Here is a 109,828-nt window from a genome sequence, read left to right as displayed (position 1 = left end):
TCCGGAATGCCCCTTTAATGCGCAGTGTAATTTTGAAATTTATGCACTCAACTTGGAAATTCACTTCTGGTGAACGTGTTTTCAGCCTTAAAATGTCTCTTTATGATGTTTGTTTCAACATTTATATTCACTCAGATCAAAGTCACTGTGTATGATGCATCAGTGTTGGGTGGACACACGTAAAGACGTTTGGCATGTTTGGACATGACATGCATACACACACAAACGTACATGCAATTTTCTTTCAGATGTGCGTTCTCTGTCTTTCATCATTGGGCGTCGGACTGTATCGGCCGAGGGACCTTTCGTCTGGCCGCAGTCTCTTGCGCCATGGAGAAACACACCAGTATAGACCACTTAAGAAAATCTATGAACAGCATTTCAAAGAAATTAACAAAAAAAAAAAAGAAAAAAGATGTGAATTACCCTTATATGCCAAATAATATAGTTCAGTATTTCGGCAAACTCCGCCCAATTTTGGTTATGTACTTGATACGAAACTTCTATGCATTCCCGATTTTACTTCATGAATAGGCTATAATGATAGAGCATTATAACGAATTTATATGTCCATTCAAGCGAGACACACAAACGGACAAATTTCACTTCTGGTCGACGAAGAACATCGCTCCTTTTGTCAAATCACTTGGAATGATCTGATCACTGACCTGTTCATTTTGAAACACCAAAGACTAATTCGAATTCTTTCTTCTTCTTCTTCTTCTTCTTCTCTTTTTTTTTTAGTAGGGGGGGGGGAGTTGGGGGATGGGGAGTTGTTTCTCTGTTTGTTTGTTTGTTTGTTTGTTTGTTTGTTTCTTTCTTTCTTTCTTTGTTTCTTGCATTTAGGGACAAAATATCTCTAAAAAGGCAAAATTCATAGTATGAATTTGTAGTATAAATTAATTGATAGAAGAAAGTTCGACATTGACTGGTCAGAGGCCCTTATCCAAGTCAAAGGAATTGCTTATTAATAATGGTCTCCTCCTCCTGTATACCTCACGATGACACATAATTATTATTATCTTTTTTATTATATTTATGTATTTTGTTTTCAATTCAATTCAATTTTATTCGGCACAAAATAAATCAAAAGTACATTGTGTACACAATAAAAACAAAAGCAATGATATACAGTGTATATAATTATATACATGCACATGTTAAGGAAATTAATGCCGGGACCCCTTTAAAGCATCTAGTGCTTGTTGTTGGGGCCGAAAACAAGATTATACAAAGCACAGTCGTTAAATGGCATATTGTGCGAAATGAAAAGAAAAAACAAATTAGGCAGCCCTACACTATACACACACCATATTCTTGTCACACACGCAGCGCACACCCAAGACACATTCAGTAGCAATGTCAGGATCAGAGAAGTGAAGAGAAGATGAAATTTGGTATCAAGCAGTCTACTCAGTCATGGATAACAGTTTTTTAAAAGTATGCACGAATATTATGCATATAAGAATATATATATTCGTAATTCAATGTTTCTTTGGAGTAAACCTATTTATATTTTGATAGAAAATTTGCTGATTTTGTCACAAATGATTTCATTTGTACAAGTGGACAAATAAAACAAAGTGAAGCTGAAACTGAAATCACACATGGGTGAAATGCAGGTTTTACGGGTATACCAATCAAGCTCTTGCACTGTTCTCTTATCGATGTTGTTTGGTATAAAACACGGAGCGTGCCGAGAGAGCTCAGAAATTTGCGAATTGAGCATACGATCTCAAGTACAGATTCTCAAAACAGTAATAATTGTGAGCAAGCTGGAAAAAAATGCATTATCAATCTTCCACTGTTCGATGTTCGATACAGATACTTGTAAAGCTTGGAAAACGTGAGACTATGCATGATTATAAAATTTAGTAGTCATACAGAAAAGAAAAAAAATGAAAGCCATATTTTCAACCAGTGGCACTCTCCACGATTTGAAGTATAATAGGCCTATTATCATTTGCCTGCTACATTGAAGCAAAGTCTTCAACCATAGGTGATATTCGTAAGCGAATGAAATGCAAAATTAGTAGGTACCTATAATCTCACTCTCTTGAAATCATATGACACGAAGAACATAGACACAGATACTTAAACAAAATTGAATAGATAACATAATGAAAAACATATATAATCATGCATAAAACAATAAGTCAAAGGGGGAAAAAAGACGGTCGTAGAGCCTACGTTGCTGCAAACTGCCGCCGTCTTCCGTGACCAGGCACCAGGCAATGCAGTTCCATGACGATGTCAATCCCTTCCCTGGCCACTTCCATAACGGGCTACCAATACTCGTATAGAGAGTCACCACACGTTATAGGAATCGCAGAGACCACATCTAACCACCCACCCACACAAACCGCCATTCACAGACTACATGACCGCCGCGTCGACAGAGCTCTTCCAAGTTTAAGTACCATCTCTTGACATTATGATTATTAGCCATGGTTATTTTACACCCCACTTTGATTGCTGAAATAAGTCATTTGATGATCCCTCACAATCATTTCTATCGACCGTGGCGCTATAAATGTAAATTGCAAGGCAATGGAAACAGGTTTGTTCGTAAATTATGCCGCTGAGTAGAATATAAGTAACAAAATGCCTTTTATGCAGCTAGAATTTCCGACGCTGATTTCAAGGCGCGTTTTGAATATTCATTTCTCTGTATGAGATTGACTTGTGTGTGAATGTGTGTGTGTGTGTGTGTGTGTGTGTGTGTGTGTCACAATTACTCTCTCTCTCCCTCCCTCCCTCTCTCACTCTCTAACTATCTCTCCCATTACCATATCATTCCGCGTTGCTTTCATCATCGGTTGCTAAGGCTCATTCTCTACGGGTATATAGGCTTAATCATGTTTTTGGCGCTCAATGTAGGAGCTAGGTATGATGGACTCTTTTTTCTTCTTTTTTTTTTTTACAAATTCCGTTATTCTCATTATTTTTTAGGGGTTGTACAAGGGAGGACAAAAGTGGTGATGTAATAGTCTGTTGTTAGATTGGGTTAGAACCAGATGCACGCACAATAAACACGATAAACACCAGGTGAGGTGGTATTGAGCCAGTTCCATGGCGATACGGCCATGCATGACACGATAAACACCAGGTGAGGTGGTATTGAGCCAGTTCCATGGCGATACGGCCATGCATGACATCACACTTTGGTGCTCTTGAGTTTAAGTCGCGTTTATCGAGCACCTATTATGCTCTTCCTCAGAACAGATATTTATACCCAAATGTTATCTACACTATATACAGTAAAGCCCCTTTTACACTTTCACGGATTGCTTCACGGATGACCACGGATCGTCATCCGTGGTGTTCCGGCATGCAAAATATCGATTTTCCTCTCAATGCCGCGGCATGCCGGTGTGAGTACGATCCCAACTGGGTGTCTACACGGACAAGTACGGAAGCTACAAGGACAAGTAGGGTGCCTACACGGACAGACAAGGAATGAACGCGGACCACAGCGGAAACGATACGGAGCTAACACGGATATCAAGGAAGAGCACGGATGCAACTTGGTCCCTTCGCGGTCTTTACATGGATATACCCAAAGAGTTGACACATGACATTTGCTTTTGCTTTTGATACTTTATCATTTTTCGGGCGACATGCTTCCAGAGCTAAGTGTAAACCTGTAACAAGCACACCAGAAAATCTACAGCAGCCTACATACGCATCTGCTTGTTCGACATCATAAAGGCATATCTCTTTGTTACAAAATCTCATTTTGCGGGAACATCATAACATAAACAAAGCAAAACAAACTAAGACAAATCAAAAGACACACAAAAAAAAAGACAGCAGGAAGATGTGTGTGGGTCACTGAAGCTTCTCATGCGATATAGACCTACTAACAGTAAGAGGAGTCGATTGGCTGTACTGATGGGGGGAAGATGTGAGCAAATTTCATTGACTTTCTGAGCTTGTATTGACAAAACGCACGAATTTCTCATCCCGGATGGACCGATGCTGATACGGACGTCCCGATGTTTTCACGGAGGCAACACGGAGTAGCAGGTGCCTACAAGGAAGGAATACGGATGCAACACGGAGTAGACGGTGCCAACAAGGAAGAGTTTGTATTGATTTTCATCCGTGATGTCCGGGATGAAAAATTAAGCAAGCTCAATTTTTTCCGCGGACATGCCGGATGATCAAGGATAATGCTGGATGACTTCACGGTGTCAACACGGTCTTACCGGAAACAGTACGGATGATCCCGGATCAACGATCCGTGGTCATCCGTGGTGCAATCCGTGAAAGTGTAAAAGGGGCTTAAGCAAATAATCATCGACTGCGATGGCGATAGTACAATTAACATCGCCGCGGTGATCCGCAAGGTGTCTATCAGGCCGAGCAGAAGTCGAGGGCTAATAGACACCTGAAAGATTACCTTGGCGATGTTAGATTGTATCCATTGCCCGAGAAATAAAATGATCATTTGCTTTAGGGTGCCTATATCCCATATCGATTGAAAAACTTGGTATCAACTTTTTATGAAAATGTCTTCCATCAACCACGCAGATGTTTATTTTATAATCGTGTTGGATATTACAACACAGGTGATACAACCGCGGTCCGCGGTATTAGTCGAGTGAACGAGAATGACGATAAGCCCCAGTCACACATAAACACGGAGATTTACATATTAACATATATAAATCGCCGTGTAGATCCTCAAGCTAGTTTAAGCAACAGATGATCCTCAAGGATTTACACGGCGATCCCTGGATCATTCCGGCGATGATCCGGGGAGTTCCGGACTAGTTTTGCCTCGGATGGAGCGTCGACGAGCATGGATAACTGTACAAAAGGTATCAACACTGCAGCTACATGGATGAGGCCGGTCCAGCACGGCATCCACACGGCGCTTACATGGATCTCCACTGACCATGCCGGACCCACCCGGCAACTACAAAGTCCATGTCGGTAGAGCACGGCGTCTACACGGACCGTCAGGGCGTCCACACGGACCAACACGGCAGCTACACAGACCAACAAGGCAGCTACACGTACCACGCCAGCAGACGATAATCTATCATAAAAAAGCAAGCCCTCGTTCTCGTCACTTACGGACCGTGTAGAACCGTTTTCATCCCTGTAATACCGTGTTTGAACATGATGGTCCGTGTAGTTGTTGTGTGGCTGCCGTGTTTAGGTTCGTGTAGATGCCTTGATGATCCGTGACGGTCCTTGATGTGAAAAAAAAAAAAAAACGTCACGGACTGCCAAGGATAGTCACGGCGCTCACAATACATGATCGTTCCAGGCAGCCACATGGACCTTCACGGCAACTACACGGCAGCCACACTAACCATCCCAGATTGCTCTGGCAACACGGAAGTCCACGGATGTTTTGACCTCCAAAAACTGCCGTGTTGGTCTCACGGACCTGCACGGACCTCCAAGAACCTAAACGGATGCCCAAGGAGTCTCTACTCTCAAGGTGGGTCTCTCCCCGGATCACCCCGGATCTGATCTGGGGTGATCCGGCATGTATGTGACTAGCTGGGGCTTTAGATCTAACTGATTGTGTTGTCGATAGTATTGTGCGATGTGCACGGATGTGTGCCACGATTGCAACCGTGCACCATAATGGGTATGTTAACAGTGTGAACGAAAAAGTATGTAAGACATGAGAGAGTAATACTATTTGGGCATGGATGTTGGGAGAAAAACATCTCCCGGTCGCATGCTTCATATTCAAGTAATCCCATCGGTTAAACATACTTATGTGCAATGGGATATAAAATGCCATATATTTAGGTGTGTTACTTTTTTTCTTTCTGTCTTTCTTCATTACTCCAGTACCACCTTCACATTAACAAACCCCGGTAACCCCTGTTTTATACATAGATCATCTTACCATCTTGGGTGCCATGAATGATAAAAGTCTGCACTATGGCCGCTATTTCCCGCAATATCAACAATTTACATTACACATACAGCTGTGACATGATAATACATGCGTTATAAATTACCATACACATGGCCGGCGTTGTGTTGCTGTTGTTGTTTGTTAGTTTGTTTTAGGGGCGTTCCTATATATTGGAGTATTGTTTTCTTGTTAAGAAACATCTGACACTCACTATAGAAATAAGTTTGCGGAAGAGGGGCTGGGTATATACTTATTTCCTGTTTATGATCAAAAGGGGGAGATGAAAAGGGCTGTAGTTGCTAAATCATCAACGAAAATGTGACTGTTATGATAAAATTATTTTCCATACAAATAGTCGGTTTTGAGATGATGACATCATCTCTTTTTGCAACTGATATTGCTTTTCTAGAAACATCGATTATGAAATATTCCATGCAGAAATTCTCCTCGCGTAGATCGTAAGCTGGTGAAATCATTTTTACATTTTTACTATAGTATCTAGAGTTAATATCACAGAAATTAATCTAGATTTCAAGGGCAGCAACGAAGGATCGAAGCTGTTCGTTAACATCTCAGTGAAAAAAAATAATATGGAACCATCAAATTCGTCAAATTTCAAATGTGGTGGTATAAAAGAAAGTCAAGACGAAATCTGTATTTTTTTTTAAAAAAGGAGGACAGTCGTGATGACCACGCTCTTAGGTCATTGGAGGTTGTTGATAGCGTTCGTGGCAGAAGTGTTGAGTGTTTGATAAGTAAAGTAAAGTTTGCTGGATTGCAAAGTATAGCACTAGAGCAGTCGCACTATCATTTCACGGTCCTCCTAACCGCCATCGCACATGCACTCGAGAACTTATATATTCAGCTTTGTGACAGCATAATTTGTATCCGTGGTTATATTATGTTTGTATCATGATTCATTGGCATCCAAGCCGGATATTGCGTCTCACTTTACTTTGTGAAATATGAAAGTATCTTTAAATTGAAATTGAATTGAAATGAACAGCAAACAACATTCCATCCAATCAACAAAAGGCAACAACATTTATCGTCGAAATGAATCCTACAGCTAAGAGTTTCACATATAATGGAAGCATATCTATCAGCTGTTCCTGGAAATGGATCTGATTTGGGGTCAAAGAAGAGGTCTTTCATCTTGTGTAGTATATTCGAGGTCCGTGTACCAAGCACGTTTCAGAAATACGTGATAGCTCTCCCCCCCCCCCCCTTTTCCTTTTTTTTCTGTCTTTAAAAAAAAAAGATGAATGCATCGACACTTTTCTGCGTAAAATTAGTGTAAGCGCAAATGGCGGGTTGCCTGAAAGAGCAGCAATGGAGTTTACTTTATTGCTAACCCTTCGTATTTATTTCATATTTAATTTCAATTCACTACTGAACAGAATACATAAACAATGTAGCCTGTAACAAGTTGACGCGTGTTGTTGCTTTCATCTAAAGTAATGTATACACTGATATTACCATGAACAACAATTATACAAAAGCTGCCAAAAAGAAAACAACAAAAACTCAACAGTCATTAGCAATCACACAGTAACTGTGGAGTGAAGGCACTGTGAAATAGCTTTGCCGGTTTGATGTCAGTGATTAGACAGGGATGACTCTAACCATGGTGCTCCGTGCTCTAACGTACGCCGAACAGATTTGTGTTGACTAAAACGTGACGGGAACAACATCGTCGTTTAGTATTATCAACACTGCCTTTATTATTACATGTATAATAGTACATGTGGTAGTAGTAGTAGTAGTAGTAGTAGTAATAATAGTAGTAGTGGTAGTAGTAGCAGTAGTAGCAGTAGTAGTAGTGGTAGTAGCATTAATAGTAGTATAGTAGTTGTAGTAATAGTAGTAGTAGTAGTAGTAGTAGTAGTAGTAGTAGTAGTAGTAGTAGTAGTAGTAGTAGCAATAGTAGTAGTTGTTGTTTATAGCAGCAGCAGCAATACCAGTACAATGTAATATCACCATCATCAGTATCATTATCATTTATTTTTCCACCTTAACAGGTGCTGTCAACAGCTACGGATGCAAATCACAATTGTTCAGGTATGTGTTCACGTCATCTTTCCTCTAAAGTTTAGTTTGGATTAATGCTCGGAAATGCATACTGCATGTTGGTAGAAGAAACAATGATTGTGATTAATAATGATATATACTAATATATAAAAATGATATATACCGATAATGAAGATAATGAGATATAGAAAGATACTAATATAATAATAGTGATATATACTGATGATGAACGCAATGAGAATAATGCGACATTTGCAAAATGAATCAAAAATACTGATGACTATGGCATCATCAATTGACGCAAATTTTAGTAATGAGGGGAGAGATTGCGATCACTCCTTATAACGAATTTGATGACAACGGTCTTGCTTGACACCAAAGAGACGCGGGGGAAAAAAATCGGAACACTTTGGTTGTTAGCCTTATGACTTAATCGATTTTTAGTTAAAGAAGCCAGCTACATATCAACTATATAGGCAAAATTGTGTATGCATTGGGACGATTACAAGTTCCCGAACCCCCCTCTCCCATCTTTTTTTTAAACATTATTAATAGAGCAATTAACGTGGAGGACTTGGAGAATACATTCTGTCTCTCGCAAACTCAGACAATTGTCATACAGACGTAAGAGAAGTTTACGATTATCTGATTGATTGCGTTTGTTGCGACACGGATTGTCGCCCCTACACGGATTGTCGCCCCCGGCTCGGGGGCGACAATCCTTGACGGATTTGGCGGCACGGATTGTCGCCCGCCCTCGAAGCACATTTTGCTGGGTAATATCGTTCTGGACATAGTCATTAAAATACTAACACATAATTTACATAGCTACATGCCATGTAAAAAGTCGTGGTGAGGTTTCAAGGAAGTGTGTATGTGCGCGCGCACATGATAATTTAGTGTCCGTTTGTGCGTGAGTGTGTGTGTGTGTGTGTGTGTGTGATGGAAGAATGTTATTATTATGTCAGCTTTTTGCGTATGTGTTTTTTAGCTGCGCGTGGGTATAGGGATACCTAGTAAGCTGTTGCTGGCATAAACGTTGATATTGATTTTATCAGCAGCTTTGACTTTGATGAGTTTGTTTGGTGGATTTGTTTATGAATTCGGAGTGGTGCTTGCGTGCGGGCGGATGCTGCTTTTCTGCATACGGTCCGTTATGTCTTATTTATCAACATTGGGAAGTCGTTTCATCAGGAAGGAATGTGGTATCGGTTCGGGTGTGTGTATGTGGGGAGGGGGGTTACATTTCGTTATTGCAAAAGTTCGTTATTCTGAAGGCTCTTTAGTCCGAGGTTCTTTATTCGACGGTTCGTTATTCCGAATTTCATTTTTGGATCAACGAACCTCTAGGTACAGGGAATTGTACAGGGGATGCTGTAGACGATTACGTCCTTCGACGTTTTCTGTTTTCCACTCGCATGGGAACACAGAGACGCGTGGGAAGCCACACATCTCGTGTTGCCAAGCTGCAGCGCATTTACCTGAAGGAATGCTACAACACACTCGGAGCGGTGGAGAGGCAGAACCGCAAAGTCAAGTTACGAAATTTCTCCCACAAATGGTCATTTTAGGTGGCACCCATATACGCATGACATCGCTTGACCATTGGTGCTGAACATTTTTTCCTTGTACTATTTGAATGTATATTTTTCGAAACTCGGAAGGCAATTTATGGGTTGGGGATGAGGTGACAGCATTTTTTTTTCACTTTTTTGGCCGGGAAGGTGTGGGACAGCGATAAACTATTATATAAAATGAGAACGAGTTTGTATGTTCCTATAGTCTTACCCACTTTACGCTCCATGGATATTACATTTTTTTTTAAATTGTATTTGGGTGTGGTAGGGGTGTCCGAATGTCTTAATGTGGTTTTTTCTTTCTGGAAATGTAATAGGCATTGCTTTATTATAACAATCTCCTTAACATAACCCAGAAAGTCATGAATATCGCTGCACAATGACAGCGTAACCACAGTTTGTCTATTCCATGACTGTAAGTAATATTTTCTTACTCTGTTTAACTTATCGATCTAGATCGTATTCTATCTGTGGTATAATTATGTTATGTAGTCTTTACATTTATGATGTTTATCCATATTTGAGCTGCACAAATAAAATTCAAACTTCAAGTTCAAAATTTCATATATCTTTTATTACTGTAAAGCAAATTAAAGAAATGCGAAAACTTTTAACAATTTGTACGTAAGTTCAATTTCAGTTTTCGCCAGTGTACAATGTAAGACAGTCCAATATGGGATAAATTTGCTGTCATAATACATTGACTTGGCAGGGATCGTCATATTGTACATAATTATTTATAACAATCTATAACTATCCAAAAATATCCGCAACTCTCCGTAAATAGTCGCAACTCTCCGCAAGTGTTCCGAACTATTCGGCAGTTTATGCAAGTTGAAAGAACAAAATTACGTGCCAATTCGTAAGAATATCCGCAAGTGGACGCAAGTATTCGCATTCGGTCGTATCTCTCCGTATCGCCCGCATATTTTTTTCCGTATGTTTTGTAAAAATGCTCTGGTGACAGCAAGGGATCCGCGGGTGTCCGCAGAAAAAAATGACTTATTTCCGCGTCCGGCGCGCCGGACGCGGAGCATTATGTGACTGGGGCCTTGCGTAGACACACTAACGCTCACACACAACACACATACGTAGGGCCTACGTAGCCCACGAACACCAAACCCCTCAAATGCTCATGCAGGCACAAAACTGCGCCCACAAACACGCACCATCACATACCCTTTTATAAACACATACGCCACTATACACATACACACGTACGCATACAGGCACACGTATACACACAGACAAACAAACCACTACCACTATACAACCACCACACATGCACAGTTTCTACATATTGTATTATTATACTCCAAACACACACACACACACACACACACACACACACACAGACACACACACAAAACAATACGGAAACTCATACACAAGTCACTTATTGTACGCACCTACAAATCATACACAGCACATACCATGCAGCTCACAACAAATACACACACACACACACACACACACACACACACACGCATAACTTACCAGTCATACCCATCCCACCAAAGCTTAACACCGGAGCAACCACCCCGAAGCCCGGGGCGACAATCCTTGACGGGGCGACAATCCGTGTCGCAACAAATTTTTTGCCATCATGGATTGTCGCCATCGAGGTCAAAAACTGGGAACTGCACAAGCGTCACGGATTGTCGCCAGACGACAATCCGTGACGGGGACGACAATCCGTGACGCCAACTCCGTCACGGATTGTCGCCCCGAGCCGGGGGCGACAATCCGTGTAGGGCGACAATCCGTGTCGCAACAGCGATCCTTGGCGATGGTGAACTGCAGACAGACCCAAATGTAATCTCTTGACCAATCGCAGTGTTTATATACTCAACATATCACGTCATCATGGTCTACCCTGTTAACGTCATACAACGTCATAATGTAGGAATACTGCACAGAATCAAATGCCTTGAATTGATGACAACAGCTCCTTTAAAGACGTCGAAAAGCTCGTGAACGATTTTCGCGAAGTTTCCCTCCGTTATTCAGTAAATTATGTAGACTTTCTTATGTTTCCACGCGTCCATGGATGACGAAGCATTGTGTATTTAATCCAGCACTTGCAATGTATTTGTGTAATCCTGCCGTTGTTTCAATTTCATTGACATGATTTACGGGGAGCAGATTCGAGGAAGCGATTGTTCTGCCGGCCAGTTCGAATTCAATTAGTATGAAATATGTACAAGTTTCACACACACACACACACACACACACACACACACACTATGGACCCCTTACCCCCCCCCCCATCAGACCTTATTATAAGATGTATTATGTATGCTGCCTTCCTGCTCTACGGATGTATAATGCTGCAGGGTCATTAAAAAAGATGATTCAATCAATGAAAGCTTGAAGTAAGATATGACCTAGTTATGCAGTGCATTCACCAGTGCATCATTTAATCATTAACGACATGGCCAGGAGACCATTTTTTTTAATACTGGTCGAGTCGTGCTGGACAAGGCCATTAACTTTAAAGAAAGGAATGCATTAGATGCAATGTGCATGCTTTGCAATGAAATCAATTTATCCTTAAGTGGATATCGGTGTCACTTATCATTTCTGACTAAGGTATAACCACATGCTGGCCGTTAAAAGATGTCAATTATGAGCTGATGACCGTCAACAGAATATACTTCCGTTGCTACAAGGATTAAGTTTGAAATACTTCACTGGAAACTGAAGAGACTATAGTTTTTTCATTAATTTTGAGGCAAGATTCCCGATCAATTAGGCAGGGTGAAAATTAATTTAAAAAAACACACACACACACACACACAAACCTGCACGGTATACAAAAATAGTGGAAGGGTAATGGCGCATTCTTTTCACCTGAGTAGATACAACCAATAGCTAAGTACCTTTCGATGATAATTGAAGACAGTTATTATGTACCCTAGGGAAAGACATCTATATTAAAATGAAAACATGACTGCTAAAACTTGGATCGTATACCCTTACCGAGGTTTGTTTTACTAGTACATGCGAGATCTTAGGTCTCTTTAAAAGAGAAATGTTAAAGGGGCATTCCGGACGATTTTCATAATTTCACATCATTTAATACATAAATCGACAGCCCCATGTATAGATTTGTTGAATTTATTGTGGTCCTTGAGCAGAGAAACCATTAAATTAAAAATCTTAAACAAATTACACTGAACAGTGTTGATGACATCACAGCCTCATATATTTCAGAAATGTAGCAGTGTAATTCCATTACAATACCGCTTGCTCAACGGTTCACCTGTGAAAAATTTATGCATGCCTTCTTCTTTTGTTCTGCTTCCTTGAGCCCCAGCTCATGCATTCCTTTGGTGAGGCTGCTATGTCATCATCCTCGTTCATTGCAATTTGTTATAGATTTTAAAAACATTCTCATTCCTCATCCCAATCACTAACAATTCTGAAACTCTGTACTCAGTTTAAGTAATTTATAGTTAGTCAAATGTAAAAGTCTGAAAATCATCCGGAGGTCCCCTTTAATGCGATTGCCCCAGTCAGGCGGATCTCGTGTATACTGTACTGGCTCATTACCGTATATGGGCACGATTCTGTAACTAATTTGGATCAAGCTGAAGTCTGACTTATTTGATAGTCACAAAGGAAACAATTAACTTCTGAGAAACAAACAACTGCTGGAACAGTCGGCTGTGAAGGACTACGCATGCAGTAGTGATGTTACAGAGCTGTCCAAACATTGGTGTAAAGGAGCACTACAGCTGCTGTTATAGTGGACTTGTATTGGGGATTTGAAGATTGAGAGCCAACGATAATGCACTAACCATCACAGCTCTTTTCGGTATTATTTTTTTTATGATAATAATAGTAGACATTTATAGAGCGCCTTCTCCACTGGATACAAAGCGCTATGAGATGTCATCCCTGGTCGCCATAGGAGATAAAATATATACAAAATACCAGGCACCGACAGTACAAGTCCAGTGCACACATAGGGACATCAAAATAGATAAGTCTTCAAGATTTGTTTGAAATGAGCAAGTGTTGGTGATGATTTGAGAAGAGGAGGGAGCTTATTCCTCAGCTTAGGAGCAGACGAAGAGAAAGCTGCATCGCCAGCTAGTTTTTTCGTGTGTGGTTGAGTAAAGGTAACGGATGATGAGTGCGCCTAGAGTGAGAGCGTATATAGCATCATAGTCATAAGAATTGCTTGTTTGTTTGTTTGTTTGTTTGTTTTTACTCCTTTTGCCTGTTCGTACGTTTTGAAGATCCATTCATTCATTCATTCATTTTCCATTTTCCTGTATATCCATCAACAACAGCAACAACCACAACCACAACAACAACAACTACTACTTCTACTACTACTACTACTACCACCACTACTACTACTACTACTACCACTACTACTACTACTACTACTGCCACTACTACTACTACTACTACCACCACCACTACTACTACTACTACTACTACTACAATAACTACTACTACTGCCACTACTACTACTACTACTACCACTACTACTACTACTACTACTACTTCTACTACTACTACTACCACTACTACTACTACTATTACTACTACTACTACTACCACTACTACTACAATAACTGCTACTACTACCACTACTACTACTTCCATTACTACTACTACCACTACTACTACTACCACCACTACTACTACTACTACTACTACTACTACTACTACTACTACTACTACTACTACTACTTCTACTACTACTACTACTACTATTACTACTGCTATATACTAGGTGTTTCAAAAAACATTTCCCACTTTTGATCATTAATAGTTCACAAACTATTCATCCGATAAAACTGTCATTGATGTGAGTAATAGCTGGATAGTGTACAATTTGGTTGAAGGTAATTTGCACGTGAAAGCATCAATCAGTTTCATTAAATCTAAGATTGATTTTGAAGTAAGGTTTCAGATTTTGGTCAAATTTTAACCCTCTGCACAAAAATTGAACTTCGCACAGGAACCAATGATGTGTACGTGAGTGTGTGCTGACAATGGCCCTGAACAATGGACATGCCTGAACCACCTGTTGACTAGGCGTCAGTCTGGCGCTCCCTGGCACATGAATGCTTAATCAATAATTCATGTGGATTGCCCTGGGCACTGCTAGTCTGAATTCATGCACGGTAAAGTGCTTGCAAACACCACATTTCATTCCAGCTGGCAATCATTTTCAAATTTTGCTTCACATATCACTAAATTTGGGATATAAATAAGCATAAATGATCTAACGTTCCTCATTTTAATACAACTGTTTACTAATAATATTAAATACAGTAGTCTGACAAATTTTTCGCTTTTTCGATAAAAAGAGATCATTTTTGTTAAAGAGTTCAGCAGCATTTATCACTGGGGCGATTTGTTTCACAGTAGATTTATTTGAGGCTCCATATACACAACATTAGTGTATACTCTTGACTAATTGATTTTCTTTACTTCCTGTCACCACGTTTACGATAGAACAGAAGGTATTCATTGCAATTTTGTTTTTCAGAAGTAGGGAGAGCACTGTCGCGACTCAACGACAGTATCGACAGGCGTTTGACTTTACACAGATACTGCCAGAGGCTGAATAAAGACTAGTTGTGATAGTGGAATTTCTCATGAATAAATAATGAAGCATTCAAACCCTGGCCATTGTTCAGGACCATTGTCAGGGTGTTAACCACACACTCCCATACACACCCATTGACCCCTGTGCAAAGTGAAATTTTGTACAGAGGGTTGAAAATAGAGCAAAGTCTGGAACCTAACTGTGAAATTAATCATGGATTTCATGAAACTTATTATGCTTTCATATTTAAACCACCTTCAACTAAATTGTACACTATTCAGCTATCACTCATATCAATGACAGTGTTATTTGATATATAGTTTTTGAATTATTAAGAATCAAAAGTGGGAAATGTTTTTTGAAACACCTAGTACTATAACTACTACAGCAACAACAAATACTATACCATAAAACGACAGCAAGATGTTGGAACACGTTAACAACCACCTCGTAAGCCAGCTGATTAAAATGCATTCAAACTTTAATACAAGCGTTCTGTGCTGTCTCATACAGAATGGTCACTACGTCAGATATTTCGGCAAAAAAAAAATACATGATACACGCGATAATGAATAATTCAAAAGGTGCAAGGTTGCGGAATTAACAACATGCAACATGCTTCGGATGTATTCAGAGGCAATTCTTCGTAATGTAATGATAGAAACTACATGGTGACAGACATTGCCAGGACACCGGCGCACATGGACAATGTGGTTGCTCTGATGCATATCATGCATTCAGATGAAGGCGGTCAATCAATGCATAGAATATTGAAATAAATATGAGTGCTGCATATAAGCTACGAATTTCGATTTAGAATGTGGAAGGGGGGGTTAGGACTGTGTGAACCCCATCTGCGCAGTTCCAATTTTTATAGGTTATTTATCAATCTTTTATCATTCTATTTTCTACAGCAATGTATCATAATGGGCGTTGGTAAATAGGGCAACGTGTATATATATATAATAATAATATTATGGTAAGAGAGACAGAGAGAGAGGCTGAGGACTATAACACGGAAGCAAATTTAATACTTATCATTTTACTGTTATCATATGTCATATTTATATCAGACATAAGCTATTCCTCATGTTTATTTGATTTGATTTGATTTGATTTGATTTGATTTATTTATGCATACAATCAGATACAAATTGAATACAAATTTCGAAAGCACAAAAGCAAACAATAACAAATGCAGTAATTAATAATGATAACATAACATTACACAAATAGATAAACATACGCAATTGTATTGTGCAGAAAAGATGTACAAAATATGCAAAGAGATATAAAATATTTTCCAGTAAATAACATAAATAATTGAATGCAGGAGACCACCATCGTGAGCAATTATGCTTGAGATGAATAGGGCCGATACCTTATGTTTATGGAAATCCAGTCCAAATATAAGTTGGTCTGATAAAAAAATATATATATATATTTCGAGTTCAACGGTAAAATTTTGATAAAAATCGGGTGAAAAATAAGGAAATTATGACATTTTGAAGTTTCGCTAAGTTTTCAGGAAACAGTTCTTGAACGGTCAATATGAATATGCAAATGGAAAAGTGAGCATGTCATACCCTCACAACTTGCCATATAGTTTGCACATTTAGAAATTTCCCGTTTTTCATTCAAACTCCATTAGGTCCGAGGCTCATATCCAATTGATCACTATTCTTAAGTTATTCAATCAAGAATAACATCATTTTTCAGACTTCAGTGACAGAAACATTGAATTTTCTTATTTTTTTTTTGTACAGGATCAATGCAAATTGTGAGGTTATGACATGGTTAGCTCACTCACTTGCATATTCATATCCACCGTACAAGAACTGTTTTGCAGAAGTTAGCAAAACTTCAATATATGTCATAACTTCCTTATTTTTCATCCGATTTCAGACAATTTTTTAACCGTTGTACTCGTTAGATTTTATTCCTTTTTTAACAGACTAACTTATATTTGGACCGGATTTCCCCTTTAACGATTTTCCTCAGATTTGATCCTCCTGAAAGGAAAGTTAGTCATCGATACAGACTGTGGACTGTGGTACATCGTGTGCGACGGAGGAGATAATGACACGGACCCCGCATCGTGCCTGAACAGCACGGCCCCCTGTAATATTACGATCGGTGACCTTGGACACCACTTTGGCTTTACGAGTGAGAGAAATCGTTTAGTCCCCAGAAAAAAACATAAGCGTAGCCATTTTTGTTGTTGCCATCAATTCTAAGAGTGTTTATTCATCTTAATCGTTATTTTGATACGAGGTTATACTACAAGTTATTATCACTTGTTTTTTATAATTATCATTACCATTATCATGATCGTGACTGTCCGTACTCTAAGCAAGTTCATTATTATTGTCGTCATTTTACTGATAATTAGATGTAGCAGAGCCAAAGCTCAAACACGTAAAGAATCCCGCTTCATTTTTTTTTTTGCAACACTAGAGCTAGTTGAAGACCTAAGCCCCTCTTCGACTCTGTGCAGATCTCGGGTGTTTTTTATCATTATTTTCGATTTAGGTTTTTGATGTTTGTTTGTTGTTTTTGTTGCAGCTGTTCTTGTGACGAATTACGAGAACACACATAACTCTTTTTTTTTTCTTTCAAAAGAGGCATTCTAACATATATCAAATGATATCTATAATTAGGCTTCCAATGTCACGATTGTTAGCTTGTCTGTTTGATCGTTTGGTAGTTATTGTTTGTTTGTTGTTGTTGTTGTTGTTGTTGTTGTTGTTGTTGTTTTGAAGAGAGAAGAAGGGGGAAACTCTCCAGATTACTGTGATCTTTAATGCTCTCTCCTGCCTTTTGTTTTCTAATTTTGTCAACCCGCTCTCTTTCCTCCCCCTCCCGTCTGTCTGTCTGTGTCCCTTTCTCTCTTCTTTGTTCAAAAGTAAGGCCTTTCAATAATTACTTCCACTGCTAATGATCTGACAAGTTTAAAGTCGACCATTGTTTATTTGTTTTCCTTTGTTCTTTCTTTTGTTTTGTTTTGTAAATTTTGCTGATTTCTTGTATTTTGTCGAAGTTGTTTAAGCGCTTTGAGTTGAGCCTGTATAGAAAAGGCGCTATATGAATATTGGTTATTGCTATTTGTTTTGATCATCTGTTCATCTAAATGTAAGCAGACAACGCCTGGAACTTGTCTTACCCGTGGCCGAAGACATACCAGCCGAGTGGCGTGGACTCTTCCTACGTCACAGCAACTCCTGGGGTGAAAACAGCCATGAGCGACACGGGCGATTCCAACAATGCGACTCCGACCAACCATCAGTTCACCGAAGATGAAACGTACCCGAATACGCCGACGAGCGGCGAGGAAGCCACGGTTGTGACGGAGACCTTCGCAACCACGATGGCTATCATTGACGAGAGCACCACGGAACTTGGAAAAGGCGACAAGGTCGAAGGCCTAGACGAGGTGTACGACTGCCGCGCGAGATACAACGAAACAACGGAGAAGGTATATCACTCCTCCAAGTTTATTATAGTCTCCGTATATTAATACAGTAATCGTAAACATTCTTTTGAAGGAAACGTGAATGAACTATAGTAATTAAAAGCAATAGGGCTAAGAGAGGAAGCTCTCATAGATATCATGTTATGGGACCCAATACGCTAATATGACTCAATTTCATGAAAAAGAATGGAGATAAGACTCCCCAAAGATCGTATGTATACGTCAACTGAAGAAGAAAATCAGGTACATTGAATTAGAGTGAATACATTGCTATTTCTGACAAGGTATTTTGATGTACTTCATGATTTATCTATACATCGTATGGATACAACGTATTGCAACTATGGTATAGTGCGATTCCATTCTGATACTAAAGTTTGACAGTTTCCTGCAAGGTTGTAATGCCCAACCAATCATCTTGTCACTCCATCGGTTTCTAATTTCCTGAAAATATGGTCCAATGAAACACTTGCTTAGATCTACGGGTCCTCAAATCCTCTAATCTCTTTGATGATTTTTGAGCAGTTTAAGGCTTTTACTACGAACTTATTGAATTCAATCAATTCTTATTGAATTTATTGACTTCTTCTTCAGCTCGATGCATTCATGGAATTAGAAGGTTATTCTTTTTAATCTTTTACAATTACTTTTGATATTTTTCAGTTTGTCGTGCTCCGTGGCGATGTATTCTTTGAGGACTTCGATGACGATTTCAACAGAACTTGGCTCTATGGAGTGGCATCGTTCCTCGTCGACGGGTCGGTCTATTTCGGCCGCAGGCTGGACGTCGAGATCAAGGGACGTAATGCACTCCGCATCGAGAGCGTACTTGGTCACATCGTCGTCAACACGACGATCCATGTAGACGTGGTGAACGGAACACGGCCGAAGTCGTCATCCGACTGGCACCTCGGTGGCTTCGGAAGTAAGAGAAGAAGACATGAGCCCCGTTTTATCAAAACATATGATCGATTGCAAATTTCCTTAACATACAGGCTGCCATAGACTTATGATAGAAATCAACTATATAATGAATTATTGCTCTTCATAAAAGGGGGCCCTGATCTACGCAGAATGATCTACTTGATCTATATAGAAAGTACACAGATGCATATTATATACTGTGAGCCAAAGTAGTGCGAAATTCAAAAATAATTTGATGTAACTCCTTTTGTTGATTTATGATAGCTGGTGAAACGCTAAATTCGTGACTATCAGTTTGATAGAATGTCAGACATCATATAGTCACATGAAAGACGGAAGCTTGGTAAACGTTCTCCGTTTTATTATATTGCTTATCCCTGAATAATACTAGTTGCTGTTTCTTTTTTCTGTTAAGCGATGACCAGAAGTGTCCAATCACGAATCACTCAGGTTACTGAGTTTTGTAAATTGCAAGTTTAAAAGTTATTGAACGTATTATTCTTTTTGTTGAGAATTGGGGGGGGGGGGGCATGAGTGAGTAATAAAATATATTCTGGTCTTTGAAATGTAGGCCAGATTAAGTATTCTTGAGGGGATTTTCCCCAGAAGGATACCTTAATTGGTCATGGGATGCCCAGGTGAGTTTACGAAAAGTAAACGGCAAAATGAATCTGGAAATGGTACGCGGTGGATACGTGGACATACATTGTAAAATTCAACTTTTTTATTTTATTTCACATTGTATATTGTGGTATCTTCACTTTTTACACACACACACACACACACACACACACACACACACACACACACATTATCTCTCTCTCTCTCTCTCTCTCTTGTTTTCTTTCTTCCACCTTGGCTTCCATCATCTGACTAAGATAAGGGAGGACCAGGGTTAGGTGCACCTTACACGAGTGACGGGGCGGGGCATGGTGGAGTGGGCGGGACCCCAAATTCGACCCCAAACCCCGAATACAGCCAGCCTTACCTGGTGAACGATACCAGGCATCTTGTCGGCGGAAGTGCAGGTGAGGACTAGCGTTTATTTCAGCTTCACGTTTCGTTCAGCTTATGTATATTTCCAATGGAATGGAACTAAGGAAGTAGTTTACAAAACTTTTTTTTTATAAACTGCAATACGTGTATGTACCAAATAACTTTCAAAATAAGTAGAGAATGCATAATCAATATCTAATATAATTGATATTAGTGTCAGTTGTTCAGTAAGTAGCAAAAATCGATATAACAATGCACATGAAAATTTTATCATCTTCAGCAACCGATGTTATGCAGTGCATAATGCAACGAGATTCCTTGCAATCAGCGGTTTTTCTTTTGAGTGTGTGTGTGTGTGTATGTGTGTGTTTTTCTTTCATTCTAAGTTTTGTCATCATCAGTTTGCCTTAAGTAATTGATAAATGAGATTTGATTTTGTGATAATCGATCTCATGCACCATCGTTTATAATCCCCAATAATTGACTCGAAATGAATGCGTTCTTGACGAATGGAAAAACAGATTTATTTCTATGCATATACAGTAAGTCTGTGGGTTTGTTTGTGTGTTAGATAGTATGTCGGTGTGTGTGTGTGTGTGTTTTGAGTGTATGTCGTGTGAGTGTGTTCATGTGTGCTTGTATATGTGGATATGAATATTACTTTGTGTGTCCGCCCTTGCTTGCATAATATAACATTGTGACATTATCAACAACCGATGGTGAACATTTCAGGCGGGGTTGTGTCTGACGAGGAGTCGGCCGAGAGAGCGGCTGGGGGTGGCGCCCTGGAGCTGATTGCATCGTCTGGTGTGATACACGTGGGTAAGAAATAAGAGGTGTCGAGCCCCAATGGTTCCGAGATGTCGCGTGATGATAAAAAAAAAACAACAGGCTAACAGACTGACTTGTTATGAAAGAAAGAAACTAAAATGAAAAACAAACAACAAATTGTTATCTTTTCCGTACCACGATAAGTATTCCAGGATATATAGGAAAGAGGTTCAGGTACTGACTTTGATTAAAAAAGGGGAAAATTAGATGCACAGAATAGAATCAGTTTTGATATGATGTCTTGAAGATAAGAAAGTACCAGAATTCAATATCGATCATAGCGACATTAATGTTACAGATATTCCATCATTGTTGTAGTGTTGTGAATGTAGATATAAATTATGATGTTCCCTCATCTGACATGTCTGAATGTCAAAAGGAAGGCCAGGCAAACGCAGTGATGATAATAGACCAGTTCGTAATGCCACTTTGCGCATGAACAGAAGAAGGTCATTTGTACCAATAGCCATTTTTGTTTGTAAATTCACTGAGATAAGCATCTGTGATGTGATGATTATTCATGTGCTTCTTATCTGAATAATGCTTGTAAGCTCATCCACCTGACAGCAAGCCTGGTATTTGGCAATATAAAAAGAAAAAGGTTGTTATTGCATTTAATGCAAAACGATTGTTTGATGCCAGCTAGAATGTCAACTAACTGACTATTCTGGTCACCCCGTCCAAACGCAAGTTCATGCTTTTATTCGTTTGGACACGAGTTTCATAAATTGTAAATCGAGCAAGCTTTTATGCATTATGCCGCTTTGAAAACGAGTGAAGTACCTAACCAATTTTTGAGAAAAAAAAGAAAAAAAACAAGAAAGGTCATTGGTACCAATGTGTATGTGAGCTGATTACGAACTGGCTTACATTTGGCATTACGATTCTTTTCTTCCGATTACTGCGTACGTCAGGTGCACCGATCACTGCCCGAGGACAAGACGGTGGGCAAACGCCGAACATTACTCAGTGGTGTCGAGGTGGTGGCAGCGGCGGCCTGGTCCGATTCATAGCAGCTTATGTAAGTTTGGGACGTTTTTCACGTGTTTTACTCCCTGTTCTTGTCTTTTTCGTCTTGCTTTTATTACTGTTTTCAATCTTGGTTTGGTTTTCCGCTTTGGTCTTTGTCCTGACATTGGTGATGATCTTGATTTTGCCAAGGAGATTATCACTCCTTGATCTTCCTGTAAGAGACTTGTGAATATTTCTCTCGCAGTTCCACCGCACATGAATGTCAAATTGATGGTTTGATATTTTCCAGTTTAAGGTCGTGTAGGCCTATAGCCTTTGAATAGGAGACATTCCCTTGACTAATTTTCTCTCCTTCCTGCCTGACCAAAAACAAACAAAACAAAACAAAATACGGCCATAAAGACAAGGAACACTTTCGTCTGTAAGTGTAGAAGTGGTGGTGTGAAAACAATGATATTCAAAACTTTTCAATAACCATACAAATCGCATTACTTTTTTCGTGTACCATTAATCGACTCTTCGTGAGTGTGCCTTTTTTCCGTTGTTGCACTTTTTGTGTGGATGTTTCTGTAAGCACGGTATAAAGTTTGATATTGATTCAGTAATTGATTATACATGTATGAACTCCAATGCTGCCACCACCACAACAACCAGTTTTAGCGACTGGGTGAAGGCAAGGGAAACATAAAAGGAGAAAAACAAAACAAAAGCAGTTGCAAAAAGTGTACAAATCCCAATTTTAGCAATCAGACGCATGTGAGGGGTAACAATGTACCATTTCACTTCCATCAGATTGAAGTGGTAGATCCTGGAGCGGTGGTAGTTGAGGGTGGAGACTCAGCTCTGGATAACTCCCAAGCCTTGTGCGGCGGTGGAGGGGCAGGGGGCGTGGTTCACCTGTCAGCGGGCGGGATCTGCGTGAGCAGCAACGACACGATCCGCCTCGGGGGCGGAGCTGGCAGCCAGATGGGTGACGACGGCGTGCTCACATACTACAGTACGTCGGCCTTATGCCAATATTGTAGGTCATTACCTTACATTACCATAGTTGCCCCGTTTTTAGTAATTTTTCATAACCTCATTGAGATTTATTCAAATTCTATCAACATCGTCGGAGGGTTGTTGTTGTGGGGTTGTGTGTTTGTGTGTGTGTGTGTGTGTGTGTGTGTGTGTGAAGATACCTATGTATCTCGCTTTTCTTTTGTCACGTCTTGGTTCCCCAATCTGGCACTGTCTGGTGGACCTCTAAAGAAGATCTTTCAGGTAAATTTAACACGGTCCCTTTCAATTTCTTAACCTTTCTGTACTAATGGTTCAAATGTGCACAAATTTCACACGTAAACCTATGGGCAGGTAATAAATCTGGGGTACAAATGGTTAAAACGGTGCTGCGAAACACTTACATCATTACTACTAATTTTATCGGGATGATGCAAGCTGCTGTGCGAAATTTAGGTCTTCTTGTTTGATGAGAACGCGTGATATTTCTGGCACAGGTATACATTTCTGTTACAAAATATTGATATTCATATCTTTTTATCTTTGTATTCAAGGTTACTCAGCTCCATCGTGCCATGTACAATTTGCCATCCGCAACAGCAATGACGGTAACGGGCATTTGGGAAACGGCGGCGGGGGCGGCGGAGGCGGCGGAGGCGGCGGAGGCGGCGGAGGCGGCGGAGGCGGCGGAGGCGGCGGAGGCGGCGGAGGCGGCGGGGACGGAGGGGACCAAAGTGATGTGGAAGCAGGCAGCGGTGGTGGCGAGTCATCGGCAGAAGAAACTAATTCGCCTCGGAGCGAAGAGAGGGTTCAGCAAGAGGTGCAGAATGCGGTCGCAGATCTGCCGGTGAGGGGGCTTCCCATACTAATATTCAGATATGACATTAGTCCGTTATAGTGTGAAATGTCACTCCACATTCAAGTTGATATGATCTGAGAGACTGAAAGTCTGTTAAATAAAGGAATAACATTTGATAGCACACGACACCTGGACGTGAACCATCAAAGTGATGTTGTCTTAAAATTTTCTCCTTTTTTCATGTTTTCAGGGGTGTCAGTCATAATGTTGATGTCAATGTGGTGATAATGGCATTGTCTCCCCAAATCTCATATTGAACGGCACACAAGTCATCATAACGAGCTTCAACTTGTGCGGCGTTTTCAGTCTATTCATTCAAAATACAAACAATGCAATGTTTCAAACACTTGTACCATGAGTTATCATAAGTGACGCGATCCAGTTATTGTACTGTGAAAAGTACACAAACCAACGAACGATTGCAAGTAGAATGGTATTCTTCATTCCTCCTCAGCTCTCATCTGGAACAAGTAACACGTCAACGGCCGAAGAAGTGACACCAGCGGAAGCAGCGAATCAGGTGAGGCAATTTGAGAGCGCCCTCATAGACGTGGCGGCAGATCTTCTCGGCGATTTAGCAGACGACGAATCGTTTAGCACGACAGCTACTGTAGGAGATACAGGTTTGTCTTCACCTCCTTCCCTCCCGCCTTTCCCTTCTCCTTTTTCATTCGGGGTTTCTGTGTCCAATTCTCCTAATTGGTCCACTTATTCGATTTCTTCTTTATTTTTTTTTGAAGGTTTAACCACCTTTTCATCTTTTTCATACTTTGTTCCAATGTGCACATTTGCTTTAAAAAGAAATAATTCAAACAATATTATGTAGTATATTTCCTATCATTTATTATCATCATGTCTATTCAGTGCTGTCTTTATGACGGTCTTGTGTCTCTGTTGTGTGTGAGTGTATGCACGCATGCTTGTCCAGTGTTATTTCATGGGTGGAGAGAGTGTGTGTAGGTGTGTGTGCGCGCGCGCGTGTGTGTCAGGGTCGACCATGGGGTCAACCTCTTTTGAGGGGACCTACCCTTTCCCCCATGGTCAGAAGTATCTAAACGATAATTATACTCATGTCCTACATGCTTACTTGCTATATGCCTGTCTTCACAATTTGCTCATACCTGTATAACATGTGGGATGTTTTTGCGACGTTTCATTGTTTCTTAGAAGTGAAAATAAACATCGTGCCAACATCAGACTTTCGTGGGACTTCGTTCCCATCGCCGGGCGATAGTAGCGAGCTGGAAGCAGACACTTCCGGTACCAAGATCGTGATCCCTACCATAGATCTGACTGAAAATGCCACGGGTAAGACAGATACCACGCCTTCCCATAATGCACTGTGTACATTATACAGAAATAAATGATATGTGATTGTGGCCGACATCCCCGCTTCTTATAGTATACTGCGAAATTTCAAAATTCTCATTTACTTTTGAATATTGTCAAATTGTCATGAAACATTCATCAACCACTTAACTTGAGTTCCATCTTCAAATCAATTTGAACACGGAATGGAGTTTTTTTAATATATCTATTTTCACAATTCTCGCATATCGCACAAAAAGTATATAAATACGAAAATTAACCAAACATAAATTAGATGAAACTTCACCGGAATATACAAAGGTTTGTCTTGGTATAAACACATTGTGTATACATGAGAGTTGAGCTATGGCCATAATGCGAGAAATATATGATGGGGCCTGCGTAAAAGCAAGCTTGTACACCCGCAAGTCCCGTGATAAATCAAATTAGGGGAACAATGAATACATATATTTTTTAAACCATAGTATAACTGGGGGAACCGATTAAAACAAACAAAAAATCCGATCAAATATATGTTACTAAATGAAATCCAGTTTGTCTGTGATTCCAAAGAAATGCGCCCATATTGTTGCGATAAGTCTCATACTTTTGCCATAATTATGCTGCATCTATAAGGCCTGTTTTAACAGAGACTTTCAAACTCGAGTTACCGCGGCAGCGTCTCGATAATCTTTTTTACTCCTGCTTGTTAAAACGGTTATTGCTCGGACGTTTTCACGGTAATTTTTGCTTTTTGCTTGTGTAATCTCTGCTGTTTTATTGTTCGAGGCCAGTGGCGTATCTAGGGGGGGGGGGGGGGGGGGCAAGGGGGGCACGTGCCCCGGGCGCCACTCCTAGGGGGCGCAAAAAACGAAAAAAAAAAAAACGAAGGAGAAGAAAAAAAAAGGAAAAAACGAAGAAGAAGAAGAAAAAAAAAGAAGAAGAAGATGAAGGAAAAAAAAACACGCCCGGAAAGGGGGGGGGGAGGGAGAATGGTGGGGAGGGGGGCAGAAAACCAAATCAAACAAGATAAAAACAAAACATGATGATGACGCGGACAAAATGACAATGTTTATTGTGTTCACACAAGAATTCCATGTTCTGTAAGCTGAAAAACAAATTTTCGGCTTGATCGCCAAAATTTATATGAAAAAAGAAGGTAAGAACAAAACGTGATGATGACGCGGACAAAATGACAATGTCTATTGTGTTCACACATGTCATTTTTTATTAAGCAGGAAAAATGTTTCACGGAGCATTGGCTGCAATTTCTTTCGTTCTGAAGCGATCGCCAATTGGATCAAAAGAAGGCGCCAACGGTTTTGAACATGGGGGAGGGGGAGGGGCGCAAAAAACACACAAATCAAACAAGATAAGAACAAAACGTAATGATGACGCGGAAATATACAAATTTCGGCTCACTCGCTCGTACAATTTAGAGTATTTTTTTCAAGTCCTCAGTTTGTTGGTATAAATCGTTATCTATACGGCCGTCACTATATAATTATCTTGATTAGAATTGTAAGATTTAATAGGCAAAAAATGACAAGAGTTCCATGTTTTGTAAGCTGAAATACAAAAATTTTCGGCTCGCTCGCTGCGCTCGCTCGCCAAAATTTATCAAAAAAAAAAAAAAAAACCAACCAAACAAACAAACGTGACGATGACGCGGACAAAATGACAATGTCTATTGTGTTCACACATGCATGTCATTTCATATTTAGCAGGAAAAATGTTACTCGGAACGCGGCTGCAATTTCATTCGTTCTTAAGCGATCGCCGATTGGATCAAAAGAGGACGCCAACGGACGCCAACGGTTTCGAACATACGGGGGGGCGCAAAAAAAAATCAAAAAAGATAAGAAGAAAACGTAATCATGACGGGGAAATATACAAACTTCGGCTCACTCGCTCGTACTATAAAACATAGTTATTTTTTCAAGTCCTCAGTTTGTTGGTATAAATCGTTATCTATAAGGTCGTCACTATATCTTGATTGTAAGATTTAATAAGCAAAAAATGACAAGAATTCCATGTTTTGTAAGCTGAAATACAAAAATTTTCGGCTCGCTCGCTGCGCTCGCTTGCCAAAATTTATCAGAAAAAAAAAGAGATAAGAACAAAACGTGATAATGACGCGGAAATATACAAATTCGGCTCACTCGCGTGTACTAATCTAGAGTATTTTTTAAAGTCCTCAGTTTGTTGGTAGAAATCGTTATCTATAAGGCCGTCACTATATCTTGATTAGAATTGTAAGATTTGATAAGCAAAAAATGACAAGAATTCCATGTTTTGGAAGCTTAAATACAAAAATTTTCGGCTCGCTCGCTGCGCTCGCTCGCCAAAATTTATCAAAATTCATTACATTTAAACATTACATTTACACTCTCAAAAGACCCCTTTAAGTGCTTGAAAAAGCATATCATGTGCACTTTGTTTAAAGTCCCTACCGGGATGGGGTTGGGGTTGAACACTTTTTCAGAAATTAGGGGCGCAATTTTCGCGCTTGCCCCGGGCGCCGTTTTCACTAGATACGCCACTGCCAGTGGCGTATCTAGGGGGGGGCAAGGGGGGCACGTGCCCCGGGCGCCACTCCTAGGGGGCGCAAAAAACGAAAAAAAAAAAAACGAAGGAGAAGAAAAAAAAAAGGAAAAAACGAAGAAGAAGAAGAAAAAAAAGAAGAAGAAGATGAAGGAAAAAAAAAACACGCCCGGAAAGGGGGGGGGGGGAGGGAGAATGGTGGGGAGGGGGGCAGAAAACCAAATCAAACAAGATAAAAACAAAACATGATGATGACGCGGACAAAATGACAATGTTTATTGTGTTCACACAAGAATTCCATGTTCTGTAAGCTGAAAAACAAAAATTTTCGGCTTGATCGCCAAAATTTATATGAAAAAAGAAGGTAAGAACAAAACGTGATGATGACGCGGACAAAATGACAATGTCTATTGTGTTCACACATGTCATTTTTTATTAAGCAGGAAAAATGTTTCACGGAGCATTGGCTGCAATTTCTTTCGTTCTGAAGCGATCGCCAATTGGATCAAAAGAAGGCGCCAACGGTTTTGAACATGGGGGAGGGGGAGGGGCGCAAAAAACACACAAATCAAACAAGATAAGAACAAAACGTAATGATGACGCGGAAATATACAAATTTCGGCTCACTCGCTCGTACAATTTAGAGTATTTTTTTCAAGTCCTCAGTTTGTTGGTATAAATCGTTATCTATACGGCCGTCACTATATAATTATCTTGATTAGAATTGTAAGATTTAATAGGCAAAAAATGACAAGAGTTCCATGTTTTGTAAGCTGAAATACAAAAATTTTCGGCTCGCTCGCTGCGGTCGCTCGCCAAAATTTATCAAAAAAAAAAAAAAACCAACCAAACAAACAAACGTGACGATGACGCGGACAAAATGACAATGTCTATTGTGTTCACACATGCATGTCATTTCATATTTAGCAGGAAAAATGTTACTCGGAACGCGGCTGCAATTTCATTCGTTCTTAAGCGATCGCCGATTGGATCAAAAGAGGACGCCAACGGACGCCAACGGTTTCGAACATACGGGGGGGCGCAAAAAAAAATCAAAAAAGATAAGAAGAAAACGTAATCATGACGGGGAAATATACAAACTTCGGCTCACTCGCTCGTACTATAAAACATAGTTATTTTTTCAAGTCCTCAGTTTGTTGGTATAAATCGTTATCTATAAGGTCGTCACTATATCTTGATTGTAAGATTTAATAAGCAAAAAATGACAAGAATTCCATGTTTTGTAAGCTGAAATACAAAAATTTTCGGCTCGCTCGCTGCGCTCGCTTGCCAAAATTTATCAGAAAAAAAAAGAGATAAGAACAAAACGTGATAATGACGCGGAAATATACAAATTCGGCTCACTCGCGTGTACTAATCTAGAGTATTTTTTAAAGTCCTCAGTTTGTTGGTAGAAATCGTTATCTATAAGGCCGTCACTATATCTTGATTAGAATTGTAAGATTTGATAAGCAAAAAATGACAAGAATTCCATGTTTTGGAAGCTTAAATACAAAAATTTTCGGCTCGCTCGCTGCGCTCGCTCGCCAAAATTTATCAAAATTCATTACATTTAAACATTACATTTACACTCTCAAAAGACCCCTTTAAGTGCTTGAAAAAGCATATCATGTGCACTTTGTTTAAAGTCCCTACCGGGATGGGGTTGGGGTTGAACACTTTTTTCAGAAATTAGGGGCGCAATTTTCGCGCTTGCCCCGGGCGCCGTTTTCACTAGATACGCCACTGTTCGAGGCACAGAAGTTTGTTCTTCCAGACGTTGTCGCGACTCTGCTGTGGTAATCAAGTTCTGGTAAAGCAGGGCTTAAGATGTGGGAAGGATTTTAACGGCTTGCACCTCATCAGTATCAACAAAAAACAACAACAACAACATCAACAACAACAGAAAAACAACTACAACAACAATGAGAACAACAACACTATACCATAACAAATTGTTCACTGTTTGTTTTTTCCACTGACAGGGCATGTTGTGTCTGTCTTCATTCTCCACACATCTCCCCCACCCTTGGGTGGCAAGCTCGCTGCAAACACAAAGTAAGTCAAAGGCTTCCTCTTTCGTGTTGCAAATATAGTAAAAAAAAACAAAAAATCTTCACTGAACGATGCATGCGCCGATGTTGTATATACGCCTATATACTATGAAGCAGTCTCGAAGCATCCAATCAGCTGCAAGCACTTTAGACATCACCATGCAATGCCATGGTAACTACAACTGTATTGTAGGCCTATTCCTCATTATATTTTGAAGAAAAAAAAAGTGTTTTGAATTGAACGAGCCCCTGGGATGCAAGCCTTGATATTCCTTTCAGCATCACTTTTTTTCACATATCACAACCGCCGCCAACAGCATAAAAATATCAAAACAGTTAGCAACTATTCAATTAGCCTTTGCTATTAAAATTAGACCGAACGCTCTACAAATATTGATAGACATACAATTAGCTCATTCAAGGCTCAATGAGCCACAAGAGGCTCGTTTTCTGCACTCACAATCATTAAAAAGGGGATGCAAAATATGGCTTCCCGCAAAGTACCCCTGCTGCATATACACTTTACTTCTAGGTTGATTCACATGTGATGATAATAATGATAATGATAATGATTATGATTATGATAAAAATGATAATGTTAATTACAAAAAATAACAATAACGATAAAGACACTAATAACAGTAACTACGCACATAATACGAGTTCGAGATGAAAAGAATTGAACAGGCAAAAATAGAATTACATTATTTTTTCTCTTTTTTTGCGTTTTTTATAAATGTAGATTATTTTGTTGTACTCTTTTTCTGGTTATTGAGTTATCTGTCTATTCAACCACCCCCCCCCCATTTTTATTCACCTATTTGTGCCTTACTCTGTGGAATTGGATGGGATCTGAAACAAAAGACAGGGCTATACAAATTTCGACACGGCGAACATGGAGCAAAGTTATCACAACAAGCTGTGGAACAGGTTTATGTGTGTAGTCTTCCTTGGATGCTAGAACACAGCCTGCATGTCATTTCAAGCAATTATACCTTAAAAGCATCCTGTCATTAATGAAGCGAAAAAGGCTGTAATGGTTCGAACATTTTAAGTGCAGCTTCACGCCGATGACATTCAGCACGATGCCGGTAATGAATTAATAAATTAATGGAAGTGGGAGAAAGGTGATTATGTTCTCCTCTGCGAAAACTGTTACACTATAACAATATCATTACATTTTTTGCCTCCAAAAATGTATTTTGTGTCAGTGTATATTAATTGCTTAGTTATAAAGCGTTTATCTATAGTTATCGATGTGACAATGGTCGATCTCTCTGTATGCATGTATACTTAATCGTCTTCTTTTCCCTTCACCATCTCACTCTTCTTCTTCAATTATCTCTTTCTTCTGGGATATTAGCACAAGCGTGAGCCATCAGCTCAATAGTCACGTAATCAGCGCCACTGTGTCGCTGGAAAACGACGGCGCCGTAAACTTCAACGAACCGGTCGTCATCGTTCTGAAAAATGGCGAGGTACGGGTTAGTTGTAGTGTCCTGATTGTTGTTTGCTTGTTTGTTTGGTTCTTTTTTTACCTGGTGCTATTCTCTCTTTTATTCGTTCCTTTTTTTCAGTGAGTGGCAACTATAACATCATCTCAGTGTCGACTTCGCTTGATTACAAGATGCCATATCGCTGTCATCCCAAGTCAAGCAAAGTGCCATCACCTGTACCTTAAAATACGATATATTGTATGTTCTGGTATACACATTCAGTTCAGTTCAGTTCAAATTTATTTCGGGTTTTTTTTTTTCACAATAAAATGATATATAAACATAACTTTCACTTTCTTCAGTGACAAAATGATGCATGTAAATTTATACAAAGAAAACAATTATTAAAAACATACAGTAAGGATACATTGCTATAGTTGGTGAAGTAATGAAAGAGAAATAATTGTCGATATGTATTGTGTGAAAAACGGGGGATCCACTAAAAAGACATATCTTGTATTATATCTACTCGTGATTATCTGCTCATTATATAATATTGTAAGTATCTATTCCTTATAGATAGACTTCAAGTACTCTTGATATGTTCTGATGACTACGTTGTTGATTTGTTATGATATTTGTATTTGTGCAAGCGGGGAAAAAAAAGAAACGATGTACTCTTAAATTTTGAATGTGTTATAGTAATTCATTCATTCATTCATTCATTCATTCATTCATTCATTCATTCATTTAGCCAGTCATCAGTCAGTCAGTCTGTAGGTCAGTAAGTCAGTTAGTCAGTCATTCCGTAAATCGGTCAGTGGTGTACTTATACACCCACTCCATGCTTCCACGTGTTAGCAAATAGCAGGATACGTACAAAAACGGAGCACATTTCGTGATTTGAGTCTTTTAGACCAGGGAGGTGACCTGGTGACCACCTCCCTGTTTAGACGTGTAGTGCATGCAGACAGCATTAGGCCCTATGATGAGTGCGACTAAAGACAAACTTAGCGTGTTTTTTAATTTACAAACAGCATAAAAACAAACGGTTCTGGAAAGGATGACTAACAAACTCAAACTGTGTTGATGATTTTCAATGCCACTCAAATAATCAATTGATTTTGTTCGCTTTCATTCGAGACAACACAAAGAAGAAGACTAGAGATTGTAATTTGTCATTACTGACAAATTAAGGTGATCCGATTTTTTTTTTCAATGATTCGAGTCCTGATCGCGATAGGCATGACCATACAGGTTTCGTCTGTTGTTAAAAACGTTGGCCGTGTGATGTTTGAATTCTCGTTTAGAAAAGGGAGTCATATCTGCCATCTTTGGTACCAAATTCCGTATACACTAGATAACGAAGATACAACAACAAATACATATGACCTTTGACCCACCTTTACACTCCCAAGATGGCATCTGAGGAAAAAGTGGTTATTTTGTGAAATGATTTTTGCGACATCGTCTATACGTGTGCAAAATATGGGAAAGATAGGACAGGTATTCGCAAGATACAAGATGAAACATTTATGACCTTTGACCCTAATTTACATACCCAAGATGTTGTCCAATCAAGTAGTTGTTATTTTATGAAATAATGTTCGTGACATGAACTAAACATGTGCAGAATATGGGGGTGATAGGGCGTGTTTTTCTTGAGTTATTGCAAAGAAAGTTGCAGAAAGAAAGAAATATCTCAATACATAGAAGATAAGCTTTAATTTCAACGAAGTTTTTTATCGTGATCCCGACATCGTATGAAAAAACGAAATCAAATTAACGATAGCGCAAAGTCTCAGCTACAACATATTAAAATCTGGGAGAAATTCACCGAAGGGTAAGTGAGCTAGTGCTCGATAAAGACAATCATGTCAATTTTCACATTAAAAAAAATTCCCTCCCATAGAGATAACACGTCATAACGAAGATACAAAAAGAAGTACATATGACCTTTGACCTCAATTTGCACAGACAAGATGGCATCTGAGTAAAAAGTGGTTATTTTGTGAAATGATCCTTGTAACATGGTCTTTGCGTTTGCAAAATTTGGGAAAGATAAGACATGTATTCACTAAGATACAGGATGAAACACTTATGACCTTTGACCCTAATTTACATACCCAAGATGGTGTCCGATCAAGTAGTTGTTATTTTATGAAATAATGTACGTGACATGAACTAAACATGTGCAAAATATAGAAGTGATAGGGCGTGTTTTTCTTGAGTTATTGCAAAGAAAGTTGCAGAAAGAAAGAAATATCTCAATACATCGAAGATAAGCCTGAATTTCAACCAAAATTTTTGACGTGACCCCGACATCGTATGAAAAAACAAAGGGCACACTTACGGTAGTGTAAAGTCTCAGCTACAACATATCAAAATCTGGGAGAAATTTATCGAAGGGTAAGTGAGCTAGTGCTCGATAAAGATAGTCATGTCAATTTTCATTTCCAGAAAAACTGCTCTCCCATAGAGATAACACGTAAACTGGTCAAATTTGACAAGGTTACTTTCAATCCATTTTTACGAGGTGATACCGTTATGCGATCAAAATTTTGTAAATTTATGTTTGAAAGAATATTAAATAAGTTACAACATAATGAAATCTGGGTGAAAATTGACAAAGGACTAGTGAGATACGCTCGAATGAACTTGAAATTTGATGACGTCATTTTGAAAATTTACTTTTTTTACTTTATTAAGAAATTTGCTATCTTTTAATCATTTTGTCAGCATTGCCACCCCATGAAATGACATGTACAACTCATCAGGTTTTAAAATATGTAAAGAAAATGGGGGGTCACCGTCCATCCTGACGAGTAAAATCGAATTTAAAATTAGCAGTTTTTTGGCATAGTTGCACTGTATATCGCCATTGACGCGCGCGCGGAATTTCAACTTTGACGGGCCCGTATAACGTCATATTGAGTGGCATTGATTTGAAACTTGGTATAAATATTCCTTAACATTTCAGACATCCGATCAAAGTGAAAAAACTGGAAATTTCAATTGCACATGAGCTGTGCGTGCGTATATGCGCGCGCGCGTACGCGTCCGTCCGATTTTTTCAATTTTTCAAAAAATGCTCCAAATGGTCTGAAACGTGTGCAAAAAAAATTTGAGCTCGATTTGAGCATACAAATATTTCAACGCGCGCGTACGCGCACGTTTTAAGAGAAAATATGAATTTTGAGAACATGAGTAGAATGCGCATAATTTGAAATATGTGTGACGTAAATTTCATTGAAAAATTTCATTCCATTAATGAGATATTATTGAGAATGTGTTTTCATATAATGACGTCATAGTGACGTCACGGTCGACTGATCACAATGATACATTAGATTTGTCGTCTTTGGGACATGATGCATACATGGTATAATTTTGAAATTCATAGGCAGCGGACTTTCTGAGCTAACCTCTGCACAACTTTTGCGGAGAAATAAAGAAACAAAGAAGAAGAAAGAATCCGTACAGATACAATAGGTGATCCGAAGGATACTCGGATCACCTAAAAAGAAACAACATCGCACGTGAATATTTATGCAGCGGGAGGCAGACATATAGATGAATCCGACTTCAGAGCACTTTAACGTATGGCGGCCATAATGGCGGGGGGGGGGGGGGGGGGGGGCTTTCCAATGAGAACAAAAGCACTTTCAATGGGTTATGCAATGACCCAGGTGCTTTGCTATGTCGGCGCATAAATTATCTTTTGTTAGGAATACGTGAAGCCCCCAGTTAGAAATTACCATAAAAAAGTACCCAAACCGAATTGGTCTATAGAGTCACTCGCCGTCTATTTTGCTGGGTGTTAATGTGTTTGTAAAATATCATTACATTTTTATGTAGGCTGTATCACACATGCTTTAAAAGTAATCTTCTTACTATAGAAAGGTTTGTGAATATCTTTAAAAGAGCACGGGACAGGCCCTCTAATTGCACGGTTCGAGGTCACATTGGTTTATGATAGATGATACGATGGAACCCGAGTAGTATTACTCCCATCAATGTGCTTACCAAATTAGCATGTACAGTGCATTTTCACAAATTTGATGGCGAAATTATTGCGAAACCTTGACATCGCGTTGTCGCTCTTCTCCCGCATCTGTCGCTGGTGTCGAATTCCCGATGGTGATGTAAAACTTTGTTCCAAGGCTAAATTTGTAACGATGTTCCATCAGCCGAGTCTTGGTCACGTGGGAATACGCGGGCGACTGCTAATTTGGTACAATCTTTGATTATGTCGGTAATCCCATCATTCATATCATGAAAATAGTATCATTCTGGATGTTATCTGAATAAATGAAGGATTTGAGATCGAGAAGAAGATTAATTTGATTAGTCGAACCCCAAACCTCCGCGCCGCTGCTGGGTAAAAGGACCTCTTTTTTTCGATATCGACTGACAATTACATTGTTCCATGCTGTTAGAGGCCATATTTTGCATCCACACTGCTTCTTATTCAATTCAATTCAATTCAACTTCTATTTCATTTTTCGAAAAGAACAGAGATATTTCACTTTCCTTGGTAACAGGGAATAAGGTTACGTGAATAAAACAAAGTAGTCCTTGACGGTCCATTTGAAAATGCAATTATAGCAATGTCTTTGGAGTATTCCTTATGATTTTGGATCGTTTGTAGACTACGGGCATGAAAGTTCACTGCTCTAACCTATATTGATTGATTTCACACACACACACACATAGACACACACACGTATACACACACAGCGTTAAGTGTTGTTTGGTATTGTTCTCATTGTTGGTTGTTACATTTGCTTTGTTTGTCACTGTCATACCCGTAAAAATACTAATGAAATGATGATAACGATGTGCATGATAAAAAAAAACCACAGAAATAGGATAAAAATAACATTTTCTATCCGTCTGTGTAATGTGTCTATGTCCTGTTTATTTGTAATTCCCCATTTTTTAGTAAAGATTTTGCTGTGATTATGAGACATGATATTTTGACGTACCGTAGCGTATAGCGTAATTTCTAAATGAGTGTTTTAATACGTACTTACCTTAAATGGGGTGGTCTAAGAATACTCCTGTCAGATTATAGCTTCCTGCCCCATGCTGCTTACCGCCCTGCACCCTGGATTTCAAGATATGAAGACTATATAGAGTATTCGTGCACATACTTTCTTTAAAACGTTTTACTTAGGCCTATATGAAAACGTTTTACTTAGGCCTATATATGAAAACGTTTTTCTTATGAAAACGTTTGCAATAAAATGCTTATTTCATGTTTTGTAGGATACATGTTCTTTTCCCTCAGGAAGTTGGTGAACAACAAGGATCACTGTGTGTATTTTACGACTTCACGGCCGAAAAGTAAGTAACATCATTGTTTTCAACATAACTTTCTTGGTTCAGTTTCATTCACAATGGGCGTATAAATGCCCAACACATGCCATAGAGGAAATGATTTAGCTGATATACGACAAATATGGAAATCAATATGTGGCTAGTAGAAATATGTTTTGTCATTCATTTGTCTGTACAATGGTTTATAATCTTTTGCTTGCAACACTGGTGCCACAGTCGTAGCTGACACAAGAAGAAATAACATTAGTGTTTGCGACCTTACAGCTGAAAATTCATAAATACAAAGAGAAGAAAAGTTTCTCATTGAACGTGATAACAGAGTGAAAATATGTGATTGAAGAAACAAATGTTCACGTGGAAAGAGAGCTAACATCATGGATGTCAATGAATGAAAATTCTGTATTCGACTCAAGCAACAATTGGATGTAATGAAAAGAATAGTCAGAATCAGGATTCATCTTCGACACAAATATGCCATACATTAGTCCGTAAGTACTGATCCCCGGTAAACATCAGAGCATAATTCTATTCATTAAGTCCCATGCACGCAACTTGAAATTGAAGAGAATTTCACTAAATGTTAAAGCCAGTTGTCAGCATTAGATCTGAAACTATTAAAGATCAACGACTATTACCATAAAGGGCCCAAATTATTCAGTGGCTCACAACACACAAAATGTGATGACTCGCGTGGATAAATATCGTGTTTTCTGTGATTGCTGTAATACGTATAAGTCTTTATCTCTGCCTGATTTTGCAGCTATAAAGTTATGTAACGCAACGTCACAAATCAACTGATTTTGTTTACTCGGAATTGCATGCCTTTCCCTCTTCCTTTCCTGACTTTTGTTTTGTTTTGTTTTGTTTTTTTAATTCAAAGTGAAACGGGGGCGTGGTCCCAAGAAGGTTGTGACGTCATCCATGTGAACAGTACGCACACGACGTGCGAATGCGATCACTTGACCAACTTCGCGCTTCTACTTCAAACCACCGATTTCGAGGTACGTCGGGTGCTCAAACTACTTACCATGACGATTTTAGTCGGCAGCTGTATGGGTAGTATATCACTTTCGAAAGCAGTGACTGATCTTGTGACTACTATTAGAGCATAAAATAGTTATGATGTGTTATCGCTTGAGCTCCATGTCACCTTCGTAGATTTTAGTGACACATTGAACGGTAATCCACATTAACCACGAAGTTTGCATACCATACTCTCTAAAAAAGAAAGAGTGAAAATGTTCACTCTTGAAGGAGTGAATTACAGAAAAGAGTGAGTTTTGAGTGAAATTGGAGTGAATTTTGAGTGAAAATATCTATTTTCACTCATTTTGGAGTGACCTCAGGGATCACTCGAAAATCTTGGAGTGATCCCTGAAGTCACTCCAAAATGAGTGAAAATGAACATTTTCAGTCCAAAATCACTCTAATTTCACTTGAAACTCACTCTTTTCTGTTATTCACTTCTTCAAGAGTGAACATTTTCACTCGTTCTTTTTTAGAGAGTAATCAACAGTATGGTCAATGTAATAAGAACACTTCATTAAAAACAAGTCTTATGATTATGATACTAGATGACGATATAGATAAGTAATTTTTGCTTGGGATAATAATATGTTGTAAGTATATGCATTACTTTGCAGATTGTAAGCCGATTGTGAATGTTGACGATTGGCAGATTAGACTGTTTCTCCTAGGAATTTATGTCATCATACTGTCATAGATACTGCATTTCAGTGAACCATAGTACTTAAAGGACAAGTTCACCTTCATAAACATAAGGATTGAGAGAATGCAACAATATTAGTAGAACACATCAGTGAAAGTTTGAGGAAAATTGGACAATCGATGCAAAAGTTATGAATTTTTAAAATTTTTGTGTTGGAACCGCTGGATGAGGAGACTACTACAGCTTGTGAGTCATATGCGTACAACAGTATAAAGAAAATGTAAAAGAAAATTCAACATATTTTCACTTTTTTCGCATAATAAAAGAGCTCTTGACTTGCCTCTTTCTAAAGGCAGGGGGAATAATATTACCCATAACATTTGTCGGTAACGAGTCAGGGGAATGTGTACTTTTTTCAAAAGATAGCATTTTGTGAAATTCTCTTCATATTTTCCTTTATATTGTTGTACGCATGTGACATCTAAGTTATTCATACACTGCAGTAGTCTTCTCATCCAGCGGTTACTGCACAAAAACTTCAAAAATTCATAACTTTTGAACGGATTGTCTGATTTTCCTCAAACTTTCAATGATGTGTTCTACTAATATTGCTACATATTCTCAATCCTTATGTTTATGAAGGTGAACTTGTTCTTTAACATTGTTGTCTTTAGGCGATACAACTTAGTGTAAGTTTGTTACTTTGTGATCACATCGACTTGAAGCATAAATAAAAGCTCTTACTTTCAATGTATAGCATCCGTGACGGATATGTACAAGGAAATCTAGTAGTCGCTTTAATAGTCTAATGATAATCTCATTTGGTACGTTTCTCCTTTTGGCATGAAATAAAAAGAAAGACTCCGTTCGTTTTATCTTCTTTTTAGTTTAATCCCTCCAACATTCAGATCCTTGTGTAATAAACACATGCCCATGCACACGTCAAAAATACTTGCCGCAATAGCAACATGCACCGCTCACCACAGTAGTCACTCTTAGAATGATGTTGGCTTTACGTTTTACAACAAACGAAGTAGATAGTAGGATTATACTTGAAATTCCGCATACCGTATTCATTCCGTGTTAGATTTCCGAGAAGGATGAGCGCATTCTTCAAATCATCTCTCAAATTGGCATCGGTCTGTCGCTAGTGGCGCTGTTCATTGGCTTTTTCACCATTGCTGCAACTTACAAGTAAGGAAGTTGTGAATAACAAATTATACCACAATATACTGTCGGTACGAATGTCGACCCTTGTGACAGATACTGTTGTCTTTCTGCGTAGAAATTGTTTGGATTTGTTTGTTTCTTTGTTTCAGAGGAGGAATAGCTCATCCCTACCAATCCCTCTCCTAAATATGATTTCAAAATATCTTAATGGTTCATCATAGTTTGAAGTTAGTGATTATGTGCCTACAGGAGTTGTTTGTGTGTTTGTTCATTTCCATCTGAGAGATGGCTGGATAGCTCATATTCAGCTACGTTAAGCTGGTCTTCCATGGGGTCCAGTTGGATGTGAGGTGGGACCACTTCACCGGGTTAAACACCCTGCTCTTTGCGATGAATGAATGAAGCGGGATCTTTTACGTGCATGAGTTGTTACTCTCTCATACACGGGACCTCCATTTTATGTCCTATCCGAGGGACAGAGTGTTTTGCCTCTTGCTAGAAGGGACGGTATGCTTACACACAACACTGCTCAGTCCAGACTCGGGTTCGAACCCGGGCCGCGTGATCGTGAGGCAGACGCGCTACCGACTGAGCCAACTCACCGCCACATCCCAAATCCCCCATCCCCCAAAAAGTCACTTTTACATTCTAATGTACGAGTTGATGTCCTTTCTGCCGGCAATTAACGCTGTTTCGCGTAAGAAATGAAGCCGCAATATAATGATGATGCGGTGAGGGTAAGGTTCGACAGTTGCAAATGATATGCATCTGCGTCGTCACTGCATTCAGATGTTGCTGTATCCCCCCCCCCCCCCAAAAAAAAGATGATATTAATAGTATAATACATAATGTGTGTTGTTGTATGGTGATGAATAATGTTATTTTCAATTCTTCTTATTTGTTTTGTGTTTTTTTTTGTTGCTTTTTCTTGCCCTTTCATTATCTCGCCGACCGCTCCACAATTCAGGAGTCTTCATAATCGCGAGGCCGCCGTCATCCACTTGAATCTGATTGCCGCCATGTTTATAGGTCACGTGATTTTTGTTGCCGGCGTGAGTGATGTCGGTCATCAGGTAAGGAGACTTGTCAAGCGTCAGACAAAGTTGTTACTGATGTTGTTGCTCAGAGAACCCCTGGGAGACATAGGATTATATCACCAATGCGATATTATCAATACGTTGCAAAACTAAAACTAAGTGAAATGTCATAAAAAAAGAGGAATGTGTTAGGATCAGGAATCAAGTCGTATTGTCTCATTAAAAAAAAGACTAAACGCGATAAAGAGGGGAAGGGCGTAAGATACATCAATTCCAAACAAAGTTGCATTATGCGAGAGACTGTTTCGTGGAAAGTTATACCCACTAGTATACGAGTTCATGTATGTGTATCTACCTACGTATGTGGTTGTGTGTGTGAGAATGAGAGTACGTGTGAGAATTCTAAAGAAACGTGTTACTCTGTCAGGAAAGTTTTAGTGCAATGATATTATGAGAAAATCCAACAAGATTTTATTACACTGTATAATAACACAGTGAAAATGATCAATGTTCACTCAAGAATGTTATAGATATATTTTAATCATGTCCCTCTTACGTAAACAATGTCCCAATACAATACGCAATGCTGTCACAAAGAACACACAATAACACCAAAGTAACAATTGTTAAACAATAATACTCAGGGATCACAGCTGCATGTATATGTATTGAAGTTGGCTTTTCCTTTAGCAATGGACACAATCTTTCGATACGATTCCATCACTCCTGTCTCTGTTTATGCCGATGCAGACACGATGTCGAGCAATAGCCATTCTGATCCACTTCTTTTACCTCGCAACCTTCTTCTGGATGCTCATGGAAGGGGTGTACATTTACTTCCGTGCCACGAGCGTCTTCAAAAGCAACAAACGTCAGCTGATAATCTACCATGCACTCGCATGGGGTAAGTATCCAGTGCGCATGAGCACAACTCATCATAATCAATCATGGTTATTTTTAACTGCCATGAAAAACGGTTGTCGTTTAGGTGAACCTGACTTAAAAGGCAGCGTTTAAAATAATACAATGAAAAAATGCCTTACAGTACTTCTACAGTATTGTCATCTAAACTCTACAACCACAACGTCCTTTAACCATTATCACCTTCGGACTGCTATAACGATAATTTCATTTTACCATTATTACTACTCCATTAATATAGCTATTGCTTTTACGACACTCTTTATCTGGCTTTCACAACTACCATCCATACTCCTACGACTGCTACTACACAGATTGTAATACCACCATTCCACCTTTGCTAGTGTCAACTACCACCAGTCCACCACCACTAGTCTAACTGCTTCCCCTCGCGGACGTCTGATCAACGGCGTAGCCAGGATTTCATCTTAGGGGGGGGCGGTTAGTCTGCGAGGGAGCGAAGCGACCGAACCCGAGCGAGCGGAGCGAGCGAGGGGGGGGGGGGGAGGGTGTGGGAGGGGGGTGTCCCCCTCGCACGGTAAGAACTTTTTGCATTTTGATGTTGTAAATGGTGCAATTTGATGCATGTTTTTGCGCGTTTTATCGACGTGAAACAATCCCACTTGTTTATGGTAGCAGTTTATTTTGATGTAGATTATTATTGAACAATTTGCATATAAAATGGTATAATTTAGATACACTTCTTGTATTGATTCTTTTCACTGAATATCATGAACGCGACTGAACCCGAGCGAGCGGAGCGAGCGAGAGGGTAGGAGAGGGTGTGGGAGGGGGGTGTCCCCCCTCCCACAGTAAGAACTTTTTGCATTTTGATGTTGTAAATGGTGCAATTTGATGCATGTTTTTGCGCGTTTTATCGACGTGAAACAGTCCCACTTGTTTATGGTAGCTGTTTATTTTGATGTAGATTATTATTGAACAATTTGCATATAAAATGGTATAATTTAGATACACTTCTTGTATTGATTCTTTTCATTGAATATCATGAACGCGACTGAACCCGAGCGAGCGGAGCGAGCGAGGGGGTAGGGGAGGGTGTGGGAGGGGGGTGTCCGACAGTAAGAACTTTTTGCATTTTGATGTTGTAAATGGTGCAATTTGATGCATGTTTTTGCGCGTTTTATCGACGTGAAACAGTCCCACTTGTTTATGGTAGCTGTTTATTTTGATGTAGATTATTATTGAACAATTGCCTATAAAATGGTATGATTTAGATACACTTCTTGTATTAATTCTTTTCACTGAATATCATGAACGCGACTGCACCCTAGCGAGCGGAGCGAGCGAGGGGGTAGGGGAGGGTGTGGGAAGGGGGTGTCCCCCCTCCCACAGTAAGAACTTTTTGCATTTTGATGTTGCAAATGGTGCAATTTGATGCATGTTTTTGCGCGTTTTATCGACGTGAAACAGTCCCACTTGTTTAAGGTAGCAGTATATTTCAGTGTAGATTACTATTGAACAATTTGCCTATAAATTGGTATAATCTAGATACACTTGTTGTATTAATTCTCTTCACTGAATATCATGAACGCGACTGAACCCGAGCGAGCGGAGCGAGCGAGGGGGGAGGGGAGGGTGTGGGAGGGGGGTGTCCCCTCTCCCACGGTAAGAACTTTTTGCATTTTGATGTTGTAAATGGTGCAATTTGATGCATGTTTTTGGCGCGTTTTATCGACGTGAAATATTCCCACTTGTTTAAGGTAGCAGTATATTTTAGTGTAGATTATTAATGAACAATTTGCCTATAAAATGGTATAATTTAGATACACTTCTTGTATTAATTCTTTTCACTGAATATCATGAACGCGACTGAACCCGAGCGAGCGGAGCGAGCGAGGGGGGAGGGGAGGGTTTGGGAGGGGGGTGTCCCCCCTCCCACAGTAAGAACTTTTTGCATTTTGACGTTGCAAATGGTGCAATTTGATGCATGTTTTTGCGCGTTTTATCGACGTGAAACAGTCCCACTTGTTTAAGGTAGCAGTATATTTTAGTGTAGATTATTATTGAACAATTTGCCTATAAAATGGTATAATTTAGATACACTTGTTGTATTAATTCTTTTCACTGAATATCATGAACGCGACTGAACCCGAGCGAGCGGAGCGAGCGAGGGGGGGAGGGGAGGGTGTGGGAGGGGGGTGTCCCCCATCCCACAGTAAGAACTTTTTGCATTTTGATGTTGCAAATGGTGCAATTTGATGCATGTTTTTGCGCGTTTTATCGACGTGAAACAGTCCCACTTGTTTAAGGTAGCAGTATATTTTAGTGTAGATTATCATTGAACAATTTGCCTATAAAATGGTATAATTCAAATACACTTCTTGTATTAATTCTTTTCACTGAATATTATGAACGCGACTGAACCCGAGCGAGCGGAGCGAGCGAGGGGGGTGTCCCCCCTCCCACGGCGAGAACTTTTTGCATTTTGATGTTGCAAATGGTGCAATTTGATGCATGTTTTTGCGTGTTTCATCGACGTGAAACAGTCCCACTTGTTTAAGGTAGCAGTATATTTTAGTGTAGATTATTATTGAACAATTTGCCTATAAAATGGTATAATTTAAATACACTAGTCTTCTTGTATTGATTCTTACACTGAATATCATGAACGCTGTCTGTTCAGCAATCAAACAGAAAAAGCATGCACACGAGGGTGTAGATATAGGGGCATATCCCCTCCCACACGAAGGTGATTTTGCGTTTTCAGACCTGAAATTCAGCGATCTGGTGCAAATTTTTGGTGCAATACTTCTTCATCGAAGTGTTAAAATCACAGAATTTAGCTCTTATTCCGCATGTGCACCATCTGTGCGTATGTATAAAGTCCAGTGAGGTATAGAGCTTAGGGGAAGGGGGATTCCCCTTCCCGCTCGCGGAGCTTTTGCGTTTTTAGAATTGAAATAAAGCGATCTGGGTATAGCCACAGTCTACTTCTTTGCATGGCGGGGGGGGGGGGGGGGGGGGCGAGCAGGGAGAAGGCGTGGGCGAGTGTTATCTCCACCCTTCCCTTCCGATGGAGCTTTTATCTTTTTAAGGTTGAAATTGAGATATCTTGTATACGCATATTTGATGGAATCAACATTTGATAAATCACCAAAAAAAAAAAAAAACTATTTTTTTTTTGGGGGGGGGGCTGAGGGAAGAAAGGGTCGATTAAAAGGGGAAATTCCCCTTAAGATACATGAGGGAACCTTCAGTTTTCGGAATATAAGTGATAAGTCTTGTGCACTCAGAATTATTCAGAATTTTTAAAAAATCTAAAAAGTGTACTTGGCTAGGGAAAGAGGCACAGAGGGGGAGGGTTTGGGAGGGGGATACCCCCTCCCAAGCACGAGAGATTTTGCATATTTTGAATTGAAATTCAACGATCTGGTGCACACTTTGAGTGAAATATTAAAAAAAAATATCTTATTTGATGAAAGGTTGCAAAGGAGACCCGCTTCATGTGCATGCATACAGTATACACGCATTTTTTTTTCCGCCTCCCAAATCCCCGGTCCAAATCTTAGGGGGGGGGGGGGGGGCGACCGCCCCCATCGCCCCCCCCCCCCCCCCCCCCCGGCTACGCCAGTGCGTCTGATACTCTGTATGTTGCCATTACAACTACTTGAGCTTATATGGTACTATTTTGTGCTCCGACTTTTTAGTTACAGTGGATCTTATACTTCTACCACTATCTGTCTGTATCCTTTAGGTAAGCAAGAAAAAAAGTGTTCCTTATGTGATAAAGAATAACTGTATTCATCACATCCGTTCTCTGGCGGGTCTCTGATTAGTAAACTCTGTCACTCCTATCAGCCACCTGTTCATATACAGTGCTGCCTGTGGTTTGAGATGGCGGTCCTGAGAACAATGAAGAAGGTTAAAGTAATGATTCTATATTCTCTGCAATCAATTTTATGATGACTCGAAAAAAGAGGGAAACCGCGAAAATTAGTACAACACCATTTCATAATGCTGTACATCTCCAAATCATAAAGAAAAATAACGGGTGTAGGAGAGAGAACAAACAATGAGCATGAAATACATGTGAGAAGTTCGATCACGCACTGTTCATATCTTCCGTCTATTTTTGATGTAAAAATATTTCTTCACATTAAATTTCATATGGATGTTTGTATCGCAGGGTTTCCAGTCCTTATCGTCATGATCACAGCTGTGACAAACATTAATTTCTATGGGACATCTTATGCCTGCTGGTTGTCGAGAGAACGGGGTGCCATATGGGCCTTCGCTGGACCCGTGGTCATCGTCATAGTGGTAACACCATAATCTTCTCATTGTTTGTTGATTGGGGCAATAAATAAACAAATGAATAAATGAATACATGCATACATGAGTAAATACATAAATACATAAATACATAAAGAAAGAAAGAAAGAAAGAAAGAAAGAAATGAATAAATAAATATATATATATATATATATATATATATATATATATATATAAATATACATGCATACATAAAGAAAGAATATTTAGAGAAAGAAAAAAAAAAGAAAGAGACAAGAGCAACGCTAAATTATAAGATTGCGTTTTAATCAATTATTTTTGTTTTCTCTAATCTGTCTCTTGATAAGATGCTCATTGTTCTCCTTCTTTTGGCACATACCGAATGAGTCGTCACTACTGAGAAAACTGCAAAAAGACTGGTTTTGTTATCATTCTCAAAAACTAAAGACGAAAGGTAATAATGATTGAACTACCTAACATTCATGGTCTCGCCGTGATATAATAGTAGATCAAAATAATCACAAAGATATTCATATTAAGAATAAATAAGTGTCAAGTGGAGAAAATTGCAGACACATAGGCCCGAATTCACGAAGGTGGTACAAATGAAACCATGGTTTAAATTATGGACAAAAACCATGGAGCGCCAAGTGTCGCATGGAATATTTCGTTACGAAATCAGTCATTTCGTCGATGAAATGATTATTTTGTAACGAAATGACAACATTTTGTAGCTAAATGAACATTTCGTCCACGAAATTATGATTTCGTTAACGAAACGGTCATTTTGACGACGAAATGGTTTTTATCCATGGTTTAAACCATGGTTTCATTTGTACCACTTTCGTGAATTCGGGCCATTTAGTGCACGGAGAGTACATAATCATTTCCCTGACCAAGAAACTTCCCTCCATTTAGATGTTAATCGGAAGATCAATATCCCTTTTTTTAATTAAGAAGCAGTACAGATGCTCAGTGTATGCCGTTGCAGAAGAAACTTTTGACGCAATCACTTGGCAATTGATTCGTCTGTGATACCTCAATTTATGTCACCACACCACTCGTTGTCGTCTTTTTCTTATTCAGTTCAATTTAATCTGGTTTGTCAAAAATACTGCCACAGTAGCCGACATGCTGAATTTACAAGTTAAAAACATGTACAGCATAGAAAGAAAAACAAAAAAGTTCCAGTATAATTAAATATTAAGAACGGAGGTAATACAACTTTGACAAATACATTGAGCAATATCTATATCATGATTAGATCCGAGTACATGTACCCGTAAATCAAATAATCAATAAAAGAATATTATTGTTAGATATTGTGTGAGGTTTATCCTACCGAATCAAAAACATTATACCTTTAATGGAAAAAAATAAATCTGTGGAAGATTTTGTTTTTTTCACTTCCACCTTCCACAAATCGTTTCCTCTCTAGGCAAACGTGATCATACTCGTCATAGTCCTGCAGAAGTTCCTCTCCATCAAATCTATGAGCGACAAATCAAAGTTTGAGCAAGTGAAGTAAGTCACGTCAAATCAATATAAGTTTTATATAGTGTACATGGATGTATGTACGTATAAATACATTTATTAATTTCATAGATACACATTATATATACAAACGCATGTCTCAAGTATATAAATAAATGTGAATATATCCATATGTATATAATAGTGACAATGATACTGCTGCTGCTGATAATAATAATGATAATGATAATGATAATAATGATAATAATAATGATGATGATAATAATGATGATAATTATAATAATAGTACTGATAAAGATGATGATAATAATAATGGGAAGTCAATACTGTCTTGTACTACCAGAAGTGAAGACGAAATGGTACATAATTGAAATATAGCAAGAGTATAGCCGCCTGCCTACAGGTAGTGTTTGTAAGACAAAACTTTGTAGTGAAAGTGGTATTTAGTAATTGTAGCGAGGACAGGATTACAGACATGCACACATTTTCAACTGTTCAAACGGGGTTTTTATTTTGCTTTGCTTTGCTTTGTTTTGTTTTGGGTTTTTGATACAGAAAATCCACTCGCGCAGTTGTGGTTTTGCTCCCCTTGCTGGGAATCACGTGGATGCTGGGTTTCCTAGCAACAAGCTCCTCCACCATCTTTTTTCAGTACGCATTCGCTATTCTCAATTCCCTCCAGGTATGTCATTCCAAGGAGCTTCCTTGGTCATTCCCTCGCTCCAAGTATATCATGTATTTAACTCTGTGAGTACCATCGGCAACTTGTTTTTACGCAATGCTCGGGGGAGTCTGAGATGGCGGGACCCTGAAAGTGTTATTGCGTTTCGGAGAGAGTTAATTATTGAGATTTCACCGTCGTCTACATTCGTGAACCAGAAATGAACTGATTGTTGTAATCGCGGGAAGATCTGTAAAGCGTATAGTTGTAGAATCAACAATTATCAACGCTAATTCGTATGGCAGGACTGTTCACGACAAACACTGATCATGACAAAGATCTTTGTAACCGATCCACACTCAAATGCACATGATATGATAATAATAATAATGATAATGATAGTGGTCTCTTATTAAGCGCTAAAGTCCATCAATAATGATGCTCATGGCGCTCTTAATATATAAAATAGCAAATGAAATACAAACAAAAACAAGATGCTTACTATACATAACGAAATCAATCTCAGAACATGAGATAAACCCTTCATGTACAAATTATACAGTAACTTATACAGTGTATAAAACGACTCAAATTATAACAATCACGTTCATTTACGATTGGGAATTAAACAGATGTGTTTTAAGGAGTTGCTTAAAGGAATTGGTTGAGGAAGCCTGACGAAGTCTGTTGATATTATAGCAAAAGCTTTCTTAAAAGACTTGCCTGACAAAGTGGGCTACATATTTTATCTATTTATTTATTTATTTATTTATTTATTTATTTATTTATTTATTTATTTATTTATTTCTAATCTTTTTTCAGGGTAGTCCATTCACCAATAAATAGTGGTCTTCCATGGAGCCCTGAATAATATTGATGAACATACATTAAATAGCAAAACGTATATACAGAAGATGACATATACAGTGTAGATACACATCAGCATACTGTACATTGCAAAGTAACATAAAAAAGTACATGCCACAGCAAGAGTTCACCAGAATGCCGAAATAATAATTAAAACGCTATTATACAGGAATGATAAAGCCCAGAATGAATATCGTGTGTTACTTACAAATAGCAACTTTGCTTAAACAATCTCTTAAATGAATATATGGAAGAAGCTGATCTAATTGAATGATCTATATAGCAAGTTCCATTCAAGTACAGAGGATACGATTGGGCTGCACTTGTGACAATCAGAGCGAAATCTTGGCACACGTAGATTTCCACTGTCTGTTAGCCTTGTATGATGTTCATGTACATCACTAGGCTTAACTAAGTGCACCTGAAGGTACGAAGGTGCTAAGTTATGGACGCATTTATATATCATCATAACGCAGCTGAAATCAAAACGTTTGTCTAGTGTCATCCATTTAAGACTTTTGAATAAATCAGACGACGGTGTGTCAAATGTTTTGTCCAAAATTATTCGTGCTGCCCTCTTTTGAATTTTTTTATAGCTTAGTCGCATGGGATTGAAATCTGTTTGACCAAACAACAGAACAGTAATCAAATTGTGGTAACACTAGACTATTATAAAGTAATTTTAGGGATTGTTGGGGCAAAAAGGCCTTCGCTCTCTTTATCATGCAGACACTTTTTTGGGTACGTTTACATACATTTTCGATTTGTTTAAACCATTTCAGTTCTTCATCTATTAAAACGCCTAAACATTTAGTGAACTGAACTCTTTTTAATCCGACTACCATCTAATGAAATACTGAATTTTTCAATTTTCCCGAGATTAGCACGGGAGCCGATAATCATGACAGAAGTTTTGTCAGTGTTAAGGACGAGACGATTTTTCTTAATCCACCCCATTACTTTGTTTAGTGCAACAGTTATCTTTTCTTCTAAAACTGTTGCGTCATTAGCACTGACAGTGAGGGTCGTATCGTCAGCGTACATATCTATAACACCTTCTGAAGTACACTCGGGTAGACTGTTGACATAAATTGAAAATAAAAGGGGACCAAGAATTGACCCTTGAGGTACACCCAATTTAATAGTTGAAGGGTGGGACTTGGCTCCTTTGAATTGCGTCACTTGCTGTCTGTCACTTAAATAGGATTTGAACCAATCTGAACCAATCTACAGTCGTCTTGCTACACCCTATACACTTTAATTTATGTAAAAGTAGGTGATGATCTACAGTGTCAAATGCCTTCCGAAGATCTATGAAGGCAACTCCAGAAATTTGATTATTATCTATATTCAAAGACCACTGATTCGCAAGTTTTGCAAGAGCAGTTGATGTGGAATGAAATGGTCTAAAACCAGATTGATTAGGGTGTAGTAGATCATTCACATTCATGAATTCGCTCAGTTGTTGATGTACGGTCCTTTCGATAATTTTACTCACTGATGGTAAGATTGAGATGGGGCGGTAGTTATTCAACGAAGAAATATCTCCTCCTTTAAATATTGGTACTACCCGAGCCTTTTTCCATTTACGTGGAACAACTCCCGTAGACAGGGATTTGTTAATGATATCGCAAAGAGATTCTGCAATAACATTCTTTGTCATCTTCAAAAGTTTGCAGCCGATGTGATCTTCTCCGGTTGCTTTATCTATGCCAAGAAGCGCGATCTGTCTCAATACAAAATATCTCGTTATCATACTTAAGTTAAATTGAGAATGAGATGGAACAAAGCCTTTGTCCTCATCTAGTATCACTCGAGAAGTATTCCTCTGCAGATCTTTTGTAATTTTAGTAGCATTAGATATGAAAAAATTGTTGAATGCTTCAGCAATACTTGCGTTGTCCGATACTTCTGCATCATCAATCTTTATAGTATTGGGAGAAATGGGTGATGATTTAGGCGTAAGTTCCCTCAAGCTCTTCCACATTTTCTTACTGTTGTTACGATTTTGTAAAATTTGGTCAGTGTTATACTGCTTTTTTCTTATTCTCATGAGATGAGTAACTTTGTTTTTTAGATATTTATAGGTATTCCAAAGATCATCACTGTTGTTAGTTTTAGCAGCTTTGAGAACTTTATCACGTTCCGTCATGAGCTTAACAACCTCATCAGATATCCATGGACATGCATGTTTTCTTAACCGCTTTTTGCGCAAAGGTATATGCTTGTTGATAACATTATTGAAAAGAGTCAACCACATATCCCACGCATCATCAACGTCGTCTATATTTTTTATGACCTGCCACGGAGCACTTCTCAAATCACTATAAAATTCCTCCTCATTAAGATTTTTGAATGAGCAAAATTCCGCACATTCAGATTTTTGATGGATCTTTGCACTGAAATAGCATATACCAAATAATGATCACTAATGCTAGTCTCAAATATTCCCCATTCACTGTAAAGTTCTTTGTCTGACACAAATATCAAATCAATTAAAGTAGAAGTAGTATTTGTAACTCTTGTGGCAGTATCAATTAACTGACTTAGTCCGTACATATTTGTATAAAACATAACTTTTTCGGCATTCACATCATGTTGGTGTGGCATATAATTACAATTGGAATCATATGACGATCATGCATTAGGTTCACCGTTTTTATTTTTAAATCCTGAAAATTCGAGTGTTTGTTCGTTTATTCGTTTCCTCAAAATGGTATATGAAAAGCAAAACGTAGTGAAAGTAACTAGTTTGAAAATTACTGATATCGCAAGCATGTTTATCTTTCCTCATGTTCCTGATGGAGGTGAGTCTCATGATTTCTTCCTCGTGTTGAATTTTACTTTTTGCTACTGGTACTGTTTTCAACAATCAACAGGGTGTATTCATCTGCGCGTTCCACTGCTTTTGGAATGATGACGTCATGAAGATAGTGAAGCTGAAGTACAAACGATCCAAGGAACATTTCGATGCCATCACAAGCCAGTCGGTAAATCTCTACGTCCAAAGATAGACCCTCTTCTGGCGATCAAGAATACACTGATGCTGCCATTTATCGGCAATGCATAACCAAATCGAATTCAAAATCATCCATATGCAAGCAGAAACTGAAATTTAGGCGGTTTTTTTTTTTCTTTTTTTTTTGATAATTAGTTCGATTGTCCCTGGTAAAACAACAGATTATCATACAGGAAATCGACTGCTGTCTCTCCACTCGTCCAATAATGAACCACGTACTGTCTCTCTATACGCATTTAGGTGGAGGAGGGTAACAGAAAAGCAAAATGGGCAAAATCAGATATGAAGAGAGCAGTTAATTGGTGATAGAAAGCCCATCACGTCAAAACACGCAACCAGTTACAAGCATGTCTTGATTTCCTGCAGTTTATTTAAAACGATTTGCAGATTAAAAGCCTCGACACACCGAGCACAGTTACGGCAATGGTCCAGGGTTTTCTTGTCTTGTATTTGTTTTTGTTTTTGTTTTAGTTTTGATTGTGTCAAAATTAAGAGCAACAAAATCACCAGTTGAAGATTTATTTAGTAGTAAAATTATTAAAGGGGAAGTGATACTGTAACAGAACCAGATATGGTTCCTTTTGTCTCACCATAGCAAAAAGTCGGACCGTTGCCGTTACCGTGTTCGGTGTACCGAACACGGTACTACCGATTAACCTGTCTTGAATTTGAATTTTATTTGTGCATAAAAAATCAATAAATTGAACTTTAAATGTGTAAATCAATAAGGTATAAAATAATATAAAACCTCGTGTGTGACTGTACTTCTACATCATTATACAGACCACTATTCCGAACTAACTCAGTGCACTGTACGTTCTATTGACATGATTAACACAATCACAACACAATTCCTCTTGTATTATTTCATCAACACACTATGTGATATGATTGTTGCCATATTTATTTTTAACGCAGGGCTCAAGTTTTGCGCGTCCGGGCTCGTCGAACTCAAAAGTAGGACCAGGTGAGTGACGACAGAAATTTTTGTGCTTACTGTGTATTCTGCGAGCTCCCGATTATATTCTTCATCTTTAGCTCCTTTTGTCTCGATCCCTCTCTCTATAGCTCTATATATTTTGTCAGTTTTTTTGTCTCTCTTAAATCATATGTTTATATATCAGTATACATTTACATATAAGTTCATGAACGTGTATGCATCTACGTACGTGCCCCTCTCCTGTTACTCACTCTCAAAATACAGTCTCTACAATACTATCCGTCTCACTTTACTAGTAATTCCTTCGCTATTATCACGTACCATTATAGTTTCCTATTCGGCACTGTTCGTGTTGTCAATATCATCGTCGGTGATTGAAATTTTCCTCGCGTTATATTCCTTCATTCGGGATTCATTGATCATTGATATTGCTGCTGGTGGAGGCTTTAAATGGTTCCTAAACTTTATGTGAGTGTATGCGTGTGTGTGTGCGGGGGGGGGGGGGGTGTGCTTGTGTGTGAAATCTAATTCGTGACAGTTCCACATGTCGCGCGCAACTTCAATATTTGCCCGCAGTATTTATTTCAAATATGATACTGGGAAAAATTATTCCGAAGACAACAGTGTTTTTTAGTCGTCTTGGTACTCAGTGACAGAAAAAGAATTATGTTTATAAAATGATAGAATAAAAAAAAAAAACACTTGGGCATAAATATATAATAAAATGAGAACACCTTATTTGGATATAGCAAACACTACACAATTGTGTGTATATTATGGTGAAATTATGAATGGTAGATAGCAGAATGATATAGAGTTCAGAGTTACGTTATTCTATCTGAAATAATAACATCAATAATAATAACAAGTAATAATAACAATAACGGAGTAATTATGATGATGATAATGATATTAGTGATTTCAGAATGTTATGGAAAGATATCCATACATTATTTTTCACACTATGTCGTGGTGCTCAAAGAGGTCTTTGAACAAATGATTTATGCTGACCATTCTCTATCGTCATCCCCAATACAGCTCCACGACGGGAAGCCTTTAGCGAGTCTTCACCCTCCACCATCGCCACGATGTCTTCGTGATCGGCGTCGGATCAAAGGAGGAACGAACTCGAGTGCGACAAGAAATGCAAGACAAACGAAGTGCATGTGACTCTTGCGAAAGAATGTGTGGTTCATATTATAGGATGAGAGTTACATACAAACTTACGGGAAATACTAGCCACACTACGGCTGTAGAAAAAAAAAAATCAAGAGCGCATTACAGACCATATCATTATCATTATCATGTCGCTGTGCGCCCTACTAGAAGAATACACACGAGGTAGGTTTACTACAGGATTACAATGCTGACATCATATTTCATAATAATGAAAACGAACAGGGGCGGTGTGATAAGCCTAAAAAATAACTGAAAATGGCAATCACAGCATACAGTTTTTCCTCTAATGATAAAAAGAAATTGAATCCAAATCGCTTGTAGCTAACCTCTTACAGGATTACTTGCTAAGTTTCGAGTAAAAATTTTCCCCAAGAACAAATATCTATGAATGTCTAAACAAACCCACATAGAGGTAAAAACGCAGTAGTAATAAGTATATTACGTAAAAGGTAGGTCAGCAGCAGACTCGATCTCTTTTCAAATATACAGGGTTGTGCGTAACTATTGTGGTGGGCCATCAATGTGAAAAGATTATTGGTAATATAAAAGATACTGGACATTCGCTCAGACGGTAAACAATGAAGTATTTAACAATGTGTTTATTCTACAGAATTACGTTCCTTAAGTACATTTCATCGGTACAACTGTATCCAATTTGCTTTGCGTTCCGTGCATGTACAGCAACATAAAATTCTATAAACCTCTCATTATAAAGTATCATTCTGAAATACCTGAAAGTTCTGAAGCTACTGCAATATGAATACATATGCAATTCTCACCACCATCGATCTTTCATTCTTAACTAGTGTACGCAACAAAGATTAATGAAAATGCTTTGATTTTGATTTACTAGTATATGCCCATAATCGTGGTTTGAGGGCAGATAAAACGTGCAATATATACTATATAAAATATGCAGTGCGTATTGACTTTTGCATAATTTGTTGTTACTATACTTTTGTACTTGGTTTGTAAATAAAGAACTACAGTTTATGTTTCTTGGTTTATCATTCAGCAACTATAATACGCGAACCTTTGCAACTTTTTGCCAGATTTTCGTCATTTCAGTGCAAAATATGCTATTTAATTTGTTTATAATAAAACAAAAAGCTAATTTAGTGATGATGTATGTCTGACGATGGGATACTTGGAAGGCGATGATCGCAACCGCTTTTTTTTTCTTTTTTTTTCAAAATGGTGGCGAGTAACGTGACTATATGATCATGATGAGTGTTTCGTGAAAATCTTGAACTCTGAACATGAAATCTTGAACATTAAACATTCCATTGACCTTTTCATTCGCCTCTGATATCAATTAAGCAGCCCAAATTTCCTTTGGTTGATTTTACTCTAGCTATTGAGACCAAATTAAGTTGCATCCTCCGCAGGAAAAGGACAGGCATCGCATTAAAGAAAATGAATGGTTTGATATACCAGTCCACCATATTCGAGGGTTATTCCCGTTTACATGTCAATCAGGTCTATCGAGTCATGACAGTATTTGGCAGTTGAATAGTTTTGATAATGATACTTGTCTTTTGATGATAGTACTTGGATTATTTCGTCATCATTATGCAACTAATATCGTGTCATTCATTTCGTGTCTTTTACATGCATTATCATCATTGAGTGGAAGTAGCAGTATCAGTAGAACACAAAATTAGTGAACATTTGAGGAAAATCGGACAATCCATTCAAAAGTTATGATTTTTTTTTTTAAAATATCGGTGTTCCCTGAATAAGAAGACTACTAGACTAGACTACCTTTTTTCATGAAAAGTACATACAGCAGTATTTCATCGATATGTTACTGAATAAATGTTAAGGGTAATATCATTCCCCCTGATTTCTGAAGAAAAGAGGTAAGTCAAGTGCTCTTTCTTTATGCTAGAAAAGAGAAAACATGTTGAATTTTCTTTATTTTTTGAAGCGAAGTATGTAGTCTCCTCGTCCAGTGATGACGGCACCGACACTTTAAAATTCATAACTTTTAATGGATTGTCCGATTTTCCTCAAACTTTCACTGATGCATTTTGTCTACTAAGCCTCATTCATATTTTGGCTTGGTTTCGTCACATGTATTTTTCGGACGTGGTGGTGCGGGAATTTTCCCATTATTACGATTCATGTATTTGATGCGACTTCAGGTACATTTTGAAAGTCTGAATGAAGACGAAGGTAATGCCCGTTTGCATAGTTTGGGAAAGATTTTTGAATTCCTTGGACTGTATTATCACTTTTTATGCCTCCGCCACGAAGTGGTGCCGGAGACATTATGTTTTCGGGTTGTCCGTCCGTCCGTACGTCCGTACGTCCGTCCGCTTTCGTTTACGCGATAACTTGAGTAATATTTACTGGAATCTTACCAAACTTGGTCCAAGTATAAAGTATGATGGGGCAATTATTTAATTAGATTTTGGGTGAAATCGACTGAAGGTCAAAGGTCAAAGGTCAAGGTCAAATCATGAAATTGTATCCATTTGCGCGATAACTCAAGACTGGATGGAGCAAATTTCACCAAACTTTATTGGAGGATGATGTATGATGGGACAATTACTTGATTAGTTTTTCAGTGAAATTGGACAGAGGTCAAAGGTCAAAGATCAAGGTCAAATCCTAAAATTTATCTGTTTACGTGATAACTCAAAACTGGATGAAGCAGCTTTCACCAAACTTGGTCCAAGGATGATGTATGATGGGACAACTAGTTGAGTAGATTTTAGTGATATTGGCAAGAGGTCAAAGGTCAAAAGGTCAAGGTCAAATGCTACAAATGTTGCAACTTCCCCCATATCTATGCAATGCCCAAAGGTATTTTCTTGACACTTGGTGTGGACATGTACTACTGCGTAAAGATTCTCCAGAGAGAATTTCATGTCATAAGGTCAAAGGTCAAAAGGTCAAAGGTTAGGTGAAAGAAAATGTTGCAATATCACTTTTCTCACAAATTGTTCAATGAATCTTCGTGGAACTTGGTACATACGCATGTACTGACTGGCAGGGATTATCTAGGGAATTTAGGGGTCATGGGTCAATAGTCAGGGGTCAGAGGTCAAGGTCAACTCCTAACAATTTTACTATTTCCCTCATATACTAGTCTATCAATGCTTGCATTATTAGTTTCAAAACTTAATACATGCATTACCTAATTGAGATTCTCCGGGAAATTTCCAGCCAGAAGGTCAAAGGTCGAAGGTTAAGGGTCAAAGGCCAGGTTTCAATGCCCCCCCCCCCCAAAAAAAAAAAAAAAAAAATCTATTTCGTACCATCATTACACTCTTTCTTCATACCTTGGAAATTACTCAATGCATAAACTTATAAAAAGGTCCGTCAGAATTCAAGTGAAAATTCTCATTTCCCCAAATATGTGTACCTGCACTCTTCGAAAATTATAGCAAACCCAGTTCAAGACATTTCTGACAAACCTGTCATTTCAATATTTTGCCAGTTATGTGAAACTGTCATAGATCACACATTGTGAAGACATTGTAGTATACGCCTATTGGGAAAATCATGCATTATGGCGGAGGCATCAGTCGCCATAGCGACATTTCTAGTTTCCTTTCTCTTTTTTTTGTGCTGCTGGTTTTCACTTTTTTGTTGCTGATCTGAAACTTTCTTTTTGCTGCTTTTCATGCAGTGATTGGAAGGGAAGAAGTACATATACATGTATGGGATAAAAAAAAAAACAAACGTCTAAAAGCAATCTTGTTGAAATTCAGAGACATGCATGTATGTATATAATATGTAAGAAAATTGTGCCTGGTATGTGTAGTAGGTAAATCATCTCACACAGCTTTTGACAGTATATGGATATTATCATAGAATAAATGGAATCATGTATTTCACTAGTTTTGTTATTTCATTATTATGTATTTATTATGTGTATAGACCTATGAATATCTACACTGTATATCTGTATATATATATATATATATATATATATATATATATAATATTCACATAGTGTTATGGTCAAGTTGACTGGGTGGCACATTGAAGATCCTCATCAAATGAATCCATATCACTTTTGGATTGCGTAACTGTATGGATAGATTGATTCCACTAACACTGGCTGTTCAGTCTAATCAACACTCCCGTGTCCTTTTCTGAGGATCAATGCAACTGTTATATCAACGCTCTGATCATAACGGAGCCTTCAATGAATGAAAAACTGGGTCTAATCTTATGCCATGAATCACACATTACTTAATACTCGTAGAGAGTTGGTCAAGTTGTAAATTTGAAAAAAAAAATGGAATTAATAAGTTCAATAAATCTGTCAAGGATGAGTATTCTTGCAAGATGTATTGAAAGTATTAATTTCATTAAATGCCATACTCTTCTATGTCAAAAAGATAACGTAGTCTGTTGCAACTGATTCATTAATTTGAATAAACCTAAGTTTATCATAACTGTATACCATTTAGACAAACAATGAAATACTGAAATAAATAACAAAAGCACACTGCAATGAGTACAATGAGAAGACACAATTAAACCAGTGAAGAGCATTCTGTCAAAAGTTTTTTTTTATTCATACAGCTTGGTATCTGTTGTAAACAATCATTGCATGTTGATACAATATAAAACTCTGTCCATGAACTTGTGCCTGTATTTTGAGTTGAGTCTTACCACTTTTTAACCCATGCCAACGACAAATAAGCACATATTTGACACAGAGTGATTCCTGGCATGGTTATTGTCTTGAACACTTTTTGGAACATTTTCCAATTTCTTCAATATTATAGTGGAGCAAGTAAGTGCTACATCCCACAGAAGAAAAACTTCGTTGTCACAACTTTCAATGGGATGAATTCAAAGCCCCAAAATTTGAATTGAGATGAAAATTTTGCATTTTGAAGTTGCAGCAGTCCTTTCAGAACTGGCAGATAATTTAGTTGCAAACCCTCACTACACATCAGCATTGTTGAAGACAGGCATTTATGTATACACAGGCTTCTAAACGATGTCATGTTATGTTGATTGTATTTTTATACAAGTTACACAGCTGAACCCAGTTTGAAAAAAAAAAAAGATTTACATCTTTCAAAGCACATTTTCTCTTCTTTTTTTTAAACATGTTGAGCAACTTGAAAGTCATTCAACTCCATGAAAATGTGGCAAGATTGTATTCTTTAAATGGACTTTCAATTACACTGTATACCAATATACCGTTTCAGTGAAGTGCCTCTCAGCAATTTGGTTATGATCTTCTCTTTGTCATAATGCTGACACAGACATCTTAAGTGAACATGGACAAAAATGAACATGCAATATCTCTGCAATATCAAAACACTGCACTTTGTTTGAGAAACTTGTATAGAATCTGTATTTGACATATAATAGCATTGACTAATGTGAACATTAGGCCTATGCAAGCTTGAAGGTTTTTTTGACATACAAATGCATACATGTTGATCTGTGTTGATTCATGATACCATCAACATTATTTTTGCAGTGAAATGAATATTTAGAAACAATCCATATATTTTTTCAAATCCAATTTGTACTCTTTTCTTTTTCTATTTTTCTTTAGATCACTTGGATATGCCCACAAAAAAGCCTTCCAAACCAAGATTCAGGTTGTGATCTCATCTGTCAATCATCGCTAAAAGTACTGATATGTTTTACAAAAGACACTGGAATGCACCTTCCCCTCGACCCAGCATAACTTGCATGTTTCTGTGCTATTAATGTGACTAACAAAAGACATGGCAAGGGAACATGCAAGTTATGCTCAGTCTTGGGGAGGGTGCATCCCAACGTATTTTGCCAATCATAATAGTACTTAACATTGATTGACATAAAACCTTTAAAATTAGAATCAGACTCCACATTGCTCCATGACAATGATACTTGATAAAAAAACAAGTGCAAAAGGAGACAAATGTAAGAATAACATTGAGAATGGCTCAACAAAAAACAACAATAAACTTGTAGCTTAGAAATAAGCAATTACAATGACCAATTATAAAGACCAATCTTCACTAATGTTTTATATTTGACCCAACCGTTATCTGTCGTCATCTGTGAGCAGGAATTCTTGTATTTCTTCCTTCATTTGTGACCTAGAAACATGAAGAAAAATAGCAAAAATAAGAAAAGGACTTACACTCTGTTTCACATCAAAGTCCTGACATTTTCATTTGCTGATTATCAGTTATTATTGTAGGGAAACATCCTTCACCAAAGACTCATTACTTTTGATAATGTTGCATAAAAAAAAAAAAATCTTCAACAAGGGTGTGAATGCATCATAACATAACTGTAAATATCGAAGTGACATTTACTAACGGAACACCAAACAGGTGACGAATGGAAATTGAAGAAAAAAAGACAACAACACTCTCAAATAAATAGAAGCAACTTGTATAAGAGCACACCTGCACTGAACCCCAGTTTGTTTTTAATTTGTATTTCCATTCAGAGGCTGCACAGCCCTTTCAGTAAAACACTCATTTTCAAACAGGTCCATATCAGAAATACAATGATGTACAAGGTAAAACAACGCTATTCAAATTACACAAAATAACCATCAACAAGAAAACAGAACAAATACAAAATACTACACATAATACTATACATTTATACATGTTGACAGCAAAAGTATTCAGGAAAAAAATCATCCTGGGTTATGACAACCGCAAAAAGCACACATTTCAAGACAAAACCTAAACAAATCATATCTTATCATACTCTCTCTAAAAATACACATTTTATCAGTAGCAAAGATAACCTATATTATATAGAGCATTTCAAAAGAACATTGTGGAGTTTGCATGCATATTCGCTTGGCAAGATATTCAGGCACAATATAATGAATACATTTAAGCAAACCTTCATTCTTTTCCATCTGCTTTGTAAAGGCTCAATTTCTGATTGATTGCATAATTCATTGCTTGGTACAGACATATCAATATTTCCAATAATTCCAACTATGTTTTTTCTGTGAAATCAACAGCACATTCAGAACATTTTAAAAATCTATCTTTTTCTATTTTCATGAAAAGTCATGCAAATGATAGAAGAGACATTGTTCTACAACACCTAAAAAGTCAAAATAGTACACAATCAAGGCAACTCTGTGGGAGGTGGCCAAATACACAGTAGTAGCAGGTTTAAATACCAATGTGGAAACATTATATTCCATGGATAAACATGTCTTCAAAAAGTTGCTCTGACCATATAACAAGGATGCTTTTATTTTCAAGAAATAGAAAGTAATCTATAAAAGATACAACGTTCGGCAATATATATGTATAGTAAACATGGTGCACATTCAAAGACAACCTCAAGGGAGATGCAAACATTCACCCCTATCCTCATGGCCCATAAACATAAATTTTACTTAAATACATACTCTATAGCTCTAAGCATTCATGTCGTTAAGAAGTCATTCCAGCCATACACCAAAGACACTTTTGTCTTCATGAAAAGTAATGGAAATGATGGAGGTGACATTGCTTTGCTTTAGAATATCTATATAATGAAAAGGGTACACATTCAAAGGCAACCTTGTGGGAAGTGCCTAAAGTTGCCCGATCCCCCCCCCCCCCCCCAACACACACACGCGCATAAATGGCAATACATGTATCTATGTAGAAATCAAGAATATAATTATTGTAGAACTTATAATTGAATGCATTTCTATGTTCCATGGTTACAAGCCTTCAAAAAGTTGTACAAGCCATACTGCAAAGACACTTCTGCCTTTATAAGTTGTCATGGAAATGACTTTAAGGAGAGACAATGCTCTACAATATCTGCATACAGTAGCCAAAAGGGTGCACATTCAATGGCAACCCCTTCAGGTAGTACCCAAACGGAAGAAATAAAATGAAATTGACAGTTCACTATTGTCTACTCTCAACAAAATTACAGCCTGAAGCAAAGGTGACAGGCAATGGCTCAACCGCTGAATGAATCGACAAAGGGCAATAAGATGCTCGAACAAGACTTGTCACCACAAGAGATAACGTAACAACAAAGGGTGGTGACAATGAGGTCACAAATCCCAAGCAATCGTGTTGGGTTAAAGGGATAGTACAGTTTTGGTGGAGGTGAGAATTGGGCTTTTAGCTTTTTGCGAGATACCAAAAAAACACTTATGAAATAGTACAGAGCATACCATTTTAAATGGAATTCAAAGTTTACTTGATGGAAATCGGGTTTGGAATGACGGAAACATCCAAAAACAAGGTAAAACAAAGCAATCGTGTGAAAGTGTGGGTCCCACACTTTATTAGAATCGCTCTTTTTGGATATCTCAGTTATTTCAAAACCAATTTTCATCAAATAAACGTTGAATTCCTCATAAATTACATGCTCTTTCATATTTTATAAGAGGTTTTTCATTATCTCACCAAAAAATGTTAGAAATCTGAAGTTGGGTCTCAACCGAAACTGTACGATCCCTTTAACGCCGGAAGCCAAATAAGAAAGTATCAAGAACTTGAAGTCCTCATGATTGATCATGCAAACAATGAGGTACATAGTTGTAAAGGAAACGTGTGCATCCGCATGACATATATTCCAGTCATACATGTACTATGAATGCTTTGGAGGTTACTACAAGATATTGGCTAGAGATGAAGCACATGCAGCCATGGCAGACTTCAAAGAGAAATGAAATGCTGTTCCGGGATAAAAAAGATCTCCAAATTCGGAACAAAGGAAAATAAGACAGAATTTGACTGCCACATAACAGAGTGGATGGAAAATGCTACTCTTCACCAGTTGACCACTGATCCACGTAGAAAGGACAGTGATGAGTGTTATATCTCCCTTACTCTCGGCCTCAGTTGAAAATAAACTTCATATATCACAGGACTTTATTTTTATTACTTTATTACTTTCACAGAATAAGGAATATATTCTGCTAAGTTTTGACAAATACAAGTTGCCGTTACAACACATGCACTGAATAAGGGTACGTTCATCACCCCATATCACCCTCAGACAAACTGGTTAGAAAGAGTGAACAGAAACAGGAAGTCTAAGCTTCAGGCATCATTGTGGTGTCCAGGGATCATCTTGCATGGGACATACATCGAGCAGAATTCAGCTTCATGTTGAACACCTTTACACGACACTGTAGGTGTGGAGCCAGCACTCCTTATTATTGGCAGGAGGTTAATACACCACTATCAAACAAGCTCAAAAGCGATGCAGTATAAGGTGTGAGCAAACCCACAACCAGGCAAGACAAAGGAGCAAACTACATCATGAATAGCGACTAAGTAAAGTGCAAATAAAAGAGGAAGATATTGTGCGTATTCGGTGTATCCCATTTCAGATATTAGGAAATGCTTTACTGCAAAGTTAGCCCCTCGTCGGTCAGAAACACATCTCTTGAGCAAACTATTCACTGTACAGTAAACTTTGAAGTTATCAGGACAAAAACTTGACATGCATTTATCATGCAGATCAACTGAAGATTGTCAAGATAAATGATACAGCCTGATGGAAAGGGGAAACAAAAGACAATTCAGGAATTATGAAAAATGAAAAATTGAAATTTTGATGCTAAATGAGAGGATAAATTTAGCTGTAGGAATAGCCTCATCAAAAGGAAAAAAGGCAGAAGAAGAAACTTTAAAGGGAACAATGGACCCAGGAGTCTCGCTTTCACCCAAGAATCGCACGTTCACCTTCCATGCATTCTTGCAAACTCTCACCTTAGAATATTGGAAACTTGGGCGGGGGGCAGCTTTGAGAGCTGGGAGCATGGCGCCCATTTGCCTATTTCATCACACTGGTAAGAACACCTGCCAAGTACGCTGTACTTTAATAGAAAGTTGGACTATGCAGTTTGAAAAAAAAAGACTTAAAGCTCTATCATTTCTAAAATTAGAGAAGATTATCATTGAATATTCCTTGATTTAGGATTGGGCTCCCTGGAGCCCCGAAGGGGAGCATGGTGCCCAGTTGAACACATTGAGATCCTATCCCCCTATGAATGCTACTTGCCAAGTTTAATGGAAATCCATTATGTCTTTTTTCCAAGAATATGATGAAAATGTATAATCTAGGCCCGCATTTGGATCCCTCCACCCCACCCCCCACAATTCCAAGGGGGGGGGGGGGGACATCAATGTTATGTCCTTTAAAATTATTAATAACATATATTTGGGGGTGCTGGGGTAAACTCAGACATCATCACTATCCAACTTCTTCCTTATTTAGAGCTATGATAAAAATATCACCGATTTCTTATCATTTTCTTTAAATTTCCGGCACTTTAGATATAACTTTCTCTGATGAATCATATAATGGATATATCACGTTTTGCAATGATACTCTTCATGTTTAACTACAGTGTATTCACAAAAGCACACACATAGATCCTATGTGCTTACACACAAACACAGATTATTACATGATATGTTTGCATACTGTCTAGCCCATAATTACTGTTTGTCCCACTTCACCCCAACCAATGTCCCACTTATGATCCTGCTGAAATTCACACTTACATGCATTTTTATACCAATGTAATAAAGTTTCATCTGTAAGAATTTGAAAACCAAAACCACATAAATTCATTAATTGAAGATTAGGATAACTATACCATTACAAATACAGATCCTATGCACTAGTTTGTGTAAGATCGATGAAATGTATGCTCAGGAAGCGTAAAAAGGCGGGTTATAATTGCAAATTCATATCAATAGGTGCTCATTCTACATCATGTGGTAGGACTGTTAGGCCTGTCTTTTTGTATCCATCTAGGGTACTGATATGAAAACTTGTTAACTTACTTCAAGTAATTAAGCACATCAGTTATTTTTTCTAATAATCTTATATAAAACAGAGAAATCACAGGATTGATGTTTGTTAAGAAATACTGTAGACATCTGAAGGTCCAAAATTTAATCCACTCGCTCAATGATGCTTATCTTTCATTATCAAAGCATTTGTTTGTTGTTGTTTTCTTTTTCCTCAGGAAGAAATTTCCAAAATGACAAGACGAGAGATAGACGAAATGCTACTGAAAACAGCTGAAAGACGACCAGGCCTCATCCTTGACCTGATGCACAACCCTCTACCAGAAGAGCAGTCGTCATCTCATGATTTGCCATGGTGCACACATGGCAACAGTCACGAGACGCCTTCTGATGCAGAACGTCTTTGTTGTGGTGCCAGGTCACGGAAGGAATGCCTCAGCAGACATGGGGTAAGAGACTTGTGTTCTCAGTGCCATTAAGAAACTCAAAAACTTAAAACTGGTGAAAGACGACCAGGCCTTATCTTTGACCTGATGCACAACCCTCCACCAGAAGAGCAGCCGTCATCTCATGACGTGCCATGATGCAAACGTGGCAACTGTCACGAGATGCCTTCTGACGCAGAACGCCTTTGTTGTGGTGCCAGGTCAGGGAAGGAATGCCTCAGCAGACACGGGTAAGAGACTTCTGTGTTCTCAGTGTCATTATTCGCAGTACATGGAGATCTTCATCATTATGCCTATATTTACATGAATTGAATATGGAGGTCCAATTGATATTATCAAAATACATTATTAACATTAATGCAGCTGTAATTGCATTGCTATTAAAGATCAACAGGATTGTCCAAAAAGGAATAATATGCTTTTAAGACACATCTGAACTTAATTATTGACAATTTTTAGGTAACTTATGACATCACCATTACTGATTAGTTTTTATGTTAGCTAAAGGTGAAAATACAAAAGAATTATTTAGTTTTTGATTTTTTGTAATAAATATGAGTCTCAACAATGAACTCATGAGATGTTTTATGTTGACAATTTTTTGATATAAAAAGAATAGAAAACTAGAACAATGAATGTATGATTCAATGAAAGATATCGTTTTCATGGATTCACTCGGAGAAATTTGAATTTTTTGTCGCAGATTTTCGTCCTGCTGATAGATGAGGCGGTGCTTAATATGATGCAGCGTGCAATGTGGAAGGATGCATTTAACATCGAGGCTGAGCCACAAGAACCAGGTGATGAAGAGAAGAGCATACGATACGCTGCCTACAGAAGTTTTATCTTCTGGCAACACGGACGTTTGGGACAGGGTTGCAGGAGGATAATCCCTAGCTGCTGAGTCACAGCAATACATGACAAGTAGATTTTCTTCCTGCTAATAGATGAGGCGGTACTTATGATTCAGCGTGCAATGTGGAAAGATGCATTTAACATCGAGGATGAGCCACAAGAACCAAGTGATGAAGAGAAGAGCATGCGACACGCTGCCTACAGAAGCTTTATCTTCTGGCGACACGGACGTTTGGGACAGGGTAACATGAGGATTATCCCTAGCTGCTGCGTCACAGCAATAGGTGACAAGTACCCAAGTCCTAAGAGAAACTACACTGGATATGTTCCGGACAGATGGGTGTAACATGACATACTTGGGATATTCTTGAAAGCACCAACTATGAGGGCCTGAGGAAAGAGAGTGCTGCCTGACAGAAGAAATGGCAATTCAAGTTGGCATTCAACATGAATAGGGAGCAAGCTGCATCCATTGATGGAGACAGCACTTTCTAGACACCCTGGAGAAGCCATGCATGCTGTAGTTTTCATGTTTGGAGGCTGCACTACCAGATGGGAAGCAAACTCTCAGTTTGCATTTCACTGGTACAAATGTAATTTGGGGATGGTGCATTACACCCATGCACTGTGATGGATACAATCTAGATCCAAGGGAAGGGACATTGGTCTGCATGTCCACAGTGTGACTGTCACATGGGCAGAACAATTCATAATGCCTGTTACAGTAAAGGTATATGGATTTTCATTTCCATTTTCTGTAGCGTGTCTTCCTGAAGAATCCCAAGAACTAGTAGACCTGGCATTGCCAGTTACTGTTACATTTCAAGCAGCCAAAAATGCTGGCTTCTGTGTGGTACGTTCAAGAAATGCATAGACTGTTTCCAAGGTGCTCCATCCTGTTGAACCTGGTATCCAATTGTAAAATGTCTCCAAATGTCTAGTAAGTTTTGAAGAACTTAAAAGTTGTCCTTGTGAATAGACATAACAATTTACCTAGAAGTGATATTGTAAGAAGATATGACTTCCCCTAAGACAAAGTCACAGTCGCACACATCAGGGTCTGGATTGCCTTTGAACATGCAAAAGATCTAAAGGTTCCCCCCACCCCCATTCTCTCAGAGTCAAAGCTTACCCCTACAAAAATAAGACAAAAGAATTACAAGCTTTTAATTTCTTCGTTAAAACTACCAGTGCTGCACTTCAATATTTAGTCAAATTTGATGGATTCAGCAAGGAATTTATGAGGGATTAGTATCTTTTTTAATCACATCAATCATATCAACTGTTGGTTTAACCTGATGTCAAGAAGGCATCTAAACATAATTTTAAGTAGGGAAGTAGCATCTCTGGGTCCTAAGGGTGTGTGGGAGCCTGCTAAGACAGGAGCTATTCTCTCCACAGCATATCAATCCTCTGTCTCCAGTCAGAACTGCTTGATAAGGGCCAAGAGATGCATCTCTTCCACCTTCACGACTAACACAAGATTGTCTGAAGAATCTCTTCCCCTCAATCAGGAAATACGAATCCAGTAGCAACAGCGCTTGAGTTCAAACAAGCTCTGAAAATAATCACAGTTGCTGTTGCACAGTATCTCTGCCTTTCCGTAGGCAACTACCAACAAGATGATTGTATTTAAGTATCTGCCAGAATTTCTCAGTTAACCAACAAAACATTCTGACATGGACGAGCAGCCTTCTGAATCAACTGACATTCCACTGCAAAAACTTTCTCAATCAAATCTATACCAGTACTGCTTCCATCACATTGCAGGCTACTGCATTAACAAGGTAATCAAGAAGAAGGGATGCTCAGAATGCATCACTGCTGTGGAGGTGTTTCAATACAGATGGTGATGGCTTTTAATAGAAAAATCTAAAACCTGGACCGGTATTCAAATCCATATGTACATTACGCATTTTGTTCAGATTTTTACTTGGCTAAGCACAAACTAAAATTGTATTTAAACATCAAGATAAAATCTTGCTTAAATATTTTCTCTCTGTTCATTTTGGTTGAACAGTCGACCAATTTCAAGGAAGACAGGGACTGTGAAGCTCACAAAATGGCCTCTTAAAGGTTGCAACGCTCTTGTGCAGAGAATTGATACACATCTATGCAATCAACACAACCTTTCAAGAGGATCTGCAGAGATGAAGAGCCACATAGCAGCAGCAGCAGCCTCCCCAACTAAATCTGGAGGTTCAATTTTCAAGCATTTGTTATTCATGTCACAAGAAAGTCAGCTGTTACGTGTACTAAAACTGTTGCCATCACTAATCATAGTACATTATATCTTTTAGCCTGCAGCCACCTTCCAATGAATTGGAATGACGTATTTGATTGAATTATAACATAGTTTCCCAGCATTTCATGCCCTTCAATCAGAAACTATGTACTAGTACTGCTTTCTTGCCAACAGAATCCATTTTGAGAGAAGGTTCTGTTTATTTTCTATTTATTATCTAATCAAGACAAAAAAGAAATAACGAGTCCTTACAAGGAAATTATCAAGTGAGTGAAAGATTAGTTATCATAATGAAAACATATAATATATATGTATATATATTGTAGCGAAATTGATCAATTCCGCTGTATGGCTTGTATACAATAAGCTGGGTATTGATTTTTCACTATCGATTGTATTAAGATGTAATCGATTTTGCTGGTAGTAACGTTGCTATAGGCAAGGTCCAAAAGTCACGGTTTTGGTCAGTTTTACGGTTATTATGTAAGATAAGGGCATTAGGGGGGTAAGATGATTTAAGATTCAGAGAGAGGTAATAGATACCAGTAATTTGAGACCAAATTTGTAGGGTTTTGATTAGAATCGCTCCCCCAAATTGGTGTTTCAGTGGTGGAAATATTGACTGACTATGCTAACAATTATTGAGTAAAAATATAATCCGACAATTAAGATTTGGTTTCGATGTCGAGTTAGGACGGATAAGGTAGGCACGTCTAGTACGTGTTGAGTTGGATCGAGCTGTCGGAGCTCGAGCTGTGTACAAACAGTTCTGGTAAAGGCGATGGTCAGGATAGTGTGTTCCTGATTGCTAGCTAGTCTGGATCTGTGTAGTGTACATAGCGGTCGAGTTGGGACAGATAAGGCCAGGACGGGACTGAAAGTTCTGGACTTGGAAGTAACAGGACCGGGTCGGCGCGGTGAACTGTGTACATGTATTACGGAAACGAGTTGGAATGTTGTTTGTGCAGAAGTATTCGCGAATTAAATACTAACTGTTGAAAGTTATACCAAGGAGTGACTGGAAGAGTAATCTTTCCTACCAAAGAATCCTGAGCGAGTGCAGGTGAGTGGACCTTGGTGGTGGCCGGTGGTAAAGATATTGGTAGATGTAATTTAGTAGATAATGTGCGAAGCTGGTATGATGGACTGTTGATGGAGAACTAGTAGATAACTGGTAGAAATGAATTGGTACCAAGAATTAAATGGTATCTTGGGCCGTATATTGCGGCCAAACAAACTTACGCCTAGCTCGGCCATCCTGATCGAAGTTTGTCGTAGGGCTTCATTCTGATACCAATCAATCATCATCACACATCTACCACCAACACAAGTTATTCGCTACATATATGGTGTCAGGAACAGAGGGATCTACCCCTTTCTACGACCTACATATAATACGTCACAAGTGGTGTCAGGACTGAGGGATATGCTTGCGACCGATTCGCTACAATATACAAATAATACAAACAATAGTATAAAGCCAACTAGGAATTGCAAGTATTCAGTTGTATCATTGAACGATAACATAAAATGCTCACTACAGTGATCACCTACAACAACTGAACAGATTTTGGATATAGGGTGTGCAAAGTTTATCTTTTGCACAACAATTCAAGGTTATACTTTCCTTTTTGCATTATTTCACAGTTAGACGGTAATTAACGAGGAAAGGACTGACTATTGTAATTTTTGAATGAAATATGTGTAATTCTCATGAAAATTCTGCTACTTATGTTCTTGTGACAAAGATATGGCATTGCTAATCATTGTGTTAAACCTGACGAACAGAAATGGAGTAAATCCTCAAACAATTTGAGCTTGATCTCATCGCAAAGTGTGGAAGTGATGACAATTCAACCGTAAGGCAGCACATCAGTCAGTTGGCGGCCATTGCTGGCATCATTGGAGGGCTGCGAAACCTCTTCACAACAGAAGTGCTGACAACGTAAGCACTATTTCTTTTTTCCAACGTTGCGTGTTAAATATCTCACCGGTGTCTGAGGCCACAAATAAAAAAAAAAAACAGTAGGGAAACTTAATAGCTTTTTCCTTCTTTCCATGCTTTTTAAGAAGAATCTTTGGCCTTTTTTTAAAAGAAGTTTATAAATGACAGTTTAATATCATACCCCCATAAGATCATGGTTTGAACAACAGTCTTTACTAGCAGTGAATTACCATTTATTTGTGTTTTTTTTAAAGATGTGGAATCTCTATGTGATGATTCATGTGTAAATGAAAAGATTTTTTGTGTGTAAATTTTGCATCCTTTTTAATGGTGTTTTGGAGGTTATTTTGCAATTTCTGAAGATTTTGACAAATTTTGTGCAAGTCACCACAAATGTCTAATTGATATATTGCTCATATTGGACTCTAAGCTAACTTTCTTTTTGTAGCCCAATGGGGCCACCAGAATCATCAATTTCCAATTTTTCTTGGCCCGAAAATAAAATTTGGCGGACGAAAAAAACAAACAAACATTAAAAATCTCTTTTTTTTTAATGCTTCTAAAGCTTCATCTTCTGGCAGCATGGACGTTTGGGACAGGGTAACAGAAGGGTTGTCCCAAGCTGCTGTGTAACACCAATACGTGACAAGTAGATTTTCTTTCTGCTGATAGATGAGGCTGTACTAATGATTCAGCGTGCAATGTGGAAAGATGCATTTGACATCGAGGCTGAGCCAGAAGAAGTGATGAGGAGAAGAGCATGCGACACGCTGCCTACAGAAGTTTCATCTCCTGGCAGCATGGACGTTTGGGACAGGGTAATAGAAGGGTTATCCCAAGCTGCTGTGTGACGGCAATACGTGACAAGTAGATTAGTAACTGATAAGGGTGCTGTTCAGCAGCTGCAGACGTGTTTTCAACATGCTCCACTTTCTTCGCACTTTTTTGCATTAAAATTTCATGTGTGGATTCGTCTTTCAACTTGAATTGTGTATCAATAATGTGTCTGGTGTGTATTATGTCTTTGTTTTTAATATATTTCACGCATGCTTAAATCCTATCAATGTCATTTTATTATTTCTTTTAATGATTCTAATGTAAAGCCACCATATCGGCCTTCGAGCTGCTGGACTGTTAATTCATTTTTTTATACTGGCACAATAAACCATATTGAATTGAATTGAATTTATAATTCATAACATACTTGTAATACTCTTGAAGAGAAAGTGCCAGTTACAAGGACTGAGGAAAGAGAGTGTTGCATGACATATGAAATGGTAATTCAAGTTGGCATTCAACATGAACAGGGAGCAAGCTGCATCCATTGATGGAGACAGCACTTTCTAGACACCCTGGAGAAGCCATGCATGCTTTAGTTTTCATGCTTGGAGGCTGCACTACCAGATGGAAGCAAACTCTCAGTTTGCATTTTACTGGTACAAATGTAATTCTGTGGATGGTGCATTACACCCATGAATTGTGATGGATACAATCCAGATCCAGATCCAAGGGAAGGGACATTGGTCTGCATGTCAACAGTGTCACATGGGCAGTGCCAACAGAGCTCTGTGGGCCAGCTTCTGTGTTGTACGTTCAAGAATCTTTCCCACGTGCAACATCCTTTGGAGCCCAGCCTCCATTTGCACTTCATCACAGATGTCTCATATGTTTTGAAGAACTTAAAAGCTGTCCTTGTGAATGGACATAACAATGGATCTAGTGGTGACATGGCAAGAAGATATGACTTGCCCTCAGACAAAGTCACTGTCGCACATATCGGGTCTTGATTACCTTTGAACATGTACAGAATCCAAGTGTTGCCCCTCCCATTTTCAGAGTCATTGCTAATGCTTACCCCTACACATTTAACAAGATGAAAGAGCTACAAGCTTTTAATTTCATAATTCAAACTAAAACAGATGCACTTCAATATTTAGTCAAAATTTGATGGATTCAGCAAGGAATTTAAGAGTGATTAGTATCTTTTTTAATCATATCAACTGTTGGTTTAACCTGATGTCAAGAAGGCATCTAATTATAGTTAATAACGAGGGTAGTAGCATCTCCAGGTCTGTGGAAGCCTCTTTAGACAGGAGCTATTCTATCCACAACATCAATCCTCTGTCTCCAGTCAGAGCTGCTCAATAAGGGCCACACATCTCTGCTGACTTTACGTCTAACACAAGATCATCTAGAGAATCTCTTCAACTCAATCAGACGTAAGAATCCATTACCCACAGCACTTGGGTTCAGACACCTCTGAAAATCACTGCAGTCCAACAGTATCTCAAATGTCCTTCTGTAGGGAACTACCATCAAGATGATCGTGAGTATCTGGCAGAATTTCTTAGTCAATCAACAAAACATCCCGAAATTGACGAGCAGCCTTTTGAACCAGATGACATTCCATCGCAAAGACTTTTTCAATCAAAACTATACTGCTTCCATCACATTGAAGGCTACTGCATTAACAAGGTAATCAAGAAGAAGAAGGGATGCTCAGAATGTATCACTGCTGTGGAGGTGTTTCAATACAGATGTCGATGGCTTTTAATAGAAAAATCTAAAACCTGGACCGGTATTCAAATTCATATGTAGATAATGCATTTTGTGATTTCATGAGTTTTAACTTGGCTAAGCACAAACTTAAATTGTATTCAAATATCAAGATGAAATCTTGCTCAAATATTTTCTCTCTGTTCATTTTGGTTGAAGAGTCGACCAATTTCAAGGAAGACAGGGACTGTGAAGCTCACAAAATGCCCTCTTAAAGGTTGCAATGCTCTTGTGCAGAGAATTGGTACCCATCTCAGCAATCAAAACAACCTACCAAGAGGATCTGCAGAGATGAAACCCAAATAGCAGCAGCAGCAGCAGCCTACCCAACTAAATCTGGAGGTTCAATTTTCAAGCATTATTTGTTATTCATGTCACAAGAAAGTCAGCTGTTACATGTACTAAAACTGTTGCAATCACTACCGTAATCATAGTACATTATTTCTTTCTTTTAGCCTGCAGCCACCTTCCAATGAATTGGATTGACTTATTTGATTGAATTATAGCATAGTTTCCCAGCATTTCATGCCCTTCAATCAGAAACTATGTAATAGTACTGCTTTCTTGCCAACAGAATCCATTTTGAGAGAAGATTCTGTTTATTTTCTATTTATTATCTAATCAAGACAAAAAAAAGAAATAATGAGTTCTTACAAGGAAATTATCAAGTGAATGAAAAATTAGTTATCATAATGAAAACATATAATATATATGTATATATATTGCAGCGAAATCGATCAATTCCGCTGTATGGCTTGTATACAATAAGCTGGGTATTGTATTAAGATGTAATCGATTGTTGTTGGTAGTAACGTTGCTATAGGCAAGGTCCAAAAGTCACGGTTTTGGTCAGTTTTACGGTTATTACGTAAGATAAGGGCATTAGGGGGGTAAGATGATTTAAGATTCAGAGAGAGGTAATAGATACCAGTAATTTGAGACCAAATTTGTAGGGTTTTGATTAGAATCGCTCCCCCAAATTGGTGTTTCAGTGGTGGAAATATTGATTAACTACGCTAACAATTATTGAGTAAAAATATAATCCCACAATTAAGATTTGGTTTCGATGTCGAGTTGGGACGGATAAGGTAGGCACGTCTAGTACGTGTTGAGTTGGATCGAGCTGTCGGAGCTCGAGCTGTGTACAAACAGTTCTGGTAAAGGCGATGGTCAGGATAGTGTGTTCCTGATTGCTAGCTAGCCTGGATCTGTGTAGTGTACATAGCGGTCGAGTTGGGACGGATAAGGCCGGGACGGGACTGAAAGTTCTGGACTTGAGAGTTACGGGACCAGGTCGGCGCGGTGAACTGTGTACATGTATTACGGAAACGTGTTGGAATGTTGTTTGTGCAGAAGTATTTGCGAATTAAATACTACCTGTTGAAAGTTATACCAAGGAGTGACTGGAAGAGTAATCTTTCCTACCAAAGAATCCTGAGCGAGTGCAGGTGAGTGGACCTTGGTGGTGACCGGTGGTAAAGATATTGGTAGATGTAATTTAGTAGATAATGTGCGAAGCTGGTATGATGGACTGTTGATGGAGAACTAGTAGATAACTGGTACAAATGAATTGGTAGCAAGAATTAAATGGTATCTTGGGCCGTATATTGCGGCCAAACAAACTTACACCTAGCTCGGCCATCCTGATCGAAGTTTGTCGTAGGGCTTCATTCTGATACCAATCAATCATCATCACACATCTACCACCAACACAAGTTATTCGCTACACATATGGTGTCAGGAACAGAGGGATCTACCCCTTTCTACGACCTACATATAATACGTCACACGTGGTGTCAGGACTGAGGGATATGCTTGCGACCGATTCGCTACAATATACAAATAATACAAACAATAGTATAAAGCCAACTAGGAATTGCAAGTATTCAGTTGTATCATTGAACGATAACATAAAATGCTCACTACAGTGATCACCTACAACTGAACAGATTTTGGATATAGGGTGTGCAAAGTTTATCTTTTGCAGAAAAGTTCGAGGTTATACTTTCCTTTTTGCATTATTTCACAGTTAGACGGTAATTAACGAGGAAAGGACTGACTATTGTAATTTTTGAATGAAATAGGTGTAATTCTCATGAAAATTCTGCTACTTATGTTCTTGTGACAAAGATATGGCATTGCTAATCATTGTTTTAAACCTGACGAACAGAAATGGAGTAAATCCTCAAACAATTTGAGCTTGATCTCATCGCAAAGTGTGGAAGTGATAACAATTCAACCGTAAGGCAGCACATCAGTCAGTTGGCGGCCATTGCTGGCATCATTGGAGGGCTGTGCAACCTCTTCACAACAGAAGTGCTGACAACATAAGCACTATTTCTTTTTTCCAACGTTGCGTGTTAAATATCTCACCGGTGTCTGAGGCCACAAATAAAAAAAAAAACAGTAGGGAAACTTAATAGCTTTTTCCTTCTTTCCATGCTTTTTAAGAACAATCTTTGGCCTTTTTTTAAAAGAAGTTTATAAATGACAGTTTAATATCATACCCCCATAAGATCATGGTTTGCACAACAGTCTTTACTAGCAGTGAATTACCATTTATTTGTGTTTTTTTTAAAGATGTGGAATCTCTATGTGATGATTCATGTGTAAATGAAAAGATATTTTGTGTGTAAATTTTGCATCCTTTTTAATGGTGTTTTGGAGGTTATTTTGCAATTTCTGAAGATTTTGACAAATTTTGTGCAAGTCACCACAAATGTCTAATTGATATATTGCTCATATTGGACTCTAAGCTAACTTTCTTTTTGTAGCCCAATGGGGCCACCAGAATCATCAATTTCCAATTTTTCTTGGCCCGAAAATAAAATTTGGCGGACGAAAAAAACAAACAAACATTACAAATCTCTTTTTTTTAATGCTTCTAAAGCTTCATCTTCTGGCAGCATGGACGTTTGGGACAGGGTAACAGAAGGGTTGTCCCAAGCTGCTGTGTAACACCAATACGTGACAAGTAGATTTTCTTTCCGCTGATAGATGAGGCTGTACTAATGATTCAGCGTGCAATGTGGAAAGATGCATTTGACATCGAGGTTGAGCCAGAAGAAGTGATGAGGAGAAGAGCATGCGACACGCTGCCTACAGAAGTTTCATCTCCTGGCAGCATGGACGTTTGGGACAGGGTAATAGAAGGGTTATCCCAAGCTGCTGTGTGACGGCAATACGTGACAAGTAGATTAGTAACTGATAAGGGTGCTGTTCAGCAGCTGCAGACGTGTTTTCAACATGCTCCACTTTCTTCGCACTTTTTTGCATTAAAATTTCATGTGTGGATTCGTCTTTCAACTTGAATTGTGTATCAATGATGTGTCTGGTGTGTATTATGTCTTTGTTTTTAATATATTTCACGCATGCTTAAATCCTATCAATGTCATTTTATTATTTCTTTTAATGATTCTAATGTAAAGCCACCATATCGGCCTTCGAGCTGCTGGACTGTTAATTCATTTTTTTATACTGGCACAATAAACCATATTGAATTGAATTGAATTTATAATTCATAACATACTTGTAATACTCTTGAAGAGAAAGTGCCAGTTACAAGGACTGAGGAAAGAGAGTGTTGCACGACATATGAAATGGTAATTCAAGTTGGCATTCAACATGAATAGGGAGCAAGCTGCATCCATTGATGGAGACAGCACTTTCTAGACACCCTGGAGAAGCCATGCATGCTGTAGTTTTCATGTTTGGAGGCTGCACTACCAGATGGGAAGCAAACTCTCAGTTTGCATTTTACTGGTACAAATGTAATTCTGTGGATGGTGCATTACACCCATGAATTGTGATGGACACAATCCAGATCCAAGGGAAGGGACATTGGCCTGCATGTCAACAGCGTCACATGGGCAGTGCCAACAGAGCTCTGTGGGCCAGCTTCTGTGTTGTACGTTCAAGAATCTTTCCCACGTGCAACATCCTTTGGAGCCCAGCCTCCATTTGCACTTCATCACAGATGTCTCATATGTTTTGAAGAACTTAAAAGCTGTCCTTGTGAATGGACATAACAATGGATCTAGTGGTGACATGGCAAGAAGATATGACTTGCCCTCAGACAAAGTCACTGTCGCACATATCGGGTCTTGATTACCTTTGAACATGTACAGAATCCAAGTGTTGCCCCTCCCATTTTCAGAGTCATTGCTAATGCTTACCCCTACACATTTAACAAGATGAAAGAGCTACAAGCTTTTAATTTCATAATTCAAACTAAAACAGATGCACTTCAATATTTAGTCAAAATTTGATGGATTCAGCAAGGAATTTAAGAGTGATTAGTATCTTTTTTAATCATATCAACTGTTGGTTTAACCTGATGTCAAGAAGGCATCTAATTATAGTTAATAACGAGGGTAGTAGCATCTCCAGGTCTGTGGAAGCCTCTTTAGACAGGAGCTATTCTATCCACAACATCAATCCTCTCTCTCCAGTCAGAGCTGCTCAATAAGGGCCACACATCTCTGCCGACTTCACGACTAACACAAGATCATCTGGAGAATCTCTTCAACTCAATCAGACGTAAGAATCCATTACCCACAGCACTTGGGTTCAGACACCTCTGAAAATCACTGCAGTCCAACAGTATCTCAAATATCCTTCTGTAGGGAACTACCAACAAGATGATCGTGAGTATCTGGCAGAATTTCTCAGTCAACCAACAAAACATCCCGAAATTGACGAGCAGCCTTTTGAACCAGATGACATTCCATCGCAAAGACTTTCTCAATCAAAACTATACTGCTTCCATCACATTGAAGGCTACTGCATTAACAAGGTAATCAAGAAGAAGAAGGGATGCCCATCACTGCTGTGGAGGTGTTTCAATACAGATGTCGATGGCTTTTAGTAGAAAAATCTAAAACCTGGACCGGTATTCAAATTCATATGTAGATAATGCATTTTGTGATTTCATGAGTTTTAACTTGGCTAAGCACAAACTTAAATTGTATTCAAATATCAAGATGAAATCTTGCTTAAATATTTTCTCTCTGTTCATTTTGGTTGAAGAGTCGACCAATTTCAAGGAAGACAGGGACTGTGAAGCTCACAAAATGCCCTCTTAAAGGTTGCAATGCTCTTGTGCAGAGAATTGGTACCCATCTCAGCAATCAAAACAACCTACCAAGAGGATCTGCAGATATGAAGAGCCACATAGCAGCAGCAGCAGCCTCCCCAACTAAATCTGGAGGTTCAATTTTCAAGCATTATTTGTTATTCATGTCACAAGAAAGTCAGCTGTTACATGTACTAAAACTGTTGCAATCACTACCGTAATCATAGTACATTATTTCTTTCTTTTAGCCTGCAGCCACCTTCCAATGAATTGGATTGACTTATTTGATTGAATTATAGCATAGTTTCCCAGCATTTCATGCCCTTCAATCAGAAACTATGTACTAGTACTGCTTTCTTGCCAACAGAATCCATTTTGAGAGAAGATTCTGTTTATTTTCTATTTATTATCTAATCAAGACAAAAAAAGAAATAATGAGTTCTTACAAGGAAATTATCAAGTGAATGAAAAATTAGTTATCATAATGAAAACGTATAATATATATGTATATATATTGCAGCGAAATCGATCAATTCCGCTGTATGGCTTGTATACAATAAGCTGGGTATTGTATTAAGATGTAATCGATTGTTGTTGGTAGTAACGTTGCTATAGGCAAGGTCCAAAAGTCACGGTTTTGGTCAGTTTTACGGTTATTACGTAAGATAAGGGCATTAGGGGGGTAAGATGATTTAAGATTCAGAGAGAGGTAATAGATACCAGTAATTTGACACCAAATTTGTAGGGTTTTGATTAGAATCGCTCCCCCAAATTGGTGTTTCAGTGGTGGAAATATTGATTAACTACGCTAACAATCATTGAGTAAAAATATAATCCGACAATTAAGATTTGGTTTCGATGTCGAGTTGGGACGGATAAGGTAGGCACGTCTAGTACGTGTTGAGTTGGATCGAGCTGTCGGAGCTTGAGCTGTGTACAAACAGTTCTGGTAAAGGCGATGGTCAGGATAGTGTGTTCCTGATTGCTAGCTAGCCTGGATCTCTGTAGTGTACATAGCGGTCGAGTTGGGACGGATAAAGCCGGGACGGGACTGAAATTTCTGGACTTGAGAGTAACGGGACCGGGTCGGCGCGGTGAACTGTGTACATGTATTACGGAAACGTGTTGGAATGTTGTTTGTGCAGAAGTATTTGCGAATTAAATACTACCTGTTGAAAGTTATACCAAGGATAACTACACGCAGCCGCTGTCGCGAAGCGACGCGGCTGCACCTGTATTCCTTCGCAGACGTTGTCATTTTTCAGTGTGGTTGTGCGACTCCTTCATGAATATCTTTATTAATCGTGGAAAACTAAAATACAAGGAATTATCGTAATCTATGATAATCATTCAATAATCGGTATGCGATTTTTTGTTTAATTACGTCAAAAACTCACCAAAATCTGTGGCTGAAATCAGGTCTGTAAACGTCCTTATTGCTTCACTCCTCATCTGCGTGTTATTTGAATGGCATTCACTCTCGTATACTACAACGTACAACGTAGGTAGTCGGAGAGCTAGAGGGCGCCTCTCCGACTACCTACGTTGTACGTTGTAGTATACGAGAGTAAATGCCATTCAAATAACACGCAGATGAGGAGTGAAGCAATAAGGATGTTTACAGACCTGATTTCAGCCACAGATTTCGGTGAGTTTTTGACGTAATTAAACAAAAAAATCGCATACCGATTATTGAATGATTATCATAGATGACGATAATTCCTTGTATTTTAGTTTTCCACGATTAATAAAGATATTCATGAAGGAGTCGCACAACCACACTGAAAAATGACAACGTCTGCGAGGGAATAGAGGTGCAGCCGCTGTCTCTACAGCGGCTGCGTGTAGCTATACCAAGGAGTGACTGGAAGAGTAATCTTTCCTACCAAAGAATCCTGAGCGAGTGCAGGTGAGTGGACCTTGGTGGTGACCGGTGGTAAAGATATTGGTAGATGTAATTTAGTAGATAATGTGCGAAGCTGGTATGATGGACTGTTGATGGAGAACTAGTAGATAACTGGTAGAAATGAATTGGTAGCAAGAATTAAATGGTATCTTGGGCCGTATATTGCGGCCAAACAAACTTACGCCTAGCTCGGCCATCCTGATCGAAGTTTGTCGTAGGGCTTCATTCTGATACCAATCAATCATCATCACACATCTACCACCAACACAAGTTATTCGCTACACATATGGTGTCAGGAACAGAGGGATCTACCCCTTTCTACGACCTACATATAATACGTCACAAGTGGTGTCAGGACTGAGGGATATGCTTGCGACCGATTCGCTACAATATACAAATAATACAAACAATAGTATAAAGGCAACTAGGAATTGCAAGTATTCAGTTGTATCATTGAACGATAACATAAAATGCTCACTACAGTGATCACCTACAACTGAACAGATTTTGGATATAGGGTGTGCAAAGTTTATCTTTTGCAGAAAAATTCGAGGTTATACTTTCCTTTTTGCATTATTTCACAGTTAGACGGTAATTAACGAGGAAAGGACTGACTATTGTAATTTTTGAATGAAATAGGTGTAATTCTCATGAAAATTCTGCTACTTATGTTCTTGTGACAAAGATATGGCATTGCTAATCATTGTGTTAAACCTGACGAACAGAAATGGAGTAAATCCTCAAACAATTTGAGTTTGATCTCATTGCAAAGTGTGGAAGTGATGACAATTCAACCGTAAGGCAGCACATCAGTCAGTTGGCGGCCATTGCTGGCATCATTGGAGGGCTGCGCAACCTCTTCACAACAGAAGTGCTGACAACGTAAGCACTATTTCTTTTTTCCAACGTTGCATGTTAAATATCTCACCAGTGTCTGAGGCCACAAATAAAAAAAAAAAACAGTAAGGAAACTTAATATCTTTTTCCTTCTTTCCATGCTTTTTAAGAACAATCTTTGGCCTTTTTTTAAAGAAGTTTATAAATGATAGTTTAATATCATACCCCAATAAGATCATGGTTTGCACAACAGTCTTTACTAGCAGTGAATTACCATTTATTTGTTTTGTTTTTTTAAAGATGTGGAATCTCTATGTGATGATTCATGTGTAAAGGAAATGTTTTTTTTTTTTGTAAACTTTGTATCCTTTTTAATGGTGTTTTGGAGGTTATTCTGCAATTTCTGAAGATTTTGACAAATTTTGTGCAAGTCACCACAAATGTCTAATTGATATATTGCTTATATAGGACTCCAAGCTAACTTTCTTTTTGTAGCCCAATGGGGACAACAGAATCATCAATTTCCAATTTTTCATGGCCCGAAAATACAATTTGGTAGACGAAAGGAACAAACAAACATTAAAAGTCTTTTTTTTTTTTATGCTTCTTCAGCTTCATCTTCTGGCAGCATGGATGTTTGGGACAGGGTGACAGAAGGGTTATCCCAAGCTGCTGTGTAACAGCAATACGTGACAAGTAGATTTTCTTTCTGCTGATAGATGAGGCTGTACTAATGATTCAGCGTGCAATGTGGAAAGATGCATTTGACATCGAGGTTGAGCCAGAAGAAGTGATGAGGAGAAGAGCATGCGACACGCTGCCTACAGAAGTTTCATCTCCTGGCAGCATGGACGTTTGGGACAGGGTAACAGAAGGGTTATCCCAAGCTGCTGTGTAACAGCAATACATGACAAGTAGATTAGTAACTGATAAGGGCGCTGTTCAGCAGCTGCAGACATGTTTTCAACATGCTCCACTTTCTTCGCACTTTTTTGCATTAAAATTTCATGTGTGGATTCGTCTTTCAACTTGAATTGTGTATCAATGATGTGTCTGCTGTGTATTATGTCTTTGTTTTTAATATATTTCACGCATGCTCATCCTATCAATGTCATTTTTTTTTTTTTTTTAATGATTCTAATGTAAAGCAACCGTATCAGCCTTCGAGCTGCTGGACTGTTATTTTATTCTTTTATACTTGCACAATAAACCATATTGAATTGAATTGAATTTATAATTCATAACATACTTGTAATATTCTTGAAGAGAAAGTGCCAGTTACAAGGACTGAGGAAAGAGAGTGTTGCATGACATATAAAATGGCAATTCAAGTTGGCATTCAACATGAATAGGGAGCAAGCTGCATCCATTGATGGAGACAGCACTTTCTAGACACCCTGGAGAAGCCATACATGCTTTAGTTTTCATGCTTGGAGGCCACACTACCAGATGGGAAGTAAACTCTCAGTTTGCATTTTACTGGTACAAATGTAATTCTGTGGATGGTGCATTACACCCATGAATTGTGATGGATACAATCCAGATCCAGATCCAAGGGAAGGGACATTGGTCTGCATGTCAACAGTGTCACATGGGCAGTGCCAACAGAGCTCTGTGGGCCAGCTTCTGCGTTATACGTTCAAGAAACTTTCCCATGTGCCCCATCCTATGGAGCCCCGCCTCCATTTGCACTTCATCACAGATATCTCATATGTTTTCAAGAACCTAAAAGCTGTCCTTGTGAATGGACATAACAATGTATCTAGTGGTGACATGGCAAGATATGACTTGCCCTCAGACAAAGTCACTGTCGCACATATCGGGTCTTGATTACCTTTGAACATGTACAGAATCCAAGTGTTGCCCCTCCCATTTTCAGAGTCATTGCTAATGCTTACCCCTACACATTTAACAAGATGAAAGAGCTACAAGCTTTTAATTTCATAATTCAAACTAAAACAGATGCACTTCAATATTTAGTCAAAATTTGATGGATTCAGCAAGGAATTTAAGAGTGATTAGTATCTTTTTTAATCATATCAACTGTTGGTTTAACCTGATGTCAAGAAGGCATCTAATTATAGTTAATAACGAGGGTAGTAGCATCTCCAGGTCTGTGGAAGCCTCTTCCGACAGGAGCTATTTTATCCACAACATCAATCCTCTGTCTCAAGTCAGAGCTGCTCAATAAGGGCCACGCATCTCTGCCGACTTCACGACTAACACAAGATCATCTAGAGAATCTCTTCAACTCAATCAGACGTAAGAATCCATTACCCACAGCACTTGGGTTCAGACACCTCTGAAAATCACTGCAGTCCAACAGTATCTCAAATGTCCTTCTGTAGGGAACTACCAACAAGATGATCGTGAGTATCTGGCAGAATTTCTTAGTCAATCAACAAAACATCCCGAAATTGACGAGCAGCCTTTTGAACCGGATGACAATCCACTGCAAAGACTTTCTCAATCAAAACTATACTGCTTCCATCACATTGCAGGCTACTGCATTAACAAGGTAATCAAGAAGAAGAAGGGATGCCCATCACTGCTGTGGAGGTCAACTCTCCAGAAAGTGATTCAATACAGATGTGGATGGCTAATTATATTGCAATGGTGAAACAGGAAAGGCCTAAAAGAAAACAGAACCTTCACCATCGGCACCTACTTCTCTTTCATTTATTATTTAGGAACTGCTGCCAACAAAAGGTATGGAGTTTCTGCATTGTTTCTGTGAGAATGCCCCTCACAACGCTCATTACATCTCCGTGAATATGTCGCATTCAGTGGCAATTTTAGCGGCAATTTATCTGTTTTGTATTGAGCATTAGCGAAGGCTTCCGTGCTTCGCTAATGTGATGTTTCTGATCCGAGCTAGATGAGAGCCAAGAGACTACTGAAATATTGGCCACGTGCGGGCTGCATACTTTCCCCCTCATACCATTCCTACTGAATTGGACGGGTAACTTTGTGATTTCATGATAATGCAGCAATCAAAAATTAGCAAGTTTTTGACTGCTGCCCCTGCCAGTGCTTCATTTGATACTAGTAGTACTAGTTATCATATTAAAAAATATATTCAAAAGGTCTTAGGAGTAAGGACAATATATGAACATTTCAAGGACAATTTAAAATCTTATGTCATAATCAAACGTAATAATTGTTCAAGTATAGTAATAATCTTTATCCTGGCATTGCAGAGTGATCATGGTGATCAAAGTGTTCAAAATAAGGCTAAGATAGCACCAGAGAGCATCTAGAACCCTAGAGCTTCCACGGCCCTTTAGCGGGCCCTGGACCCCAGCCGCAAGGGACTTCGCGCTTCACGCTTGTGAACTCTGTTTATCACTTGATAAACTCAGTTTATCTGAGAAAAGCAGAGTTATTCAAACCTCCTCGGTAATGGGCGCTAGCAGCATCTAATACGCAGAGCTGTCTGCTCTGTTAATACGTACATGTACGTAGATCTACAGCTAGTGATATATATACACGACACTGTATATGTACGCGGGGCCAGCCAGGAAGTGAGCAGCTGCCGGGAAGTGGACAGGTTTATGACGTGAGTGTGATGCATGATGGCCTTACGTCGCAGGCCAACTTATCGCACATGTATGTTCTTGCTCTTGTGTCTCCTGCCCCCTCTGATGAGGTGCTTGCGGAGATTTTGGGTGACTCAGAAGAAGTACTTGTCAGTTTGGCCACAGCAGTCACCATTTACCGGCCATACCATGCAATCCTGCAACTTGGACAGGGTCTCACAAGCTTCAAGAACCTCTGGTATGGTCTAAGTGAAGAGATCATTGGCGAGTTGTATCGCAATGCATTACCTGATGTGACCAAAGTTGAAGAAGCCATGATTCCTCTTTATTCAGAAGATGGAGACAATCGGGTCATGGAGGAGAGGTCAATTCAGTACCTTCATTCGTGGATGGCAGCACTCAGTCAGAAAGAGTTGATGGACTTCATTGTATTCTGGACGGCGAGCAATGTTTTTCTTCCAGGGCATTGCTTCAAAGTTTAATTCAATTCAACACAACACGTGGAATGGCAAGGAGACCAACAGCTTCTACATGCTCTGACACTCTATCTCTCAGTCAGTACTATTTTAGTCAAGAAGACTTTGATAGGGACATGTGTGTTGTCTTTTCTCATGAGTCTAAAGTATTGAATGCTTTGTGAAATGATGAAATGATGACAGCTGTGAGATAGTTTGTCACAAAATACTTTCAGCAGCTTGCGGCCTACGTATCGTTTACAACCGGACATCTCAATAGTGTGCCATTTGCCTCATGATGTAGATAAACAGTTTGTTTATTGACTGATGTGTTCGTCATGAAAATAAATGTTTATCAGTCACTAATTCTCACAAAACTTACTCATGTATGAATCTTGCAAATTAACGGACTATATTTCAAGATTATAAGGTTAATGTGTGGGGGTTCATATAATATGCAAAAAAAAATAGATGGTGATGGCATGATTACAAGAACCGATTGACAAATTTTCACCAACTTGGTTCATCTGTGTACCTTGGGGTGCCAAATTATCTGATTACATTTTCGGGGTGAGCCATCTAGTTTACTCAATGAACTGATTATCGATGAATAACAGTATATATCAACAATGAAGATGTACACCATTGGGCAAATAAATGGAACTTTATCACTCCATACATGTCAGCTAACTGGATTATTTTTGGTCACCAACAGTGAACATCCACTTGGCAAGTGTGTGGCATTCGCTAACCACTTATGGGATAGGATAATTGTGAATCAGTGAGAGTAGCAGATAGTCTGTACTCTCTAAAAAAATCGAGTGAAAATATTCACTCTTAAAGGACTGAATACAAAAAAAAGAGTGAATTTAGAGTGAAATTGGAGTGAATTTCGATTGAAAATGTTCATATTCACTCATTTTGGAGTGACCTCAGGGATCATTTGAAGATTTTGGAGTGATCCCTGACGTCACTCTAAAACGAGTGAAAATGAACATTTTCACTAGAAATTCACTCCAATTTCACTCTAAATTCACTCTTTTTTGTATTCACTCCTTTAAGAGTGAAAATTTTCACTCAATTTTTTTTAGAGAGTATATCACTTGCTTTTTTCAGTGAATTTCAACAGGTTCCGTGGGGTCACTTTTGTATGCCTTTGAGAGTTAGTTAAAATGGTGGCTGTGGGGAGAGTTGGGCCAACGTGCTGAGGGAGAGTTGAGCCATGGCTCAACCCTCCCTCAATTCCAGCCCATCTAACAATAATTGAAGCTCCAATTCTTGCTGGAGCTTAATGAGGAGGACTCCAGAGTGTGGGAATTGTTCCCCATATTGAGGGGTGATCCTTTTACCCTGTGTAAGCGTAATAGACAAGGAAAACTTGTTGGACTTAACTCAAAGAATCCAAAAGACATCAAGGAGCACAACTACAGGAGCATAATATTTGTTCAACGATTGACTCTCTGCCGACTCACGACTAACACAAGATCATCTGGAGAATCTCTTCAACTCAATCAGACGTAAGAATCCATTACCCACAGCACTTGGGTTCAGACACCTCTGAAAATCACGGCAGTCCAACAGTATCTCAAATGTCCTTCTGTAGGGAACTACCAACAAGATGATCGCAAGTATCTGGCAGAATTTCTCAGTCAACCAACAAAACATCCCAAAATTGACGAGCAGCCTTTTGAACCGGATGACATTCCACTGCACAAACTTTCTCAATCAAAACTACTCTGCTTCCATCACATTGCAGGCTACTGCATTAACAAAGTAATCAAGAAGAAGAAGGGATGCCCATCACTGCTGTGGAGGTCAACTCTCCAGAAAGTCTTTCAATACAGATGTTGATGACTTTTAATAGAAAGATTTAAAACCTGGACCGGTATTCGACTCCATATGTAGCTTAAGCATTTTGTTAAGATTTTAACTTGGCTAAGCACCAACTTAAATTGTATTCAAATATCAAGATGAAATCTTGCTTAAATATTGTCTCTCTGTTCATTTTGGTTGAACAGTTGACCAATTTCAAGGAAGACAGGGACTGTGAAGCTCACAAAATGGCCTCTTAAAGGTTGCAACGCTCTTGTGCAGAGAATTGATACACATCTCTGCAATCAACACAACCTTCCAAGAGGATCTGCAGATATGAAGAGCCACATAGCAGCAGCAGCAGCCTACACAACTAAATCTGGTGGTTCAATTTTTAAGCATTTGTTATTCATGTCACAAGAAAGTCAGCTGTTACATGTACTAAAACTGTTGCAATCACTAATCACAGTATTTCTTTCTTTTAGCCTACAGCCAACTTCCAATGAATTGGATTGACTTATTTGATTGAATTAGCAAAACGAAGAACGAAGAAGTTATTAATCTTATAAACAATCATGGCCTGGCTGTAGCTATTAATGAAGTCATCAAATTAGATACTGCATTGGAGTAACCATTTCACAGTGCCTAAAAATACAAGTCGTATATCAGTTACAGGACTCCAAATTCACATTTCCCAAGAAGTCGGCACTATATCCCCCAATTCCACAACCACCATCTCTGCCGCTGCCACCGCCGCCATCACCACCAGTGCCACCATCAGAAGTGCAGGAAAAAAAATTAAACTGAAAAAGCAGTTGGCAGAAACAAGAGCAGAATTAAAGAGAACAGCTTCTTCATCTGCATACTACCAAAAGAAATCCATCAAACTTGCATACAAAAAAAAAGTGAAATTGACAGAAAAAAATCAAGTACTGACGAGCAGAAAAAGAGCAAGAAGTTGGCGAGTTCGAGGAATCTATGAAAGAACTAATTACAGGAAAAAAAAAGAGACCTGAAGGATGAGAATTAATGGCTTCGAGAAATGGTGCAGGATACAGTTCCAACCATGGATGCTGGTGGAGAGAATGTGTTTGTGCTCTTCTAAATCACAATGAGCCATCTGGCAAAATAGGCCCAGTGATTGAAAGTGTCCTGAAATTAGGTGGCCTTAAAGCTTCTTATATCCCATCCAAATCAACTATAACAGACTGGAACAATATGTGACTCATACTTGCACAGAACCGGCTCACCTGGCCGAGGAACTGCCTTCACAATCCAATATTGGCTTGCTCAGTGATGAGACTTCTAAACAACACAGGCTGGAAGCTCCCAGAGAATCACTTCTGAAAGCATATGAAAGTGAGGTAAGAACAACAGGCCTCATCACATCCATCATATCCAGTGGTACAGATGAAAGCTGGTTATTGTCACTCTTGATGCAGATAGAGACTCGCAAAGAATGTTTGACTGTGAATGAGAGAGACGAGTGGGAAGTGAAGGTGTATTCCAAGGCAGGAGATGTTAGTGCTGTATTCCCAACCATAACAGCCAGACTTACAGTAGACAGTTTCAGGGATTCGTTGAGACAGTTCAAGTCACTGCATGGATGTCCAGGAAATCCTGATTTCTGCATCCCATCAGTCATAAAAAGTGAGAGTGCACAGGTGAGACTGAATGAGTTTGCATAAAACTTCAAGTTTGAACTTATTGAAGATGAGCCCAGGAAATGTTGCAAATTGAGATAGATCTGATTTTCGTATCAAAAAATGTGACTAATCAAGGCTGATAATGACAGACAAAATCACGAGAAGTAACATGTAACGAAAATAGAGTCTTGTTTCAGTGAGCACTTGGTAATATGAATTTTTAAAAGTGTATAATTTACGAAAATTATATTTCGTATGGAAAATAATGAAAACCCACATTCCACAAAGTTAAAAAGAAATGAGTAATTATAGGTCATAAAAAGAAGTTTGCCTTAATACTTAACAAGGATATCAAATAAATCAGTGGTTCACTTTGTTCATTTCCCATTTAGATTGCTCAAAAAGCCACCAGCAGGCAGTAACAGTATCAGTATCACCAGTGGTACCAGCAAAAAATCATCAAATGATCCTGGGAAACCAGAACAGGCATCCAGTTCTACAGATACACCCAAGACCATATGAAAGCAGAAAGGTAATTCTCTTTTGTACTCATATTTCTTCGAATTTGACACTTGACATTCCCATGTACTAGCATATGAAATTGTTTGCTATCATGCGCAAATTGTAAATATTTGAAACCAAATAATTATGGGGGTGCATTTCTTTTTCATCCCCCCATGATTAAAGTAGGTGCCATGTTTTTATTTTCTCTCTTTTTTCTTTTTTCTAGAAACCATTTCACTATTTAGCTCAGTGCACATACAGAGGTGGGACCACAGGATATATATCAGGTCCAAAACAAGAACAAAGGGCTAGGACCTGTGAAATTACTCCATTTCGGGAGATGGACCCTTTCCACCTCCCTGCTAACTGGATTCTGCTGATGCCTTACCTTATTCTCGTAGTCACTTGATTCATATCACGCCTGCACTCACAAAATGCACTTCCCTAATTTTATTAAAAATGATTTTCCCTTCACTTTTTTAAAAAATTTGATTACTCAAATGAAAATAAAATTTCATTGCTATCAGCGTAGTGTTCCTTTCCACTTACTTAATTGTAATCTCCAAATTTCACCCGAGGTAAAATTTGCTCATATTTTCTTTCAGTCACACATCAATCCAACGTGGACAGTGAAGCTGTCATCGCCACTGGACCACAACTCCTGCGCAAGGCCATTTAAAGTGTGCACAGCGACAACATGTTAGAAAACAAAGACGTTGCAACACTAGCAGACAAGACCAAATGTGATGGGGAATCATTCTCCACACTGTCCCGCGAAATAAAGGAAGATATAGTGGCATGTGCCATCTCTGGGGACGGACATACTATTGGACCGTCAGCAAAAACAGAAGTATGCAACGCAGTCCACAAATACCGGTGTGGAAGCGACATCAAAAGAAAAAGGGAAATGTTCCTGAGTGAATAAAATGTCACAGCTACGGACATGGTGAAATATGCACTATTGCAGTATGTACTGAGGAAAATGCTGCAATATATCATATCAGCAGATGACCACTCCATTGAGGATAAAGATGATCCACACGACCTCATGACGAAAGAGGAGGAAAGAGTTCTAAGACCAATTGCTGGATATGTGCCTTTTGCACTAGTTAAGAGGTACGCGAAGATGAAGTCACCTCTAGGACAAAAACTGAAGTCAGCATTAATGAAATGGAGGGTGGTTGATGACAAGACAACCGATACTGACACGTTCATGAAGTATACTTCAGTATGGCTAACCAGGGAGGTGAGAGACACATCCCTGATCTCTCCCTGCACAGTGACCTACACACACAGGTTCTGGTAGGGTCTATTTAGGGAGGTGAGAGACATGTCCTTGATCTATCCCTGCACAGTGACCTACACACACAGGTTCTGGTAGGGTCTATTCAAGGAGGTGAGAGACATGTCCCTGATCTATCCCTGCACAGTGACCTACACACACAGGTTCTGGTAGGGTCTATTCAAGGAGGTGAGAGACATGTCCCTGATCTATCCCTGCACAGTGACCTACACACACAGGTTCTGGCAGGGTCTATTCAAGGAGGTTAGAGACACGTCCCTGATCTATCCCTGCACAGTGACCTACACACACAGGTTCTGGTAGGGTCTATTTAGGGAGGTGAGAGACATGTCCTTGATCTATCCCTGCACAGTGACCTACACACACAGGTTCTGGTAGGGTCTATTCAAGGAGGTGAGAGACATGTCCCTGATCTATCCCTGCACAGTGACCTACACACACAGGTTCTGGCAGGGTCTATTCAAGGAGGTTAGAGACACGTCCCTGATCTATCCCTGCACAGTGACCTTCACACACAGGTTCTGGTAGGGTCTATTTAGGGAGGTGAGAGACATGTCCCTGATCTATCCCTGCACAGTGACCTACACACACAGGTTCTGGTAGGGTCTATTCAAGGAGGTGAGAGACATGTCCCTGATCTATCCCTGCACAGTGACCTACACACACAGGTTCTGGCAGGGTCTATTCAAGGAGGTTAGAGACACGTCCCTGATCTATCCCTGCACAGTGACCTTCACACACAGGTTCTGGCAGGGTCTATTCAAGGAGGTTAGAGACACGTCCCTGATCTATCCCTGCACAGTGACCCACACACACAGGTTCTGGTAGGGTCTATTCAAGGAGGTTAGAGACACGTCCCTGATCTATCCCTGCACAGTGACCTACACACACAGGTTCTGGCAGGGTCTATTCAAGGAGGTTAGAGACACGTCCCTGATCTATCCCTGCACAGTGACCTACACACACAGGTTCTGGTAGGGTCTATTCAAGGAGGTGAGAGACATGTCCCTGATCTATCCCTGCACAGTGACCCACACACACAGGTTCTGGTAGGGTCTATTCAAGGAGGTAAGAGACATGCCCCTGATCTATCCCTGCACAGTGACCCACACACACAGGTTCTGGTAGGGTCTATTTAGGGAGGTGAGAGACACGTCCCTGATCTATCCCTGCACAGTGACCTACACACACACATTCTGGTAGGGTCTATTTAGGGAGGTCACCTCCCTGGTCTATTTAAGGTCCCAACATGTTACATTTAGATGCATGTTATACATTGAAGATCAAATGATATTGTTTTCTCCTACTAATTCATATTTCTAGTCCTTTTTTTCATAGATATTTAGACCTTTTTCATGTACGGCACCAAGTGCAAGTATATATAGAGAGCCTCAAGCTGACGTCAAGAAGCCCCGCCCAATCCTGGTCAAGTTATCAACTACAGGACCAAGGCAGCTCTGATGAAGGTTAGGCGACGTCTGAAAGGAGCTGGAATTTCTATCCGAACTGGAATTTCTATCCAAGACGATTTGACCAAGGCTAATCACCAGATCCTCATGAAGCTTGCAAATCATCCTAAAGTTGAGGCTGCTTGGTCGGTTGACGGGAGAATCATGGCCGCCTTAGAGACCATTGAGGAGGGGATTTCCATGAAGAAGGCATTCTCTACCCTTCAACAAGTTTCAATCTTATAGTGGATTGGAAACATGTAATTATACCCACCTGGTCATCTATCAATCCCTGAAGTTTCCATTTTGACTCCATTACTGAACCACTTTCTTGCTTGTATTCTATATTAGTCTTTTTGATGTTTCTCTAGCTTTTATTGTGTAATCATGTACGATTACGCAGCTTTTTATTACATATTCTGTTTTCATCCACTGTTCTTTTACTTGGTAGCTAGTGTTGTGTGTGTATTGATGCTGGTGTTTGTGTGTGTGTGTGTGTGTGTGTGTGTGTGTGAAGGCTCCTCCTCGACGATTTTACTTGTTCATTAAGTCTTGTTAGTCTTTTACCTACATGTATGTTCTCTTTATAATTTGGAACTCTACCCTTTTGTTATACTTAGTGGTTTACTATCCAAACTCAAAATTTTCTTACGGATAATGACTTTCAAGATTATATTGATCTTGTAGTTAGTGACTGTAAGTATATGAACTGTAGTGATTTTCAATGTAATAATATAAATAAACTTTCTATCATGCATATTAATTCAAGAAGTCTTTTAAAGAATTATGAAGATTTTGTGGTTTTGTTGTCATGCATAAAACATAATTTTTCTGTGATTGGGATTTCAGAAACTTGGTTCAAGCCAACAACAGATATGCGTATGTTTAACATTCCTGGGTATTCTCTTTTGCAAGTTTGTAGATCCAATAAACGAGGTGGTGGAATATTATTATACATTCGGGATGGTATTGAATATATGTTGCATACTGATTTATCAGGCGAGCATGGTAGTTTTGAATCTATTTTCGTAGATATAGCGATTGATAATGCGAAATCCATTGTTGGCTGTGTATATAGAGCACCTGATAATGATATTCCTTCTTTCATTCAATCTTTTGACCATTACATGCAAATTATTGGCCAGGAAAAGAAAGATGTGTATCTTATGGGTGACTTTATTATAAATTTAATAAATTATGATTCTTATGGTAAAGTTAAGGATCATGAAGCAGGGAATTCAAACATAGTTTATGGCAGTGGTATGCAGCTCATAAATGAAACTTGAGGTCACTGGTCAGAGGTCATGTTCGTATTTTAGAATGGTGAGAAGTGATGTGCACATGCATAATCCAGATGTCTTTTTTATGACATTTTGAGATTGTAGAAAGAAGTGTAACTTATCACTGGTCAAATAGTGCAAACACCTCTCTTCTTTTATAAATGATTTCATCTATATTATATAGGGAACAGAATTTCTTATCATAAGTATATAGGAGGATTACAGTTAAACTTTACGGAAATGCTTTTGTAGTATCTCTATGGGAACACTTAAGTTTGAATGGGAGCACTACAATAGACGACTTTAATTGGTCTACATCATGTAACAGTGGTAGGGTCAATTTCTTGATAATGGCATATAATTATCCCTCAGAAGCATAGGTGAAGATCTTCAATGCTTTGTACAGTGGTAAAAGTTGGTGAAACTATAACCGTCAAGTACTAAGTGATCCAACTATGTTTCTTTTTTTTTTCAAAGCTGACACTGCCAACGAAAAAGTCATCGCTGACTTTTTTTCACATTTGATCTGGAAAAGCAGTGGGGACAGCAGTGCAGTGAAGACAGCAGAGCAGCACCGCTCCATCCTACAAAGCTTCCAACGACTTGTTGGCCTGGAGGAAATATTCTCCTCCTCTGACACCCTTGCTACGTAAGTATTTGCTTGGATTTATTTCATGTGGTGTAAGGCTACCCTTATCGCCTAGGCAAGGATTTGAACAAACTGAACCAAACTTTTATAGGTGCATGGCTTAAACTGTATGTGTCATAATACCTGAGTATTCAATCATTACTTTTGTTTCTGCTCTTTTTCAGGTATTTCTGATCAGCAGTTTCTTTCTAATTGCATGATTTTGTTGATTATTTAACATCTTATGATTCATTTGCTTTGATTACTAAACCGACTCGTATTACTTCTTCTTCTTCAACATTAATAGATAATACTTTTACGAACTGTGTTCAAGATGATTTTGAATGTGGAATTTTTTGCTCCGATTTATCTGATCATATGCCCATTTTTAGCATCAATAAAGGGAAGTCACTCACAAATAACAAGAAGAATGATACAGTGTTTAGGCGTGTGATTACAGATGAAAGAGTTCAAAATTTTAAGCAAAATCTTCTTGTAATTGACTGGTCTTTTCTTTATAGTCTTACTAGTGCAGATGATAGTTACAATTATTTCTTGAGTGTTTTCTCTGATTTGTATGAATTTCATTTTCCTCTTGTTAGATGAGCATGAAAAAGAAGTGTAAAAAACCTTGGATCACCAAGGGTCTTCTGAAGTCTATAAATTATAAAAACAAACTTTATTGTATGTACATTAAACATAATGAGGCAAATAGAAAGAAGTATGTAGACTATAAAAACAGTTTATGGCAGTGGTATGTAGCTCATAAATGAAACTTGAGGTCACTGGTCAGAGATCATGTTCGTATTTTAGAATGGTGAGAAGTGATGTGCACATGCATAATCCAGATGTCTTTTTTATGACATTTTGAGATTGTAGAAAGAAGTGTAACTTATCACTGGTCAAATAGTGCAAACACCTCTCTTCTTTTATAAATGACTTCATCAATATTATAAAGGAACTTAACAGAATTTCTCATCATAAGTATATAGGAGGATTACATCTAAACTTTGCGGAAATGCTTTTGTAGTATCTCTATGGGAACACTTAAGTTTGAATGGGAGCACTACAATAGACGACTTTAATTGGTCTACATCATGTAACAGTGGTAGGGTCAATTTCTTGATAATGGCATATAATTATCCCTCAGAAGCATAGGTGAAGATCTTCAATGCTTTGTACAGTGGTAAAAGTTGGTGAAACTATAACCGTCAAGTACTAAGTGATCCAACTATGTTTCTTTTTTTTTTCAAAGCTGACACTGCCAACGAAAAAGTCATCGCTGACTTTTTTTCACATTTGATCTGGAAAAGCAGTGGGGACAGCAGTGCAGTGAAGACAGCAGAGCAGCACCGCTCCATCCTACAAAGCTTCCAACGACTTGTTGGCCTGGAGGAAATATTCTCCTCCTCTGACGCCCTTGCTACGTAAGTATTTGCTTAGATTTATTTCATGTGGTGTAAGGCTACCCTTATCGCCTAGGCAAGGATTTGAACAAACTGAACCAAACTTTTATAGGTGCATGGTTTAAACTGTATGTGTCATAATACCTGAGTATTCAATCATTACTTTTGTTTCTGCTCTTTTTCGGGTATTTCTGATCAGCAGTTTCTTTCTAATTGCATGATTTTGTTGATTATTTAACATCTTATGGTTCATTTGCTTTGATTACTAAACCGACTCATATTACTTCTTCTTCTTCTTCTTCAACATTAATAGATAATATTTTTACGAACTGTGTTCGGGATGATTTTAAATGTGGAATTTTTTGCTCCGATTTATCTGATCATATGCCCATTTTTAGCATCAATAAAAGGAAGTCACTCACAAATAACAAGAAGAATGATACAGTGTTTACGCGTGTGATTACAAATGAAAGAGTTCAAAATTTTAAGCAAAATCTTCTTGTAATTGACTGGTCTTTTCTTTATAGTCTTACTAGTGCAGATGACAGTTACAATTATTTCTTGAGTGTTTTCTCTGATTTGTATGAATTTCATTTTCCTCTTGTTAGATGAGCATGAAAAAGAAGTGTAAAAAACCTTGGATCACTAAGGGTCTTCTGAAGTCTATAAATTATAAAAACAAACTTTATTGTATATACATTAAACATAGAAATCAGGCAAATAGAAAGAAGTATGTAGACTATAAAAACATAGTTTATGGCAGTGGTATGTAGCTCATAAATGAAACTTGAGGTCACTGGTCAGAGATCATGTTCGTATTTTAGAATGGTGAGAAGTGATGTGCACATGCATAATCCAGATGTCTTTTTTATGACATTTTGAGATTGTAGAAAGAAGTGTAACTTATCACTGGTCAAATAGTGCAAACACTTCTCTTCTTTTATGTGACTTCATCTATATTTTATAGGAACTTAACAGAATTTCTCATCATAAGTATATAGGAGGATTACATTTAAACTTTGCGGAAATGCTTTTGTAGTATCTCTATGGGATCACTTAAGTTTGAATGGGAGCACTACAATAGACGACTTTAATTGGTCTACATCATGTAACAGTGGTAGGGTCAATTTCTTGATAATGGCATATAATTATCCCTCAGAAGCATAGGTGAAGATCTTCAATGCTTTGTACAGTGGCAAATGTTGGCGAAACTATAACCGTCAAGTACTAAGTGACCCACATATGTTTCTCTTTTTTTCAAAGCTGACACTGCCAACGAAAAAGTCATCGCTGACTTTTTTTCACATTTGGTGTGGAAGAGTAGTGGAGATAGTGGAGCAGTTAAGACCGCTGAGCAGCACCGCTCAATATTACAAAGCTTCCAATGACTTGTTGGCCTGGAGGAAATATTCTCCTCCTCTGACGCCCTTGCTACGTAAGTATTTGCTTAGATTTATTTCATGTGGTGTAAGGCTACCCTTATCGCCTAGGCAAGGATTTGAACAAGCTGAACCAAACTTTTATAGGTGCATGGTTTGAACTGTATGTGTCATAATACCTGAGTATTCAATCATTACTTTTGTTTCAGCTCTTTTTCGGGTATTTCTGATCAGCAGTTTCTTTCTAATTGCATGATTTTGTTGATTATTTAACATCTTATGGTTCATTTGCTTTGATTACTAAACCGACTCATATTACTTCTTCTTCTCCTTCTTCAACATTAATAGATAATATTTTTACGAACTGTGTTCGGGATGATTTTAAATGTGGAATTTTTTGCTCCGATTTATCTGATCATATGCCCATTTTTAGCATCAATAAAAGGAAGTCACTCACAAATAACAAGAAGAATGATACAGTGTTTACGCGTGTGATTACAAATGAAAGAGTTCAAAATTTTAAGCAAAATCTTCTTGTAATTGACTGGTCTTTTCTTTATAGTCTTACTAGTGCAGATGATAGTTACAATTATTTCTTGAGTGTTTTCTCTGATTTGTATGAATTTCATTTTCCTCTTGTTAGATGAGCATGAAAAAGAAGTGTAAAAAACCTTGGATCACCAAGGGTCTTCTGAAGTCTATAAATTATAAAAACAAACTTTATTGTATATACATTAAATATAGAAATGAGGCAAATAGAAAGAAGTATGTAGACTATGAAAACATAGTTTATGGCAGTAGTATGTAGCTCATAAATGAAACTTGAGGCCACTGGTCAGAGGTCATGTTCGTATTTTAGAAAGGTGAGAAGTGATGTGCACATGCATAATCCAGATGTCTTTTTTATGACATTTTGAGATTGTAGAAAGAAGTGTAACTTATCACTGGTCAAATAGTGCAAACACCTCTCTTCTTTTATGTGACTTCATCTATATTTTATAGGAACTTAACAGAATTTCTCATCATAAGTATATAGGAGGATTACATTTAAACTTTGCGGAAATGCTTTTGTAGTATCTCTATGGGAACACTTAAGTTTGAATGGGAGCACTACAATAGACGACTTTAATTGGTCTACATCATGTAACAGTGGTAGGGTCAATTTCTCGATAATGGCATATAATCATCCCTCAGAAGCATAGGTGAAGATCTTCAATGCTTTGTACAGTGGCAAAAGTTGGTGAAACTATAACCGTCAAGTACTAAGTGATCCAACTATGTTTCTTTTTTTTTTTCAAAGCTGACACTGCCAACGAAAAAGTCATCGCTGACTTTTTTTCACATTTGGTGTGGAAAAGCAGTGGGGACAGCGGTGCAGTGAAGACAGCAGAGCAGCACCGCTCCATCCTACAAAGCTTCCAACGACTTGTTGGCCTGGAGGAAATATTCTCCTCTTCTGACGCCCTTGCTATGTAAGTATTTGCTTAGATTTATTTCATGTGGTGTAAGGCTACCCTTCTCGCCTAGGCGATAGACGACTTTAATTGATCTACATCATGTAACAGTGGTAGGGTCAATTTCTTGATAATGGCATATAATTATCTCTCAGAAGCATAGGTGAAGATCTTCAATGCTTTGTACAGTGGCAAAATTTGGTGAAACAATAACCGTGAAGTACTAAGTGATCCAACTATGTTTCTTTTTTTTTTCAAAGCTGACACTGCCAACGAAAAAGTCATCGCTGACTTTTTTTCACATTTGGTATGGAAGAGTAGTGGAGATAGTGGAGCAGTTAAGACCGCTGAGCAGCACCGCTCAATATTACAAAGCTTCCAACGACTTGTTGGCCTGGAGGAAATATTCTCCTCCTCTGACGTCCTTGCTACGTAAGTATTTGCTTAGATTTATTTCATGTGGTGTAAGGCTACCCTTATCGCCTAGGCAAGGATTTGAACAAACTGAACCAAACTTTTATAGGTGCATGGTTTAAACTGTATGTGTCATAATACCTGAGTATTCAATCATTACTTTTGTTTCTGCTCTTTTTCAGGTATTTCTGATCAGCAGTTTCTTCCTAATTGCATGATTTTGTTGATTATTTAACATCTTATGATTCATTTGCTTTGATTACTAAACTGACTCGTATTACTTCTTCTTCTTCTTCTTCAACATCAATAGATAATATTTTTACAAACTGTGTTCAAGATGATTTTGAATGTGGAACTTTTTGCTCTGATTTGTCTGATCATATGCCCACTTTTAGCATCAATAACGGGAAGTCACTCACAAATAACAAGAATGATACAGTGTTTAGGCGTGTGATTACAGATGAAAGAGTTCAAAATTTTAAGCAAAATCTTCTTGTAATTGACTGGTCTTTTCTTTATAGTCTTACTAGTGCAGATGACAGTTACAATTATTTCTTGAGTGTTTTCTCTTATTTGTATGAATTTCATTTTCCTCTTGTTAGATGAGGATGAAAAAGAAGTGTAAAAAACCTTGGATCACCCAGGGTCTTCTGAAGTCTATAAATTATAAAAACAAACTTTATTGTATATACATCAAATACAGAAATTAGGTAAATAGAAAGAATTATGTAGACTATAAAAACGTATTGACTACTTTAGTCCGTACAAATAAGAAAAATTATCATGATGATGTTTTTAAAAATACTCAGAGAGATATTCGGAAGACGTGGTCTCACATAAATGAGTTACTTGGGAGGGGAAAAAGAGATCTCTTACCAGATGAAATGTTCCATGGAGACACACACTCAAAATCAGACTTAGCTAAAGCAGAGTATTTTAATAAGTATTTCATTAATTTGCCTGCAAGAATAAGCAGAGAAATTCCACCTGCGCAGACATCATTTGTAAATTATTTGTTAAATCAGGGTAACTCATCCTCTTTATTTTTGAGACCAACATCTGTGCATGAGATTGTGAAGTATGCTTTGGCCTTAAAACCATCCAAGTCATCTAGCTCAGATGATATTTCTCCTAGAATTGTAAAAGATTGTATTCATGTTATTGCAGATCCGCTTTGTGACATATTCAATAAGTCACTGTCTCAAGGTTTGGTTCCTAACAAGTTAAAGATAGCAAAAGTACAAAGTAGTTCCAGTGTACAAAGAGAATGATCGTAAATGCATTGAGAATTATAGACCTTGTATTGCCTTGTACCAATATTCTCAAAGATTCTGGAGAAAATAGTTTATAAAAGATTGAATGACTTTTTGCTCCTTAATAATATTTTGATCCCCCAGCAATTTGGCTTTCGTAAAACTTGCTCCACTAGTATGGGTGTTTTAAATCTAGTAAATACAAGTATTACATGTAAAGTGCAATTGATGATGGGAAGTACTGCCTTGGTGTATTTTTAGATTTGTCAAAAGCATTTGACACTATTGACCACAATATACTCTTAAACAAACTTGAACGCTATGGTGTTCGAGGAATAGCTTTGAACTGGTTTAAAAGTTACAATGTACTTGGAAGAAAGATTACAATTTGTTGTTGTTAATGGTGCCAAATCACAATGCAGTAATGTAACTTATGGTGTACCACAGGGATCTGTTCTTGGTCCGTTACTGTTTTTGATTTATATAAATGATATCATTGATTCGTCTCAATTATTTACTTATTCTCTTTTTGCTGATACATGCTTGTTATACTCTCACAGAAATATTCACACTCTAATGCAGTCAGTTAATTCTGAAATTTGTAAACTCTTTGCATGGTTTTGATGTAACAAGCTGTTATTAAATACTGGAAAAACTAAATGTGTATTATTCAGATCCAGAAGGAAGAAAATCCCTGAAAACGTTATTCCCTTAGATGTTGGTGGTCATCAGATCAACTGCAGTCAACATGTGCAATTCCTTGGGGTTACAGTTGATGAATTTTTATCTTGGAAAGAACAACTTAATAACATAGGTACTAAAGTGTCTTGCAGTGTTGGTGTAATATCCAAGCTTCGTTTCTTCCTTCCCCAGTACACCCTAGTTACTTTATACAATGCAATTGTTATGTCTCATTTGATGTATTGCAATATTGCTTGGGGACACACATTTAGGACTCATGTACATAAATTGTATGTTCTTCAAAAGAAAGTTGTCAGCTACATATTTTGCTGTTTGATGAAATGGTTTCTCTTCAGTGCTTAATATTTATGTTTAAATGTTGATCTCTTCAATATACATTTTTGTCTGATGTGTTTGTGGAAAATTCTTCCAGCCATCGTTATAATACTCGCCAGAGCAACCTCATCCATCAGCCATATGCAAGAACACAAACTACCTTAAATTCACTCAGAATAGTCTGGGTTAAAGAGTGGAATAAGTTGCCCCGTAATATAATTAATTCCACTACACTGTCTCGATTCAAAATTTTGTGTAAAAGACACCTTTTCGACAGATTGAAATTAGGTACATGAATGTAGAAAATGAGATGAGGTAGCCATGTGTAAAGTGTGCATGCATGTGTGTATATGCGTGTGTGTGTGAGTGAGTGTGTGTTGTGTATGGGGGAGATGGTATACTGTACTTGTCTGCATTTATTATGTTGTATCATTTGTACATATGTTATACTCCATGTAAATATGTTACACCTTGCCATATACTGTAGTGCATTGTGTAAAGGAGCCCCGACCACAAGCTGTGCTTCACTGGGGTCCCAAACCTATCATTCTGAATTTTTGCAGTTATGTCTTGTACTTTTGTTATGTTTGATTTGGTGTGAATAAACAGAACTGAACTGAACTGAACTAAGCTATCAAGGTTAATTGGCTATCAATCTGAATGAAAGCTTGAACAGCTAGAAACTGGAAAAAGAGGCGAAAACGGGGTTAGTGGAATACAAACTTCTGAATATGTAAATTTCTGAGGATGTAAAGGCACGTTCTGTTAGGGATACACTTTGTTACCCCTTTGCACGGATTGTGCACTATCAAGGGTACGCTTAATACCCATTTGCGCAAAGTTTGTTTTTGTTACCACGCAATGAACGGCCATCACTGCTATAACTCATGCGCAAAAGAGCATTCTTTTATTTATTTACGCTCAGTAAAGAATGCTGTTTTGTCCATTGGCAACTAGTCATTTGTGGCATATATGTCTTTAGTGTTCAAACAGATGACATTTTCTGTCTGATAGCTCAATATTTTTGGATCGTTTTACTGAACTCGTTAATCCATAAAGGCTTTCAACAGCAAATTGGAAGATCCAAATACGGCTAGTACAGCTGATTTTCAAAATTCTTGGAATTTCTTTGGACTTTTCGGGAACAAAAATGATCAGCAAATTGCAGAATGGACACGGGACAATAGGTTCATCACAAAGCACCATGAAGTGTGAAGTGTGCAAGGAGGATTGTAAGAAGATAACTAAGGAAGATCGTCGTCTTGGTTATGTTTGGAGATGCAGAAGATCCCCAAATAATCCTCATGACAGGAGTTACTCAAGATCTGCCACTCGTTTTTCATTCTTTGAGAACACTCGCTTTGATGTCCAGGATATTTTCATTTTCGTATGGTTTTGGGCCATACATGTGAGTCTCTGCAAGCATCGTTTATGTCTGGGATGTTCAATGGCCACACACCAGTCAACTGGGCAAACTTTCTGCGTGATCTGTGTCAGCAATTTGTTCATGATCTATATCATAAGAACGGCAGGAACAGTTACATGTTTTTCGGTGACGTAGAGATTAAAGTTTGTTTGGAAAGTGGTGTAAATACCACTGTGGCAATCCCAGTCCTGGACAAAAGGTGTGGATTTTGGGGATCATCAAGCGAGCTACATGTACCAACAACATAATACTTTATCCGGTGGACCATCGGGATGAGGAAACGTTACTAGCTCTAATAGAGAGACACGTCAAAAAGGGAGCGAGAATCTTTACTGATGGTTGGTCCACGTATGCAAACCTCAATGACATTGGTTACGAACATTTCACTGTTTGCCACAAGTATACATTTAAGAAGAATTATCGGAACGTAATAAAAGAAGAAGTGATCACGGTAAATACTAACCGAATCGAAGGAGCCTGGAAGCATACTAAATCCCACTTCCAGAAGATAAATGGCACGTCCCTCGCCAATTTCGAAGCTCATCTGCCTGAAATTATATGGAGAAATGGAATGTGTTCGAATCGGAACAATTCCATCGCAGCCACATTTGAGCTCATTCGTCAATATTATCCCCTTGATGGACCAGCCAAACTAAACTGTTCTGATCCTCTCTTTGACTCTTGGTCGAAGGGGAGTCATGACGCCCGCGATGGCAAGAATGACTCTGTCATCAGGTGAGAGGATGACGACGCAGCTGGTGATGGTAGCGACGCTGAGGACAATAAGATGAGTGATCATTCTCTGCATTCTATCAATATGTCTAACAACACAATCGCTGATCTAAGTCATGGGAATCGATGCAGCTGGCCCAAGTACATCTGAACTAGTCTATGCGATCACACGACACAGTCCATCAGCCCGGGTGACTGCCCAGTGAATGCCCCATTGGAATCTCTTGTACAGTGCAAGTGGTTACATTATGGTATTAAAGTGACGTTAGATATACATGTACCATTATTACAGAATATATAATAGTTTGAATAATTTTTCAACAAATATCTTCTGCAGAGATAGGGAAATTAGCATAAAGGAATAACCAACATGAGAAAGGCATGACAAACATGAGAAATGTTAACACAAGAAACATGTTTTGAAATATATGTATAGACTCTACATGTACTGTATGCATTAAATGTAAATTATCATCTTATTATAGAGGAAAAGACTTGGTAACTCACTCATCTGGTTGGAGAACCAGTGACATGAGGAGGCAGTTGGGTAAAGTCAGAATGGCTCAGTGTTTCATACGTACTTGATTTGCTACGTCTCCGTCATTGGTTTCTATATTTTATATGAATATTAATGCATATATATATGAATACTCAAGTACAAAAACCTGAAATTTGAAAACTTATGGAAATAGATTTGAAAGAAATTGAAATAAGAAGTGCCACCTTCCAGCTTCATTCTGTCCGGACCAATAGACCACCACTCCTGTCTGGACTTTAAGCATCACTGCGTTTCGTGTCCTTTATCTCCACTTTTTGTCTGGGGATGTGGAAATGAACCCTGATCCTGATGGACAGTAAAATAGTGCACACAACACTCAAACCATCGTGCAAGAGGAATGTCACTTTGCCTTCTAAATGCGAGGAGTTTGCGGAACAAAATTCCTGAACTGGAGGTGTTTATCACTCTGCTCTACCAGTTGCCGAGGTGGTCCCTTCATTTCAACAACTCTGGAGGCAGAGCGATTCTCCTTTGCTAGATGAGGTACATGCACATGCAAACACACTCTATAGAAACACAGCTGCAATCAATGTATTTCTGTGTGTACAAGTTTTCGGAAGTTGCTTACGAAACAACTTACACTATATTGACAATCAGTCATACTCTTGTTTTGTAATTGTATTATGCTTTAGAAATGAGAATGCAAAGTGAAGAAAGTTCAATGGGTAATGAAGCACATGAAATGAAAGAATGGACCTCTGAGACATATATTGCAATATCAATTCTTCAATCTTTACCTATTTTACAACCAAAGTATGCATACTACCAAATGAACATGATGTACATGTGTGTGACATGAATGAAAATTATCTACAGCAGACATTGCAAAGCAACTGCATATATCTCAAAAGAGGATCAAACTTAACATTTCGTAAATAATTGTTTTTCATTAGAAAGGATTCGTCTTTAAAAGCATTAACCATTTAAACTTTTCATATGAAGAAAAAATATTACTCATGCCTTGTAATTGCTTTGTCTGATACCTTCGAGCTCTTCGACTACGTGGAGATGACATGGCTGAGAAATCAGACATGGCCACTGGCAGCTTGGTGTGTGCATGGCAAATTTATCCGGACCAACAACGACGCCGAGGGATATAATCAGAGACTCAACAGAAAGGCGGGGGAAAGAAACATGGACCTTACCGACTAGCGTCGTGCTTTGTAATGCATTGCTTCATTTGATACCTTCCAGCTCTTCCACTACATGGAGATGATATGGCCACTGGCAGCTTGGTGTGTGCACGGCAAATCTATCTGGACAAACAACGACGCCAAGGGATTCAATCAGAGACTCAACAGAAAGGCGGGGGAAGAAACATGGCACCCTACCAACTACTGCAGTTTCTTCACAAGGAAGGGAGACTGGTTGACCTCAAGGTAAAAATGGTCGATCACCAGCTTCTCACGAGGAGGCAGTGACGGCTGATGAGGACAATGCAAGCCCACATCTTCAGAGCTTGGGAGGACCACAACAACGGCACAACAGCAATGCAGGAACTGCTGAGGGTCTGCGCAATGACTTATGGCCATGCACCATAGACTTTCCACATCTTTACAACATCAGGCAAACACACTGTATGGATTGAAACAGTTGTATGAGTATGGGACATAATGAAGTGTAAAGCACAACAGTTGTAATTACATAGAGAGGTGTAAGGAGATGAAATAGTGCTACAAACAGATATACCAGGACAGAGTGGATTGACGGTGAATACACATAGCATATATTAGTAGACTGTCAGATGGTAAGGTATGAAGAAATATCAATCAGACTACTGCAGTCCAGCTGTCAAATCTTTAGACTTTGTTGTTGAGATTGCTCTATCTCACATTTTAACTTCAGCAGGTCTAGGAAAGAGTGACCAGTGCAAACTTATTTGCTATTCTAAATATCAAAAGTATTTTCTCTTTTCATCAAATCAGAAATCAACCTTTTTCTGGCAACAGAGACTGTGATGCCAATGGTGATAAGTTTTATGATATTGATTACATACGAAAATTCGCATCTCAACTTGAGCGATTCGTTCACGAGGGCAACCTGTTCCGGCAACATTTCTCGCGGGCAAGCTGTTTGAAAATACTGAAACTGTTGTTGCTATGCACGCAGTGCAGCGAGCTCGCTAGCGTTTTAAATTTTATAGCTTATCACGGCCGTTTGCCAGGCCATGCCAGGCCCAGGGCTGATATTTAGATATCTTTAGACCTCTATCAAACCTTGGAATTTATTACACACTACATGAAAATGGCAATAACATGCACGTGGATCAAGACAAGACAGGGCAAGATCATAAAAAATTGGTATATACGCTCTATAGCCCCTTTAACATCATGTGTGACATTGGTAGACGTTCTCGACGAGTTTGCCTCCGGACATATGGATGGTGCAGCTATGGCTATGTCAATACTAGAGAAGCAGCAAGTTTAACAAAAAATAGTAAATAGTAAGGACCTCCCTCATCACTTGCGTCAAAAAACCTGGACGAGAAAATACATTTCGTTTTAAAAAAAAAATAGTAAATAGTAAGGACCTCCCTCATCACTGATCTCAAAAAAACCGGACGAGAAACTTTTTTTTTTTACTTGGCCTTATAATATGTGTAATAAGAACTATTTGTTAGTGTAAAGTCAGATTTGATATGTAACAAGTAATAAATGTTGCAGCATACTTCTTGGGAATCAGACACCAGTATATCATTTTTTTTTTTCATTTTTTCATTGGCTACCGTCTACACCAGGGATGCAGAAAACCGGCTGCTGCTCCAGCAAGTGGTGGCGCTTCCGTTTCTACTAACTGCCGAGGTGGTCCCTTCATTTCAACAACTAAGGCAGCAGAGCGATTCTCCTTTGCTAGATGAGGTACACGCACATGCAAACACACTCCATTAAAACACAGCTGTGATCAATTATTTCTGTGTGTACAAGAATGCAAAGTGAAGAAAGTTCAATGGGCAACGATGCAACTGACATGAAAGAATGGACCTACGTATGAGGCATATATTGTAAAATCACTTCCTCAATCTTTACCCATTTTACAACCAAAATATGTACAGTATACTACCAAGTGAACTTAATGTACATGTGTTCGACATGAATGAAAATTATCTGCAGCAGACACTGCAAAGCAACTGCATATATCTCAAAACAGGATCAAACTTAACATTTCGTAAATAATCATTTTTCATTCTAAAGGATTCTTCTTTTAAAGCATTAACCATTTAAAACTTTCCATATGAAGAAAAATATTACTCATGCTTTGTAACACATTGCTTTATTTGATACTTTCAAGCTCTTCAACTACGTGGAGATGACGTGGCTGAGAAATGAGACATGGCCACTGGCATTGTGGTGCGTGCATGGCAGATCTATCTGCACAAACAACGATGCCAAAGGTTATAACCAGCGACTCAACAGAAAGGCGGGGGGAAGAAACATGGCACCCTACCAACTAGCGTCATTTCTTCACAAGGAAGGGAGACTGGTTGACCTCAAGGTAAAAATGGTCGATCGCCACCTTGTCACGAGGAGGCAGTGACGGCTGATGAGGACAATGCAAGCCCACATCTTCAGAGCTTGGGAGGACCACAACAACGGCACGACAGCAACGCAGGAACTGCTGAGGGTCTGCGCAATGACTTATGGCCATGCGCCATACACTTTCCACATCTTTGCAACATCAGGTAAACACACTGTATGGAGTGATACAGTTGTATGAGTATGGGACATAATGAAGTGTAAAGCACAACATTTATAATTACATAGAGAGGCATAAGGAGATGAAATAGTGCTACAAACAGATACCATGACAGAGTGGATTGAAGGTGAATACACATTGCATATATTGGTAGACCATCAGATGGTAAGGTATGAAGAAATATCAATCAGACTACTGCAGTCCAGCTGTCAAATCTTTAGACTTTGTTGTTGAGATTGCTCTATCTCACATTTTAACTTCAGCAGGTCTAGGAAAGAGTGACCAGTGCAAAGTTATTTGTTATTCAAAATATCAAAAGTATTTCTCTTTTCATCAAATCAGAAATCAACCTTTTTCTGGCAACAGAGACTGTGATGCCATGGGTGATAAGTTTTATGATATTGATTACATACGAAAATTTGCATCTCAACTTGAGCGATTAGTTCATGAGGGCAACCTGTTAAGGGAGACATTTCTCGCGGGAAAGCTGTTTGAAAATACTGAAACTGTTGTTGCTATGCACGCAATGCAGCGAGCTCGCTAGCGTTTTAAATTTTATAGCTTATCATGGCCGTTTGCCAGGCCATGCCAGGCCCAGGGCTGATATTTAGATATCTTTAGACCTCTATCAAACCTTGGAATTTATTACATACTACACAAAAATGACAATAATATGCATGCGGATCAAGACAAGACAGGGCAAGAACATAAAAAATTGGTATGCACGCTCTATAGCCCCTTCAACATCATGTGTGACATTGGCAGACGTTTTCAACGAGTTTGCCTCCAGACATATGGATAGTGCAGCTATGGCTATGCCAAAAAAACAATAGTAAATAGTAAGGACCTCCCTCATCACTGATCTCAAAAAACCCAAAAGAGAAACTTTCTTTTTTTAATTGGCCTTATAATACGTGTAATAAGAACTATTTGTTAGTGTAAAGTCAGATTTGATATCTAACAAGTAATAAATGTTGCAGCATACTTATTGGGAATCAGATACCAGAATTTCTTTTTTTCATTTTTTCATTGGCTACCGTCTACACCAGGGATGCGGAAAACTGGCTGCTGCTCCAGCAAGTGGTGGCACTTCCATTTCTACCAATTGCCAAGGTGTCCCTTCATTTCAACAACTCAGGCAGCAGAGCGATTCTCCTTTGCCAGATGAGGTACATCCACATGCAAACACGCTCTATAGAAACACAGCTGCATTTCATGTATTTCCGTGTGTACAAGTTTTATGAAGTTGATAAAAAACAACTTACACTATATTGACAATCAATCATACTCTTGTTTTGTACTTGCATTATGCTTTAGAAATGTATGAGAATGCAAAGTGAAGAAAGTTCAATGGGGAATGAAGCAAATGAAATAAAAGAATGGACCGATGAGGCATATATGGCAAAATCAATTCCTCAATCTTTACTCATTTTACAACCAAAGTATGGAAACTACCAAATGAACATGATATACATGTTTGTGACATGAATGAAAATTATTTGCAGCAGACATTGCAAAGCAACTGCATATATCTCAAAAGAGGATCAAACTTGACATTTTGTGAATAATTATTTTTCATTAGAAAAGATTCGTCTTTTAAACCATTAACCATTTTGAACTTTTCATATGAAGAAATATATTACTCATGCTTTGTAATACATTGCTTCATTTGATACCTTCAAGCTCTTCAACTACGTGGAGATGACATGGCTGAGAAATCAGACATGGCCACTGGCAGCTTGGTGTGTGCATGGCAAATCTATCTGGACAAACAACGACGCCGAGGGATTCAATCAGAGACTCAACAGAAAGGCGGGGGGAAGAAACATGGGACCCTACCGACTAGCATCGTTTCTTCACCAGGAAGGGAGACTGGTTGAACTCGCGGTAAAAAATGGTCGATCGCCAGATTGTCACAAGAAGGCAGGGACAGCTGACGAGGACGATGAAGCCCGCATCTTCAGAGCTTGGGAGGACCACAACAATGGCACGACAGCAACGCGGGAACTGCTGAGGGTCTGCGGAATGACTTAGGGCCATGAAGTATTATCCGTGTAGAGTACTTTCTTTCCTAATCTCAATCGTTCTCAGTGTAATTCTGCACTGTCTGGCTTTATTGATCACCCTCTTCCTATCCTCCCCATCCCGCCCCCTCATTCCCTCTCACATCACTCCACTCTTATAATATGTGTAATAAGAACTATTTGTTAGTGTAAAGTCAGATTTGATATATAACAAGTAATAAATGTTGCAGCACACTTCTTGGGAATCAGACACCAGTATATCATTTTTTTTTTTTTTTTTTCATTGGCTACCGTCTACACCAGGGATGCAGAAAAGCATCTGCTGCTCCAGCAAGTGGTGGCGCTTCCGTTTCTACCAACTGCCGAGGTGGTCCCTTCATTTCAACAACTCAGGCAGCAGAGCAATTCTCCTTTGCCAGATGAGGTACATGCACATGCAAACACACTCCATCGTAACACAGCTGTGATCAATGTATTTCTGTGTGTACAACTTTTATAAAGTTGATACAAAACAACTTACACTATATTGACAGTCAATCATACTCTTGTTTTGTACTTACATTATTCTTTAGAAATGTATGAGAATGCAAAGTGAAGAAAGTTCAATGGGCAAAGATGCAACTGAATTGAAAGAATGGACCTATGAAGCATATATTGCAAAATCAGTTCCTCAATCTTTACCCATTTTACAACCAAAGTATGTATACTACCAAATGAACATGATGTACATGTGTTTGACATGAATGAAAATTATCTGCACCAGACATTGCAAAGCAACTGCATATATCTCAAAACAGGATCAAACTTAACATTTCATAAATAATCATTTTTCATTCTAAAGGATTCTTCTTTTAAAGCATTAACCATCTAAAACTTTCCATATGAAGAAAAACATTACTCATGCTTTGTACCACATTGCTTCATTTGATACCTTCCAGCTCTTCGACTACGTGGACATGACGTGGCTGAGAAATGAGACATGGCCACTGGCATTGTGGTGCGTGCATGGCAGATCTATCTGCACAAACAACGACGCCGAAGGTTTTAACCAGCGACTCAACAGAAAGGCAGGGGGAAGAAACATGGCACCCTACCAACAAGTGTCGTTTCTTCACCAGGAAGGGAGACTGGTTGACCTCACTGTAAAAGTGGTCGATCGCCAGCTTGTCACGAGGAGGCAGCGACGGCTGACGACGACGATGCAAGCCCGCATCTTCAGAGCTTGGGAGGACCACAACAA

The 109,828-nt window shown here is 38.6% G+C and overlaps 2 protein-coding genes across 2 annotated transcripts; both read left to right on the top strand.

Annotated features, from left to right (window-relative positions):
• The first annotated feature begins 5,268 nt into the window (after positions 1–5,268).
• LOC139720091 (uncharacterized) lies at positions 5,269–53,943 on the top strand. Its single transcript, XM_071631459.1, has 24 exons — positions 5,269–5,458; positions 17,075–17,239; positions 18,214–18,548; positions 19,209–19,470; positions 20,348–20,497; positions 21,198–21,287; positions 22,211–22,317; positions 23,061–23,265; positions 23,822–24,114; positions 24,581–24,749; positions 25,294–25,434; positions 29,964–30,036; positions 31,396–31,510; positions 36,762–36,817; positions 37,692–37,812; positions 39,568–39,674; positions 40,618–40,723; positions 41,438–41,591; positions 45,756–45,889; positions 47,301–47,386; positions 47,912–48,038; positions 51,764–51,874; positions 52,822–52,870; positions 53,882–53,943. Exons 1-24 carry the CDS (start codon positions 5,269–5,271, stop codon positions 53,941–53,943), a joined length of 3,408 nt encoding a protein of 1,135 aa, XP_071487560.1.
• Positions 53,944–65,009: 11,066 nt separating this feature from the next.
• Positions 65,010–66,102, top strand: LOC139720090 (uncharacterized). The gene is made up of 2 exons (XM_071631458.1): positions 65,010–65,201; positions 65,902–66,102. Exons 1-2 carry the CDS (start codon positions 65,010–65,012, stop codon positions 66,100–66,102), a joined length of 393 nt encoding a protein of 130 aa, XP_071487559.1.
• Positions 66,103–109,828: the final 43,726 nt, after the last annotated feature.

This window comes from Diadema antillarum, unplaced genomic scaffold (assembly GCF_040938485.1).
Source record: "Diadema antillarum isolate AM-2024a unplaced genomic scaffold, OU_Dant_1.0 scf00000120, whole genome shotgun sequence".
NCBI classification, from domain to species: domain Eukaryota; kingdom Metazoa; phylum Echinodermata; class Echinoidea; order Diadematoida; family Diadematidae; genus Diadema; species Diadema antillarum.
This window is presented reverse-complemented; position numbering and strand designations above follow the sequence as displayed.

Bases quoted from the DNA above. Each gene is read 5' to 3' on its own strand.
- LOC139720091 (XM_071631459.1), top strand. From the start codon at position 5,269: ATGATCGTTCCAGGCAGCCACATGGACCTTCACGGCAACTACACGGCA. The intron at 39,675-40,617 runs GTAAGGAAGTTG...TCCACAATTCAG, and splicing joins ACCATTGCTGCAACTTACAA to GAGTCTTCATAATCGCGAGG. The intron at 47,387-47,911 runs GTAAGTCACGTC...TTTTTGATACAG, and splicing joins TCAAAGTTTGAGCAAGTGAA to AAAATCCACTCGCGCAGTTG.
- LOC139720090 (XM_071631458.1), top strand. From the start codon at position 65,010: ATGCTACTGAAAACAGCTGAAAGACGACCAGGCCTCATCCTTGACCTG. The intron at 65,202-65,901 runs GTAAGAGACTTG...TTTTTGTCGCAG, and splicing joins AATGCCTCAGCAGACATGGG to ATTTTCGTCCTGCTGATAGA.